Source organism: Heterodontus francisci, chromosome 14 (genome assembly GCF_036365525.1).
Source record: "Heterodontus francisci isolate sHetFra1 chromosome 14, sHetFra1.hap1, whole genome shotgun sequence".
In the NCBI taxonomy this organism is placed as follows: Eukaryota; Metazoa; Chordata; class Chondrichthyes; order Heterodontiformes; family Heterodontidae; genus Heterodontus; species Heterodontus francisci.
The window spans coordinates 67,709,236-67,853,414 of record NC_090384.1 but is presented as its reverse complement, the minus strand read 5'-3'; the positions used below and the strand labels follow the sequence as shown (position 1 = coordinate 67,853,414).

At 43.5% G+C, this 144,179-nt stretch overlaps 1 protein-coding gene across 4 annotated transcripts; it reads right to left on the bottom strand.

Moving 5' to 3' along the window:
- Window positions 1-77,732: 77,732 nt before the first annotated feature.
- On the bottom strand, window positions 77,733-143,763 carry kmt5b (lysine methyltransferase 5B). Of its 4 annotated transcripts, none has more exons than XM_068046396.1 (10): window positions 143,692-143,763; window positions 118,774-119,019; window positions 117,698-117,851; window positions 113,310-113,475; window positions 110,781-110,890; window positions 108,504-108,670; window positions 100,977-100,996; window positions 100,741-100,877; window positions 99,822-100,009; window positions 77,733-84,563 (listed from the first exon to the last, which is right to left on the bottom strand). In XM_068046396.1, exons 2-10 carry the CDS (start codon window positions 118,937-118,939, stop codon window positions 82,942-82,944), a joined length of 2,730 nt encoding a protein of 909 aa, XP_067902497.1. In that variant the 5' UTR covers window positions 118,940-119,019; window positions 143,692-143,763; the 3' UTR covers window positions 77,733-82,941. The 4 variants fall into 4 exon arrangements, with proteins under 4 accessions (XP_067902497.1, XP_067902496.1, XP_067902499.1 ...); XM_068046395.1 differs by lacking the exon at window positions 143,692-143,763 and adding an exon at window positions 143,347-143,574; XM_068046398.1 differs by lacking the exon at window positions 143,692-143,763 and adding an exon at window positions 143,347-143,574 and having other exon boundaries at window positions 117,707-117,851.
- Window positions 143,764-144,179: the final 416 nt, after the last annotated feature.

Genomic DNA, 144,179 nt, shown 5'->3' with positions numbered 1-144,179 from the left:
CTTAAATGTTAGAGCCTTAGCGTTATACAGCACAGAAACAGGCCTTTCGGCCATTATGTCCGTGCTGGCCATCAAGCACCTATCTATTCTAATTCCATTTTCCAGCACTTGGCCTGTAGCCTTACATGCTATGGTGTTTCAAGTGCTCATCTAGATACTACTTAAATCTTGTGAGGTTTCCTGCCTCTACCACCCCTTCAGGCAGTGTGTTCCAGATTTCAACCACCCTCTGGGTGAAAAAAGTTTTCCACAAATTCCCTCTAAACCTCCAGCCCATTACTTTAAATCTATGCCCCCTGGTTATTGACAGCTCCGCTAAGGGAAAAAAGTTTATTCCTATCTACCCTATCTATGCCCCTCATAATTTTGTATACCGCAATCAGGTCCCCCGTCAGCCTTCTCTGCTCTGAGAAAAACAACCCTAGCCTATCCAGTCTCTCTTCATAGCTGAAATGCTGCAGCCCAGGCAACATTCTGGTGAATCTCCTCTGCACCCTCTCCAGTGTAATCACATCCTTCCTATAGTGTGGCGACCAGAACTGTACACAGTACTCCAGCTGTGGCCTAACTAGCATTTTGTACAGCTCCATCATAACCTCCCTGCTCTTATATTCTATGCCTTGGCTAATAAAGGCAAGTATCCCATATGCCTTCCTAATCACCTTATCTACCTGTGCTGCTGCCTTCAGTGATCTATGGACAAGTACACCAAGGTCCTTCTAACCCTCTGTACTTCCTAGGGTCCTATCAACCATTGTATATTCCCTTGCCTTGTTAATCTTCTCAAAATGCATCACCTTACACTTCTCAGGATGAAATTCCATTTGCTATTGCTCCGTCCATCTTACCAGCCCATCTATATCGTCCTGTAGCCTAAGGCTTTCCTCCTCACTATTTACGACACCACCAATTTTCGTGTTATCTGCGAACTTACTGATCATACCTCCTATATTCATGTCTAAATCATTAATGTACACGACAAACAGCAAGAGTCCCAGCACCGATCCCGGCGGTACACCACCGATCACAGGCTTCCAATCGCAAAAACAACCCTCTGCCTCCTGCCACTAAGCAAATTTTGGATCCAATTTGCCAAGTTGCCCTGGATCCCATGAGCTCTTACATTCTTGACCAATCTCCCATGTGGGACCTTATCAAAAGCCTTACTGAAGTCTATGTAGACTACATCAACTGCTTTACCCTCATCTACACATCTAGTCACCTCCTCGAAAAATCTAATCAAGTTTGTTAGACATGATCTCCCCCTGACAAGGTCATGTTGACTATCCTTGATTAATCCCTACCTCTCCAAGTAGAGATTAGTCCTGTCCCTCAGAACTTTTTCCAATAGTTTCCCTACCACTGATGCTACCACTCACCGGCCTGTAATTGCCTAGTTTATCCCTGCTACCCTTCTTGAATAATTGTACCACATTCGCTGTCCTCCAGTCCTCTGGTACATCTCCTGTGGCCAGAGAGAATTTGAAAATTTGTGTCAGAGCCCCTGCTATCTCCTCCTTTGCCTCACATAACAGCCTGGGATACATCTCATCTGGGCCTGGGGATTTATCCACTTTTAAGCCCGCTAAAACCGCTAATACCTCCTCCCTTTCAACACTAATTTGAGTATATCACAATCCCCCTCCCTGATCTCCACACCTATATGGTCCTTCTCCATTATGAACATAGATGAAAAGTAATCATTTAAAACCTCACCTCCGTCCTCTGGCTCTACACACAGATTGCTACATTGGTCCCTAATGGGCCCTACTCTTTTGCTGGTTATCCTCTTGTCCTTAATATACTTATAAAACGCCTTTGGATTTTCCTTTATCTTGCCCGCCAGTGTTTTTTCATGCCCCCTCTTTGCTCTCCTAATTGCTTTTTTAAGTATCCCCCTATAGACCATGTAAGGTTGAGAGAAGGGTGGAAATTGGAAGCAAAGTTGATGAAGTTTTCCAGTTCGGGGCGGGAGCAGCAAACAGCACCGATACAGTCATCAAGATACTGGAAGAAGAGTTGGAGGAGAGGGCCTGAGTAGGATTGGAACAAGGAATGTGTGACATATTCCGCAAAAAGACAGACAAAACTAGGACCCATGTGGGTACCCATAGCAACACCTTCTATTTGAAGGAAGTGAGTGGCGTTAAAGGAGAAGTTGTTCAATGTGAGAACAAGTTCATCCAGGCGGAGGAGGGTGGTGGTGGATGGGGACTGGTTGGGCCTCTGTTCAAGGAAGAAACGGAGAGCCCTCAAACCGCCCTGGTGTGGGATGGAGGTGTAGAGAGATCGAACGTCCATAGTGAAGAGGAGGCAGTTAGGGCCAGGAAACTGGAAACTGTTGAAATGATGTATGGCGTCAGAAGGGTGACAGATGTAGGTGGGGAGAGACTGGACCAGGGGAGAAAAGATAGAGTCAAGACAGAAAGAAATAAGTTCAGTGGGGCAGGAAAAGGCTGTAATGATGGGTCTGCCGGACAGTCCTGTTTGTGGATTTTGGGAAGGAGATAGAAGCAGGCTGTTTGCTGTTGTGGGACTATGAGGTGGGAAGCTGTAGAGGGAAGATCTCCAGAGGAGATGAGGTCAGTGACAGTCCTGGAGACAGTAGCTTGATGTTCGGTGGTGGGGTAATTGTCCAGGGGGAGGTAGGAAGAAGTGTCTGAGAGTTGGTGCTCAGCCTCTGCAACAACAGCACCACCCTTGTCAGCAGGTTTTGATCACAATGTCAGGGTTAGACCTGAGAGAACGGAGTGCAGCAAGTTTGAAGGGAGACGGGTTAGAGTGAGCGAGGGAAGTGGAGAAATTGAGACAGTCGATATCACACCGACAGTTCTCAGTGAAAAGATCAAGAGTGGGTAACAGGCCAGAGGGAGGAGTCCAGGTAGAGGGAGAATGCTGGAGGCGGGTGAATGGGTCCACTGGTCGGGGGAGGACTCCTGGCCAAAGAAATGAGCCTGGAGGCAAAGGCGACAGAAGAAGAGCTCAATGTCATGCCGACCGTGAAATTCATTGAGGTGGGGGCGTAAAGGGATAAAACTGAATCCTTTGTTGAGTACAGATCGTTCAGTGTCAGAGATGGGAAGGTCAGAGTGTATAGTGAATACATGGCAAGGGGTCAGATCAGAAGGGGTGGGGTCAGAGGGAAGTGAAGGGCAAGAAGGATCTGGAGGGGCATTTGTCCCCATGAACTGCTGGAGCTTGCATTCCTTAACACCTGAAAGGAAGAGAAAATCTTTTTTGTTAATGCGCAGATAAGACGAAGGATGAATGAAAGCAAGACAGCTTTGAGACAAGGTGAATCGGTGCTTCTGGAGAGAGGTCAAGTGTGTACTTGTGGTGGTGCATGGCACTGATGATGCGGTGAGAACAGCAGCCTGAGGAACGTTGCATGCCTCGGAGCTACCTGTAATCCTGGGTGGATTCAAAATATGAAGGATGAAACTTCAGTTGGAATCCACGTGGAATAAGTCGGAGCCAGAAACAGTCGCTGAGGGAGGAGATGTGGCTGTGAAAATGAGTTTTGGTCTTCACCTTATCAAACACTAGGAGGGAAATGGAAAGCAATGAAGGTGCACAAGGTAAAAAAAAACAAACGGAAATCCCGGAGAGAATAGCAGAACTTCTTCAAGGTAGGCATTCCTGGAAGAGAAGTGGCAGTGAATTAAACAATGGCTCAGTTAGCTGTTGCCACTAATGCTGGAGAGACGAATGTTACAGAGGCAGAAGACTACAGATGAGATGCGTGATGGTGGGTTGTGCTCTGAGGAACGTTTGTTGAACTTCAGGGATTGTGGAAGTGCTCAATAATCAGTCGTTGCCTGGCCTCCCTTGCTTGCTGCTCACCATGTTGGCTCTCCATCACTGCTCTCTGTTTTCCCACGTGTGATTGTTCTTGGTTGCCCTCGGTGTCATCATCGTCAGAGGAGGTGCCCTGCTCCCATACTTGATCGTGCAAGGCCTCCCTCCCCTCTGTAGTGTGATGTTGTGCAGAATGCAGCACACTACAGTGATGCACCCAACCCTGTCTGGTGCATACTGTAGGGCTCCACCAGATCTATTGAGGCAGTGGAAGCGCATCTTTAGCATACTGATGGCCTGCTCGATGGTAGCTTGTGTGGAGCTGTGGCAGGTGTCGTAATACTCTTCTGCATCTTTGCTGGGGCTCCTCAACAGCATCAGAAGCCACATCAAGGAGTTTCCCTAATCCCCAAGAATCCACCCCTGAAGGTGAGCAGCGGGGGGTTGGTGGGGGGTGGGGGGGGAAAAGAGAGTGAACAGCAGAGGCACCTGGGACTGGTGCAGGATGTACAAGTCATGGCAGCTTCCTGGGAAGAGGGCACACACTTGCAGCAAGTGCTTTCTGTGGTCTCACACTAGTTGCACATTGATGGAATGAAAGCCCCTTTTGTTTATTAAGGTGGCAGATTGGTCTGTGGGAGCCTTGATGGCCACATGAGTGCAGTCAATGATTCCTTGCACCTGTGAGAATCCCGCAATGGCCCCAAATCCAATGGCTCTCTTGGTCTGACTCTCAGGGTCCGTCCTGAAGCAAACATGGTCACTGGCCCTCCTGTACAAAGCGTCAGTAACTTCCTTGATGCAGCTGTGCACTGTGCATTGAGGGACCCCACACATCACCAGTGGATCCCTGGAATGACCCAGAGGCATAGAAGTTTAGTGCCACAGTAATGTTGAGGGTCACAAACATAGCGCATCCAACAAAGCCCATTGGTTGCAAGTCATTATTCAGCAGTGCGCAGAGGTGTCTGACAGACTCTCTGGACATCCATAGTTGGCTCTGACACTGGCGCCCCGACATCTGGAGGTATGTCATCTGAGTCCTATAGACTCGCTGGCATATCTGGGCTACTTTGCACCTTGGTGGCTGCTGCTGCTCATGACTGGGAGCATACTCATGGGCCGCACCTCTCACTTGGGCCCACCGCCAGCACAGATACCTCATCACGGCAAGGGGATCCAGGAATACAGGGTGGATCATACCCATCTCTATGCTCCCGGTAACTTTGGGTTCCTTCAAAAGATCAATTACATCTATCTGGGATGAGTGTTGCTTCAGCAGTGATTTTAGATTTTTTTAGATTTAGAGATACAGCACTAAAACAGGCCCTTCGGCCCACCGAGTCTGTGCCGACCATTAACCACCCATTTATACTAATCCTACACTAATCCCATATTCCTACCACATCTTCACCTGTCCCTATATTCCCCTACCACCTACCTATACTAGGGGCAATTTATAATGGCCAATTTACCTATCAACCTGCAAGTCTTTTGGCTGTGGGAGGAAACAGGAGCACCCGGAGGAAAGCCACACAGACACAGGGAGAACTTGCAAACTCCACACAGGCAGTACCCAGAATTGAACCCGGGTCGCTGGAGCTGTGAGGCTGCGGTGCTAACCACTGCGCCGCTCCAGCATGAGCTGTATGGTATGGCATGACATTGCCCACACTAACTTTAAATAGGTGAGAGCCAGTCTGACCATTGTTACATCATTAATGTTGCCTGCACTGGACCACTGATAACAGCAACCCCGTTACAGTTTTCCAGTTGTCCCTCCCCCCCGCCAGTTTATCCACTTGCAGAGTTGACCCCTTCCCCTGCCCCGCTTTCATGATAGACCAGGGTTGTCCAATCTTTTTGCATGGGGGGCCACATTACAATTTTTGCCTCACATAAGGGGCCAGTGGAACAATTTTGGAAAGATAAAGACATTAAAAATGTCTTAATATTCATCAAAACAACAACAAATGTGCAGTTGTGCGAAGAAGCCTTAAACGAGAAGATTAATTTTTTTTACTTACTTTCTCGTCACTATGTTGGACACTGATTTCGTGAGATATCTGGCATTTTTTTGCTTGCACAGGTCGTCAATGTCTGTCCACACACATGTAGCGATGTATTCTGGATAGATGTCCATCTGTCAGGAGTGATCTTGATCTCTTGGTCTTCCTCTCTGGCTCACTCTCTCCCTGTCTCTCTGTGTTCCCCCTTATATTTCCCCCTATGTTCCCCCCATCTGTGTGTTCCCCTCTTTCTTTCTCTGTCCCCCCTCTCTCACCCATTCTTTGTTCCCCCCTTTCTCTCTCTCTCTTTCTCCCCCCTCTACCTCCTCACCCCCCTTCCTCTCTCCTTCTCTCCCCCTCTCTCTGCCTCTATCCTCCCTCTCCCCGACTCTCTTTCTCCTCCTCCCTCCCCTCCCTCTCTCTCTGACAGTTGCAGGGAGTGGAAGTGCTCAGCACAGCAGCTTAAGAGTACAACTGGAAACACCATCAGGGTTTGTGGTTAATCAGTTCTTCTTTGAAAAACAAAATCACAGATCAGTTTCACAGCTCACAGGTGCTGACATCAGGAACAGTAGTTTCTGAACTTTGGGCAGATTTGGGGTTTTCTGGCAGGCTTTTAAATAAAAGTTGGAACCCGCCGGAAAACCCCGAATCCGTCTGATGTTGAGAAATCGCTGTTCCTGCTTCTGTCAGCTGTGAAACTGACATGCAATTTTTTAAAAAAAGCGGTCTGAAAGATGACGAGAATGGGAAATTTCTCATCTCTGAAATACATACGCGGGCCGGATGGTAACCTTTGGCAGTGTTGATCCTGGCCTGTGGGCTTTATCTTGGACAACCATGCGATCGACCAATGCAGAGTTCCAACCACCCTCACTTCTGGCGATTTAACTTCACTGTGCCCAAGTTCGCAACAAAAATGGAGGAGAGCAAAGGATTACTTACCAACCTTTGCGGCACCAAGGACTCTTGCCTCAGTAGCGCCAGCTTTTTAAGGACGGGAAAGTGAAGGCACGCAAGTGCCGCATGTTGGGCTCAAGATTGGAAACTGCTAGTAAGATCGTGGCAAATTACATTCAAATGGATGTAAGGAGGCCTTCTTTGGCCTCCTTATCTCGAGAGACAATGGGTAAGCGCCTGGAGGTGGTCAGTGGTGCGTGGAGCAGCGCCTGGAGTGGCTATAAAGGCCAATTCTAGAGTGACAGGCTCTTCCACAGGTGCTGCAGAAAAATTTGTTTGTCGGGGCTGTTACACAGTTGGCTCTCCCCTTGCGCTTCTGTCTTTTTTCCTGCCAACTGCTAAGTCTCTTTGACTCGCCACACTTTAGCCCCGCCTTTATGGCTGCCCGCCAGCTCTGGCGAACGCTGGCAACTGACTCCCATGACTTGTGATCAATGTCACAGGACTTCATGTCGCGTTTGCAGACGTCTTTAAAGCGGAGACATGGACGGCCGGTGGGTCTGATACCAGCGGCGAGCTCGCTGTACAATGTGTCTTTGGGGATCCTGCCATCTTCCATGCGGCTCACATGGCCAAGCCATCTCAAGCGCCGCTGACTCAGTAGTGTATATAAGCTGGGGATGTTGGCCGCCTCGAGGACTTCTGTGTTGGAGATAAGGTCCTGCCACCTGATGCCAAGGATTCTCCGGAGGCAGCGAAGATGGAATGAATCGAGACGTCGCTCTTGGCTGACATACGTTGGTCCAGGCCTCGCTGCCGTAGAGCAAGGTACTGAGGACACAGGCTTGATACACTTGGACTTTTGTGTTCCGTGTCAGTGTGCCATTTTCCCACACTCTCTTGGCCAGTGTGGACATAGCAGTGGAAGCCTATCCCATGCGCTTGTTGATTTCTGCATCGAGAGACAGGTTACTGGTGATAGTTGAGCCTAGGTAGGTGAACCCTTGAACCACTTCCAGAGCGCGGTCGCTGATATTGATGGATGGAGCATTTCTGACATCCTGTCCCATGATGTTTGTTTTCTTGAGGCTGATTGTTAGGCCAAATTCGTTGCAGGCAGCCGCAAACCTGTCGATGAGATTCTGCAGACACTCTTCAGTGTGAGATGTTAATGCAGCATCGTCAGCAAAGAGGAGTTCCCTGATGAGGACTTTCCGTACTTTGGTCTTCGATCTGAGATGGGCAAGGTTGAACAACTTGCCACCTGATCTTGTGTGGAGGAAAATTCCTTCTTCTGAAGACTTGAACGCATGTGAGAGCAGCAAGGAGATGAAAATCCCAAACAGTGCAGGTGCGAGAACACAGCCCTGTTTCACGCCACTCAGGATAGGAAAGGGGTGCTGAATTGTGCCTTTCATATTGTCATGGAATGAGGTGATGATACTTAGTAGCTTTGGTGGACATCCGATCTTTTCTAGTAGTCTGAAGAGACCACGTCTGCTGCCAAGGTCAAAGGCTTTGGTGAGATCAATGAAAGCAACGTAGAGGGGCATCTGTTGTTCATGGCATTTCTCCTGTATCTGACAAAGGGAGAACAGCATGTCAATGGTCGATCTCTCTGCTCAAAAACCACACTGTGCCTCAGGATAGACACGCTCGGCCAGCTTCTGGAGCCTGTTTAAAGCGACACGAGCGAAGACTTTCCCCACTATGCTGAGCAGGGAGATTCCACGGTAGTTGTTGCAGTCACCGCGGTCACCTTTGTTTTTATAGAGGGTGATGATACTGGCATCGCGCATGTCCTGTGGTACTGCTCCCTCATCCCAGCATAGGCAAAGCAGTTCATAGAGTGCTGAGAGTATAGCAGGCTTAGCACGGCTTATTATTTCAGGCATAATTCCGTCCTTTCTAGGGGTTTTTCCGCTGGCTAGAGAATCAATGGCATTACTGAGTTCCGATTTTGTTGGCTGTACGTCCAGCTCATCCATGACTGGCAGAGGCTGGGCTGCATTGAGGGCGGTCTCAGTGACAACATTTTCCCTGGAGTACAGTTCTAGGTAGTGCTCAACCCAGTGGTCCATTTGCTTGCGTTGGTCAGTGATTGTGTCCCCTGATTTAGATTTGAGGGGGGCGATCTTCTTGATGGTTGGCCCAAAAGCTCTCTTAATGCCATCATACATTCCTCTGATGTTTCCGGTGTCTGAGGCCAGCTGAATATGACTGCATAGGTGTTGCCAGTAGTCATTTGCACAGCGCCTGGCTTTTAATGCCTGTGTATATCAATCTTAGTTACCTTGATCTCATTTGTAACCTCACCACTTATGTAACTTAGTTTTGCTCATGTGTCCTTTGTGTGCATTTTGGTTGCCACTCCAGACCAGAGCCCATCACTTTTATTTCCCTCTTCTCTCCATTCTCCAGACTCCTCCTTGCTATTATGACTCCTTTCTCATTGGACTCAATATTCTACCCTCACCAACTCCATTTCTTTCGTACTCATGGTCTGTCCTGCCCTTATGCTGCTGTCCTAGGCTCAACTCCCTCAAACAATTCTACAGCGCCCTTCTGTGCCTCTTTTAGCATCCTCTGAAAGGCCCATTGTGGCACTCGTCATTGCCTCCTAACGAGCAACAACCACAATTTCGCCATCCTATTCATCCCCACCTTTCCCAACCTGTGCACCTGCTGGGACTAATGTCGCCACCCTCCTTCCCCTCCCTCTGATCACTCCCAGCTCTGACCCTGTGGACTCTGCCTGTAGACTGGCTGTCACTGCTCTGCTCCAAATCTCCTTCCAAAATGTATGTTCACTTGCTAATAATACTCTTGCCATCCATTTTGGCCTCGTCAGAGACATGGCTGAGAGGCAATGTCTCCTTTCCCCTTAATGAAGTTTCCCCACATGGCTATACCTTCCCCCACTTGATCTGCTCAAACTGTGGCAACGGCAGTGCATCTCTTATCTCTAAATTGCACTTGGTCTGTCCTCTGTCAACTTCTCCTTTGAGCAGGTCACTTTGTTTCACCCATCACACATCATTTAAAATCCTTGTTCTGTATCACCCACCCAAATATCTGTCCAAGTTTCTTACTGAGATACTTTCTCTGCTTTCTTCTCTCTGGTTCTGCACGGAGTGTCTTCTCATCCTTGATTTCAACCTCCATCTCAACTCTTAGAATCACAGAAAGTTTACAGCACAGAAAGAAGCCACTTGGTCCATCGTGTCTGTCGTGGACGAAAGAAAACAGCCATCTAGCCTAATCCCACTTTCCAGCATTTGGTCCGTAACCATGCAGGTTACGGCACTTCAGGGGCACATCCAGGCACCTTTTAAATGAGCCTTGTTCTCTCTCTTGAGTTTACTGCCCTCCTTTCCTCCCTAAATCTCTCCTTTCATATAAACTCTCCTCCCCACATACATGAGAACCTGCTTGATCTTGTCATCCCATGCAGCCTCACTACCCCTATCGTAAATATCACTGATAAGGCATTCTCTGATCATTTCCTCGTATTGCTGTCTACCCACATCCCCCTTCCAAGCCCACTTCTTTCTGTGTCTGACCCTGGAAAAACTCTCCCCCAAGTCACTCACCTCTGCATTCTCAAACTTCCAACTATCTAGCCTTTAATCCATCATGATACCTCAACAGCTATTGATTCGCGAAATCAAACTGCTCCACCATCTTTGATGCCCTTGCCCCCATTTGGACTATTACTCTTTTCCACTCTAATCATTCCCGCTTTTATACCCTTGATCTTCACTCCCTTAAGTCCAAGGGACGTAGACTTCAGTGTCTTTGGCAAACAATTGATTTACCCATTATCGCCACATCTGGCTAGATCGCATAAAGCATTATTGGGCTATGCTTCCATCACTAAAATTGCCCACTAATCAAAGATCATTCAGGAAGGTCAGGAACACCTGGCTTCTCTGCACCATAAACCGTCCTTTTAAACCACCCTTCCCTGTCTCCTACGCTCTCACCTCCAACAATAAGTGCGATCAGCTCACGGAATTTTTTGTTACAAAAGATCAGGATCACCAAACCAGTGGTTTCCCTTCCTTCCCTGAACCTAAGGGGCCTAACTTCCTCTAAGGTTTCCCCTTGCCCTCACCCTGAATTTGCATCTTTCTCTAGTTTCTTGCCTATCTCCCTTCATGCCCTGTCCAAGCTCATCTTAACAATGTGACCCACGTCTTGCTCTCTAAATGACCAGCCTGGACATAAGAGAATCTAACTATCTCCTCTTGACATTCAATGGCATTACCATCGCTGAATCCCACACTATCAACATCCTGGAGCTTACCATTGACCTAAAACAACTGGACCAGCTTATAAATACCATGGCTACAAGAGCAGGTCAGGGTCTATGTTGAGTTACTTATCTCCTGACTCCTCAAGGCCTGTCTACAACGCATAAGTCAGAAGTGTAATGGAATACTCTCCACTTGCTTGGATGAGCGCAGCTCCAACAACACTCAAGAAGCTCAACACCATCCAAGACAAAGCAGTCCGCTTGATCATCACCCCATCCACCACCTTAAAAATTCACTCCCTCCACCATCAGCACACAGTGGCAGAAGTGTGTACCATCGACAAGATGCACTGCAGCAACTTGCCAAGCCTCTTTCAACAGCACCTCCCAAACCCACGAACCCTACCACCTAGAAGGACAAGGGCAGCAGGCGCCTGGGAACACCACAACCTTCAAGTACCCGTCTCCTCAAGGGAGAAACAGATAGCACTAGAGTTAGAAATAGTAAGGTATTAGGTAGGGTCAGATTAAGAGGGAATACAATAGGTTTAAATTAAGTTTAGAATGCATGTATGTGAATGCACAGAGCAAGGCAAATAAGGTTGTTGAGCAGCAGGCGCAGGTAGCCAAGTGGGAACATGATGTTGTGGCAATAACGGAGACCTGGTTCAAACAAGGGCAGGACTGGGTACTAAATATTCCTGGATAGAAAAAGAGTTCTGGAAATATAGGGAAGGAAAGAAAGTTGGAGAGGTCACAATATTGATTAGGGGGAATATTACAGTGCTCGAGAGACAGGATGTCCTAGAGGGGTTAAGGACAGAATCTTTTTGGTTAGAGCTAAGAAACAATAGAGGGACCATTACACTACTGGGTGTATTCCATAGGCCACCAAATAATTGGAAAGATATAGAGGAACAAATTTGCAAGGAAATTACAGAGACGTCAAAAATATAGAGTAGTTATAACGGAAGGCTTTAATTATCCTAATTTAGAACAAAGAACAAAGAACAGTACAGCACAGGAACAGGCCATTCGGCCCTCCAAGCCTGCGCCGATCTTGATGCCTGCCTAAACTAAAACCTTCTGTACTTCCGGGAACCGTATCCCTCTATTCCCATCCTATTTATGTATTTGCCAAGATGCCTCTTAAACGTCATTATCGTACCTGCTTCCACCACCTCTGCCGGCAGCAAGTTCCAGGCACTCACCACCCTCTGTGTAAAGAACTTGCCTCGCACATCCCCTCTAAACTTTGCCCCTCTCACCTTAAACCTATGTCCCCGAGTAACTGACTCTTCCACCCTGGGAAAAAGCTTCTGACTCTCCACTTTGTCCATGCCGCTCATAACTTTGTAAACCTCTATCATGTCACCCCTCCACCTCCGTCGTTCCAGTGAAAACAATCAGAGTTTATCCAACCTCTCCTCATAGCTAATGCCCTCTAGACCAGGCAACATCCTGGTAAATCTCTTCTGTACCCTCTCCAAAGCCTCCACGTCCTTCTGGTAATGTGGCGACCAGAATTGCACGCAATATTCTAAGTGTGGCCGAACTAAAGTTCTGTATAGCTGCAGCATGACTTGCCAATTTTTATACTCTATGCCCCGACCGATGAAGGCAAGCATGCCGTATGCCTTCTTGACTACCTTATCCACCTGCGTTGCCACTTTCAGTGACCTGTGGACCTGTACGCCCAGATCTCTCTGCCTGTCAATACTCCTAAGGGTTCTGCCATTTACTGTATACTTCCCACCTGCATTAGATCTTCCAAAATGCATTACCTCACATTTGTCCGGATTAAATTCCATCTGCCATTTCTCCGCCCAAGTCTCCAACCGATCTATATCCTGCTGTATCCTCTAACAATCCTCATCATTATCCGCAACTCCACCAACCTTTGTGTTGTCCGCAAACTTACTAAACAGATCAGCTACATTTTCTTCCAAATCATTTATATATACTACAAACAGCAAAGGTCCCGGCACTGATCTCTGCGGAACACCACTAGTCACATCCCTCCATTCAGAAAAGCATCCTTCCACTGCTACCATCTGTCTTCTATGACAGAGCCAGTTCTGTATCCATCTTGCCAGCTCACCTCTGATCCCGTGTGACTTCACCTTTTGTATCAGTCTGCCATGAGGGACCTTGTCAAAGGCTTTACTGAAGTCCATATAGATAACATCCACTGTCCTTCCTTCATCAATCTTCTTTGTCACTTCCTCAAAAAACTCAATCAAATTAGTGAGACACGACCTCCCCTTTACAAAACCATGCTGCCTCTCGCTAATAAGTTTGTTTGTTTCCAAATGGGAGCAAATCCTGTCCCGAAGAATCCTCTCTAATAATTTCCCTACCGCTCACCGGCCTATAATTTCCTGGATTATCCTTGCTACCCTTCTTAAACAAAGGAACAACATTGGCTATTCTCCAGTCCTCTGGGACCTCACCTGTAGCCGATGAGGATACAAAGATTTCTGTCAAGGCCCCAGCAATTTCTTCCCTTGCCTCCCTTAGTATTCTGGGGTAGATCCCATCAGGCCCTGGGGACTTATCTACCTTAATGCTTTGCAAGACAACACCTCCTCCTTTTTGATAATAAGATGACTGAGACTATCTACACTCCCTTCCCTAGGCTCATCATCCACCAAGTCCTTCTCTTTGGTGAATACTGATGCAAAGTACTCATTTAGTACCTCGCCCATTTCCTCTGGTTCCACACATAGATTCCCTTCTCTGTCCTTGAGCGGGCCAACCCTTTCCCTAATTACCCTCTTGCTCTTTATATATGTATAAAAAGCCTTGGGATTATCCTTAATCCTGTTTGCCAATGACTTTTCATGACCCCTTTTAGCCCTCCTGACTCCTTGCTTAAGTTCCTTTCTACTGTCTTTATATTCCTCAAGGGATTCGTCTGTTCCTAGCCTTCCAGCCCTTAGGAATGCTTCCTTTTTCTTTTTGACGAGGCTCACAATATCCCGTTATCCAAGGTCCCCGAAACTTGCCAAACTTATCCTTCTTCCTCACAGGAACATGCTGGTCCTGGATTCTAATCATCTGACATTTGAAAGACTCCCTCAAATAGCCGCCCCCAATCTAAATTCTTCAGTTCCTGCCTAATATTGTTATAATTAGCCTTCCCCCAATTTAGCACCTTCACCCGAGGACTACTCTTATCCTTATCCACAAGTACCTTAAAACTTATGGAATTATGGTCACTGTTCCTGAAATGCTCCCCTACTGAAACTTCGACCACCTAGACTGGGATAATAATAATTGTTACGAAAGTGCTTCCATTATTTTTAGAGGACTTGCGTTAAAACTGAAAAAAATTCCATAGAAGTGTTTTTTTTAAAAATCAAGTTCACTGACAGGACAAGTTGTTTGAAAGCCACCTGTGCTAGAGGCCACCTGTGATTTGGGCTCCAAAAGACAGCAGAACCCTTGGAGACATGGAAAAAAAAATGATTACAGAGAAACCACTTATCAAGGTTTATGGAGGTCAGGAGGTCGACTCTCCGTTTGGGGTTTGGATTGTTTTGTTAGTTGTGGTGTGAACTGTTTGAACACAGTTGGTGTTTTCCTCCCAAGGAAAAAGAAATCACCCAGCTCACCTCCTTCTCCACCTTTTTGAATAAATCCTGTCAAGATTCAGTGTGGAAGAGAAAAAAATCCTTGGTGCTCTATAGCTCCTGAGGAACTGAAAAAAAAATTCTGTGATTCAGGTGTGTGCTGGCGGTAAAACCCTGATGCCACATTTCTCCTAGAAAGCCTGCTAGAATAATTCTCAACATCTCCAGAACAGACTGCTTCTGAAATGATCCCAGTGACCCATCTCCGTATACCCGGATGCCAGACCAAAAAAAAAGGGACAACTGACTGCCTTCCATATCTTCTTTCATCAAGAATTAGCAAGTATTTGGCCAAAGTACTTATTTTTTGTCTGTTTTGTTGTAACAGACCTCTGCAGAGTAAATTTCTGTACTTTTTCCAGTGTGTGCATGTGAGTGTAATTGGGGAATTTAAAAAAAGGCAAGTTGCTGCAATGCATCTTGTAGTTGGTACTACTGACATTGTATGTGGAAGGAGTGAATGCTAAATGCGGTGAATTGGGTGCTGATCAAGCAGACTACTTTGTCTTGGATGATATCGAGCTTCTTGAATGCTCTTGGACCCAGGCACCGACATGTTGCACCGCAGACATTTGACAAAATTATTGATGCAGCCACAGGCACGGGAGCAATTAATCTGTATATAAAGTGTGTAGCCAATCTAATGCCATCAAAACACAGACTGATTTAAAATAACATTTCTCCCTATAAAGTAGCTAAGCAGACAAACATCAATGGAGAGCAGCACAACCGTATTAGCTAGCTAGCAAACAAAATAGTATGCAATACCAATGCAAATTTCTCTTGTTGACAGAATAGAGCTAGCTACACCGTGTCACAGGGTGGTAGATGGACATTATTGGATAACCTCTGTAGATTAACTCTGTGTCAGGAGTGCAAATTCATCCAATAAAACATAAAATTCAAGGAGAAGATTGTTATTGGGATTAGTGAGGTGAGGCATTAGAAAAATCAGTAATAGGAAGACAGACCATTTCTCACACTATCATCGCAAGACAATTTAACCAGTGATAATCAATGATTGTACAACTTCTCCGCCTGCTTGTAATATGTGTCTGAAGACAGGGTAGCCAACAAAAGGGAAGTGATCTCCAAATCAGGAGAATGTTATAGGATGGAGCAGATAGTACTTCAGATGAGTCATGTAAAATAGAAGAGCAGAGCGAGACAGGAAGAGAGAGATTATTAATCGGGAGCCAAGACTAGTTTATGCATCTTGACATGCTGTTAAACTTAGGTCCTGGATTATAAAATACAGAAACAACAGCATCTCATGAACAAAATGTCATTTACGCACCAAAGCTAGTGACGAAATTAGATAAACACAATTACAAATAAAGAGCGTCCTTCAGTTCCTCCAATAAAGCGATTCTCTTAAATTCACTATGTCTATACCTCAGTTTTTCACTGTCGATTTGATTCAGCTCTGACAAGATAATTATTAACAGAAGCTTTTCTGCAAAAAGATAAGCGGTTGTTACTGTATGTATTATTCAGTTACAAAATGTTTAGTCACTATCTGTAAGATTGTACTCCAAACTAACCAATTTATGTTCAAGCCAAATTTCTTACCTGTTGGCAGAGATGCACATTTAATGTAATGTAATTATATGATACAGACAACTTTCGAACATACATACGAACATACGAATTAGGAGCAGGAGGAGGCCTCTCGTCCCTTCGAGCCCGCTCTGCCATTCAATATGTTCATGGCTGAGCTGAAATACTCTACATTTCGACCTCCCCCCGATAAGCAACCAGGTGGAAGGTTATCAGGGAGGCAATGGTGTAGTGGTATTGTCACTGGACTAGTAACCCAGAGACCCAGGGTATTGCTCAAACATGGGTTTGAATCCCACCAGAGCAGAAGGTGGAATTTGAATGCAATTAATAAATCTGGAATTAAAAAAAAAGCTAGTCTAATGATGGCCATGAAACCATTGTCATTGTTGTAAAAACCCATCTGTTTCACTAATGTCCTTTAGGGAAGGAAATCTGCTGTCCTTACCTAGTCTGGCCGACATGTGACTCCAGACCCACAGCAATGTGGTTGACTCTTAAATGCCCTCTGAAATGGCCTGGCAATCCACTCAGTTGTATCCAACCACTACGATTCAATAATAAATGAAACCGGACGGACCACACGGCATCGACCTAGGCACCGGAAACAACATCGGCAAACCCAGCCCTGTCGACCCTGCAAAGTCCTCCTTACTAACACCTGGGGGCTTGTGCCAAAGTTGGGAGAGCTGTGCCACAGACTAGTCAAGCAACAACCTGACATAGTTATGCTCACCGAAATCATACCTGACAGAAAATGTCCCAGACACGGCCATCATCATCCCCGGGTAAGTCCTATCCCACCGGCAGGACAGACACAGCAGAGGGAGCGGCACAGTGGTATACAGTCAGGAGGAAGTTGCCCTGGGAGTCCTCAACAGCGACTCTAAACCCCATGAAGTCTCATGGCATTAGGTCAAACATGGGCAAGGAAACCTCCTGCTGATTACCACTTACTGTCCTCCCTCAGCTGATGAATCAGTTGAACATCACTTGGAGGAAACACTGAGGGTGGCAGGGCACAGAAGTACTCTGGGTGGGCGACTTCAATGCTCATTACCAAGAGTGGCTCGGTAGCACCACCACTGACCGATCTGACTGAGTCCTAAAGGACATAGCTGCTAGACAGGGTGTGCAGCAGGTGGTGATGGAACCAACAAGAGGGGAAAACATACTTGACCTCGTCCTCACCAATCTGCCTGTTGCAGATGCATCTGTCCATGACCGTATTGGTAGGAGTGACCACCGCACAGTCCTTGTGGAGACGAAGTCCTGCCTTCACATTGAGGATACCTTCCATCGTGTTGTGTGGCACTACCACTGTGCTAAATAGGATAGATTTCAAACAGATCTAGCAATGCAAAACTGGGCATCCATGAGGCGCTGTGGGCCATCAGCAGCAGCAGAATTGTACTCAACCACAATCTGTAACCTCATGGCACGGCATATCCCCCACTCGACCATTACCATCAAGCCGGGGATCAAGCCTGGTTCAATAAAGAGTGCAGGAGGGCATGCCAGGAGCAGCACCAGGCATACCTCAAAATGAGGTGTCAACGGGATAAAGCTATAACACAGGAGTACTTGCATGCCAAATTGTGTAAGTAGCATGTGATAGACAGAGCTAAGCGATCCCATAAGCAATGGATCAGATCGAAGCTCTGCAGTCTTGCCACACCAGCTGTGAATGGTGGTAGACAATTAAACAACTAACTGGAGGAAGTGACTCCACAAATATCCTCATCCTCAATGATGGGGGAGCCCAGCACATCAGTGCAAAAGATAAGACATTTGTTGCATTTGTAACAATCTTCAGCCAGAAATGCCGAGTTGATGATCCATCTCAGCCTCCTCCTGAAGTCCCCAGCAGCAAAGATGCCAGACTAAAATCAATTCGATTCACTCCACATGATATCAAAAAACGACTGAAGGCACTGGATACTGCAAAGGCTATGGGCCCTGACAATATTCCGGCAATAGTACTGAAGACCTGTGCTCCAGAACTTGCTGCGCCCTTAGCCAAGCTATTCCAGTATAGCTACAACACTGGCATCTACCCAGCAATGTGGAAAATTACCCAGGTACGTCCTGTACACAAAAAGCAGGACAAATCCAACCCAGCCAATAAGTGCCTCATCACTCTACTCTCAATCATCAGTAAAGTGATGGAAGGTGTCATCGGCAATGCTATCAAGCGGCACTTGCTTAGCAATAACCTGCTCAGTGACACTCAGTTAGGGATCCGCCAGGGCCACTCAGCTCCTGACCTCATTACAGCCTTGGTTAAAACATGGACAAAAAAGCTGAACTCAAGAGGTGAGGTGAGAGTAACTGCCCTTGACATCAAGGCAGCATTTGACCAAGTATGGCATCAAGAAGTCCTCGCAAAACTGGAGCCAATGGGAATCGGGGGGAAACTCTCCGCTGGCTGGAGTCACACCTATCACAAAGGAAGATGGTTGTGGTTGTTGGAGGTCAATCATCTGAGCTCCAGGCCATTACTGCAGGAGTTCCTCAGGGTAGTGTCCTGGGCCCAACCATCTTTAGCTGCTTCATCAATGACCTTACTTCAATCATAAGGTCAGAAGTGGAGATTTTCGCTGATGATTGCACAATGTTCAGCACCACTCGCAACTCCCCAGATACTGAAGCAGTCTGTGTAGAAATGCAGCAAGACCTGGACAATATCCAGGCTTGGGCTGATAAGTGGCAAGTAACATTTGTGCCACACAAGTGCCAGGCAATGACCATCTCCAACAAAAGAGAATCGGACCATCTCCCCTTGACATTCAAATGCATTACTGTCCCTAAATCCCCCACTATCAACATTCTGGGGGTTACCATTGACCAGCAACTGAACTGGAGTAGCCATATAAATACCATGGCTACAAGAGCAGGGCAGAGGCTAGGATTCCTGTGGTAGTAACTCCCCTCCTGTCTACCATCTACAAGGCACAAATCAGGAGTGTGATGGAATACTCTCCATTTGCCTGGATGGGTGCAGCTCCAACAACACTGAAGAAGCTCGGCACCATCCAGGACAAAGCAGCCCGCTTGATTGGCACCCCATTTACAAACATTCACTCCCTCCACCACCGACGCACAGTGGCAGCACTGTGTACCATCCACAAGATGCACTACAGCAACGCACCCAGGCTCCTTAGACAGCACCTTCCAAACCCGCGACCTCTACCACCTAGAAGGACAAGGGCAGCAAATGCATTGGATCACCACCACCTGCAAGTTCCCCTCAAAGCCACACACCATCCTGACTTGAACCTATATCACCATTCCTTCACTGTTGCTGAGTCAAAATCCTGGAATTCCCTTTCTAACAGCACTGTGGGTGTACCTACCTCACATGGACTGCAGTGGTTCAAGGCAGCAGCTCACCACCACCTTCTCAAGAGCAATTAGGGATGGACAAGAAGAGAATTCCAAAGACTCACGACCCTCAGAGAAAATATTTGTCCTCATCTCTGTCTTAAATGGGCGACACCTTATTTTTAAACAGTGACCCCTAGTTCTAGATTCTCCCACAAGGAGAAACATCCTTTCCACATCCACCCTGTCAAGACAGCTCAGAATCTTATATATTTCAAACAAATCACCTCTTACTCGTCTAACTTCCAGTGGATACAAGCCGAGCCTGTCCAATCTTTCCTCATAAGACAGCCCGCCCATTCCAGGTATTAATCTAGTAAACCTTCTTGGTACTGCCACCAATGCATTTACATCCTTCCTTAAATAAGGAGACCAGTACTGTACAGAGTACTCCAGATGTGGTCTCACCAATGCCCTGTACAGCTGAAGCATAACCTTCTTACTTTTCTAATCAATTCTCCTCGCGATAAACAATAACATTCTATTAGCTTTCCTAATTATGTGCTGTACCCGCATACTAACCTTTTGCCATTCATGCACTAGGATACCCAGATCCCTCTACATCTCAGAGCTCTGCACTCTCTCACCATTAGATAATATGCTTCTTTTTTATTCTTCCTGCCAAAGTGGACAATTTCCCACTTTATACTCTATTTGCCAGGTCTTTGCCCACTCACTTAACTTATCTATATCCCTTTGTAGCCCCTTATGTCCTCTTGGCAAGTTACTTTCAAATGACATTGGCCACTCAGGTTATCTGCTCTCAAACTGGATAGTAAATGATGCACATTGTAGTTACTGATCTTTGACATACGCTCGACCTTTAATCCAATTATCAGCAAAAAAAAAAATCAGTTAATGACTGTTTCTAACATGGTCGTTGAAACACAATACATTTTTACTTTATCATTTTTTGTTAAATATTTTGAGGACTAAAGTTTTAAAACTCAAAAGGCTTCCATAAATGCTGGAACTTTGTGTTTTTTTAAAAAGGGGTCATCAGAAGGTCTTTTGGACTGAGCTTGATTTGGAGAATCAAGCAGTGCTAAAAACAAGCCCTTACTGGAAGGCATCTGTCTTCAGATAATTGCCCAGCAGGGTTTTTTTGACTTGGTGAAAGATGTTTACAAAAAAGTGACAGGTCAAGATTTATAGGGGTCAGGAGGCTTGACTCTTGTGATATTGCTTTTGGTTTTGCTTTGGACAGTGAGTGGAGTGTGGACAGTGTTAAAATAAAATTGCAGAAAACTTGCCAAAGGAGCAAACCACAATTCAACATGTTCCATCTCTTTAAAAAAGCCTGCCACCTTTTCCATCTCTTTAAGAAGCCCCAAGAATCAAGTGTAAGAAACTGCCTAAAAGCCCTGTTGCTGCATTTTTCCCGGAAAGTCTGCCCAAACTGATCCTGAATGTCGCCAGACAAGAACGGTTCTAGGAATCCCAGTGACACCTGTCTGCGCATATTTGGGACACCAAACCAAAACAAAGGACATCTGACATCTTTCCATGTCTTTTTTTTCTTCAAGAATTAGCAAGTATTTGGATGAAGTCTTCTTTTTGTCAGTTTTCTTTTGTAATAGAGCTCTAAAGAGTAAATCTCTATTTTTGAGGTTAACCAGTGTGTGTGTGTGTGTGTGTGTGTGTGTGTGTGTGTGTGTGTGTGTGTGTGTGTGGGGGGGGGGGCTGGGTGAGGAGGGATAAGGTAAAAAGGGAACTTTTATATTTCAATCTGTGTTAATGCTTTGCATCGTTACTAGTTAAGACTTGCTTTATAATAAACTGATAATTTTGTCACTGCAATGCCATCCTGGTTGGTGTATTTTATTCTGGGATAAAAATAGAATCTATGATATTCTGTATTGGTAACTGGGAAAAAATTTAAATATATATGGTGACCTGTGGAGAAGTGGAACTTGAAAAACAGTGCACTGCTCCCACCTCAGCCGTAACACTTCCCTGACAGTTTTTAAAACTGCAAATGCAGCATGGATTTTGTGAAGGAATTGTAGACAGTCATAGATTAAGGTTTATTAAAACAGTTACATGGCATTTACTAACTAATGTATATGGGTCAGCAGCATCCTGCTTTTGCCAATATCACTCAGCCCCAATACATCATACTCTTGTATTCATGAGGAATTTACAGTGCCAACTTCGGGAGATTCTTTGGATTTTCTTACCTGTTTTCCCCTCAATACAAGTTCTGGAACAATGTGATTCCAAATGGATAGCAGTGAACAGTTATATAGAAGTAAAAGTCCAGCAACTTTCAACATGTCACTGAGCTTGTGCCCCAAATCACAGTACTGCATGACAGTGTAGATATTGAGACATTCCCTAAGTGCCTTTTGCCATTTTATAATGAGTTTACATAACACAAGCCTTTCAACTTGTGTTTTAAGATAACCTTGCTTCGAGGTTGTTTTAAAACACAAGGTTAAAGGCTTGGAGCAGAGGTGTCTAACCTTTTCATGTGGGGGGAGGGGGGGGGTCACATTACAATTTTTGTCTTACATAGGAGGCCGGTGAGACAATGTTGGAAAAATAAAGGCCTTAAAATTTATCTTACTATTAATCAAAATGACAACTAATGTGCATTTTTGTGAAGAAGCTTTAAATGAGAAGACTAATTTATTGAGTTACTTTCTCTTCACTATGTTGGACACTGATTTAGTGAGATACCTGCATTTTTTTTTGCTTGCACAAGTAGTCAATGTCTGCCCACACACTTCGTGTAGTGATGCAGAGTATTCTGGATTGATGTCCATCTGTCAGGAGTGATCTTGATCACTCTCTCTCCCTCCATTCTCTTTCTGTGTCCCCCCTCTGTGTTGTCCCGCTCCTGACAAACCGCGCCCCCGTGTTGTCCCTCTTGTGTGTCGTCCCACCCATGTGTCATCCTCCCTCTCTTTTCTGTCTCCCATCTCTCTGTCCCCATCTCTCTCTTCCTCTGTCCCCCATCTCTCTCTCCCTCGCTGACCCCCATCTCTCTCTCCCTCGCTGTCCCCCATCTCTCTCTCCCTCGCTGTCCCCCATCTCTCTCTCCCTCGCTGTCCCCCATCTCTCTCTCCCTCGCTGTCCCCCATCTCTCTCTCCCTCGCTGTCCCCCATCTCTCTCTCCCTCGCTGTCCCCCATCTCTCTCTCCCTCGCTGTCTCCCATCTCTCTCTCCCTCGCTGTCTCCCATCTCTCTCTCCCTCGCTGTCTCCCATCTCTCTCTCCCTCGCTGTCTCCCATCTCTCTCTCCCTCGCTGTCTCCCATCTCTCTCTCCCTCGCTGTCTCCCATCTCTCTCTCCCTCGCTGTCTCCCATCTCTCTCTCCCTCTGTCCTCTTTCTCTCTCCCCCATCTCGCTCTCTCTTTCTCTGGCCCCCACCCCTCCCCCACTGACTCTGCCCGTTGCTGAGAGCAGGAACAGCGGTTTCCAACCTGCCGACAGCTTGGTGGTTTTCCAGCAGGCATTTAACAAAAATCAGAACCAGCCAGAAAACCCCGAAGCTGCCCTAACAGGTGCTGGGCAAAGGATCAGAAGTTTCCGAACTTTGGACATATTCGGGGTTTTCCGGCAGGTTCCAATTTTTTTTAAAGCCCACTAGAAAACCACAAATCTGTCCGAAGCTTGGAAACCGCTGTTCTCACTCTCAGCACCTGTCAGCTGTGAATATGGAAAGGAGTATTTATGAGCATTAGATAAATATCTGAGATTAGAAATTCCAAGTTAGCTGTGAAACTGACACATGACTTTTTTTTTAAAGCCAGTCTGGTCAGAAAGAAGAAGCCAATGGGAAATTTCTCATCCTTAATATTACCAGTCACGGACCTCAAAATGTTTTACCACGGACACTGTGCCGACCCTTGGTTGGAGCTGCACTCATTAAGGCAAGTGGAGAGTATTCTATTACCGTCCTTTGTCACTCCTTAAACCTTCCTCCTGGACCAAGCTGCTGGTCATCTCAGTGCCAATTTTTGTACCATAATGCTCCTATGAAACATCTTGGGATGTTTTAATAGATTGAAAGTGCTATATAAATGCAAGTTGTTGTTGTTGATGATTTCAAGTATCTCTTATATGTTGTTTCCTTGTCACAATTTTCTCCCCTGCAGCAATTGGGATATACGGCTTCCAAAGGCCTGACACTATAGATTCTTACTATTTTTCATGCTTGCATTTTTTATCATTCAAATAACACTCCACATTATGCAAACACTGGACTGATATCTAAGGAATTCCCAGATCACAAATGTTCTAAAGGTTAGAAAAGTTTAAAGTAAAAAAACAATCTATGATCAGACATTTTTAATCTGTTAACACGTGGTCAACTGTGCCAATGACAAAAAAAAAAGTTGTGCAACCCAAATGCAGACTGTAACCCCAACCAGCTGCTAAAATTATTCACCCTGCCCACTCTGCAAACTTGGTCATTCAAGACTCTGCTGCCCATATCTTAACTCACACCAAGTACTGCTCCCCCATCTCCCCTGTGCTCATTAATCCATATTGGCTTCCAGTTAAACAACGCTCAATTTTAAATTCTCATCCATGTTTTCAGATTGCTTCATGGCCTTGACCCTCCTAATTTCAGTAATTTCCTTCAGCCCTACAACCCCCCATAGATCTCTGCACTCTGCAAAGTTTGGCCTATTAAACATTCCTGATTTAATCAGTCCACCATTCGTGGCCGTGCCTTCAGCTGCCTGTAGCCTAAGCCTTGAAATTCCCTCTTTCTCTCCCCACCACTCTTTCCCCCTCATTCATTCTTGGGCTGTGGGCATCGCTGGCAAGACCAGCATTTATTGCCCATCCCTAACTGCCCTTGAGAAGGTGGTGGTGACCCACCTTCTTGGCAAAAAAAGAGTGATCAGATGGGTTGTTTAGCATCTATTAAATGCCTTACCAATCCTAATAATTCACGTGAAATGTTCTTTGGCTGTTAAGCCTGTGAAGAGTTGTGGTTTGGGAACTATTAGGGAAGCTCAATGGAGAATAAATGCTAAATTTATGGACTGCTCAGCTGCGTTATTGATGGATGTTGTACCATTTTACCAAAAAGCTTCACCTGTTCCATGGTTGGGAGGCATTGACCCACAGCATCAAGAAAATCCTAAATGTAACTGATTCAAATGCAGACAACACACTGCACTGTACAATCTAACACAAAAAGATGCTATTTCAGTCACCCAGTAGAATTAAAAGTTGTTATAGATACAGTTGATAAATAGTGAGGCAATTAATACAAGAGGCGGTGGCGTAGTGGTATTGTCACTGGACTAGTAACCCAGAGACCCAGGGTTTGGGGACATGGGTTCGAATCCCACCACAGCAGAAGGTGGAATTTGAATTAAATTAATAAATCTAGAATTAAAAGCTAGTCTAATGATGGCCATGAAACCATTGTCGATTGTTGCAAAAACCCATCTGGTTCACTAATGTCCTTTAGAGAAGGAAATCTGCTGTCCTTACCTGGTCTGGCCTATATGTGACTCCAGATTCGCAGCAATGTGGCTGACTCTTAAATGCCCTCTGAAATGGCCTAGCAAGCCACTCAGTTGCATCTAACTGCTACGAAGTCAATAAAAAGGAATGAAACCGCATGGCCCACCCAGCATCGACCTAGGCACTGGAAATGACAATGGCAAACCCAGCCCTGTCGACCCTGCAAAGTCCTCCTTACTAACATCTGGGGGCTTGTGCCAAGGTTGGGAGAGCTGTCCCACTGACTAGTCAAGCAACAGCCTGACATAGTCATACTCACGGAATCATAGCTGACAGACAATGTCCCATCAGCAGGACAGACCCAGCAGAGGTGGTGGCGCAGTGGTATACAGTAGGGAGGGAGTTGCCCTGGGAGTCCTCAACATCGACTGTGGACCCCATGAAGTCTCATGGCATCAGGTCAAACATGGACAAGGAAACCTCCTGCTGATTACCACCTACCGCCCTCCCTCAACTGATGAGTCAGTACTCCTCCATGTTGAACTTCACTTGGAGGAAGCACTGAGGGTGGCAAGGGCACAGAACGTACTCTGGGTGGGGGACTTCAATGTAGCACCACTACTGACCGAGCTGGCCGAGTCCTAAAGGACATAGCTGCTAGACTGGACATGCAGCAGGTGGTGAGGGATCCAACAAGAGGGGAAAACATACTTGACCTCATCCTCACTGACCTGCCTGCCGCAGGTGCATCTGTCCATGACAGTATTGGTAGGAGTGACCACCGCACAGGCCTTGTGGAGACGAAGTCTCGCCTTCGCATTGAGGATACCCTCCTTCGTGTTGTGTGGCACTACCACCATGCTAAATGGGATAGATTTCGAACAGATCTAGCAATGCAAAACTGGGCATCAAGAGGCGTTGTGGGCCATCAGCAGCAGCAGAACTGTACTCAACCACAATCTGTAACCTCATGGCCCGGCATATCCCCCACTCGACCATTACCAATATCCTTGCGCGGAGGTTTGCTCGTACTACTTGGGAGGGTTTAAACTAGTCTTGCAGGGGGGTGGGACCCAAAGTAGTAGTCTCTCAGATGAGATAGTTGAGGCAAATGTAGAGGTTAAAGCAAGCAAGTCCAGTCGGCAGACCGTGCAGGGGCAGGACAGGGAGCATGGAAGGTCTGGTCGGCTAAACTGCATTAACTTTAATGCAAGAAGCCTTACAGGTAAGGCAGATGAACGCAGAGCATGGATCGGTACATGGGATTGTGATATTATAGCTATTACAGAAACGTGGTTGAGGGATGGGCAGGACTGGCAGCTCAATGTTCCGGAGTACTGATCCTTCCAGCGTGACAGAGGTGGAGGTAAGAGAGGAGGGGGAGTTGCACTAATGATTAGGGAGGACATCACGGCAGTACTTAGAGAGGATATCCCGGGGGAATGTCCAGCGTGGCCCTATGGGTAGAACTTAGAAATAAGAAAGGGCTGATCACTTTGATGGGATTATACTATAGGCCCCCCAATAGTCAGAGGGTAGTGGAGGAGCAAAGATGTAGGGAAATCACGGATAGGTGTAGGAATTATAGGGTTGTAAAAGTAGGTGATTTTAACTTCCCTAATATTGACTGGGACTGCTTTAGTGCTAAGGGATCAGATGGGGAAGAATTTGTTAAATGTGTCCAGGATAGTTTTCTGAAGCAGTATGTGGATGGCCCTACTAGAGAAGGGGCTACACTCGACCTCCTCTTAGGAAATGAGGATGGGCAGGTGGTTGATGTGTCAGTGGGGGAGCACTTTGGGACCAGTGACCATAACTCTATTAGCTTCAAGACAGTTGTGGAAAAGGATAGGACTGGTCCTCCGGTTGAAGTCCTAAATTGGGGGAAGGCTAATTTCGATGGCATCAGACGGGAACTCTCAAAAGTTGAATGGGAGAGGCTGTTTACAGGTAAAGAGACGTCTGGCAAGCGGGAGGCTTTTAAAAGTGAGATAGGAAGAGTTCAGGGCCGGCATGTTCCTGTTAGATGGAAGGGCAAGGCTGGCAAGTTTTGGGAACCTTGGCTGACGAGGGATATTGAAGGTCTGATCAGGACAAAGGAGGAGGCCTATGTCAGGTATAAGCAGCTGGGATCGAGCGAGTCCAGTCCCTTGAGGAGTATAGGGGATGTAGGACTACACTTAAGAAGGAAGTTAGGAGGGTGAAAAAGGGCCATGAGATTTGCCCGGCAGATAAGATAAAGGAGAATCCTAAAAGATTCTATAAGTATATTAAGAGTAAAAAGGTAGCGAGGGAGAGAGTAGTTCCCCTTATGGATCAGTGTGGCAATCTATGTGTGGAGCCACGGGAAATGGGCGAGGTCTTAAATGAATATTTCTTGTCCATATTTACCATGGAGAAGGTCATGGAAGCTAGTGACTTCAAGGGAGGGAACACCAATATCCTGGAGCATATCAACATTACAAAAAGAGGTGGTGTTGGAGGTTTTGAAGCGCATTAAGGTGGATAAATCCCCAGGGCCTGACCAGGTGTATCCTAGGATGTTATGCGAAGCAAGGGAGGAGATTGCTGGGGCCCTGGCAGAGATTTTTGTATCTTCGTTAGCCACGGGTGAGGTACCGAAAGACTAGAGGATAGCTAATGTTGTGCCTTTATTTAAGAAGAGCAGCAGGGATAAGCCAGGGAACTACAGGCCGGTGAGCCTTACATGAGTGGTGGGAAAGTTATTGGAAGGGATTCTGAGAGACAGGATTTATATGCATCTGGAAAGGCATGGTCTGATTAGGGATAGTCAGCATGGCTTTGTGCGGGGGAAATCATGTCTCACGAATTTGATAGAGTTTTTCGAGGAGGTGACCAAGAGGATTGACGAGGGCAGGGCGAAGGACGTTGTCTACATGGACTTTAGCAAGGCCTTTGACAAGGTCCCACCTGGTAGGCTGGTCCAGAAGGCTCGAACACATGAGATCCAGGATAAGCTAGCAAATTGGATACAAAATTGGCTTGGTGATAGGAGGCAGAGGGTGGTAGTGGAGGGTTGTTTTTCAGATTAGAGGCCGGTGACCAGTGGTGTGCCACAGGGATCGGTGCTGGGCCCCTCTGTTGTTTGTCATATATATTAATGACTTGGATGTGAATGTAAGGGGCATGATTAGTAAGTTTGCAGATGACACCAAAATTGGTGGTATAGTGGACAGTGAAGAAGGTTGTCTAAGGTTATCAACTGGGAAAGTGGGCAAGGGATTGGCAAATGGAATTTAACGCAGACAAATGTGAAGTGATGCATTTTGGGAAGTTAAACCAGGGCAGGACATATACAGTGAATGGCAGGGCCCTGGGGAGTGTTCTTGAGCAGAGAGACCTTGGCGTGCAAGTACATAGCTCCCTGAAAGTGGCAACACAGGTAGACAGGGTGGTGAAGCAGGCGTATGGCATGCTTGCCTTCATCAGCCGAGGCATTGAGTACAAGAATTGGGACGTCATGTTACAGTTGTACATGACGTTGGTTAGGCCGCAATTGGAGTACTGTGTGCAGTTCTGGTCGCCGCACTACAGGAAAGATGTGATTAAGCTAGAGAGGGTGCAGAAAAGATTCACAAGATTGTTGCCTGATTTGGAGGGCTTAAGTTATGGAGAGAGATTGGATAGGCTGGGTCTGTTTTCCTTGGAGCGAAGGAGGCTGAGAGGGGACATGATAGAGATATATAAAATTATGAGAGGCATAGATAGGGTGGATAGCCAGAGTTTGTTTCCCATGGTAGGGGTGACTAAAACTAGAGGGCATAGATTTAAGGTGAGAGGGAGGAGGTTTAAAGGGGATCAAAGGGGTAAATTTTTCACACAAAGAATAGTGGGCATCTGGAATGAGCTGCCTGAGGAGGTGGTGGAGGCAGGAACAGTAGCGACATTTAAGAGGCATCTGGACAGGTACTTGAATGAGCACGGCATAGAGGTATATGGAATTAATGCAGGCAGGTGGGATTAGTATAGATAGGCATTATGGTCGGCATGGACGTGGTGGGCCGAAGGACCTGTTTCTACGCTGTACGACTCTATGACTCTACCATCAAGCCAGGAGACCAACCCTGATTCAATGAAGAGTGCAGGAGGGCATGCCAGGAGCAGCACCAGGCATACCTCAAAATGAGGTGTCAACCTGGTGAAGCTACAACACTATCTGCGTGCCAAACTGCATAAGCAGCATGCGATAGACAGAGCTAAGTGATCCTATAACCAACACTGGCATCTACCCTGCAATGTGGAAAATTGCCCAGGCATGTCCTGTACACAAAAAGCAGGACAAGTCCAACCCGACCAATTACCGCCCCATCAGCCTACTCTTAATCATCAGTAAAGTGAAAGAAGGTGTCATCAACAGTGCCATCAAGTGGCACTTGCTCAGCAATACCCTGCTCAGTGACACTCAGTTTGGGTTCCGCCAGGGCTAATCAGCTCCTGACCTCATTACAGCCTTGGTTCAAACATGGACAAAAGAGCTGAACTCAAGAGGTGAGGTGAGAGTGACTGCCCTTGACATCAAGGCAGCATTTGACCGAGTATGGCATCAAGGAGCCCTAACAAAACTGAGGTCAATGGGAATCAGGGGGGAAACCCTCCGCTGGTTGGAGTCATACCTAGCGCAAAGGACGATGGTTGTGGTTGTTGGAGGTCAATCATTTGAGCTCCAGGACATCACTACAGGTGTTCCTCAGGGTCGTGTCCTAGGCCCAACCATCTTCAGCTGCTTCATCAATGACCTTCCGTCAATCATAAGATCAGAAGTGGGGATGCTTGCTGATTGCACAATGTTCAGCACCATTCGTGACTCCTCAGATACTGAAGCAGTCCATGTAGAAATGCAGCAAGACCTGGACAATATCCAGGCTTGGGCTGATAAGTGGCAAGTAACATTTGTGCCACATAAGCGTCAGGCAATGACATTCTCCAACAAGAGAGTATCGAACCATCGCCCCTTGACATTCAATGGCATTACCATTGCTGAATCCCCCACTATCAACATCCTAGGGGCTACCATTGACCAAAAACTGAACTGGAGTAGCCATATAAATACCGTGGCTACAAGAGCAGGGCAGAGGCTAGGAATCCTGAGGTGGGTAACTCACCTCCTGACTCCCCAAAGCCTGTTTGCCATCTACAAGGCACAAGTCAGGAGTGTGATGGAATACTCTCCACTTGCCTGGATGGGTGCAGCTCCAACAACACTCAAGAAGCTTGACACCATCCAAGACAAAGCAGCCCACTTGATTGGCACCCCATCTACAAACATTCATTCCCTCCACCATCGACGCACAGTGGCAGCAGTGTGTACCACCTACAAGATGCACTGCAGCAACGCACCAAGGCTCCTTAAACAGCACCTTCCAAATCTGCGACCTCTACCAACTTGAAGGACAAGGGCAGCAAATGCATGGGAACACCATCAGCTGCAAATTCCCCTCTAAGCCATACACCATCCTGACTTGGAGCTATATCGCCGTTCCTTCACTGTCGCTGGGTCAAAATCCTGGAACTCCCTTCTGAACAGCACTGTGGGTATACCTACCCCACATGGACTGCAGCGGTTCAAGAAGGCAGCTCACCACCACCTTCTCAAGGGCAATTAGGAATGGGCAATAAATGCTGGTTTGGCCAGCGACGCCCACATCCCATTAATGAATTTTTTTTTAAATGCCCCTGGCAAATATTGATTTCACATGGTTTGAACCATTAGTCAAGACAATCAGAAGCAACCAATCATACCTATTTTTTCCACTTTATTAAAATGGCTCAAGTCTTACTAATACCCTGATTTACTGCAGCAAATAGTGTAAAACCAGCAGTGTAATGGAAGCCAAAAGGTTGACTTCACTTGATCCAGTGGTTTCTCATCACCTCCAGAAACAGTTTGTCTCCTCAAAACTAACAGCAAACACTGACTGAGGTGCCATTTTTGTGATAATGCAATGCTCACATGTACCTTCTATTGCTAAACAGCAGGGAATCTAATCAGCAGCAAAGAGTGTGGCACCTATCTGATGGTTTCTGCTCTGTCCCACTACCAGTTGAGTAGATACAAATATAGGCCATAAATGTAAGACTTTCTGACACAATTTTGACCAGTCTTAAACCTGCTTGTATAAAGAATCTGAAAACAGTGGCTTGGAGAATATCAACCTTGCTTCAGCGGTTGAGTTTTGCACACATGCTCGACAAGATAGATTGGCTGATGGGAAACTTTAGCGATTTAAATTAGTCCAGTCACCAAGCAAAAAAAAAAGTTTTTTTAAAAAAATGAAACAAGCCTAAAGAAAAATGTAAACTGGAAGCAATAAGAAATCCTACCTGGTGACTTTGAGTCATTTTCACATTTTATATGCTAGAATGGATTAAAAGATGACAACTGGTGAGGAAGCAGCAAATGGAATAGTGAGAGAAAGGAAATCTGAGGACTAGTTGTACAAAAATATCTGAATTGGGAGTATGCTGCCCCTGGGTGTATAGTTCTTGCACTAACAACAGAAAGAGCTGCAGATCTCCTTCCCAAGTATATATTTTAAAATTACATCCAACCAAAAATTGAACAGTTGACAAAATAGAAACACATGAGAAATAAACCAAATTACATGGGAGAGTTGTAACTGCTTATTTGCTTCATACCACAGAATAAACCATTCCTATTAACAAGCCAATTTTAAATAGTATGGCAGAACCAAAAGGAAAGTGCAGCACTTACTCAGCCCACTGAGTCTGCAGTATTTATTTATTTTTTTTATTTATTTAGAGATACAGCACTGAAACAGGCCCTTCGGCCAACTGAGTCTGTGCCGACCAACAACCACCCATTTACGCTAACCCTACAGTAATCCCATATTCACTACCACCTACCTACACTAGGGGCAATTTACAATGGCCAATTTACCTATCACCTGCAAGTCTTTGGCTGTGGGAGGAAACGGGAGCACCCGGCGAAAACCCACACGGTCACAGGGAGAACTTGCAAACTCCTCACAGGCAGTACCCAGAATTGAACCCGGGTCCCTGGAGCTGTGAGACTGCGGTGCTAACCACTGCGCCGCCCCTAATGCCTAACCGAATATCTACTTCCATGACCTTTAATATTATTACTTTTTAAATCCATATTCAATTCCTTTTAAATAATGAAAGACTTGCATTTATATAGCACCTTTCATGGCCTCAGGACATCCCAAAGCACTTTCCAGTCAATGAAGTACTGTTGAAGTATAGTCACTACCTCAGTAGCCATTTGTGGTAAAGCATGCTGTAGTGTTGTAGCATTTTGAAAGTGCTATTGCATTGTGTATTGTGTACTCTAAAGGCTGCTGTAGAACACACATGCTAGCCAATTGAAACTAAAACAGACAGAATAAAAGGAGAAGACTTTATGTTCAGCTGCTGCAATCTTTGTCTCTCTGTCTTTGCCTCATATCCTTTACCAAACTCGGCTAAACCTCACTCAAGTCCTGAGGACATCACAATGGCAACATGGTAAACAGAAAAAGGATGAAAAGAACGGAAACATTGCTTTCAGATATAAACATTTTGGAAGCTTTTGTCTACTTTCACAGACAGCATTTTAACTTTGAAACTGTGTTAGACACACAGAGGAAGCTTGTACAGTGTATACTCACACACTAATCTCTCCAAAATAACAATCCAATCAAAAAATATATTTATCAGATCACTGCAGAGAAGTTTCCTCTGAAAGGAGAGCGATCCCGGAACCTTTATCACTGCGTTGCTGATCAGTATGGTGTTGTCTATGCCTAATCTACCACATTTTGATGTGCATTCAGAGCCATCATCCGTATCCCCACGTTGACAAAAGTGGCTGCAACATTTTGAAGGCGCGATGGCAACTTTCGCAATCACAGATTACACAAGGAAAAAGGCCTTAATTACCTGGAGGTGAAAAATTAGAAGATATCTTTGAGACACTTACGCCCGAGCAAAATTACAACTTGGCAAAAAATGCCCTCGCGACCGACTTCACGTCCAAGACAAATACCATATACAAAACCATTATCTTCTGACGCACTAAGCAAGAAAGAAACGAATCAATTGACCAATACTGCATGCATTTGAGGCAACTAGCAACCAAATGTGGCTTTGGTGATGCTGAACATGTCAAACAGGCAATCAAAATACAAATAATTGAAGGCTGGCTCCCCAGTCAATTATGCCGAAAAGCATTCAAGAAAGACAGAAAGCTATCAGAGCTGCTGGAGTTAGCACGATCACTATCACTGTCAGAGTCCAGAGCTACTGAAGTTGAAGCTGCTAATAGTAACTACCACACTCCAATTTCATCGTTCACATGCCCGGAAACCACCTGCAAAGCAACAACAGCCATCTCATAGCATTGCGACTCATTCAAAGAATGCATCCACTGTGGCAGTCCTTACCCACATTGGACAGAATGTCTTGCTACTGGTAAACAGTATAAAGCCAGTGAAAAACCCAATCACTTTGCTCATGTTTATTGCTCATCAGCAAAATCAACAACTAAGACCAATACCAACAGAAGGCTGTCACCACAGCAAAATACAAGAGAATGTAGCCAAAGTAGAGGAAGATGACACTACTTTTGAGCTCTCTCTCAGACACAGCAAAAGCCATGTGTGACCATTGGCTGCTTGGATGTAGATGCTCTCATAGACACAGGAGCGTCTGTCAATGTCATGGGAGACAAAACATTCAATCAACTTCAGGATTGCCCCATTCTCTGCAAGAGAACACAAACCTTTTCCCTTACAACAGTGCCAAACAGCTGGAAATCCTAGGGACTTTTTAAACGTCAGTCTCATTCAATGGCTCTAGAGCGAAAGCTGTATTCTATGTCATATTTGGAGAATGTGACATGTTTTTCAGTTTCCACACAGCAACAGATCTGCACATGATTGTAATCACATGCCCCAAACCAAGCAATGTAAAGTACATGGTTTCCTGTTGTAGTAACTATATTCACACAGTGGCAGCATGCAAGTATAAAATCTAATTAAAAGGATTCTTGCTAGAGGAGGAAGCTTCTATTAAAAGTAACACTGTGGTTGTAAATGTTCTCCATGTTAAACACTATACCACGTCTCCAAGCTCGAGATTTTGTTAGCACCGAGTATTTTTGAATTGCGACCCAGGGCAGCGGTGGACCTGAAAGGAACAAGGCTGAAAACCTATAAATAAAGAGCGGGGCTTATGAATAGTGACATCACTGAAATTCTGTGTGCTGATTGGTCGGTGGGCAGCAGCTGTTATTGTCTGGGAATAACAGATTGATTGGAGTTAAAAAAAGGTTCCTTTCAAATTAGCTATACTAGTGTTGTTTGCATGGAGTGAGTCTAAGTTAAATGCGGGTATTTTCGTTGACTGGGGGCGGTGGAAGGTGCTCTTTGGTCTTTTTCTTTCTCAGCCTCAAAGGTACAGGGGATATAAGTTGATTGTAAATAGCTGGTAAGTTATTACACTGGCAAGTTTTTTCATTGTAACAGTAAGCAATGGCGGGACAGCTTGGCCAAGCGGAATGTACCTCCTTTGCAATGTGGGAAGTCGTGGCGTGCATGTGACTTTGGCGAACATGTCGGCAGAAAGTGTCTCCGGTTGCAGAAGCTTGAGCTTCGGGTTTTGGAGCTCGAGCGGCGGCTGGAGTCACTGTGGCGCATCTGCGAGGTGGAGGACTACGTGGATGGCACGTTTCTGGAGGTAGTCAAGCCAGTGCCTAGGCGAGCACAGTCAGGGGGTGACTGGGTGATTGCTGGACAGACAAAGAAGTCAGGGCAGGTACTGCAGGAGTCCCCAGAGGACATCCCACTTTCTAACTGGTATTCAGTTCTGAGTACCGATGAGAGAGAGGGTTCCTCTGGAAAATGCACTGAGAGTCATGACCGGAATGTCATGGTTGACTCAGCTGTGCTGGGATGGAGAAAAAGGGACAAGAGGGCAATAGTGGTAGGGGATTCTATGGTTAGAGGAACAGATAGGTGTTTCTGTGGTCACAGATGAATTCCAGGATGGTATGTTGCCTCCCTGGTGCAAGGGTCTTGGATATCACTGAGCGGCTACAAAGTATTCTGGAGGGTGAGGGTGCACAGCCAGAGGTCGTTGTCCACGTTGGTACCAATGACATAGGTAGAAAGAGGGATGAGGTCCTGCTGCAAGAATTTATGGAGCTAGGCAGCAGGGGCGGCACAGTGGCGCAGTGGTTAGCACCGCAGCCTCACAGCTCCAGCGACCCGGGTTCAATTCTGGGTACTGCCTGTGTGGAGTTTGCAAGTTCTCCCTGTGTCTGTGTGGGTTTCCTCCGGGTGCTCCGGTTTCCTCCCACATGCCAAAAGACTTGCAGGTTGATAGGTAAATTGGCCATTAGCAATTGCCCCTAGTATAGGTAGGTGGTAGGGAAATATAGGGACAGGTGGGGATGTGGTAGGAATATGGAATTAGTGTAGGATTAGTATAAATGGGTGGTTGATGGTCGGCACAGACTCGGTGGGCCGAAGGGCCTGTTTCAGTGCTGTATCTCTAAACTAAACTAAAACTAAGCAGATTAAAAAGTAGGACCTCAAAAGGTTGTAATCTCTGGGTTTCTTCCAGTGCCACGGGCTAGTGAGTATATGAATAGGATGTTAGAGCAGATGAATGCATGGTTGGGGAGATGGTGCAGGAAGGGTGGCTTTAGATTCTTGGGCCTGTTTCTGGTGAAGGTGGGATCTGTATAAGATGGATGGATTGCATCTGAACCAGAATGGGACCAGCATCCTTGCTGGGAGGTTTGCTAGTGCTGTTGGTGGGGGGTTAAACTGATTTGACAGGGGGATGGGATACAGAGTGGAAGCACAGTAGGGGATAATGTACAATCAAATATAAATGTGAAGCTAAGTCAGTCCGGAGGACAGAGTAAATGTAGACCTGTTGAGGCTCAGGCAAATAATGCAAGGCTGGATTGTATCTATTTTAATGCAAAAAGTCTTACTAGTAAGGCAGATGAATTGAGGGCATTGATTAACACATGGGAATATGATATTATTGCTATCACTGAGACATGGTTGAGGGAAGGGCAGGACTGGCAACTTAATATCCCAGGGTATAGAATCTTCAGACGTGATAGGGGAGGGGGTAAAAGAGGAGGTGGCATTGCACTGTTGATTAAAGAGACAATTATTGCAGTAAGGAGGGATGATATCTTAGAAGGTTCCTCTAATGAGGCCATATGGGTAGAACATAAAAACAAAAATAGGGCTATTACTTGGTTGGGAGTGTACTACAGGCCTCCAAACAAACAGAGAGAGACAGAGGAGCAGATATGTAGGCAAATCTCAGAGAGTGCAATAACAATAAGGTAATAATAGCAGGGGATTTCAACCTCCCCTATATTAGAGGGGATAGTATTAGGGCAAAAAGCTTAAAGGGGGAGGAATTCTTCAAGTGCATTCAGGAGAGCTTTTTGAACCAGTACGTAGAGAGTCCTACAAGAGGAGGGGCGGTACTGGACTTAATCCTAGGGAATGAAGCCGGACAGGTGGTAGAAGTGGCAGTGGGAGAACATTTCGGAGATAGCGACCATAACTCTAAGATTTAAGATTGTTATGGAAAAGGACATAGAGGGCCTGGAAATAAGAGTACCGAATTGGGGGAGGCAGATTTCAATATGATAAAACAGGATCTGGTCAAAGTGAACCGGGAGCAGCTTCTTCTAGGAAAGTCTACATTAGAGCAGTGGGAGTCATTTAGAAGGGAAATTTGTAGGGTTCAGGTGCAGCATGTTTCTGTAAAGGTGAAGAGTGGGACGAACAGGTCAAGGGAATCCTGGATGTCAAGGGATATAGAGGATTGGATAAGGGAAAAAAAGGAGGCATATGGCAGATTCAGAGTGCTGAAAACAGCGGAGGCCCTAGAGGAGTATAGAAAGTGTAGGGGAGTACTTAAAAAAGTAATTAGGAGAGCGAAGAGGGGGCATGAAAAATCACTGGCAGGCCAGATAAAGGAAAATCCCAAGGCATTTTATAAGTATGTTAGGGGCAAGAGGATAACCAGGGAAAAGGTGGGGCCCATTAGGGATCAAAGAGGCAACCTGTGCGTGGAGCCGCAGGACATAGGAGAGGTTTTGAACGATTACTTTTCATCTGTGTTCACGACGGAGAGGGACGATGTAGGTGTAGTGATCAGGGAAGGTAATTGTGATCAAATTATACTTGATCAAATTAGCATTGAAAAGGAGGAAGTATTAGCTGTATTAGGGGGCTTAAAGGTGGATAAATCCCCAGGCCCAGATGAGATGTATCCCAGGCTGCTATGTGAGGCAAGGGAGGAGATAGCAGTGGCTCTAACACAAATTTTCAGATCCTCTCCTCTCTGGCCATAGGAGAGGTACCAGAGGATTGGAGGACAGCGAATGTGGTACCATTATTCAAGAAGGGTAGTAGGGATAAACCAGGTAATTACAGGCCGTTGAGTCTAACATCAGTGGTAGGGAAATTATTGGAAAAAATTCTGAGAGACAGGATTAATCTCCACTTGGAGAGGCAGGGATGAATCAGGGATAGTCAGCGTGGCTTTGTCAGGGGGAGATTGTGTCTAACAAATTTGATTGAATTTTTCAAGGAGGTGACGAGAAGTGTAGATGAGGGTAAAGCAGTTGATGTAGTCTACATGGACTTCAGTAAGGCTTTTGATAAGGTCCCGCATGGGAGATTAATTAAGAAAGTAAATGCCCATGGGATCCAAGGTAATTTTGCAAATTGGATTCAAAATTGGCTTAGTGGAAGGAGGCAGAGGGTGATGGTACAGGTTGTTTTGGCGAATGGAGGCCTGTGACGAGTGGGGTACCGCAGGGATCGGTGCTGGGACCCTTACTGTTTGTAGTGTACAGTAATGATTTAGATGTGAATATAGGAGGTATTTATTTTTTATTTATTTAGAGATACAGCACTGAAACAGGCCCTTCGACCCACCGAGTCTGTGCCAACCAACAACCACCCATGAATACTAATCCTACATTAACCTCATATTCCCTACCACCGACCTACACTAGGGGCAATTTACAATGGCCAGTTTACCTGTCAACCTGCAAGTCTTTGGCTGTGGGAGGAAACCAGAGCACCCGGCGGGTACCCACGCGGTCACAGGGAGAACTTGCAAACTCCACACAGGCAGTAACCAGAACTGAACCCAGGTCGCTGGAGCTGTGAGGCTGCGGTGCTAACCACTGCGCTGCCCTAATGACCAGTATGATCAGTAAGTTCACAGACGACACGAAAATTGGTGGTGTCGTAAATAGTGAGGAGGAAAGCCTTAGACTACAGGACGATATAGATGGGCTGGTAAGATGGTCGGAGCAATGGCAAATGGAGTTTAATCCTGAGAAGCGCGAGGTGATGCACTTTGGGAGGTCTAACAAAGCAAGGGAATATACAATGGATGGTAGAACCCGAGGAAGTACAGAGGGTCAGAGGGACCTTGGGTGCTTGTTTATAGATCACTGAAGGCAGCAACACAGGTAGATACGGTGGTTAGGAATGCATACGGGATACTTGCCTTTATTAGCTGAGGCATAGAATATAACAGCAGGCAGGTTATGATGGAGTTGTATAAAACATTGGTTAAGCCACAGCTGGAGTACGGTGTACAGTTCTGGTCACCACACTATAGGAAGGATGTGATTGCAATGGAGAGGGTGCAGAGGAGATTTACCAGGATATTGCCTGGGCTGGAGCATTTCAGCTATGAAGACAGACTGGATAAGCTGGGGTTGTTTTCCTTGGAGCGGAGAAGGCTGAGGGAGGGACCTGATTGATGTATACAAAATTATGAGGGGCATTGATAAGATAGATAGGAAGCAACTAGGGAGCATAGATTTAGGGTAAGGGGCAGGAGGTTTAGAGGGGAGTTGAGGAAGAATTCTTTCACCCAGAGGGTGGTTGGAATCTGGAACACACTGCCTGAAGTGTGGTAGAGGCAGGGACACTCACAAGTTTCAAGATGTATTTAGATGCACATTTGAAACGCCATAACATACAAGGCTACGGGCCAAGTGCGGGGAAATGGGATTAGTTAGGACGTGTGCTTAATGGCTGGCGCAGGCACGTTGGGCCGAAGGGCCTGTTTCTGTGCTGTAAAACTCTATGACTGTATATACGCGATTCCTTTGCATAACAAACACATTCTTGCTTCATTAGTATCGGAAAGCTGAAAGGTATTAAATGCAAGCTGCATGTAGACCCTACTGTGCCCCCAGTTGTGCATCAATGGCGATGAATGCCATTTCATGTCAGGAAAGAGAAGGAACTTCAATGTCTACTTGACCTTGACTTTATTGAGAAAGTTGGGGATGAGCCTACCCCTTGGATCGCACCCATACAAGTCATCAAGAAACCCAAGAGCGAGAACTGGATTAGAATCTGCATTGATATGCAATCACCAAATCAAGCCATACAGCAAGAAAGATATTTGACACTGACAATCAATGACATCATAGAGAAAGTGAATGGTTCTAAACACTTCGCTAAACTTGACCTCAGTGCAGGCTACCATCAAATTGAGCTTGCAGTAGAATCGAGACATCTTACTGTATTTTCCACTCACTTCGGAATTTTCCGATACAAGAGGCTCAACTTTGGATCAGCTCAGCAGCTGAGGTATTTCAGCTCGTGATTCAGTCTGCACTTCAAGGACTTAAAGGCATGCTGAATATCACTGATGGCATTCTCATCTCTGGCTGCACCGAAAGTGAACTCGAGATACGCCAACACGCATGCCTACAATATCTCAGAGAATGTAATCTCACTTGGAACAAAGACAAGTGCTTGTTTAATGAAAGCAGAATTGAATTCTTCAGTCACGTGTTCAGTGGTGAAGGAATATCATCAGCTCCATGGAAAGTTGAAGCCATTGCAAACACTACAGATCCTACAAATGTGCAGGAAGTCCGGAGTCTGCTAGGACTTGTCACGTACTATAGTTGTTGCATTCCTGATCTCGCTATCTGCCCCCCTAAACGATCTGAGAAAAGAGACCACCAATTGGGAATCACACAAACAGGCACTACACCAGATCAAATGACATTTGTCAGCAAGTTGCACAAATGCCTATTTCAATCCTGGGAAAACCACCCAGCTAGTCTTAGGTGCAGTTTCTGTAAAGAAAGACAAGACAGGCAACCCAGCAATCATTGTGATGGCAAACAGATCATTAATGTCTGCAGAGCAATGTTATTCGCAAATAGAGAGAGAAACGTTCTCAATTGCATGGGGTATCTTACAATTTCATCTCTACTTATATGTAAGTGAGTTTAAAGTAATAACCGATCATAGACCACTAGTGAACTTGTTAAACAATCCATGTAGCAAAACACCCACTCGAATAGAACATTGGATACTCAAATTACAAGAGTATGAGTTCCAAGTTGAGTATCAGCCAGGCAAGGTCAACCCAGCAGATTACCTTTTGCAACATCCGCTACCGACAGTCGGCCCTACTAGTAATGAGGAAAAGGTTGCTGAACATCATCTTAACTACGTAAGCATAAATGTGGTGCCAAAGCCGCTAAAACTAGTCGACATCAAAGCAGCAACAAAACACGATGAGGCTTTGCGACTATGTATGAAGCCTATGGAAACACGATACTGGAAAGACATGATTGAGAAAGAATCCACAAGTGAAATTGCTCACACACTACAAGGTCTTCACAATGTCTGAAATGAGCTGTTACAACAACATCTGATCTTGCATTGCACAACAACTGTATTGTAATTACATAAGGGAATGTGTTGTCGATATAGCACATGAAGGATACCAGGGAATAGTCAAGGCCAAACAACTCCTCAGAGACAAGGTACGGTTCCCAGGAATTGGCCGCATGGTAGAGCACTAAGTCAAAGTCAATCAGTGTTTGCCATGTCAAGCAACTATAATGTCAAATCTTCGTGATCCTCTCAAGGTGTCCGAACAACCCCCAGGACCATGGAGTGAAGTCAGCGTTGATTTTGCACATTTGCCCACAGATGAACACCGACTTGATGTCACCAAAGACTACAGCAGATTCCCAAATCGTGGAATTAGTTATATCAACTTCAATAAAAGCAGTCATCCTGATCTTCCCTTTGTTTGGAATCCTTCAAATGGTAAGAAAGGACAATGGATACTCATTCAACAGTGATGAGTTCAGTAAATTCGAGAACTACCAGGGTTCACTCATAGAAAAATCGCACCCCGTTGGCCAAGAGCTAATGGAAAAGTTGAGAGATTTATGTGAACCTTGAATAAAGTGATATGTACAACTACAGCTGAGAACAAGTCATGGAAGCAAGAGCTACATCACTTCCTTTGTAATTAGTGTGACACCTCACTCGACTACTAGAAAACCTCCAGCTACATTCATCTTTGTACATCCTATGCGCACACATCTACCTGACCTACCCTGCGAAGCTAATGATCAACATGTATGAGAATGTGATCGAGAACAGAAAGATCGAATAAAGGTAAATGCAGAGCGAAACATGAAATTTAGAGCTACACCACTAAAGCCAGGAGATGAAGAACTTGTGAAATGTGATGGTCATATTGGAAAACAAACAACCCCTTATATGACATCCAACCATTTGTTGTGACCAACACAAAGTGATCAATGATCATTGCTAAGCACGGTAGTGCAGGAGTCACAAAAGGTTAGCATGCAGGTACAACAGGTAATAAAGGCGGCTAATGGAATGCTATCCTTTATTACAAGAGGAATTGAAAATAAAAGTAAGGATGTTATGCTTCAGTTATACAGGGCATTGGTGAGACTACATCTCGAATACTGTGTGAAGTTTTGGTCTCCTTATTTAAGGAAGGCTGTAAATGCGTTGGAGGCGGTTCAGAGGAGGTTTACTCGATTGACACCTGGAATGAGCAGGTTGTCTTATGAGGAAAGGTTGGACAGACTGGGCTTGTTTTCACTGGAGTTTAGAAGAGTGAGGGGACACTCGATTGAAGTTTATAAGATCCTGAACGGTCTAGACACGGTGGATGTGGAGAGGATATTTCATCTTGTGGGCGAGACCAGAACTAGGGGGCACGGTTTTAAAATTAGGGGACACTGTTTAGGACAAAGATGAGGAGAAATTTTATCTCTCAGAAGGTTGTGCGTCTTTGGAACTCTTTGTCTCAGAAAGTGGTGGAGGCGGGGTCATTGAACATTTTTAAGGCAGAGGTAGATAGATTCTTGTTAGGTAAGGTTATCAGGGATTATCAGGGGTAGATGGGAGCGTGGAATTCAAAACACAAACAGATCAGCTACGATCTTATTGAATGGCAGAGCAGGCTCGAGGGGCCGAAGGGCCTACTTCTGCTCCTAATTCGTATCTTTGTATATAAATCATTGCAAGAAACGCATCATTCTTCAAAGTACTGAGGCGGGTAACTCACCTCCTGTCTCCCCAAAGCCTGTCCACCAACTACAAGGCACAAGTCAGGAGTGTAATGGAAAACTATCCACTTGCCTGGATGGGTGCAGCTCCAACAACACTCAAGAAGCTCAACACCATCCAGGACAAAGCAGCCTGCTTGATTGGCACCCCATCTACAAACATTCACTCCCTCCACCACCAACGCACAGTGGCAGCAGTGTGTACCATCTATAAGATGCACTGCAGCAACTCACCAAGGCTCCTTCAACAGCACCTTCCAAACCTGCGACCTCTACCACCTAGAAGGATAAGGGCAGCAGATGCATGGGAACACCACCATCTGCAAGTTCCCCTCCAAGCCATACACCATCCTGACTTGGAACTATATCACCGCTCCTTCACTGTCGCTGGTTAAAATCCTGGAACTCCTTAACAGCACTGTTGGTATACCTACACCCCGAGGACTGCAGCAGTTCAAGAAGGCAGCTCACTGCCACCTTCTCAAGGGCAATTTTGGATGGGCAATAAATGCTGGCATAGCCAGCAATGCCCACATCCCACTAACAAATAAAAAAAATTACTAAGAAGGGGAGGGAAGTAGTGTTATAGTTTTTTGGAATTGCTATTGCATTGTGTATTGTGTATTCTAGAGGCTGCTGTAGAACACACATGCTAGCAAATTGAAACTAAAACAGACAGAATAAAAGGAGGAGTCTTTTTTTTCAGTTGCTGCAGTCTTTGTGTCTCTGTCTTTGCCTCATATCCTATACCAAACTTGGCCAAACCTCACTCAAGTCCTGAGGGCTAAAGGCCTGCTACCCGACCCGAACCCGACGACATATGTTGGGCTCGGGTCAGGTCGGGTCACTCTTCCGGGTCTGGCTTTCGGGCTCGGATCGGGTCAGGTCGGGCCAGGCATGGTCCGGGTCGGACGCACACAGTAATAATTGGACTTGAAAGGTTGTTTAAAAAGATGAAGATTGAAGCCACGAAGTCAGTGATTGGTCATGAATTAAACAGAAACCCATGGAGTTATGCCCAGATAGGTTGTGCCACACTATACCAGTATCTGTATTGCTTAAAATAAACACAGCAATTGCCCGAAGGCTCAGAAAATATTATACATTACCCAGACTCCTGCTTTACAGGTTGAAATACTTACTGCAAGTTTATCCAGTGAGCAGCTGAGATGCAGAGCCCAGGAAGGTCCCGAGTGATTAATTATTATAAAAGATACAGTATTTATATAAAAAATATAAAATGATCACTGTCAGGACTCCAGTCTACACACATACAGAGCAGTACTCATGTTCTCACTATTTACCCTCAACACTTTGGTGGTAATTTTTACATTGATGGTGTAAAATGGGCAATATTGATTCAGCCGTTCCTTGATATATCTTTCCTGAGTTTCTCGTTAAAATCAGAGATGTTTAATGGGTGGTTGGATTACTATCGCCCTACGAAGTCTGAAGTACACCCTTTCAGTTCTGAAAATCACCATTCCAATGAAAAGTACCCAATCTTGAGAGCCATTGAAGAGACTTGTTAACATTATTATAGATCAGCTCCTAACTTACAAATGTTGATCATCTATGTGTAATGATTCTGGTCAGGTTACAACACTAATACAATATACGTCAGATAGAAAACATCAGTAGGGTTTACTAGATGGTGATCTCTGACCAAAATATCTTTTAAGGAATGCGATTACATACATCCTTGGAACTAATTCTTCAATATAGCTAGATAGTAATTGTATTCACAACAGCCTTGATTTTGGACTGAGAATAACAGTGAGGTTATCAGTGCTCACTGATATCATGGAGTAAATCTGACAGTAAGTTCCGTAGTATGCACATGCGAGGTTAAACATGGAAATCCAGAAGTTGCTGTCTTAGTTAACTAGCTCCTCCACAGGCTGCATTATACCAATGTCTCGGCAATGGACTCAACATTAAAATACATCTTAGGGTGGGAAGGTGCTGCACTTATCCACGATTTACCCATTAAACATAGCAGAAAAAGTTAGGGCTGGTGTAAGTGAATTTTTAACAGCATGGCAAATTATAATTACTGCCAAACAACCTCTCTGGCACTGAAAATTTAATTCTACTAGTTGGGAGTCTCATTCCTTCAGAACTTAATTAACATTGGAGACTTAAAAAATAACATTTTACTTTTTCTTTCTCGTCTCTCTCAATCCCATCTTTCTTTCCCTCTCTATTTTGCCTGTCTGTACATGATTTTTAGATCTAATTTATAATTTCTGATTTAGACTCTGCAGGTCTCAAGGAGGATTTTTCAATCTGATATGTTGAAGAACCTCACTGTTGCTTTCCCTGTAGAGGGCACTACACTGTAAACAATCTTTAAATACCACACATTGCCACTCAAAAACCTATGAAAAACCTGTAGGCAGCTGTTGCCATGTTGAATGGCAAGTGCCATTCCTCTGTCACTGAGCGTAAAAATCCAGGCCAGTATTTTTTTTAAATTGCAACATATTTGGCATTCCCCTGTAATCACCAGAACTGTATTGGTCCCAAAGATAATAGCTGAGTGTGAAATCTGGCATACAAGTGAAAGCTCAAATGTAATAAATTTTTGGTTAATTATCCATGATTTACTTTCTGTAGCCATGATGTACATTGCTTTTCATAGTTGCCTTCAGGCTACTTAAGCCCCTTTTCAATTTTTTATTTTTTGCAATGACTACCTGGGTCTAAGAGTAATTAATGCGCATCTTGTTCATTAACAAGGCTACAGGTCTTGGATGCTGAGGGAGTAGGTCAACAAGTCCAGAACAAAAAGAACTGACCTGTAAATTCAAGTAGCTAAGAAGCTGAAATAGATTTTTCTCCATCACAAAGAAATGTGTATGCCAGGCATATGTTCTGGCTCAAATTCACCTCAAAGGAAAGGATCAACATCAATGTACAGGATGAGTTGTACTTTGACAAAACAGATGGAATTTATTCAAAATATGTTCTAGTACCCCCAGCAGTAATCAGTTTATACTTGATGGTACCAAATGAAAACAAGAGATGTTTGAGTTTTCCCCTTGTTTTGAGCACAGTTACTTTTAACATTCATGAAAAATGCAAAATCATTTCCTTTAAGTTATAAAACATTATATATCCACTCAAAATAAATGCTAATACTTAAAACTGCAGTCCTCTATAAATTATTTTTTTCTTGAAGGAAGAATGGCAGAAATTACAATCTATTTCATTTTAAAGTTACTTGGGGGCTTAAGCCCGCTACCAGGAGAAACAAATCCAACAACCTCCGTAATAAAACAGGTTGAAGCTGCAGGTGGCTTTTTAAAAAGAATCTGGTACATTGTGCCCATTTTAATAGGGACAGTCACCAAATCAAAAGACAGAATTTCTTCATACATGTCACAATCACCTTTCTCAGACTCCTCAAGGATTTCCTTTAGCTATGTATGGCATTTTTTATGACATCTATTTGTGTGTGTATTAGCTGCCACTCCATACCTATGTTCACAAATTTCTCCATCTCCCAGCCCTTTCATCTCTCCCTCACCCCAGCCCCAATGCAAAATGCCTGCATCGATCTCCTCCCAAATGGACGTTGCTTCTCAACTAATCTCCTGCCCCATCACCATCATAGTTCGAGATCTTTCTGGATAGGGCCACAGCTTCTTTCTGCTTTGACCTAGACATCCTTTGGTGCAGTTACTGTGAATCCTGCTTTTGACTGTCTTATCTGACACAAATTGGTTTATCCTTGGTACACACCTCACCCACTCTCTTCCCGTGAGGTAGACATCTCTACTATTCACCCTGTTCCTCTTTCCCCACTGAATCCACCCCTCAATTAATTAATATCCCACTATGAAACATTCCAAATTGCCAACACAAAATGTCCACTCTCTTGCAAATAAAACCTTCCCCACCCATGGCTTCATTTGGATGAATCCACTGGAGTCCTTAACCTGACTGAAATCTAATTAACAGCACAGTGGCGCAGTGGTTAGCACCACAGCCTCGCAGCTCCAGGGACCCGGGTTTGATTCTGGGTACTGCCTGTGCGAAGTTTGCAAGTTCTCCCGGTGACCACGTGGGTTTTCGCCAGGTGCTCTGGTTTCCTCCCACAGCCAAAGACTTGCAGGTGATAGGTAAATTGGCCGTTGCATAGGGAATATGAGATTACTGTAGGGTTAGTATAAATGGGTGGTTGTTGGTCAGCACAGACTCGGTGGGCCGAAGGGCCTGTTTCAGTGCTGTATCTCTAAATAAAATAAAAAATAATTAAAGTAAATAAAAAGCAACTCCTCTCATTACTGCCACCACCCCACCCCCACCTCTCAATTGAAGCTATCCTGCCCAGCTACACATCCCCAACCTAACACCAATGGCAGTAGCATAATCATCATCTGCTGCTCCACCTCTGCCTGACCCGGTACTTCTTCTGCTCCTTCTCATTAGAGCAACTCGCTGTCCAAAAAGAGACAAGAACCTCTTCACCAAAATTTCCTATTTTCCTGACTCAGTCTTTGTATGAAGTGACATCTCATCCAAGATGACTACCATATACCTAAAATCCATCTGGCACCTCTCCTCCAAGTAGTGCACCCTCCTAACCTCAACTCCAGCCATCCCAGATGTACTCCCTGAACCAGTCACCAACACTGATTGAAGAAAAGCAACATGAAGGAGGCAGTGTCATTATTAAAGACGTTATAGCAGGGCACTTAGTAAAATTCAAGGTAATCAGGCAGAGTCAACACGGTTTTGTCAAAGGGAAATCATGTTTAACCAATTTATTGGAGTTCTTTGAAGAAGTAACTTGTGCTGTGGATAAAGGGGAACTGGTGGATGTATTGTACTTAGATTTCCAGAAGGCATTTGATAAGGTGCCACATCAAAGGTTACTGTGGAAAATAAAAGCTCATGGTTTGGGGTAACATTTTGGCATGGATAGAAGATTGTGGCTGGTTAACAAGAAACAGAAAGTAGGCATAAATGGTTCATTTTCTGGTTGGCAAGAAGTAATGAGTGGTGTGCCACAGGGATCATTGCTGGGGCCTCAACCTTTTACAAATTATATAAACGAGGTGGATGAAGGGACTGAAGGTTTGGTTGCTAAATTTCCACATGGCAATCTGTGCCTGTACCTCACCAATCTGATTAACCACACTCCGTGCATTCACATACATGCACATTAACCCTGGTTTAGATTTTATTAATTTCTCCCTTACTCTGACCCCACCTAATAACTTACTAGTCCCTACTCTTGTGCTATCTATCTCCCCCAGTGTTCTGTGCATCTTGGTATTCCTCTCTGATATTTGCTCCTGGTTCTGACACCCCTGACAAGTTACCAGTTTTACATCCCTCCGATCTGAGCTCCCTCTCAGGTTCCTATCCCCCTGCCAATCTATTTTAAACCCTCCTCAACTGCACTACCAAATCTCCTTGCGAGGATATTAGTCCCAGTCCTGCCAAGATGGAACCCGTCCATCTTGTACAGGTCCCACCTGCCCCAGAACTGATCCCAATGCCTCAGAAATCAGATGCTCTCCCTCCTACACCAGTTCTCCTGCCACGTGTTCAATCTCTCAATTCTCCCATTCCTATGCTCACTTGCACGTGGGACTGTGAGTAATCCTGAGATTACTGCTTTTGAGGTCCTGATTTTTAATCTCCTTCCTAGCTCCCTAAAATCTGCTTTCAGGACCTCATCCCCCTTCCTACCTATGTCACTGGTGCCAACGTGAACCACAACCTCTGGCTGTTCACCCTCCCACAGAAGAACGTCCTGTATACATTCCATGACATGCTTAACTCTGGCACCAGGGAGGCAACACACCATTCTGGAGTCCTATCAACAGCTGCAGAAATGCCTGTCTGTTCCCCTAATTAACAAATCCCCCATCACTACTGCTCTTCCACTCTTCTGTCTCCCCTCCTATGCAGCTGAGCCACTTGTGGTGCCACAAACCTGGCTCTGATTGCACTGCTCTGAGGAATCACCACCCTCTCCAGTATCCAAAATGGAAAACCGATTAGCAAGTGAGATTGGCTCAGGGGACTCCTGCACTACCTTCCTGGTTCTCTTAGACTGCCTGGTGGTCACCCATTCCCTGTCTGCCTGCAAGTTCCTCACCTGCCATGTGACCACCTCCCTAAATGTACTATTCGCATAGTTCTCTGCCTCGTGGATGCACAACGGTGACTCCAGTTGCTGCTCGAGTCCTGAAACCCAGAGCTCAAGCTTGTGCGGCTGGTGACACTTCCTGCAGATGTGTTTGTCTAGGACACGTGGTCCGTCCATGACTTCCCACATGCCACAGGCTGTACATTCCACTTGGCTGAGCATCCCTGCCATATCTTAACTTTACACATTATTTATTATAAGTAGACTAGCTTACTAGTTACATACCAACCAGCTGCTTCCACTGCACCAAAGCAAGAACCAAATACTGAGGGTTAAAAAAGTAGAAAAGATAGACGCCTCCTTCCCCCTTCACCAAACTTGACACTCACCAAACTTGTATCTCCACTCAGCTTGCAATCTGCATTCTGCTCGTGAAATAAAAGGGATGGTAGCAACATGGATATGGAATTGGCTGAGTGACAGAAAACAAAGAGTAGTGGTTAATGGATGTTTTTCAGGCTGGAGGAAGGTTTGTAGTGGAGTTCCCCAGGGGTCAGTGTTGGGACCCTTGTTTTTCCTGATATATATTAATGACCTTGGTGTACAGGGCACAATTTCAAAGTTTGGAGATGATACAAAACTTGGAAGCATTGTGAACTGAGGAGAATAGTGTAGAACTCCAAAAGGACATAGACAAGTTGGTGATGTGGGCAGGCAGGTGGCAGATGAAATTCAATGCAGAGAAATGTGAAGTGATTCATTTTGGTAGGAAGAACATGGAGAGATAATGGAAAATAAAGGGTACAATTCTAAAGGTGGTGCAGGAACAGAGGGACCTAGGTGTATATGTGCATAAGTCATTGAAGGTGACAGGACAGGTTGAGAGAGCAGTTAATAAAGCGTACAGTATCCTGTGCTTTACTAATAGGGGCATACAGTACAAAAGAAAGGAGGATATGTTGAACTTGAATAAGACACCAGTTCGGCCTCAGCTGGAGTATTGCGTCCAATTCTGGGAGCCAGACTTTAAGAAAGACGTGAGGGCATTGGAGAGAGTCTTGAAAAGATTCACGAGAATGCTTCCAAGGATGAGGAACTTCAGTTATGAAGATAAATTGGAGAAGTTAGGACTGTTTTCCTTGGAGAAGCGAAGGCTTAGAGGTGATTTGATAGAGGTATTCAAAATCATGAGGAGTCTGGACAGAGTAGATAGAGAGAAACTGTTCCCACTCATGAAAGTATCTGGTAAGAGAAGCAAAAGTGACAGGAGGGAAAACTTGAATAACGCAGAGTGGTTAGGGTCTTGAATGCGCTGCCTGAGAGTGTGATGGAGGCAGGTTCAATTGACGCATTCAAAAGTGAATTAGATTGTAGGATGAAAAGGAAGAATGTGCAGGTTTACGGGGAAAAGGCAGGGGAATGGAACTGAGTGAATTGCTGTTTTGGAGAGCCGGTGCAGATATGACGGGCCGAATGGCCTCCTCCTGCACTGTAACAATTCTGTGATTCTGTGTCATATGCAGTAGTCAGTTGCTCTCTGCAGAGTGCAACACAAAAAATGTGTTGTACACAATTGCCTGTAAGATGTTTCAAGTAAAGGTCAGATACTTCCTTCACAATGTACTAAGTGGAAAGGCGAATGAAACATCGGGAGAGTTATCCAAAGGTACACTTTTACAGCTCCAATCAGTTAGTTATGGGGTACGTCTTGGTTGGGAAGGGGTCCCAAAATACCATTTTTAAAGAAGTGAAATATCAAGTATCCAAATCAGCCCATGGTGACATCTCAGTTAAAATAGGACTAACAACGTAAATGTTCATAAATACCTATCTGATCTCAAAATTATGTACATCAATTATTCAGTTTTTGTTTGCAATTCATCTGAAAAGCTTCATTGGACTACTGCTTTATAATTCACTTATATTATTGCTTTCTACAATAAAGGACTCAAAATTCTGTTTTGGATGCGAGTACACTAACTCCTTCTATAACTCACTGGAATAATTTCAGCATGAATTACTGTTTTTTTTTTAAAACAGATAAACTGGAATCTGAATAATATTTCAAAGTTATAAATTATCAAAATGACAGCATTTAGAAATATAATCCTGTATTCTAATCTTGGTTTAAAAAGGACAATTGTAACCTACAAAAGCTTCACTCTTGAGAGTCAGGACATTATCTGAAGCTTTTGATTTCAACCTCACTACTCAATATAAAGTACTATCATTTGATGCGCCTAGAGGTGGTTTGTGGAGCAGCGCCTAGAGTGGCTATAAAGGCCAATTCTAGAGTGACAGACTCTTCTGCAGGCACTGCAGATAAAATTGGTTGTCGGGGCTGTTACACAGTTGGCTCTCTCCTTGCACTTCTGTCTTTTATCCTGCTAACCGCTAAGTCTCTTCAACTCGCCACTCTTTAGCCCCGCCTTTATGGCTGTCCACCAGCTCTGGCGATCACTGGCAACTGACTCCCATGACTTGTGGTCAATGTCACAGGGCTTCATGTTGCATTTGCAGACGTCTTTAAAGCGGAGACACGGACGGCCGGTGGGTCTGATACCAGTGGCGAGCTCGCTGTACAATGCGTCCTTGTGGACGCTGCCATCTTCCATGCGGCTCACATGGCCAAGCCATCTCAAGCGCCGCTGGGTCAGTAGGGTGTATATGCTGGGAATGTTGGCCACCTCGAGGACTTCTGCTTTGGCGATACGGTCCTGCCACCTGATGCCAATGATTCTCCGGAGGCAGCGAAGATGGAATGAGTTGATACGTCGCTCTTGGCTGACATACGTTGTCCAGGACTCGCTGCTATAGAGCAAGGTACTGAGGACACAGGTTTGAAACACTCGGACTTTTGTGTTCCGTGTCAGTGCGCCATTTTCCCACACTCTCTTGGCCAGTCTGGACATAGCAGCAGACGCCTTTCCCATGCGCTTGTTGATTTCGGCATCGAGAGACAGGTTACTGGTGATAGTTGAGCCAAGGTAGGTGAACTCTTGAACCACTTCCAGAGCGTGGTCGCTGATATTGATGGATGGAGCATTTCTGACGTCCTGTCTCATGATGTTTGTTTTCTTGAGGCTGATGGTTAGGCCAAATTCATTGCAGGCAGCCGCAATCCTGTCCGAGTCTCTGCAAACACTCTTCAGTGTGGGATGTTAATGCAGCATTGTCAGCAAACAGGAGTTCCCTGATGAGGACTTTCTGTACTTTGGTCTTCGCTCTTAGACGGGCAAGGTTGAACAACCTGCCATCTGATCTTGTGTGGAGGAAAATTCCTTCTTCTGAAGACTTCAACGCATGTGAGAGCAGCAGTGAGAAGAAGATCCCAAACAGTGTAGGTGCGAGAACACAGCCCTGTTTCACGCCACTCAGGATAGGAAAGGGGTCTGATGAGGTGCCGCTATGCTGAATTGTGCCTTTCATATTGTCATGGAATGAGGTGATGATACTTAGTATCTTTGGTGGACATCCGATCTTTGCTAGTAGTCTGAAGAAGCCACATCTGCTGACTAGGTCAGAGGCTTTGGTGAGATCTTTGAAAGCAACGTAGAGGGACGTCTGTTGTTCGTGGCATTTCTCCTGTAGCTGGCGAAGGGAGAACAGCATGTCAATGGTGGATCTCTCTGCACGAAAGCCACACTGTGACTCAGGGTAGACATGCTCAGCAAGCTTCTGGAGTCTGTTTAAAACAACTCAAGCAAAGACTTTCCCCACCATGCTGAGCAGGGAGATTCCACGGTAGTTGTTGCAGTCACTGCGGTCATCCTTGTTCTTATAGAGGGTGATGATATTGGCATCGTGCATGTCCTGTGGTACTGCTCCCTGATCCTAGCACAGGCAAAGCAGTTCATGGAGTGCTGAGAGTATAGCAGGCTTGGCACTCTTGATTATTTCAGGGGTAATGCCGTCCTTTCCAGGGGCTTTTCCACTGGCTAGAGAATCAATGAGATCACAGAGTTCCAATTTTGTTGGCTGTTCGTCCTGCTCATCCATGTCTGGCAGAGACTAGACTGCATTGAGGGCGGTATCAGTGACAACATTTTCCCTGGAGTACAGTTCTAGGTAGTGCTGCACCCAGCGGTCCATTTGCTTGCGTTGGTCAGTGATCGTGTCCCCTGATTTAGATTTGAGGGGGGCGATCTTGTTGAAGATTGGCCCAAAAGCTGTCTTAATGCCATCATACATTCCTCTGATGTTTCCGGTGTCAGAGGCCAGCTGAATACAACTGCATAGGTGTTGCCAGTAGTCATTTGCGCAGCGCCTGGCTGTTCTTTGTGCAGCGCTTCTGGCTACTTTAAGTGCTACGGATGTTAACTTGCTGGGGGCTTTCTTGTGGTTCAACAGTGCAATGCACTTAGCGGCTATGTAAGGTTCCAGCTCTTCAAAGTGAGATTGAAACCAGTCTGCATTCTGCTTCTCACGTTTGCCAAAGGTGGTCATTGCTGAGTCATAGATGGCATCTCTGATGTGGGCCCACTTGGTCTCTGCATCCCCAGCAGGAGTGTTTTGAAGGGCTTTTTCAAGTGAATTTAGAAACTTATGTAACAGCTGTGGATAAGAAATTCTGTTAGTGTTGATGCGCGGGCGGCCCTTCTTTTTGGAGTGATGCAGCTTCTTTGGTTTGAGTCTAACTTTGCTGCACACCAGGGAGTGGTCGGTGTCGCAGTCCGCACTGTGAAAGCTGCGTGTGATTTGGACGCTGTTTATAGAGGCTCGCCTTGTGACGATGAGGTCCAGCCGGTGCCAACGACGTGATCTTGGGTGCCTCCATGAAACCTGGTGACAGGGTTTAGTATGAAAGAACGAGTTGGTGATGCAGAGGTTGTGATAGGTACCCACTCCAGCAGTCTCTGTCCATTCTCATTCATCCTTCCAATGCCATAGCGCCCAAGGCAGGAGGGCCATGAGTCATGGTCGGCCCAACCCTGGCGTTAAAGTCCCCCAGCAGGAACAAATGTTCGGTATTAGGAATGCAACTAATGATATTATGGAGTTCCTCGTAGAACTGGTCTTTAACTTCAGGTGGGGAGCAGAGTGTTGGAGCATAGATGCTGAGTAGGTGTACTGGACCAGAGGCGGTGAGCAGTCGGATGGACAGTATGCGTTCCGAGCCATTTGAAGGTGGCTCTATCATGCTGAGCAAAGAGTTTCTGATGGCGAAGCCCACTCCATGCTGTCTTGGTTCTTCAGGATCCCTACCCTGCCAGTAGAAGGTATAGTCTTGCTCTCTTAGAGATCCACTCGCAGGGAGGCGTGTCTCCTGAATGCTGCAATGTCCACATTGAGTCTACTGAGCTCGTTGTTAATGATGGCGGTCTTCCGAGAGTCGTTGATTTGTGTAAGGTCTTCCAGGGCACATGGTTCTGACGTTCCAGCATGCAAACCGAAGGGCTGGTACCTTTCCTTTTTTTGTCATGCTGTTTGGTGCGGTGTTACAGTCCACTTGTCAGGCAATGACCCTGAGCTCCAAGCAGCCATTGAAGCAGGTGGACTGTGGCGGGACAGAACCTTTCTGACCGGGGGCTGCCCGGTTTGAGGCAGGCGGTAGCTGTCCAGTGAGATGCGATGACCTCTCCCACCGACAAAGGACTGTGGCACCCAATCTCTATGCCAATTGAGCTGGACTTATAACCCGTAACTGCTGCCTTCCATGTTGTTTTGGTCGCTGTGAGGCGACTATGGAGTGACCTCTCCATGGCGCATGCCTGGGCGCATGTATGGAGGTTTGTGAGTTGCCCAAGCATCATAACCCCCCTCTCAACCTTCCTAGTGGGGTCCAAAGGAGTGCAGAGCATGATGTTTGGCACCGGTATGGCTGCAGGAACTGCCGGAAACATGCCAAAGGTGACACATGACCGGCTTAGGGGTTCCACTCCAGATTTTCTGTTTGGGTTTACTCCCTTAGCCTTGGTCTCTCCCGAGATGCCCACAAGGCAGTGGGGTTGTTAGCTCCTATCCCTGAGCAAGGGCCCTAACAAGTAACCTGTGCGATTTCATGGAAGGGTTGCGGGGGGGAGGAGGGGTGCGGGGGTTTAAACCTTCCCCTTAGCAGCAATACAACTATAATTTACTGGCACATGATGACATAATACAACTCTAAAGTCAATGGTAGTTTGACAGAAAAATTCACGACAAATGAATTGGCATCTTCATAGCACTGTATCACATCCTCAGAATTTCTAATCAGTTTCATAACTAATCAATCACTTTTGAAGTGCAGTTATAATGTACGTAAGTTGATCACCCAATTTATTCACAGCCAGGTCACACAGACTACAAGTAACTTCAATCTGTTCATGGTGGTACCCATTGAGGAAGGAATGTTGGTCAGCACTCCAGCAGAACTTCCTGTTCTTCTTTTGAAAAGTGGCATGAGCTCTTTTGCATCCAACCAACATTTCATCAAAAAGATGAGATTTCCAACAGCATAGCTCTTCCCCAGTACTGTCAGTCAGCATTATATGGTCAAGTTCTGGAGTGGAAGCTTAACCTCGAAGTTAGTCACTCAAAAGGTGAGAATGCTGCAATCGAGCCAAGCTGGCAATATAGGGCATAGCATGAAACAGCATAGGAGGAGGCCACTCATTCCATCGTGCCTGTGCCAGCTCTTTGGTTTTTCCTATAGTCCTATAAAATCTTTTCCTTCAAGTGTTCATCCAATTATCTTTTGAATATTACTATTGAAACGACTTCCACAACTCTTTCAGGCAGTGTATCCCAGATCACAACAACTCACTGTTTGAAAGAAAAAATCCTCATGTCACCTCTTGCACAAAATAAGTGTCCTCTGGTTATTGACACTTCTGCCACTGGAAATAGTTTCTTCTTATTTACTCTATCAAAACACTTCATGAGTTTGAACACCTCTATCGTATTCTTATCTGCTGTAAGGAGAACACCAGCTTCTCCAGTCTCTCCACATAACTGAAGTGCCTCATCCCTGGTACCATCCTAGTCTCTTCTGCACTCTATAAGGTTTAGTTTAGTTTAGAGATACAGCACTGAAACAGGCCCTTCAGCCCACCGAGTCTGTGCCGCCCATCAACCACCCATTTATACTAATCCTACACTAATCCCATATTCCTATCACATCCCCACCTGTCCCTATATTTCCCTACCACCTATCTATACTAGGGGCAATTGCTAATGGCCAATTTACCTATCAAACTGCAAGTCTTTGGCATGTGGGAGGAAACCGGAGCACCCGGAGGAAACCCATGCAGACACAGGGAGAACTTGCAAACTCCACACAGGCAATACCCAGAATTGAACCTGGGTCGCTGGAGCTGTGAGGCTGCAGTGCTAACCACTGCGCTGCCCTCAATGTTTTAGAGATATTGGTTGTGTTTTATTACGAGCATAACATCCTTGCTTTTGTACTCTCTTTATTAATTAATAAAGCCAAGGATCCCATCAGATTTGTTTTTAAAAACAGCCTTCTCAATTTGTCGTGCCACCTTCAAAGATTTGTTCATATATACCTGCAGGTCCCTCTGTTCCTGAAACCATTTTAAAATTGTACCATTTAGTTCATCTTGCCTCTCATTCTTTGTACTAAAATGCATCACTTCATACCTCCTTACGATAAATTTTATTTGCCATGCATCTGCTCATTTCACCAATTTATGTCCTCCTGAAGTCTGTTACCATCCTTGTGATTGTTTTCCATTCGAGTTTCAGGTCACCTGTAAACTTTGAAATTATGCCCTGTGTGTTCAAGTCCAGGTCATTAATTCTTCTTCTTCTTTGGCCTCCTTATCTCGAGAGACAATGGGTAAGCGCCCGGAGGTGGTCAGTGGTGTGTGGAGCAGCGCCTGGAGTGGCTATAAAGGCCAATTCTAGAGTGACAGGCTCTTCCACAGGTGTTGCAGAAAAATTTGTTTGTCGAGGCTGTTACACAGTTGGCTCTCCCCTTGCGCCTCTGTCTTTTTTCCTGCCAACTGCTAAGTCTCTTCGACTCGCCACACTTTAGCCCCGCCTTTATGGCTGCCCGTCATTAATAGTAACAATAAAAACAGTAATACTGATCCCTGGGGAATACCACTGTACACCTCCCTCCAGTCGAAAAACAACCGTTCACCACAATTCTCTGCTTTCTGTCCTTTAGTCAATTTTGTATCCATGCTTCCATTGTCTCTAATCCGCTGGGCTAAATTTTGCTGACAAGTCTATTATGTGGTACTTTATCAAACATCTTTTGAAAATCCGTATATACATCAATCGCACTACACTCATCAATTCTGTTACTCCAACATGGAACTAGATCAAGTTTGCCAAACACAATTTTCCTTTAACAAATACGTCCTGACTCTCACTTCTAAGCCCAACTTCTATTAGTTCCATTTCCAAATGCCAATCTTCCCAGATTATTGTCTCAAAGTTTCCCCACCACTGACATTACATCAATTGGTCTGTAGTTTCCTCGTTTATCCCTCTCTCCCTATTTAACATTTTTGAAATCCTCCAATCCTCTGGCACCACCCTATACACAAGGAAGTTTGCAAGTTTGTAGTTAGAGACTGTACATTTTCCACCCTTACTTCTCTCAGTAAGTAGGATGCAACCCACCTCAATTCGGTGAATTTTCTACTTTGAGCACTGCCAACCTTTTAAGTACCTCCTCTTTATTTTTATTCTATCCAATATAGCTCTTCCTTTATTGCTACATTGGCAGCATCCACTGGCAGTGAAAATAGATACAAAATATTCATTTTGTAGTAAAATTAGAAATATTCCAAAAGTTGGGACCAGACTGAGGAAAACAGCAGAAGTGATGAAGGAGGCATTAAATCGTGTGCACGTCAAAGTCCATAGTGTAACTAATTGAAGTTGGGCAGCTGCAGGCACATGGGATTATGATGTGGTTGCATTAACAGAGGCATGACTCAAACAAGGCCAGGAATGGATTCCTAACATTCCTGGTTACCAAGTATTCAGGAATGATAGAGAAGGAAAAAGAGGAGGGGCATGGCACTGTTAAGAATTATGCAGCAATTCTAAATAGAAAAGATATACTAGATGGATCTAGGCCTAAATCTATTTTGCTTGAGTTAAGGAATGGGAGGGAGTTGTTACATTGCTGTGAATTTTTTTTAAATAAAGCTCTGAACATTGAGAAGGAGGTAGATAAGCAAATTTGTTTGGTGTGCAACAAAAATAGTTTAATAATATTTGGGGACTTTCGTTACTCTAATATAGACTTAGGAGAAACAGCACTGGGAAATGAAGGAGGGCAAGTGAAAGGTCATCTGGCTAACAGTGACCACAACATAATTCAGTTCAGAGTAATTATGGAAAGAAACCAGAAAATATCAAAAGGTAAAAATACTCAACTGGACGAAAGCTAATTTGTGATTTAAGAACATTGAGTTCAATAATTTCAGAGCATGACAGCCCCCCATTTTACTTTCATTTTCAGTTATTTTTTCTTCCTTTTTTTTTCCATTCTTTTTTTACATTTTTTACAATCTCTTTTTTTTGCATTTATTTCATTTCATCTTAGTTTGTTCAGTTTGCTTACCCACTGTTTTTTTTCAGGTTTGCACTTGCTGCTGTTCAATATTCAGTGTACTTACACCTAATCTGTACTAATGCTTTGTCTTTCAACACACCATTAACATATTGTTTGCCTTTGCTCCGTGACCTTTTGGTCAGCTATGTGGCCTGGTCCAATCTAGACCTCCTTTGTTATCTCTTGCCCCACCCCCACCTCACTTGCTTATAACCTGTGACTTTTCTAATTCTCACCTTTACATGGTCCATCTCTGACACTTCCCTTCCCTTCCTCGACTTCTCTGTCTCCATCTCTGGGGATAGGTTGTCTACTAATATCCATTATAAGCCCACCGACTCCCACAGCTACCTCGACTACACTTCTTCACACCCTACCTCCTGTAAGGACTCCATTCCATTCTCCCACTTTCTCCGTCTCCGATGCATCTGCTCTGATGATGCTACCTTCCATGACGGTGCTTCTGATATGACCTTTTTCCTCAACCGAGGATTTCCCCCCACTGTGGTTGACAGGGCCTTCAACCGTGTCCGACCCCTTCCCCTCCCTCCCTGAACTGTGACAGGGTTCCCCTTGTCCTCACTTTTCACCCCACCAGCCTCCATATCCAAAGGATCATCCTCCGCCATTTCCGCCACCTCCAGCGTGATGCCACTACCAGTCGCATCTTCCCCTCCCTTCCCCTGTCAGCATTCCGAAGGGATCGTTCCCTCCGCGACACCCTGGTCCACTCCTCCATTACCCCCTTCACCTCGCCCCGTCCCATGGCACCTTCCCCTGCAATCGCAGGAGGTGTAATACCTGCCCATTTACCTCCTCTCTCCTCACTATCCCAGGCCCCAAACACTCCTTTCAGGTGAAGCAGCGATTTACTTGTACTTCTTTCAATGTAGTATACCGTATTCGCTGCTCACAGTGTGGTCTCCTCTACATTGGGGAGACCAAGCACAGACTGGGTGACCGCTTTGCGGAACATCTCCGCTCAGTCCGCAAGCAGGGCCCTGAGCTTCCGGTTGCTTGCCATTTCAACACTCCCCCCTGCTCTCATGCTCACATCTCTGTCCTGGGATTGCTGCAGTGTTCCAATGAACATCAACGCAAGCTCGAGGAACAGCATCTCATTTACCGATTAGGCACACTACAGCCTGCCGGACTGAACATTGAGTTCAATAATTTCAGAGCATGACAGGCCCCCATTTTACTTTCATTTTCAGTTATTTTTTCTTCCTTTTTTTTTTCCATTCTTTTTTTACAATTTTTTTTTTTGCATTTATTTCATTTCATCTTAGTTTGTTCAGTTTGCTTACCCACTGTTTTTTTTCAGGTTTGCACTTGCTGCTGTTCAATATTCAGTGTATTTACACCTAATCTGTACTAATGCTTTGTCTTTCAACACACCATTAACATATTGTTTGCCTTTGCTCCGTGACCTTTTGGTCAGCTATGTGGCCTGGTCCAATCTAGACCTCCTTTGTTATCTCTTGCCCCACCCCCACCTCACTTGCTTATAACCTGTGACTTTTCTAATATTTGTCAGTTCCGATGAAGGGTCACTTACCCGAAACGTTAACTCTGCTTCTCTTTCCACAGATGGTGCCAGACCTGCTGAGTGGTTCCAGCATTTCTTGTTTTTATTTCAGATTCCCAGCATCCGCAGTATTTTGCTTTTATATTATTGTGATTTAAGAGACCTGGCACAGGTAGATCGGAAAAGGCAATTGCAGTGCAACAACAACTCATATTTGTATAGTACCTTTAACATAATAAAACACCCAACATGCTTTACAGGAGCAAATTATGACACCGAGCCACAAAAGGAGCCAATATGTCAAATGACCAAAAGCTTGGTCAGAGATAGGTTTTAAGGAGTGTCTTAAAAGGAGGAAAGCGAGGTGGAGAGGCGGAGATGTGTAGGGTGGGGCGTATTCCAGAGTTTGGGGCCCAGACAACTTGAAGGCGCGACCGCCAATGGTGGAGCGATTAAAATTAGGGATGTAGAAGAGACCAGAATTAGAGGAGCACAGATATCTTGGAGGGTTGGGGGCTGGAGAAGATTACAGAGAAAAGGAGGGGCGAAGCCATGGAGGGATTTGAAAACGGGTGAGAATTTTAAAATCAAGACGTTGCTTGACTGGGTAGTAACAGAGCCATAGAAAGCATTCAGGGAAGAGATACTTTAGGTGCAAGTTAGGCATATTCCTTTTAAGGAAGAAGGTTGAACATCCAAAGCTAATGTTCCCTGGATGGCAAAAGAAATAAAAGTTAAAATAAAACACAAAATGGAGGCTGATGACAAATTACAGGAGCAAAATTCAGTTAATTACCAGCTTTTGGAAAGTACAGGAGTGAAGTGAAGAAGTTAATACAGGCGGCAAAGAGAGGTTACAAGAAAAGGTTAGCAGGCAACGTTAAATTCAACCCCAAAACGGTTTATAAACATATAAAGAGGGGAATTAGCTCAAATGGTAGAGTGCTCACTTAGCACACAAGAGGGGCTGGATCTTGTTGTCCCCCCGCCACCACCCTGGCATCAGGCTCCATGGCGCGGAGGGCCTGAAGCTGGGTCCGGATGAGGCCCGCCACGGAACTCGATGCCGGAAGTGCCCGGCCCGATCCTTCCAATGGCAGCGAGGCTCTATGGTGCCCACCCTGTCACTGGGCAACGGGACCTCAATAAAAATATTCAAGAATAAAATGAATGAATTAACATAGACTTACCTGCAAACTTGAGGGCCCGCTGCAATCTTCAGTGTAGCTGCTGGCACTCGCGCGCCTTCAGATCCCCGTCTGAGGAAAGGCAGCGCGGCACTGGTGGGGAGGTGGGAGTAAATGAGGTAAGATTTTCAGTGCGGGGGGCGGCGGAGATGGGGTCAAATGCACTGAATGGGTGTAGGGGATGGTGGGAAGGGTTGAACTTCAAACTTTGTGCAGTTTGTGGGGAGGGGTGGGGGAGAAGGTCAGATGTAAAAGGTAAGTGTTTGGGGGGGATGGGCAAATAGTTAATGTAATCATTATTAGGGCATTGGGAAAGGAACATAAGAAATTTATTCATTTAATTTTGGGGGTATGTATTGAAAAATTTAAATTAGGCGGCAGTGCTGGCTGCCCTTTAAAAAGAGCGCCAGCGCCCGCGCACAGGCAGCTGATGCCATTGCCAGAGAATGAACAGCCCACCCCCTCCACAAGATCGAGGGGGGCGGGCTGCCCCGGTTATTTAAATGAGCTGCCGTGCTTGAGATTGCGGCGGCTCTTTGGTATGCGCGGGCCGCCATTTTTTGAGCTCGCTGCCAAGATCGGTGGCAGGCTCTTAAAATCCAGCCCGAGGTCGCAAGATCGATCCCCACATTATGCAACGTTTAGGTGCAGATGTCCTCAGGGTGTGTACCATTTTCAAACTAGTACTCAGACATTTGAGACGGTTATGAGTGATGGCACCTTAAAGGAGGAGCGCAGTCCAGAACATGGCACCAGTGGACAAGGGACTGCACAGCAGGGAACAGCAAAGAGTAGAAATGCAGTCATTATACAAGATTCCATAGTAGGGGGACAGACAAGCATTTCTGTAATGGTCTTCGTGGGTCCTGCATGGTGTGTTGCCTCCCTGGTGTTGGGTAAAGGACATCATGCGGAGGGTGTAAAACGCTGGTTAGGCCACAGCTGGAGTACTGTGTACAGTTCTGGGCACCACACTATAGGAAGGATGTGATAGCCCTGGAGAGGGTGCAGAGGAGATTCACCAGGATATTGCCTGGGCTGGAGCATTTCAGCTATGAAGAGAGACTGAAAAGGCTAAGGTTGTTTTCCTTAGAGCAGAGAAGGCCAAGGGGGACATGATTGAGGTATACAAAATTATGAGGGACATTGATAGGTTAGATAGGAAGAAACTTTTTCCCTTAGCGGAGGGGTCAATAACCAGGGGGCATAGATTTAAGGTAAGGGGCAGAAGGTTTATAGGGGAATTGAGTAAAAGAAATTTCACTCAGAGGGTGGTTGGAATCTGGAACGCACTGCTTGAAAAGATGGTAGAGGCAGGAACCCTCAACATTTAAGAAGTATTTAGATGAGCACTTGAAACGCCATAGCATACAAGGCTATGGGCCAAATGCTGGAAAATGGGATGAGAATAGCTTGATGGCCGGCACAGATATGATGGGCCAAAGGGCCTGTTTCTGTGCTGTATAACTTTATGGCTCTATGACTCTATTCTGCAGGAGGAAGGGAATGAGCCAGAAGTTCTGGTACACATTGGTACCAACAACATAGAGAAAGCAAGTATTGCAATTCTACTGTCAGATATTTGGGAGCTTGGGAGGAAGTTAAAGAGTAGGACCTTGAAGGTAATAATCTCTGGATTACTCCCACTGTTCGCATTAGAGAGAGTAGAAATAGGAAGATAGAGAGGATCAATGCATGACTTGAGGTACGGTGTAGGAGGGAGGGCTTCAGATTCTTGGGATGTTGAAACCAGTATGGGGGCAGGAGGCACCTATTCAGAAAGGTCGGGTTGCACCTCAGCAGGACAGGGACTAGTTTCTCATTGACACCTACAAAATATTGAAAGGGATAGACAGGATCGATGCAGGTAAGATGTTTCCCCTGGTTGGGGAGCCTAGAACCAGGGGACACAATTTCAAAATAATGGGGAAGTCACTTAGGACAGAGATGAGGAGAAATTTCTTTACTCAGAGGGTTCTGAATCTTTGGAATTCACTACCCTAGAGGGCTGTGGAAGCTCAGTCATTGAGTATGTTTAAAGTAGATATTGACAGATTTCTCAATACCACTGACATAAAGGGATATGGGGATAGTGTGGGAAAAAGGCATTGAAGTGGATGATCAGCCATGATCGTATTGAATGGCGGAGCAGGCTCGATGGGCTGAATGGCCTACTCCTGCTCTTATGTTCCTATGTTCCCAGTGTCCTCATGCCAAGGGTCACGAGTGTGTTGGGGAGGGTTTAAACTAAATTGGCAAGGGGATGGGCACCAGCATATAAAAAGTAGCAAAGAAGAATAAGGAGCATAAAGGAGCATGTTGGATTGTCCTAGAGAAGGAAGTAATGTCATATTAAATAGGAGCAGCCTAAGAAAACTCTGAGGAATGCAAAGACAGGTTTACAATGCATGTATGTAAATACACAAAGTGTAGTGAATAGAGTTGGTGGGTTACAAGCACAAGTAACCATGTGTGAATATGATGTAGCGGCAATAACAGAAATGTGGCTTAAAAATGGTGAGGACTGGGAACTTAATATTCAAGGATGCAAAGTATTCAAAAAAGATAAAGAAGGAAGGGAGTGGGGTGGCAGTCTTAATTAGGGAAGACATTGTCGTGGTGGAAAGACAAAATAGCCTTGAGGGGACAAAGACAGAAACCATTTGGTTAGAGTTGAGGGGATGAGCACGCTACTGGGGGTATTCTATAATCCTCGAAATAGTGAGAGAGAGATAGATTAGCAAATCTGCAGGGAAATCACAGAGAAGTGCAAGAACAAAGAACAAAGAACAGTACAGCACAGGAACAGGCCATTCGGCCCCCCAAGCCTGCGCCGATCTTGATGCCTGCCTAAACTAAAACCTTCTGCACTTCCGGGGACCGTATCCCTCTATTCCCATCCTATTCATGTATTTGTCAAGATGCCTCTTAAACATCATTATCGTACCTGCTTCCACCATCTCCCCCGGCAGCAAGTTCCAGGCACTCACCACCCTCTGTGTAAAGAACTTGCCTCGCACATCCCCTCTAAACTTTGCCCCTCTCACCTTAAACCTATGTCCCCTAGTAACTGACTCTTCCACCCTGGGAAAAAGCTTCTGACTATCCACTCTGTCCATGCCGCTTATAACTTTGTAAACCTCTATCATGTCACCCCTCCACCTCCGTCGTTCCAGTGAAAACAATCCGAGTTTATCCAACCTCTCCTCATAGCTAATGCCCTCCAGACCAGGCAACATCCTGGTAAACCTCTTCTGTACCCTCTCCAAAGCCTCTACGTCCTTCTGGTAATGTGGCGACCAGAATTGCACGCAATATTCTAAGTGTGGCCTAACTAAAGTTCTGTACAGCTGCAGCATGACTTGCCAATTTTTATACTCTATGCCCCGACCGATGAAGGCAAGCATGCCGTATGCCTTCTTGACTACCTTATCCACCTGCGTTGCCACTTTCAGTGACCTGTGGACCTGTACGCCCAGATCTCTCTGCCTGTCAATACTCCTAAGGGTTCTGCCATTTACTGTATACTTCCTACCTGCATTAGACCTTCCAAAATGCATTACCTCACATTTGTCCGAATTAAACTCCATCTGCCATTTCTCCGCCCAAGTCTCCAACCGATCTATATCCTGCTGTATCCTCTAACAATCCTCATCATTATCCGCAACTCCACCAACCTTTGTGTCGTCCACAAACTTAATCAGACCAGCTACATTTTCCTCCAAATCATTTATATATACTTCAAAGAGCAAAGGTCCCAGCACTGATCCCTGCAAAACACCACTAGTCACATCCCTCCATTCAGAAAAGCACCCTTCCACTGCTACTCTCTGTCTTCTATGACCGAGCCAGTTCTGTATCCATCTTGCCAGCTCACCTCTGATCCCGTGTGACTTCACCTTTTGTACCAGTCTGCCATGAGGGACCTTGTGAAAGGCTTTACTGAAGTCCATATAGATAACATCCACTGTCCTTCCTTCATCAATCATCTGTGTCATTTCCTCAAAAAACTCAATCAAATGAGTGAGACATGACCTCCCCTTCACAAAACCATGCTGCCTCTCACTAATATGTTTGTTTGTTTCCAAGATCTATAGAGTGGTGATATTGAGGGACTTTAATTACCTAAACATCGATTGGGATAATTTTTTATTTTATTTTTTTATTTTAGAGATACAACACTGAAACAGGCCCTTCGGCCCACCGAGTCTGTGCCGACCAACCACCACCCATTTATACTAACCCTACGATAATCCCATATTCCCTACCACCTACCTACACTAGAGGCAATTTACAACAGCCAATTTACCTATCATCTGCAAGTCTTTGGCTGTGGGAGGAAACCGGAGCACCCAGCGGGTACCCACGCGGTCACAGGGAGAACTTGCAAACTCCGCACAGGCAGTGCCCAGAATCGAACCCGGGTCCCTGGAGCTGTGAGACTGCGGTGCTAACCACTGCGCCAGTAAGGAGAGGGAGGAATTTCTGAAGTGTGTTCAGGAGAACTTCCTTGACAAGTATGCTCTCTGTCCAACTAGGGAGGAGGCATTGCTGGATCTGGTGCTGGGGAATGAGGTGGGCCAAGTGTCTGTGGGGGAACACTTGGGTAAGAGTGATCATTGAATCATAAGATTTAGATTGGTAATAGAGAAGGGCAAGGAACAATCTAAAGTGGAACCTCTAGATTGGAAGAGGGCTAACTTCAATGGGATAAGAGGGGATCCAGCCAGCGTAAAATGGAACCAGAGATTGACAGAAAAAACTATAAAGGTAATAATGGGTGATCTTAAAGGAGGAGATGTTTCAGGTACAGGCTAAGTACAATCCAACAAGGGCGAAAGGCAGGGGAAGCAAATCTGGGCTCCTTGGATGAAGAGGGAGATAGGGAATATGATGAAACAGAAGGAGGTTTATGATGCATGTCATGTGAATTCTTCAAGTGAGAACCAGTTGTCATGCAGGCCCCCCACCTGCCAAGAATGAGGCACATTGGTTTTGTCATTTGAGCATTGATTTTGAACTGTTGCCGGAGCGAGGAAATGACTTGTTGAACAGATCAGCCGTGGCTAGAAAATAACATTTGCATAGAAACAGACGGTGTTTGTATAGACAAAGGACCATTCCCTGACACATTCAACCCACAATGCATGTTGATCACCAGGCACTGAGGGGGTGAGGAAGCGCATTCCAAGGCCTGCTGGGGTGATACAATCCACAGGGGTCAGGACTGTTGGACCATCTGGTCAGATGACTAACTGGCTGTTCCAGGGTTTTTTGAACTAGCCACATAGAATTTGAACTCAGAAAAAGACTGTTTGCTCCTGGACTGACAAGATCTCTCCTGTCTGCTCACATCTCTTTCTCACGGAAGTCCAAATCCACTGAAGACACCTGAACCCCAAGAGAGGAAAGTCTCCTACAGCGAACAAGGTTTAAGAAGAATACTGGGCTCCAACGAAAAGCAAGATCTACCTACAATCAAGGACTCTACAGTGAGCTCAAAGATCCACAACAAAAACCCTCTTCAGAGATTGCCTCAAACTTTTCCACTTTATTTCTTCTGCTGTGTTCTGTCTCTATCTGCATGTGTGTATCATGTATGCATGCCAGTGTGGGCGCGCCGTGTATCCGTAGGCGTCAACCAAATTAGAGTATAAGTTCAAGTTTAATAAATTTCAATTATTCTTCTTTAAACCTAAGAAAACCTGTTTGTGCTGGTTTCTTTGCCATATAATTGGAAAGCAGTGAACAAGCATTCACCAAGGGGGAGCTAAAACACAGTTTGTGTAAAATTAAACCCTGTTACGTCAAGACCAGGGTGAAAACTGAGAGGGACCCCTAGACCTCTTTCTCAACTGGTCGTAACACAGGCCAAATACAATAAACTGAGAGGGGAAATGAAGAGGAAAATAAGACTGGCAAAGAGAGAATATGAGAATAGAATGGCAGTCAACATAACAGGGAACCCAAAAATCTTCTACGGGCATGTAAATATAAAGGGGATAGTAAGAGACAGGGTAGGTATGATTAGGGACAAAAAGGGCAATATATGCTTTGAGGCGCAGGGCAAGGCTAGAATACTTAATGAGTACTTTGTATCAGTGTTTACTAAGAAAGAGGATGCTGACTAAACATCAGTGGAAGTGGAGATGGTAGAAGTAACTGATAGACTGGAAAGACTGGCTAAGTCACCTGGCTTGCATCTCGGGTTGGTTAAGGAAGTGGAGATAGCATAAGGGCTGGACATAATCTTCCCTAGATAAGGGGGAGGTACCAGAGGATTGGAGAGTACAAATGTGACATCCTTATTCAAGAAAGGGAGTAAAGACAGTCCTAGTAACTATAGGCCAGTCCGTTTAACATCAGTAATGGGTAAAGTTTTAGAAACAATAATCAGGGGAGGAAAAAAATTAACAGGCATTTTGAGAGGTTTGAGTTAATTATGGATAATCAGCACAGATTTCTAAAAGGCAGATCGTGCTTAACTAATCTAATTGAATTTTTTGATGAAGTAACAGAGAAGGTTGATGAAAGGGAAAGTGATTGATGTTGTTTGTATGGATTTTAAGCAAGTGTTTGACAAAATATCACATAAAAAACTGGTTAACAAAATTGAGGCTCATGGAATAGAGTTCATGTCAGCTTGGGTAAAAAAAAAATTGGCTTAAGGACAGAAAACATGAGTCATGGTAAATGTTTGTTTTTCAGACTGGAGAATGGCAAACAGCGGTATTCCCCAAGGTTCAGTGCTAGGAAGACTGCTATTTTTGATTTACATATAAATGACTTGGATATCGAAATACAGAGTAAAATTTCAAAATGAGCTTGATACCAATCAACAGCAACAAGACATAGTTGGCTAGTAGAATGGGCGGACAGGCGGCAGGAAGTGGCAGCTAGAATTTAAGTGTGACGTGATGTATTTTGGCAGAAGGGAGAGGGAGAGGCAATATAAACTTAATAGCACAGTTCTAAAGAATGTACAGGGACAGAGGGACCCTGGGGGTTCATGTGCATACATCTTTGAAGATGGCAGAACAGATTGCAGTTAGAAAAGCATATGGGATCTTGGGTTCCTAAACAGAGGTATTGAGTACAAAAGCAGGTATCTTATGTTGAATCTTTATAAAGCTCTGGTTCAGCCACAATTAGAGTACCGCGTTCAGTTCTGGCCACCACATTTTAGGATGGCTGCAAGGGTCCTTGAGAGGGTGCAGAGGGGATTTACCAGAATGGTTCCAGGATGAGGGATTTTAGCTATAAGATTAGCTTGGAGAAGCTAGGTCTGTTCTTCTTGAAGCAAAGGAAATTGAGGGGAGAGTTGATAGATTACGACAGGTTTAGATAAGGTAGACAAACAAAAGCTGTTCTCATTAGTTGATGACACAAGGACTAGGGGACACAAGATTTGAAGTTTTGGTCAAGAGATGCAGGGGATGTGAGGAAGAATGTTTTTTTACACATATAGTAATGATCTGCAACTCATTGCTTATGAGTGTGGTGGAAATAGAGATGATGAGCGATTTCAAAAAGAAATTGGACTGGCACTTGAGGGAAATAAACTTGTAGGGCTATGGGGATAGAATAGAGGAATGCGACTAATTGGATTGCTCTACAGTCATGGACTACCGAATGGCTTCTTCTATGCCATAATGACTCTATGGGCTGAATTCTACCAGGACAATTAAGGTCCTGCCACAAGGGCCAAAAGTGGGAGGCAACCCTGCTTAGGCTGGCAGCAGGACTCAGAGAGGCATCTTCCTGTCAGTGGCCAATGAAGTGGCGACCACTAGGGCTTCCATCCCTATTAAGGACAGCAGCCTGCCTCCAAGAGCTGCTGGCCCTATCACAGGACTGGCAGCACAGAAGCACCACTGCTAGCAGTGGCCATTGCTGGGGCTGTACCTGCAGGATGAGGGAAACTCGATGGCTGTGTGCCCTCGAAGAGAGGCAAGTGGGGTCTGAGGACACTGACCCCAGGTAGGCAGGCAGATATACCCCAGCAATCGGGCCAGAGGTAGGTGTCATTGAGGGCAGCCAACGCTGTTGCTGCTGGAGTGGCTATTGCTCCCAGAGAGGCTTCCCTTCACTGGCCATGGAGTGCCCAAAGAAGGCAACACCCCCCACCCCCCCACACCCCACCAGAGCCCACGAGGTTGCACAAAATGGTCTCCCCAAGCGGCAGCAGGCCCCCCCACCGCCACTGGAAAAATGCCCGGAGGCAGGAAGAGACCTTTAATCGGCCACTTAATTCATCTTCCGGTGGGAAGTACGTCTGCCAGCTTTCCCACCAATGGCAAAATAGCGTGGCAGCGAGTAGATGTCAGGCACGGCCCTGATGCCTTCCCATACCATTTTGCCAGTGTTTCTGCCTCCAAGCCCGTTGCCAAGGGGCTAGTAGAATTCCAGCCTATGACTCTAAAGCATAAGAAGTTAACTAGAAAAATGTTGGGGTTATTAAAGACCCAAAGGGAAATTTTCATTTAGAGGTAGAGGACATGACCAAAAGTATTAAATGAGTACTTCGCTCTATCTTTACAAAGGAACAGGCAAGAGAAGTTATGGATAGGATAGTAATAGATAGAGAAGATTCAGTAATGCTAAACTTAGTGTAAGTTAGTAAGTAACAGGGTCCAGATGGATGCATCCTGGGTTGCTGAAAGAAGCAAACTAGAAATAGCAGAGGCATCTTTCAATCCTCATTGGATACAGGAGCACTGGAGAACAGGAGGGTTGCTAATATTATACCTATATTATAGAAATGGGAGAGGAATAAACCAATCAGCCTAACAGCAGTGGTGGGGAAGTTTTTGGAAACCATTATCAGGGACAAAATAAACTTCCGCCTAGAAATGCATACTTAATCAAGGAGAGCCAGCATGGATTTGTTAAAGGCAAATAGTGTCTGACTAATTTGATCCAATTCTTTGATGAGCTAACAGAAAACATTGATCAAGGTGGTGCAGTAGATATTATATATAGATATTTTCAGAAGGCATCCGACAAAAGTGCCTCACAGGCTTGTTAAGATAGAAGCCCATAGAATTAAGGGAAAAGTGGTGGTATGGGTACGGAATTAACTCAGTGACAGGAAAGGCAGGTGATGGTGGATGAATGATTTTCAGACTGGGAGGTAGTTTGCAGTGGATCAGTTTTGGGTCCATTCTTTCAATTTTTAATGAACGACCTACACTTGGGAGCAGCATTATAAACTTTGCAGAGGATACAAAATTTGCCAACATAGTAGATAGTGATGAGGCTAGCTGTAGATTTCACGATGACAGACAAGATGGTGAAATAGTTAGAAGAATGACAGATGGAGTTCAATGCAGAAAAATGTCAAGTGATGCACTTCGGGAAGAATAATATGGAGAGACAGTTTACTATAAATGGCATGATTTTGAAAAGTGTACATGAACAGAGAGGCCTTGGTATCCACATACACAAATTCTTAAAGGTGGATAAAATAATGTATGGGCTGCTTGAGTTTATAAATAAGAGGCATAGCATATAAAGACAGATATCATGTTCAAATTTTATAAATTACTGGTAAGCCCTCAGCTGGAATGCTGTGGACAATTCTGGCAACTCACATCAGGAAAGACCTTCGAAAGGGTACAAAGGAAGTTGACCAGGGATGAGGATTTCAGTTATGAGAAGAGGTTAGAAAAGTTCGGACTGTTCTGCTTGGAACAGAGAAAGGCAAGAGGCAATCTAATAGAAGTTTTCAAGAGGATGAAGGGTTTTGATCTGAGTAGATAGAGAAAAACCTATTCTTAATGGTGAGTGGGTCAATAACCAGAGGCCATTGATATAAAATTATTCACAAAAAATCTTGAAGGGAGATTTGGATAAACTTTTTCATTTAGAGTTGTCAGGATCTGAAAAGCAGTACTTGAAAAGGTAGCGGAAGTGGATTCCATAGATAATTGCAAAAGTAAGTTGGACAGTTACTTGAAGGTGAGTAATTTACAGGGTTACAGACCAAAATCTGGGACATGGGACTAAGAACAACTGCTCTTTCAAAGAGACAGCACATGCACAATAGGCTGAATGGCTCCTTCAGTGCTGTAAGTTTCTAGATGCGCGTAGCTCATCCATAGCCTCTGTCTCATCAAGAATATGTCCTTTTTGATCCCCAGTTAGCCCACCCTTGCTTTAACCTTTTTGTGTGTGTGTTTATAAATGACTTTTGGTTCCCTTTTATGCTCGATGGTAATCTATTCCCATTTTCTCTTCCCCACCCCCCTCCCCATTCACTTTTTTAGATTTCCTCTGTGCTTTCTGTATTCAGCTTAGTAACCTACTCTATTATAAAACATTTGTTTTAAACCTCCTTTTACTGTTTCATTTTAACTTCTATATTTTTAGTCATCCAAGGTGTTCTGGTTCTCTTGTACACAGTTTAGGAAGATCCCTTCTCCCAATTTTGCTCTTTACACTGTTATTTATCCAACATAGACTTGTATAATAAGTCTCCCATTATCAGTAGTTCCTGCATCTTTCTGTAATTTGCCTGCAAATTTGCTCCTCTATTTCCTTCCCACAATTGGTGGCCTATAGTATACGCTCAGTAGTGCTATTGTTCCTGTTGACAAATTTCACAAAACTCAACAGAAGCACAGGAAATAGGCAATTCCATTTGTACTGATATAATCAATGAAGGAGGCATTTCACCCACTTGTCCTTTCATCATTTTACTTATTGTCAACCTATTTATTCTCTAGTGTGTTTTGCAGACATCTGTTGTTTCCTACATTAGATGGACTACACTTCAAGAAGTAGTTCATTGGCCATGGCGTCCTAAGCTTCTGAAAGGCACTATACAAATGCAAGTCTTTATTTCTATTGTCCCTTAATTCTAACCAAATAAACTCAGTCTTTGACCGCTCATCATCTCTCTTCAGTGCTAATGGCTTCTTTGATCAATACTGCCAACTCCCCTTTTATTCCTAAATACCTTGAAGTCAGCAATTTTAAGTTCCCAATCCTCCCAATAGTTAGTAGAAATATAAAATTTCAATGCAAAATTCAAATAGGAAAGCTTACAAATTTTTTTTATATAAAAGGAAACATCTAGGTGGCTGTATCCAACATCTGTAAACTATCCGAAGGGTCACTGACCCAAAACGTTAACTCTGCTTCTCTTTTCACAGATGCTGCCAGACCTGCTGAGTCGTTCCAGCATTTCTGGTTTTTATTTCAGATTTCCAGCATCCGCAGTATTTTGCTTTTATTTATCTGTAAACTATCCAATCTTTTTCAGTGCTTTTTGAACAGCTACATTATATAGATATTATGCATTTCCAAATAATGCTGAAATGTATTTTACGTTGCTCACATTTTAAATTACAATTCAATTTAATCGCAGTTTTAAAAATGTTACGATCACAGAACTTATTCAACAGTCACCATCTACAATAAGTTTCAATTATCAATTTTTTAAAAAATTATGAGAGCAAGATATGTTACCATGTAGATCAATCTGGAATGCATTTCAAGAACAAGATTAGTGGTAAGGGAAAAAAAAGCTGATGGAACTACTTGGGAACGTTGATGATTGTGTGCATCTCAGTTGAGAAAATACTGAAAATCACTGCAATTTGACTTCCATTGTTTATTTTATTGGCTCAACTTCTTTGGCAACAGGGGTTGGGGTGCAGGGTGAAATCCTCCTGTTGACACATGTAACAAAGACAGAAGCATTGGAAATAGGAAATTCCACTTTGTATGGATTTAAATCAATAGGTGACATTTCATTGACTTGATGTCTTTTTTGCCTTCTCAGTTACTGGCAGCCTACTTATCTTATATAAAGTGTTTTGTAGGCATCTGCTGTTTGATATTTCTTGGGAAATAGATTTAACCCTGAGCACATCACGAATGAGTTTAACCATGCGAACATAATCACTGACTTGCTTCCTTTCCCCCTTTCTGAAGCCGAACATTTTCTGGGAGAAAGGGAAGGGCTCCAGCAGCCCTTCAGTATCTTTCCCAAGGGATCATACTTTATGCCTAAATTGTAATGCCAGCTGGATATTCCTAGTTTAGAGCAGTGTTGATGAATATTAAATCACTCACTATCCACTGAAGTGCCGACGGCAAATACGCTTTTAGCCATATGCACTGTTCGTAGAAAATGCCTCAACTTCCATTCACAATACCAGTACATGTGCATATTTCCTTAACAAACATCTACCACTTGTTAGTAACTAAGGAAGTAATCACAACCATCAAAAACATCTGCACCCTCTTTTTGTCTATTTTACCAACAAATGTACAAAATGGTTCAAGTACACTTGCATAAGCTATGCAAATGAGTATTGAGATCAAATGTCCAATGGTAATGGAGCAATTTTTTTATTTACTCATCAGAAATGCAATTAGCCACATGTGGATAACAGCTAATCCATTGGACAACACAGAGAACGTCGCAGCTTAGCTTGGCCCAGTCATCACCCAAATTTATACACACCAGTGCCAGAATTTTACACCCCCCCACCCCCCACAAAAAAGGGCGGGATGGTGGCGGGAATAGAGCAGGAGGATTGGGGAGCTCTTCCCGACGCACTCTTGCCTCCACTGCCACTTTACACAGGGCGGCGGCGAAGAGAAACAGCCCGTCTGCCCCGAGCCAATCAAGGCCCTTAAGTGGCCAGTTAACGGCCACTTAAGGGCATCCGCCTGCCGCCACAGGAATTTTACCCTTGGCAGATGGGTGGCCCAGGCCCAAGAAAAGCCCCTACTGAGGGTTGCCCCCTATGTCCCAGCCACCCCCAAAGGCCAACACGCCCCCAGTCGACCACCCTTGCCTTACTGGGGCCCGACCGATTGCCCCCAGTGAGGCCCCAAAAACTTACCTGGTCTTCCCGGCTCCCCGACATCTTCCATCTTCAGCTGGGTTACAGTCCCAGCAGTGGCCACCACTCCCGCTGGCACTGCTGGGAGAGAGAGCTGTTAGCCCACTGATTGGCCAGAAGCTCCATTAGGCAGGACTTCCTACCTCAATGAGGTGGAAGTCCTGCCTCAGACCAATTAAAGGCCTGGGGACTGCAAAATGTGGTCTGGATCCCCAGGCCAGGTAGAGGCGGGTTCACCACCGTCTTTTCAGTTGGTGGATGGCTCCCATCTGCCGAGGGTAAAATCGTGGCCCAGGCATCACTGGAAAAGGAATCCTTGTTGACTTTTTACAAAGTCACATGTTACAAAACTGCACCACATCCTTGGAAAGACCTGGCCAGTAAACTGTCCACTTATACGTAATTGGGTCTTCCAGATCCCCACATGTCCCACTATAGGAGTTTCATGCACTACATTTAATAGGTCCCGGCGATAGTTTGGCAGTACTACGATCTGGTGAACTCCATCCATTCTTCATCCTCAGGTTTGAGAGGAGGTCTCCACTTTCTCATCAGAATCCCATTTTTAATATAGTATCCTTCCGGAACTGCCTTTCCTTCAGTTTCAGTTAGAGTCAATTGTGCCGCTTTATTTAACTATGGATCGGCTTGCTGAGTCTTGATCAGAGAAGATCTATTAAACGTTTCGTTCGGATTATCCAAATCCCCAAAGTTTCAGATATTTGGCTATCTGTCTGTGGTGCCAATTTGACCTCCGAAAATGGAACCTGTTTAGCCATTGCTAGGGTCACTACACATGAAGGAAAAATTACCAAAACCTTTTCCTGTAACTGTTCTGTCTCTAACTTCACTTGTTTTTTCTATCCCTACTGGAGAAGCTACTAACTTCACTCCGGCCAAATCATTCCCCAGGTGTTGGTCAGCTCTGTCTACTGGCAGACTATGGACAACTCCTACAGTTACTGTTACAGACATTAGGTCACACTCTAGGTGCACCCGATACAAAGGTACAGGTGTATACTCCCCGCCGATACTATTCACTAAAACCTTGGCATTCAGTACACTCTCTGGTGGAAAAGTTATGCCTTTTCCCAGCAAAAGTGTTTGGGTTGCTCCTGTATCCCTAAGTACAGCTATAGGGTTACCTGCCTCACTTGAGGGATAAGGAGTTACTTTTCCTTTTGACAAGAATTCCCTATAACTCTCAGGTATTTTATTCAAGTCCCCAGCATTCACAGCAGTTTTCGTACTTCACCTTACAGCTGCAAGTCAGAGCTACAGGCTAATCTGTCGTAGTCTCGGTCAGGGCTCTTTTCTCTACATTGGCTTTGTGTATCCCAATAAATTGCATGGGCTTACCTCACAACTTCCAGCATTCTGCACAAAGGTGTCCCACCTTGTGACAACAGTAATACTTAGGCTTGTGGACCTCACTTCCACCCTCAGCATCTTCCTTTCTGGTCTGAGGAAGAGATCCCAGGATGTTCCCATCTGTCCCTTCTTGTCCCTGGCTACTTGCCTTCTTTTCAGCCTCCCACCTTCTATCCTTCTCGGGTTTGTGGAGGTGACGGACAAAGGGCTTGGGCTTATAAACAAGCTCGTAATAGTCAGCAAATTCTGCTGCCTGTCTGGTTGCTGAAACCTTCTGGTTCTCTACACATGTTCTTACTAATGAAGGGAGTGAATTTTTAAATTCTTCCAGGAGAATTAGTTCCTTAAGGTTCTCATACGTGGCCTCTACCTTTAGTGCCTGCATTCAACGATCAAAATTAATTTGCTTTACCCTCTCAAATTCTGTACAAGTCTGCCCAGGTTGTTTCCAGAGGTTCCAAAATTTCTGCTTGTATGTTTCAGGGACCAATTCATAAGAAGCGAGAATAGCCTTTTTTGCCCACTCTGGGCATCTCAATCTGCAGAAACCTCCTCAGAAAGCATGGCATACTTCATGAGCTCTGCCTATCAACCTGCTTTGCATAAGCAGTGTCCAGCTTTCCTTTGGCCACTTCATCTGTCTGGCTGTCTTTACAAAAGAAATGAAAGATGCCTCTATGTCCCTTTCCTCAAACTTTGGGAGGGCTTGTATAAATTTAAACAGATTTCCACTGGGTCCTGGGCTGGAGTCAGAACTTTCACTGGAGTCAAGACCACCCCTTTGTCTTAGTTCCATCTTATTAAATTTGAATTCCCTTCCTTCTCTTTCTCTTAGAAATTGTAGTTCAAGCTTTATTATCTCTTCTTCCTGTTCAAACTCAAGCTGCTTCATCTGTCACTGAATTTTAGGTGATTCAACTGCACTACCTTTCTCTTCCAATTTCAAATGGTGTGGGCAAATTATTGGAGAGGATTCTGAGAGACAGGATTTATGATTATTTGGAAAAGCATGGTTTGATTAGAGACAGTCAGCATGGCTTTGTGAGGGGCAGGTCATGCCTCACAAGCCTTATTGAATTCTTTGAAGATGTGACAAAACACATTGATGAAGGAAGAGCAGTGGATGTGGTGTATATGGATTTTAGCAAGGCGTTTGATAAGGTTCCCCATGGTAGGCTCATTCAGAAAGTGAGGAGGCATGGGATACAGGGGAAGTTGGCTGTCTGAATACAAAATTGGCTGGCCCATAGAAGTCAGAGGGTGGTAGTAGATGGAAAGTATTCAGCATGGAGCTCGGTGACCAGTGGTGTTCCACAGGGATCTGTTCTGGGACCTTTGCTCTTTGTGATTTTTATAAATGACTTGGATGAGGAAGTGGAAGGCTGGGTTAGCAAGTTTGCCGATGACACGAAGGTTGCTGGAGTTGTGGATAGTGTGGAAGGCTGTTGTAGGTTGCAATGGGACATTGACAGGATGCAGAGCTGGGCTGAGAAGTGGCAGATGGAGTTCAACCTGGAAAAGTGTGATGTGATTCATTTTGGAAGGTCGAATTTGAATGCAGAATACAGGCTTAAAGACAGGATTCTTGGTAGTGTGGAGGAACAGAGGGATCTTGGGGTCCATGTCCATAGATCGCTCAAAGTTGCCACCCAATTTGATAGGGTTGTTAAGAAGGCGTATGGTGTGTTGGCTTTCATTAACGGGGATTGTGTTTAAGAGTCGCGAGGTTATGCTGCAGCTCTATAGGGCCCTGGTTCGACCACACTTGGAATATTGTGTTCAGTTCTGGTCGCCTCATTATAGGAAGGATGTGGAACCTTTAGAGAGGATGCAGAGGAGATTTACCAGGATGCTGCCTGGACTGGAGGGCATGTCTTATGAAGAAAGATTGAGGGAGCAAGGGCTTTTCTCATTGGAGCGAAGGATGATGAGAGGTGACTTGATAGAGGGGTACAAGATGATGAGAGGCATAGATAGAGTGGATAGCCAGAGACTTTTTCCCAGGGTGGAAAGGGCCATCACCAGGGGGCATAATTTTAAGGTGATTGGAGGAAGGTTTTGGGGAGATGTCAGAGGTAGGTTCTTTACACAGAGAGTGGTGGGTGCGTGGAATGCACTGCCAGCGGTGGTAGTAGAAGCAGATACATTAGGGACATTTAAGCGACTCTTGGATAGGTACATGGATGATAGTAGAATGAAGGGTAGGTAGTTAGTTTGATCTTAGAGTAGGTTAAAGGTTCGGCACAACATCGTGGGCCGAAGGGCCTGTACTGAGCTGTACTGTTCTATGTTCTATTACTTCAATTACGTGTGCTTTCTTATCTCCTGGTTTTAACTGTAACACCAACAATTCTGCCAAATCCTTCAGCCTAGCCCTGGTTAAGTTTCTCAAATCACTCAGAGATACATCCTCCTTCCCCAGAAAGGTCATAGCAACTGACAAAGACATTCTGGTCGAGTAAACTTTACTCTAATGCACAAGAAACGTGGTTTTTTTTACTTTTCCTCTTTTCAATTGTTATTACCCCACTTACAATTGCACGCCATTGGGTTATCCTGCACAGAGCCCCCAATTATATTTTATGACCAAGGTGAGAGGAGTGCACTGTTTTTTCTAGTTGAACTTCTCCACAGGTCACACCATATATTTAAATGCAGACCCAGTTACCGATATGGTCCATCATAGACACTATTTCTATCCCAGAATAAAATAAACCAACCAGGTTTCTTTAATAAACAAAATTATCCGTTTATTATAAAATGAGACTTAACCAGCAATAAAGCAAAGCATTAACACACAGATTGAAATATGAGAGCTCCCTTTTTACCTTAGCCCCACATACACACACACGGTTAAGCCAAAAATAAAGAGATTTTCTCTTTAAAGCTCTGTTACAAAAAAGACAAAAAAAAAAAAAACTTTGGACAAATACTTACTAATTCCTGAAGAAAAAACAGATGTGGAAAGATGTCAGTTGTCCCTTTATTCTGACATCCCAAATACACATAGATGGCTGTCACTGGGATCTTTCTAGAACAGTTCTTCCCAGGCGATGTTGAAGATCAGCTTGGCAGGGTTTTCAGGAGAAATGCAGCAAATGGGGTTTCTGGCAGGCCTTGAATGCAGCATCAATTTCTCTATTTCTTACACTCGCTTCTAAGAGCTTCACAAAGCGATGGAAAAGCTGGCAAGCTTTTCAAAGAGATGGAAAAGGCTGAGCTGGGGTCTTGTCCTTGGCAGGTTGATTTTTAAACTCCTTTCAGAACACGGTTCACACCCCAACTGACTGTCCAAAGTGAACCCCAAAACAATATCTCGAGTCAAGCCTCCTGACCCCTATAAATCTTGACCTGTTACTTCTCTGTAAACATCTTCCCCAGGTCAAAATGCCCCATGGGATACTTATCTGAAGACAGGTGACTTCCAGCAAATGTTGTTTTCACACAACCTCTCAGTGATCCATGTAAAGAAAAAAATCTGTGGAATCATTTTCAGATATAAAACACAAGTCCTCAAAATTTAACAAAAAATGGAAGCACTTTCTTAACAATATGGTTGGTAAATATAAATTAAAAACTAGCAAAAACAATTAAAATCAATTGAATTGTTTTATTCAAATATAAATGCCAAAAAAGTAGGGCAGAAAGAGGGGGAGGGAATAGCAAATACATGGCAAGTATAATTTTTTTTCATTTTTATTTAAAAATCATGCTTTAGTGTTCCAAGTTGTATAGGATTTATTGTAAAATGAGAATAGCGTTACTACTAATTTTTTCCCCCCTGCATTGTGGGCGCAGCCCAACACAAGAAGAATTTCCTTGCACTTAGCACCAGTCTGAGAGTTAATTGAATAACTTTTGACATATTGATAAAGTTTAAGATGAGGTTGTTATTAGAACATAAAAGCCCATTAACTTTTTCACACTATAATTGGGTAATGTCCATCATCAAATAACCACTAAATGTATGACTGTCCTCATAATGCATGAAGAGTGCAGAGAAGTCATACAACACAATTATATTTGCACACCTGCAGTGACCCAAAATGCATTTTAAAAATATGACTGACATTTATGTTTCACAAGGTAATTTCCAGGGAGCACTAAAATTGGAACATTCTTTTCCCTATTGTGTACTCTATTAGGTTTGCTCTTTATTTATTATGAAGTTAGATGACTGTATTGTTGATGGGGTCATATTTCCTTCAGGTGTTGTGGTCTTTGGATCTTAGGTAGTGTTTGTTAAGACAAGCTAATAAAGAAAAAATTTAGAAACTACTCAACAGGCATGAAGTAAGGAAGGAAGAAAATATTAAGATCACAATGCAAATAAAAAATATGGAAAATTAAAGAAAATAAACCAAGTGTCAGAACTATTTAAAAGTAAGGCAAATAACAAAAATGAAGATTAGAAATATTGGAAGGTATACTTTTATTTCATCCAGTCACCACTCTCATTCTCCCTCTCTCCGAAATCCCCAGAAGTATCGATCTTGTCTCAAACTCCCTCCATTATAGTCTTGTTCTGGTTCAAACTATTAGCTAATTCAATTATGCCCAACCAATCATGAACATCAATCCCCTTCTATTTGGTGCCCTGGTCCGAAATATCAATCTCATCAGTTCATTTCATCTTTCCATGAATCTCAGTCAACTATCCCTACAGCATATCTAACCCCACTCCTGATCCGGTCAGATGCCTCCATCCACGTATAACCCGCTTCCCGCTGCCTGCCTTCATAAATGCATAGATACACAAACATAACTTCTCTTAATGAATGAAGCCAAATACTTTTAAGAATGACAAAGATCAAAATTAGATTCAACAGGTGCCTTTTTTAGATTGTAAACAAATGAGGAAAACAAACATAAATAGGGTACAAGTGCCGAAACAAAACAGTGATAACAAATGGATCTCTAAATTTAAAAAAAGCACCAGGAACTGGAGCAACACAAAAAAAATGTAAAATGTGAAAGAGGGCAACAAAATATATACCATCACTGAATTCCCCACCATCAACACCCTGGAGGTTACCTTTGACCAGAAACTTAACTGGACCAGCCATGGACACAACAGCAGGTCAGAGGCTAAGAATCCTGTGGTGGGTAACTCATCTCCAGACTCTCCAAAGCCTGTCCACTATCTACAAGGCAGAAGTCAGGAGTTTGATGTAATACTCTCCACTTGCCTGGATGCATGCAGCTCCAACAACACTCAAGAAGCTTGACACCATCTAAGACAAAGCAGCCTGCTTGATCGGCACCCCATCCACCACCTTCAAAATTCACTCCTTCCACTATCACCGCACAGCGGCAGCAGCGTTTACCATCTACAAGATGTACTGCAGCAACTCACCAAATCTCCTTTGACAGCACCTTCCAAATCTATGACCTCCACCAACCAGAAGAACAAAGGCAGCAGATGCATGGGAACACCATCACCTGCAAGTTCCCCTCCAAGCTACACACCACCATTCCTTCACTATTGCTGGGTCAAAATTCTGGACCTCCCTCACCAGCAGCACTGTGGGCATAACTGCACCACATGGACCACAGCAGTTCAAGAAGGCAGTCTCATCATCACCTTCTCGAGGGTAATTAGGGATGGGCAATGAATGCTGGTCTTGCCAGTGGCCTAGACATCCCAAGGAAGATTTAAAAGAGGTAACAAAAATTAAAAACAAGTAAATATAAAGGGTACTAAAGGGTAGCCAAGACAAACAAGTGCAAAAACATTTAACTTAAAAAAAATTCAAATCTTCAAAAATTGAAGGCAATGGGAAGGAAAGGACATGCAAAAGAGAATGAAAGATTGCTGAGAGAGATAGAGAGCGCGCTGAGAAAAAAATTTAATTGATTGATTATAGATTAAAAAGACACACGTGATGAAGAAACAAAGACCAGAGATACCACAATACTGAGGAAATAAGTCAGATACAAAAGGTCACAACGGAGCCGCAATATAACATAAAATGGGCATGAGACACACACAGAAAGAGGACTGAGGAAAAAAGCAGCCGAGTGAGAGAAAGGATGCCTTAAAAAAGTAGACATGAGAAACACAGGCAAGAATGAGTAGAAAATGGATGCGAATGGGAGAATAGAACAGCGAAAGTCAAGCATGAAAAATAGATACCATTCACAAAGCATGATAAGGGATTCACACAGAAAGTGGAATAAATATAGAATTACTGAGGGAGACATACACTGGGCAATAAACATAGGTGAAGTGGTAGAGAAACAGTGATGAGAACATACATCAGAGAACATGAGATTAAAAGTGAAGAGACAGATTGCAAAAGCACAAGGTAAAAAAAAAAACCAGCTCACAAACCTCAGTATAAAAATTGAAAAGTAAATGCAGCTTCTCCAAACTATACTAAATGAAGGCTAACTATTTTCGGAGCATACTAGCTATACTCCGCACAATGTCAGAAATGGGATTTTAAATAGAATGTATGTGCCTAGCATTTATGCAGAATAAACAAAAAATTGCCCACTGTATAACTCTTAAGCATTATGAGAACTAGTTAGTTAACAGCTCAGGACACAATTTTTATGTAAAACGGTCCCTGCTATTTATTCCCATTATAGTCCTAATAGGATTTAAAATCTTCAGTTGACATTCACTTTGATTAGCTTTACATTGGTTTCACAGGCTTCAAAAGCACTTAGAGTAACACACAGTGACCTATGAACTGGACTAAAGTAATTTTAAAAATTCATTTAGACCCAAAATTGTTTTGAGACACATGAGATATGTTGGGGCAAGAGGCTTACAAAGTAAACCATTGTTGTCCAAATGTTTGAAATAAATGAAAAACATCTAGCTGTGGCTCATTGGAGGTATAAATCTAATACACGAAACATGTGAGGTATAAATTCAGCTAAGAAATATTTTCATGAACTCACTTAAGTCTCCTATTTTCACTTCACTAATAAAAATTGCCTTAAGCCCAAAACTGGAATTCAAATACTAACTCAAACATTTGTCAGTATGTTGAAAAGTGCCAAGAGCTGCAGGTGGGAGAGATGAAGGGAAATACTGGATGAACATCATTACCATTGCAAAATACATATACAATTTTTGTTTGTATAAAAAGTTCAAATTTAAATTCAGCTTTTATGACTTTAATACCAACTCATTACAAAAAAGGTGTTGACTTTTGTTTTAAAAAATTAAACACATGACCAGTCTTATTCCAGGAAACCTACAAATATCGTTTTGTGTCATTTAACAGTCAAAAGTGAGTACAAGGATCCAGAGTAATTACATATATCGGTGCCATTTAAACTATATTCAAACTTTTATGCTGTAAAGTACTATACCCTGTACACATTATTCTGTATTACAAGGTCAGCGAATGGCTCACACTTATTTTATTTAAACAACTCCATTTATTTAAACTTCCAACCAATAGCTGGCTACTGACAAAGGCCACAAACAGTACATCTGGGACAGCATACAGTGTAAAACTGACATAACCTGGGGAAAACACCTAGCAAACGAGCCTAAAAGCTGCAATTCCTTGCTGGTGATAAGAACAGCTAGTATAAATTTGTTGTTTGTACTTGCTGCCACTATCGATTCTTGTATTCTTTAACCTTCATTCATAAAGGAGAGCAAATTAACACTCATTTAAAAAAAATCCACCATAATTGTGTTTCAAATTATTGAGGCTCAAGAGGAGAAAAAAGAGAAAACCTGGTCTTTATGTACAACAATTCTGTTTTATACCTTAATTCTACCACAGAGAGTTAGCTCCCTCCAAAACTCAGAATTGCACATGGTAAGGCTATTAATAGTACAATAAAAATCTGCAAAAAAAAAATCAAGAGTCAATATACTGTACACTTTCTACAATATTTATGTTGATAATGAATACAGAAGTGCCATCAAAATTTACAGAAGTTCATTCAAATGTGGAATAATTGATTGGAAAGTACTGTACATTATGGTTAGTATAGAACCAAAACTTATGCATTAAGCCTTAAAGACTGATCTTCTCTTCTCCTTGATGAGATATCTATATCTATGGAGTCTTTACCAACTATCAGTCTTAGTCTTTTTGCCTGAGGAAGTGGAATAAAGTCATCTTCAAATTCATCATCGTAATCATCCTCCTCAGATGATGAGGAAGATGAAGATGATGAGGACGATGATGATGATGAAGAGTCATCTTCCTCATCATCATCCTCATCTCCGTGTTGTCTGTGCTCATCCACTTCTCCATTAGACCGCAACAAAACAGCATCATCACAACACACACCACTGTCACAGAGGTCTTCCATGATGGAGTGTGATCGCTTAATTCCTTTATTCTGCTCCTCACGTTTCAGCTGTATCTTGAGTTTTGTAGAATTATTTCCTGAGCCTGTGGTAAACCCATTACTGAGCTTTGCTACATAATTGTTACTTTTGTCATTTTCATGGTCTTTGCTCAGTTTGATACTAATCTTGGATTTCGTCCCATCCATTTCTTGGTCATTAGTCTTACTACCACTGCTGTCACGTCTTCTGCGCAAAGTCAACTTGGGAATCCCAGTACTGTTTTCAAGTATCAATTGTGCATCATATCTTGTGATTCGTCGTTTCTTTCTGTTTCTTTCACCTGTTGCTCTGGAATAGTTATCTTTCATTTTATAAGATTCTGAACTTTTTGATTTGTGAGAAACCATAAAGGAATCTGAAGTGCTACCATGTGATGAACCAACACAGTCTCGATATATACCAGATACATCCACCAAATTAACTTTATCACTCCCATTAAGATTGTGAATTGGAGGAGGACTTATCAATTCTGGTACAGTTTCCTCCTTCACATCCCCTTTTACAGAACAAGATAATGAGTGTTCACATTCATCCAATTGTGCAGCAATTTTTTCTAGTTTTCCTTGTTGTAACCTCCTTCTGCTCAAACATATGCCATTATTCTGGCAATTTGTCCCTATATCAGATAAAGACTCTTGGATCAATGTATTTACATGGGTGCCATCACAGACATGTTGAATTGAGTCCACATGTTCGCTTTCTTCTGTGCAATGAAGACTTTCATTGTCCACTGTATTTGGTTCAAGCTCCAGTGAAGAAGCAATATCACAGGACTCTTTTAGGGCAAGACTTGTTCTTTTTGCCCGCCGGGTCATGTAGGTACAAGGAACTGTTCCATTACGCAAGCGAGAAAATTTTTTATGTAATTCTTTTATAGAATTCACGTTATTTTCTCGAACAGCATGTCTGGTTAGGCACCTACCCGAACCTTCTACTTTTCCTGGTCCCTCTAAATCTTTGTCCTTTTCAAGTGGCAAATTCTTATAAAGAACTACTTTAGGTTCCTTAAGAACTAAATTGTCCATTTCAAGACTTCTAAAAGTGGTCTTTTGCTCTGACCTTCTAGATTCACTTCTTAACCTCGATTTTGAGGGCAAAGACCTTACTGGCCTTGAGGTTTTCAGTTTCTTTGGTACCTTGGAATTACCCACAGAACATATTTTTGAAGAGTGTGAGGTAGAGCCAGAGACAGCTGATGTTCTGGGTAAAGTTTGCCTTGTTCTGCTTTTGTTATCCTTTTTCATATTGATTGATTTTCTAGTTGCAGCTGAAATATAGATATAAATTATTATATTATAATTTGCAAATAAAAACAAGATCTTACACTACATTACCACAAATATTATACTCAAGCCCAATGTCAACCAGGGTAACACAGATTCCTGCAGAACTTCCCTCAACATTTTCACCAATTTAGCATTGCATCTCTCAGGTACCCGACAGGACATAGTTGCGGGAGATGCAAGTAAATTAACAACAGTTTGATTGTGCTTGAAATAATTTTGCTCAGTATTATTTCTGATGTTTATGCTCTTAATCAGAGTTGAATAATCTGTAGTTTTCCCAATCACAGCTTTTTGATTAAACATTTTACATCAGAAATTATTTGTTAGGCTGTTTAAAATAGCATCAATATGGGTGTATCCAAAGGTTCAAAAGAGATGTCAGCTCTCTATTAAGATGCCAACCACTTCTTGGGACATAGACACATAAATACAGAGTCATCATTTAATAGGAGGAAGAGAGGGAGGGGAAAGATTAAGGGAAAATTAAGTAAAAGTAGAGGTGTAGAATGAGTCAAGAGAAAATGAAGAGCAGAAATTTCAGTAAGAGAATGGTAAGAAAAGCAGAGCATGGGCTTGAGCAGAACTGGTCTACTAGTCTTAAAAAGCTGGTGGAAGAAAGACACCATCTGATGTGACCCTGCAAAACATTAAGTTTGAAAAGTAAATGCATGATTTAATTATCAGAGCAATGTAAAAAGAAATGACAGCAGAGAAAGAGAGCTCAGAAATCTTGGTTCCACAGCAATCTCTGGTGATCATAGTATGGAACTGCAGACTGACTCAAACCAAGATTTTTAATAAGGAATTGCAGAATCACAAGCTGTTGTGATTGAAAAACATGACAGAGGGCTGAATGCCTCAAATGAGAAAATTTTACTACTGCACCACCTACAGGCAGCAAACACAACTACAAATGTAGTAAGGTTGTGGACACAATTAACATAGAAATCACCAATAGAAATATTTACAAATGATAGGACTTACTGACTTTAAATTATAGTGAGGTGCTGTCTATATATGTGTTTATTTAAAACACAATGCAAATATAAATCACTTAAATATAATTTGGACATCCTAGGTCAGTTACACCAGACAAACTAACAGACAACTTTGAGAGAAAATGCTGGAAATATTTAGGAGGCCAGGCCAGGCAGAGAAAGTAGTAATGGGCTGAATTTTATTTCTAGGCTGTAGGTCCTGACGTCGGGACTGGAAGTGGGTGTGGCATCCATTGGGGCAATCGGCGGCCGGCAATCATGGGGGCTGTCTACGGAGAGGACGGAGGTGGCAACGGAGGCAGCGAATGTGGCATCAGCTGACACCGCAGAAGGTCCAGCCGCCATACTTGAAGGGCTGACAGCCCCTGCCTGACTGCTGATTTCATCCAGTGAGTCCCTGCATTCAGCAGTGCCAGGCATTGTTTTGCAAGTCTGCAGGTAAAATGGCAGAAGACAAACCCATGTGGCCCCACAGTTCAGTGCTGCCTCTCTCCAGACTCTGCTCCAGGCTGCAAGGAAAAGGCAGGAGGTCCTCTTCCCCAGAGATGGGAGGAGGAGACCAGCCCGCCTGACCAAGAAAGCCTGGATGGAGATAGCGGAGGAGGACAGTAGCCATGGGGTCACCCCAAAGACCTGGATCCAGTGCCAGAAAAGGGTCAACGACCTCATCTGGTTTGCCAAGGTGTACTAATCAATTACAACCCTTTGTCAGAGCAAGGGATATCGTTTGATGGAGAGGGAGGGACCACCCCCAGCTGTGGCAATGCGGTTCTGGAGTCGCCAATGAGGTCTGAGGCATGGCCGCACATCAGTTAGAGGTGCTCGTCCATCAATACTTTGCCCTGTATAGACTCATGAGACTGGCCGGGGCAGGAGGCATATATGAGCCCCCATCATGGTTCGATGGACTTTCACCATCAGAGATCAGGGACTTTTACCAGCTAGCAAACTAACCTTGTCCCTCATTGTGCCTGCAGAAGAATACGGCCTACAACAGGAGGGAACATGCCAAGATCGGCGGTGGAGTTCCTTATCTGCATATCCTTATACTGATGGGAGGCAACGGCTATGGAACTGGAATGGCAAGGGGGCTGTGCCATAGCTGATGGGGAGTCAGGGGGACACACTCAAGAGAATGAGTGAACATCTCCTGGGGCATAAGGGTGTCTCTGATGCCAAAAAGCCATGTAGCGCATGTAATCGTCATGGCAGCAACTAAGGGGTACATTTGGCCTGGTATGAGTGACAGGACAGGCAGACATTCCATCTCAAATGATTTCTCATGTAGGTCAAGGTGACCGAGAGGAGAGAGGAGCTGAACAGGCTGGGGGACAGTCGGCCGCCTCTGAGGAGCAGGAGGAGGCAGCAGCCTATGAGGGTCCGCCATCACATCATTCGCCCACCAGCACAGATACTCTTACATTTGGTGGGTATTCGCATGTGTTTAGATATGGGCACACAACCTGGCGAACAAAACAGAGATGCGCCAGGGCAGCTGACAGAAACTGTGACAGCCTAGGCCACTAGCAGTCGGAGGACTGTAGGAGGTCAGGCCCATGCTGATGACGTGCCTCTGGCGTAGGCGGCAACATGGAAAACGCTGCAGTGAGAAGTCAGGCAATATCTCGCAGAGATGCCAGAGGCTTTGCGTACTCAAGTGCGGATGATGGAGTACTCCATCCATACCTTTGGTGCTGCACTGTCTTTGGCAATTGCGTGTCTGGCTTCCTCCATTGGAGAATGGCAACTCTCATGGAGACCCAAATCCAGCATCACTTTGTCCATGTGCTTGATGCAGCAGTGGCAGGGTGAGAGGCGGACAAGGCACCTGGAGTCTCCACCAGGTCCACGTTCCTCTCAGGTCAGCAGGGAGATACAAGAATACCTTATAATGGATGAGTGGGGGAGGAGCAGCTGGCTGCCACATCTGGGGGTTCCTCCGAGGGTGATCCTGGTGCGGACAGTGTCTCCAAAGCCCCTCTGCCAGTGACTACAGCGCCTCCAACATCCCCGCCAACTGAGGTTGCCCCTGCACCTTTGCAGGAGGCCCTCAGTGTTCTGGGACCCGCAAGGCCTCAGGCAGCCAGAGGACGGCAGCCAAGGTCATCCCAAGCAGGGGGCAGCAAAGTCAGCAGCCTCAGCTGACAGCACAGGGGAGCACCAGCAAACGAGTTCAGAAAAGCGCACAGGTACATTTAGAGGATCATGGGTGGCACCTTGTAGTAAAGGGGCTAGTTGCGTTGGTTGTCATGCGTAATTAAACTATGTTGCTCACTCACCACGCCTCCTTTCTGTTGTGGATTCCTTTTAAAAGTTCCTTGCAAACCTTCGTCCTAAGGGGCTGGTAGCGAGGGAGCTAGACCAGAGGGCAGAAAACTTTAGCTTTGCCACTTTACGACACTTTTAGATGAGCACTTGAAATGCCATAGCAGACAAGGCTACTGGCCAAATGCTGGAAAATGGAATTAGAATAGGTAGGTGCTTGATGGCCAGTACAGACACAATGGGCCAAAGAGCCTGTTTCTGTGCTGTATGACTCTATGACGTGCACCTGGGTGCTGCAGTACAGAAGGATGGATGCGACAGCAGGGCTGCTTAGTGGTAAGGTTTTATTGTTGCACTTGCAGGTGATGAGGCTCAAAGGAAACAATGAATGAAGGCGTCACGTGCCTCCCTCAGGCGTATCTCATGGGCCTTTCATCTGGCACTGCTTGGGCAGCATCCTCATTGGAGGAGGCATCTCGCTCCATCATATCCTCACAAGTCAACCTTTCATCCCTCTGTAGTGCCAGGTTGTGTACTGCACAGCAGACTACCACAGTACATGAGACCCTTGCCAGGACATTCTAAAGGGCTTGACCGGATTGATCTGAGCACCTAAATCTCATCTTGAGCAGATCAATGGCCTGCTCAATGGTCGCTCTGGCTGACCCATGGCAAGTGTTATATCTCTCCGCTGCATCAGTGCGTGGGTTCCTCACAGGTGTCAGTAGCCGTATCCTCAGTGGGTAGCCCTCATCTCCAAGGATGCATCCCTGAATGCACGAGGGAACGCGGTAAGGTCATGCAACTGGGAGGGCCTTAGTATGTATGCATCATGGCTGCGTCCCAGGAATCGTATAGACACCGCTTGCAGTGGTCACAGACCAGTTGTACATTGAGGGAGAGGAAGCCCTTCCAGTTGATCAAGACAGTAGGCTGGTCCGTGGGAGCTTGGATGGCTACATGCGTGCACCTGGGGGATCCCATGATGGCCCCGAATCCTATAGCCCTCTCAACTTGACTATTTGCATTGGTACGGAAGCCCGCATAGTCGCCGGCATTGGTGACCTCCTTGATGCAGTTATGCGCTGCAGACTGGGAGATTCCACACAAATCTCCAGTGGACCCCTGGAATGATCCGGTGGCATAGATGTTTAGTGCCGCGGTGACAAGCATTGGGTGCCACCAAGTCCCAAGGGCCTCAGCTCATCCTGCATCGTGGCATATAGATGATTGACAGCCTCCCTGGAGAGGCGCAGTCTTCGGAGACACTGCCACACGGACATCTGCAGGTAGTTGTGATGTAGCCGGTAAACCCTCTCTGGAGGGCAGCTTCTTCTGCGCACTAGAGATTGTTGCCACGTCCCTCTACAACCTTCTCCAGCCTCCTGTGCCTGGAGCTGGCCCTCCTGTGGGCCCACAATTTGCCAGTGTTCCCCTGCCCATCCCTGCTGCTCTCTCCCTTTCTGCTCCTCCTCCTCCGTAGGGGCCTCGATGCCAGGGTGAATGTGACCCATAACAGGTTGCCTCTCCGAACGCAAGGCCTCTGAGACAAACAGACCTTCCACCATTCCCCCACCACTTGCGCCCTTTCAATGAAATGGCATTGCTCCTATGCTACCCTGGTGTGGGTGACCCACAGTGCTGGCACCTAGGCCCCCACTTCTGACAGTCTTTCATGATGTTGCCCTCCTCCACCCTTCCTGTCAAGCAACGCTGCCTCACCCAATGGCTTCCCAGCAAAACCAACACTGAACCCCTGCCTCCTTGTCGCCTCCTTGCACCAGGCGAGGCCCTGAAGCCCCACGGTCCCCGTGCATGATCAGGAAAATTCAAAATGGTGAATAAAATTGTAAATTGGGTTCTTAAATACCTTAATTGGCTTCCCACCTCATGAATGTGCGAAGCCAGCCCTCCATGTCAGCCACTGACTGGAAAATCCAGAAGAGACATCACAGTGTCAGACTTCCTACCTGGCATCTTCCGTCCCAATTTTATGTCTCTCCCCCACCTCGCCTCTGTTGCCGTCTCAAACGGCCCATAAAATTCAGCTGAATGTTTCAGGTCGATGACTTTTTGTCAGAACTGAGAAAGGTTAGAGATCTACAGAAGCAGGGAAAGTGGGAAGAGTAAGGGCACAGAATGTACCGAGTGGGGGATTTCAGTGCCAATCACGAAGAGTGGCCTGGGAGCACCACTTCTGGCTGAGTTCTCAAAGGCACAGCTGCCAGACTCGGGCTACAACAGACTGTGAGAACACTAACATGAGGGAAAAATCTACTTGACCACCTCCTCACCTGTCACAGATGCATCCGTCCATGACATTATTTGCCAGAGTGACCATGCAGTCCTTGCAGAGACAACATCTCATCTCCACACTGAGGACACCCTCCATCGTGTTGTAGGGACTACCACCATGCTAAATGGGATAGATTCAGAACAGATCTAGCAGCTCCAAACTGGGCAAAATGAAGCATTGAGGGCCATCAGCAGCAGCAGGATTGTATTCCACTACAATCTGTAATTTCATGGCCCAGCATATCCCTCACTCTCTCATTCCTATCAGGCTAGGGGACCAACCCTGGTTCAATGAGGAGTGCAGGACAGCATGCCAGAACAGCATCAGGCATACCTAAAAATGAGACGGCAACTTGGTGAAGCTACAAACACGGGACTGCATGCATGCTAAACAGCAGAAGCATCATGCTACAGAGCGAGCTAAACCATCCCACAACCAACAGATCAGATCAAAGCTCTGTAATCATAGAGAGATACAGCACTGAAACAGGCCCTACGGCCCACCGTGTCTGTGCTGACCATCAACCACCCATTTATACTAATCCTAAATTAATCCCATATTCCCTACCACATCTCACCTTCCCTCAATTCTCCTACCACCTATCTACACTAGGGGCAATTTACAATGGCCAATTTACCTATCAACCTGCAAGTCTTTGGCTGTGGGAGAAAACCAGAACACCCGGCGGAAACCCACGCGGTCACAGGGAGAACTTGCAAACTCTGCACAGGCAGTACCCAGAACTGAACCCGGGTCGCTGGAGCTGTGAGGCTGTAGTCCTCCCACATCCAGTCGAGTATGGTAGTGGACAATTAAGCAACTAACAGGAGAAGTCAGCTCCACGAATATTCCCATCCTCAGTGATGGCAAAACCCAGTACAAGTACAAAAGTCAAGCCTGGAACGTTAGCAACCATCTTCAGCCAGAAGTGTAGCATGGATGATCCATCTCAGCATCCTCCTGAGGTCCCTACCATCACAGATACCGATCTTCAGCCATTCAAATCACTCCACGTGCTATCAAGAAATGGCTGAGTGCAACGGATACAATAAAAGCTATGGGTGCCAGTAACATCCTGGCTGTAGTGCTGACACTTGTCCTCCAGAAAAAGCCACGTCTCTGGCTGAGCTGTACAAGCACAGCTCCAATGCTGACATCTACCTGACAATATGGAAAATTACCCAGCTATGTCCTGTTTCCAAAAAGCTGGACAGATCTTATCCAGCCAGTTATCATCCATCAGGAAAGCCACGTCAACAGTGCTATCAAGTGGCACCTATTCACCAATAACCTGCTCACTGATGCTCAGTTTAGGTTCTGCCACGACCACACATCTCTGACCAGCCTCATTACTATCTTGGTCCAAATGTGGAAAAATGAGCTGATTTCAAGAGGTGAGGCATGAGTGACTGCCCTTGGCATCAAGGCACCATTTGATGGAGTAATGCATCAAGAAGCCCTAGCAAAATGAAGTCAATGGGAATCAGGGGAAAATTCCTCACTGGCTGGAGTTACACTTAAACAAAAGGAGATGGCTGTGGTTGTTAAAGGCCAATAATTTCAGCTCCTCAGGGCAATGTTCTAGGACCAACCATCTTTAGCTACTTCATTATTGACTATCCCTCCATTACAAGATAGGAAGGGGAGATGTTCGCTGATGATTGTTCAGTGATCAATTCCATTTACAACTCCTCATAACAAAGCTGTGCGTGCCTACATGCAGCAAGACTTGGACAACATTCAGGCTTGGGCTGATGTGGCAAATGACATTCATGCCACAAGTGCTAGGCATCACCATCTCCAACAAGAGAAAATCCAACCACCTATTGATATTCAATGGCATTGCCATTGTCATTGTCAAATTCCCCATCATCAGTATCCTGGGTGTCACCATTGACCAGAAACGTAACTGGACTGCCACATAAATACTGTGGCTACAAGAGCAGGTCAGATTTTGGGTATTCTACAGCAAGTGACTAACTCCACAAAGCCTTTCCACCATCTACAAGGCACAAGTCACGAGTGTGATTGAGTACTCTCCACTTGCCTGGACGAGTGCAGCTCCAACACTGAAGAAGCGCAACACCATCCAGGACAAAGCAGCTCACTTGATTGGCATCCCATCCACTACCTTGAATATTCACTGCCTCCACCACTGGTGCACCATGTCTACAATGTGTACCCCATCCACAACATGCACTGCAATAACTCACCAAGGTTTCTTCAATAGCACCTCCCAAACCTGCAAGCTCTGCCACCTAGAAGGGCAAAAGACACATGGGAACACCATCCCTTCCAAATGTCACATCATTCGAACTTGGAAACAGATCATCATTCCTTCATTGTTGCTGGGTCAAAATCCCGGAACTTGCTACCTACCAGCACTACAGGAGTAACTTCGCCATACAAGCTGTAGTGGTTCAAGAAAGCAGTTCACCACACAAAGGCAATTAGGTATGGGCAATAAATGCTGACCTTGCCAGCGATGCCCAATCCCGTGAATGAATAAAAAAAGGAAGGTCTGTAATAGGGTGGAAGGTAGCAGTGATTAAATGACAAAAGGGATGATGGCACAAAGCAAAAAGAGGTGGTAATGGGACATGAAACAAAAGATGGATCTGGAGGAGTTGTAAATGGCAACAGCAGAATGATTACCAGCACCTGTTGTCTGAAAAAAACAGGAGTGGCGGTGATGATCTGAAATTGTTGAGCTGTGTTGAGTCTGGCCTGTTGTTAACGACTTCTAACTTGGCACCTGATGCAACAAATGTTAGTCAGCTTGAGATCAAGTCTATGATGTCACATTTAAAAAAGGGAGCAAGAAAAGGATTGCGGCAGAGATTAGAATATTGATGCCTGGAAGCTTGACGAAAGAAATAATTCGGCCTATTCTTGAAGCTCTCTATACATTTAATACATACATACAGGAATTTATTTTAAACAATAATGGATTGTTCATCATCTATTCCAATGCTGCATTAAACTGTACCAAGAAACTTAGAACAAAATTGGATTTTCACAAAATAGGAGAAGAGCAAAAAGACTGATCCCAACTGCATTGTGGAAATATTAAAGGGGCAAAAAATTCTGGAAAACAAATCTAATGAAGGGAAACAAACTCTATCCGCATGGCCAACACACTAGATTTATAAAACAGGCATTGACAAATGCTTCTGTTCTGTGTAATGTAAATTTTGAGTATTAGGTCTCTGAGAATAATGAGTCCATCAATCGACTGAGCATGTGGCTTACGAAGCCTCTCATTTTGATAACCACAAGTTAACACTTGCGCACTGAACCTATCACACAGCACGCTTGAAATAGTCGCACCATCAGTTGATCAAAGTTGAAGGTAACAGATTAGTATCAGTTTTTTTTAAAAAAACAGATGGGGACACTGATCTGCCAATTGATGTAGAGAATGAAAGTTGGATATTACATGTCAAAAAGGCTGGCAGCTGCATAGTCACTAAGTAGTATTGTGGCAGTGTGAGGGGGGGATCTCACAGAAACCTATAAAATTCTAACAGGACTTGACAGGGTAGATACAGGAAGGATGTTCCCGATGGTGGGGGGAGTCCAGAACCAGGGGTCATAGTCTAAGGATATAGGGTAAACCTTTCAGGACTGAGATGAGGAGAAATTTCTTCACCCAGAGAGTGGTGAGCCTGTGGAATTCGCTACCACAGAAAGCAGTTGCGGCCATAACATTGTATGTTTTCAAGAAGGAGTTAGATTTGGTCTTGGGTCTAAAGGGATCAAAGGATATGGGGCGAAAGCAGGAACAGGCTACTGAGTTGGATGATCAGCCATGATCATAATGAATGGTGAAGCAGGCTCGAAGGGCCGATTGGCCTACCCCTGCTCCTATTTTCTATGTTTCTATTCACAAACCTTGAAGTCCAACACATCCGGTGTGCTTCAGTCTTTATGTACAGATTTATTCATAGCTCACAAATCCCACACATTAGTTTTTTGAAGTACGGTGATTTGAAGTAGCTGATCAGTTACACTGTAACCACTACTGTATTTACAGAAGTTGTGGTTTTCTGGACTGTTAGGTAAATGAGACAAAGTTCACCAGAATAAAAGTTTCAACATCATATAACAGCAAAGATAGGGTAATAGAAATGAAAAAAAAAAATTGAAGCTATATCAGAAAAGCTGAACATAACTGACAAGGTCAAGTCTTGTTTTTTCACTTCACTTCTATGGTGACATAGTAAAATGGTATGGATGACATTTACTCAGTACATATACACAACTAGCGTTGGTGCAAAACTGTTTTAATCTGCACCAATTGCAATTGTGTAAAAATGCATCTTTAATCCAAAATCAGGGCCTGAAATGACAGCAGAGCAGGATTTCCCAGAGGAGGAAATCTCAATCTGCATTGTTTCAGAGTTCTTTTGGGCCTCAACTCAATTTACATTACACTAGATAGTACTGGTACAAAGCCAAAACTACTTATACCAACTCAAAATTCATAGTACAAATGCACCCTCAGATTATTATTTCAAACTAAGTGCGAAAAGTAATACTGGGAACAAACAGGAATGGATGAAACGCTTGAAAACAGAAATAAGGAAGAATTTCTTTCCTCAGTGATGAATGTTTGGAATGGTTTACTGGACACCAAAATGGAGTCAAAAAAACTGGGATTTTTCTCAAGATAGGGTTAGATGTCATGATGGGAACATTAAGAGTTATGCAGCGATGAAATCTGATAGGTCAAATGGCTGTCCACTACATGGATGAAAAATGCATTACTATTAATACATGTGATTTCAACTTTGTCTCATTTACTTGATAGTCCAGAAAACCACACCTTCTGTAAATACAGTAGTGGCTACAATGTAATTCAAATCACTGTACTTCAAAAAACAATTGTGTGGGATTTGTGAGCTATGAATACATTTGTACATAAAGACTGAAGCACACCAGATGTGCTGGACTTCAAAGTTTGCGAATGTACACAATACTGCCACTATACTACTAAGTGCAGCCAAAAGGATAACAAATTATGTTTCTATAATTTTGCAGAATCAGAACCTGTAAGTGACTTAAAACAATTATGGCAAACAATACAGAGGCATTAAAATTCAAACACAAAGCTCTAACATCTTGGGTTGTTACAGCAATGGGTAACTGAGCGATGAAGACTAAGAAAGTAGAGCAGACCAGTGGAGTGTGAACATCCCGGAATGTGTAGGGGTTAGTGTCGGCAGAAAATCAGCCTTAGAAGGATTTCAGCCTTGAAATGCAGTTGACCTAAAAAGTTATATTTGAGCGGTTAAATTACCAAGTTGCATTTGTTTTTCTTAAACTTTTCAAGGAAATAGAATTTACACTGAACAGCTGAAGCCCATGATATGTCTTAACTCCGCAATGTGGGAGATCCTGGATGCTTTGGTTATCCAGAAAGCAATTCTGATCGCTTGCAGTTGAGCTCAAGTTTTCAATGCTTGAGGAAGCAGTTAAGGATGCTGTGTTACATATGGGAGTCTGAAGAGTTCCTAGAATGCACTGCCTCGGTGGTGGTTACCATTTAGGGATAGTGAGGTAGTTATGAAGGATATGCAAGAATAACACAAATATAATATTGAGTGGATTTTAACCATATATCAAGATAGACAGGGATAAAGATGAAGTATGTGGTCAAAATGGAGAATACCTCTTGGAATGCATCCAATCAGCATTTATCAGGGTGATATCAGGAATGAGAAACTAATATGAGGGGAGATTTAAGATATTGGGACTATTAATCCTGGAGCAGAGAAGGTCAATAACCAGGAGGTTGAGAGTTCACATCTCACCATAGCAAATTATGAATCTGAACTTAGCAATTCCTAGATTAGCACTAGAAAATAGCCCTGAAAGCTCTTGGACTGCCCACCTGTCTGACTTACATGTGTCTCCAGTCCTTTACTATATGGTCGATTCTTAATGCCCTCAGGCTAAGTAGGGATGAGCAATAACGACTGCAGATGATACAAAACTTGGCCACGTAGTAGATAGTGATGAGGATAGTTTAAACTTCAGGGTGACACACAGGATGGTGAAATGGGCAGAAGCATGGCAGTTGGGAGTTCAATGCAGAGTAGTGTGAAATTATGCACTTTGGGAGGACTAATATAGAAAGATAGCATACTATAAGAAGTGGCATGTTTGGAGAATGTGTAGATGAGCAGAGACACCTTGGTGCCCATATACACAAATCCTTAAAAGGTGGCACAGCAAGTTGATATGGTAGTTAACTCGTGTTTATAAATAAATAGAAGCGTAGAATATGAAAGCAGAGAAATTATGCTAGAACTTTATAAATTACTGGTTAGGCATCAGCTGAAGTAGTGTGGACAAATCTGGGCACCACACTTCAGGAAACATATAAAGGCCTTTGAAAAGGTACACAGCAGGTTTACCAGAATGTTACCAGGGATGAGGGACTTCAGTGACAAGAGGAGGTTAGAAAACTTAGCCCTATTCTCCTTGGAACAGAAGAGGTTAAGATGTAACCTATTAGAAGTTTTCAAGATGATGAGAGGTTTTGATAGAGATAGAGAAAAACTATTCCCCCTGGCGAATGGATCAACAACCAGAAGTCATATATTCAAAATCACTGGCAGAAGATCTAGAGGGAGATAAGCAGAAATTGATACACTCAGAGTTGTCAGGATCTAGAACACAAACCACCATCCATGGTAAACTAAAAAAGTTAAAGATAGTATCGAACTTAAAGAAAAAGCATATAATTGTGCAAAGACGGGTGGCACGGCAGAAGATTGAACAGAATATAAAAACGGCAAAGAATGACTGAAAGATTGATAAGGAGGGAAAATTAGAGTACAAGAAAAAGCTAGCTAGAAATATAAAAACAGACAGTAAGAGTTTCTATAGATATTTTAAAAAGAAGAGAGTTAACAAAGTGTGTGTTAGTCCTATAGAAAGTGAGTCTGGGGAATTAATAATGGAAAATAAGGAGATGGCAGATGAATTGAACAGGTATTTTGCATCAGGCTTTACTGTAGAGGATACAGGTAACATCCCAGAAATAAGTGCAAATCAGGAAATGGAAGGGAGGGAGGAATTCAAGAAAATTACAATCACCAGGGAAGTGGTACTGAGCAAATTGTTAGAGCTGCAGGCTGACAAGTCCCCAGGTCCTGATGGACTTCACCCTTGGGTCTTAAAAGTAGTTGCTAGTGAGATAGTTGATGCGTTGCTTTTAATTTTCCAAAATTCCCTAGATTCGGGGAATGTTCCACTAAATTGGAAAATAGCAAATGTAACTCCTTTATTCAAAAAGGGAGGGAGATAGAAAGCCGGAAACTACAGGCCAGTTAGCTTAACATCTGTCATAGGGAAATTGTTAGAGGCTATTATTAAAGACGTTATAGCAGGGCACTTTGAAAAATTCAAGGTAATTAGGCAGAGTCAACATGGTTTTGTGAAAGGGAAATCACATTTAACCAATTTACTGGAATTCTTTGAAGAAGTAACATGTGCTATAGATAAAGGGGAACCGGTGAATATACTGTATTTAGATTTCCAGAAGGAATTTGATAAGGTGCCACATCAAAGATTATTTGGAAAATAAAAGCTCATGGTGTAGGGGGTAACATATTGGCATGGATAGAAGATTGGTTAGCTAACAAGAAATAAAGAGGAGGCATAAATGGATCATTTTCTGCTTGGCAAGATGCAACGAGTGGTGTGTCACAGGGTGCAATGCCAGGGCCTCAACGTTTTACAATTTATATAAATGACTTGGGTGAAGGGACCGAAGGTATGGTTGCTAAATTTGCTGATGACACAAAGATAGGTAGAAATGTAAGTTGTGAAGAGGACAGAAGGAGGCTACAAAGGGATATAGATAGGTTAAGTGAGTGGACAAAGACCTGGCAAATGGAGTATAATGTGGGAAAATGTGAAATTGTCCATTTTGGCAGGAAGAATTAAAAAAGCATATTATCTAAATGGCGAGAGATTGCAGAACTCTGAGGTGCAGAGGGATCTGGGTGTCCGCATGAATCACAAAAGGTTAGTATGCAGGTACAGCAACTAATTAGGAAAGCTAATAGAATGTTATTGTTTATTGCGAAGGGAATTGAATACAATAGTAAGGAGGTTATGCTGCAGTTATACAGGGCTTTGGTGAGACCACATCTGGAATACCGTGTATTGTATTGGTCTCCTTATTTAAATGCATTGGAAGAAGTTCAGAGGAGGTTTACTAGACTAATACCTGGAATGGGTGGGTTGTCTTATGAGGAAAGGTTGGACAGGCTAGGCTTGTATCCACTGGAGTTTACAAGAGTTAGCGGCAACTTGATTGAAACATATAAGATCCTGAGGGGTCTTGACAGGGTGGATATGGAAAGGATGTTTCCTCTTGTGGGTGAATCTAGAACTAGGGGTCACTGTTTAAAAATAAGAGGTTGCCCATTTAAAACAGAGATGAGGAGAAATATTTTCTCTGAGGGTCACGAGTCTTTGGAATTCTCTTCCTAAAAAGGCAGTGGAAGCAGAGTCTTTGAATATTTTTAAGGCACAGTCAGATAGATTCTTGATAAGCAAGGGGGTGAAAGGTTATTGGGGGTAGGCGGGAATGTGGAGTTGAGGTTACAATCAGATCAGCCATGATCTTGTTGAATGGCGGAGCAGGCTCGAGGGGCCGAGTGGCCTACTCCTGCTCATAATTCGTTATGTTCACATGTAACTGAAAAGGTGGTTGAACCGGATTCCATAAATGATTGTGAAAAGGTAGTTGGATAGGTACCCAAGGATGAGGAACTTACAGGGTTACAGACAAAATGCAGGGGAATGGGACTAAGTCCAACTGCTGTTTTAAAGAGCCAGCAGAAGCAGGATAGGCCGAATCTCCCCCTTCTGTGCTGAGGTTTCTATGATTCTATGCCTTGCCAATGTTGTCCACATCCCAAGAACAAATAAGGTCAAATGGGAAAGAATAATTTTCTCTTGTTGAGGAATTAGTGGTGAGGGGTAAACAATTTAAAATTGCCAGAGAGAATAAAGAGGGAGTTTTAGCAACATTTATTTATGCAGAGTTGTAACAGCATGGAATGTTTTGCCACAAAGAATGGTTGATCTTTGAAGGAAGGAGTAAGTAAATATTTGAAGCAGAGGAAGACACAAGTTTGTGGGGAAACAGCAGAGCAATAGAATTGGTTTTTGACTACTCTGGAAAGAAACGCCATTAGACACAATGGGCTGAATGGCCCTTTTCTATTCGGTAAATCTCTTGGGTTCCAGGACCCAGGTTCGATTTCGTGTGAAATAATGTTGGTTGGGGCAACAATTCAGATGCTATGATTGACCCTGGTTTCTCTGGGTTTGGGAAGGGCAGGAATAAGCAGTTACTTTAAAACTATATATTCCTCAAGGTTCATGGTCCTGACTGCTATGAAATGGAAATGCACATGGGAAGATGAGAAGTTTGGCAATGATGCTTCTGGTCCCAAAAACTAACACTCAAGGCCTATGCTCAAGCATAGAATGGCCAGTCAGAGAGATTTCAGAACACAGAAAGATAGGAACAGGAGTAGGGTAAGGCAACTAATGTCAGCAGAAATGTACTCCTACAGTAGACTCAATGCTTTCAGAAAAGAAGGTTTGAGAGAACTTGCAGAAAATGATGGAAGCAAAACAAGATACACTACCTTTTTCCTGAGTAATCTCTGCATCAGTGTTTGAGCTCACAGACTGGTTGTCAGAGTTTTTTCCATTATCTCCCAATTTTTTTAATCTGTTCAAACGTTTGTCTGTTTCTCTGAGTCCATACTTGCTATTTATGACCGGTACAGGGTCAGGAAGTCCAGGTTTTGATCGGAACGCACCTTGCCCACGCCTGGAGGAAGAAAGCAAGCCACTTTAAGCTCTCCTGTAGTATAATCATGGGAATTTTTCTGTATATTAAGTTGCCAGCACAAGTCTATAGGGAGAGAGCAAAGCAATGGGATTAGTTTTTGACTACTCTGGAAAGAAAAGTCAACAGACACAATGGGCTGAATGGCCCCTTCTGTTTTGTAAATCCGAGTTCTACGACCCAGGTTCAATCTCTCGTGTAAAATAATCTTGGTTGGAGCAACAGTTCAGGTGCTACAATTGGCCTCAATTTCTCTGAGTTTGGGAAGGGGTGGAACAAGCAGTTATTTTAAAACAGATTCCTCAAGGTTCATGATCCTGCTATTTTGGGAATAAAGAAGTGAATCTAAAATATAAATTTAGGTAAATTCTTAACAGGAACTCCACCCTTTTTAAAAAACTAAATCTGTAACAAATTTTGAGTCATAAAAATAATTAAGTGCCCATTTTATGTATAAAGCAAAAATGGCTGTCTAGCAAGACCGTAAGCTCCACTGGTGTCCTACCCAGAATGTCGGGCAGAAGTAATGTCATCTTCTGGTGGTGAAAAAAGTACAATGTTACAAAGCTGAATTTAATTGCAGCACAGTAGCAGGTCAGAACACAACAGGAGATTTTTGTGAATGAAGGTCTGAAGTTTGTCATTTTATGTATAGGATAGAGTTCCCATTCAATTATAAAGAGGTTATTATAACCAAATACAATATTTCTTACCTTTCACAAGTATAGCATTCACAGAATTCATTATTTTCCCCAAAGAAACCATCCCCATAGTAACAGGAGATTTCTTCACCCGGTTCAATATCTCGTAACGCTTTCACACAAGCTGTATCCCGTCCAGTTGATACAAACTAGGATTAAAAGAAATAGAATATATATTCTTGTTCAATGCAAATTTGATTGTGTTTCATAGAAGAAACCAAGTTGAGGACAGCAAAACCATAGCTTACCTTACAGTTTGGCCTGCAGTCTTAGAACACCAAATTGGGAAAAAGAACAGAATAAGACTATTAATATCTCATACATGTGATTTAAAACAAATACAGTTAAAAATAATTAACTCTTCAGAATACAATATGTAGACATATTTAGGCAGCTTTTGAGCTGATCAGAATATTGTTGCTTTCCAGGTGGCAGTGCTATGCCTGACCTGTGAGTATTTCATGTGGTCATTAAATGCCCAGAATGAAGTTCCCATTGCGCTGTCCCAAAATGTCTTAGACTCAAACTGTACTGTTTTTCAATTATACTTCTGAATAGTATAGTATTTTCAATGAATAATTGCACTTCCTGATGTGAAACTGAGCTATATAGGCGACGAGCAAGCACATGTCAGCCAGGGCCCCCATTGCTGATTGCTATCCAGTGAACACTAGTGGAAAATGCATGTAGAACGACAGGTTCAGGCTCACTGGTGACACCTGCCAAAATTCATCAACCAGAGTCATCATGCATGGGTTTGGAGTGTGTCCCAGTGCATGATTAGAACCCAAATGACAAAATTGTTCTTATACTCCATGGAGAGGCTAAAGCAGCTGATATTTCTTCCACCACCACCCCCCAACAAAATAAATGATCTGTTTAGGTGTTATGAACGCTGGACAAAAAGAACCCAGATCAAAGACCTTTTTGAAAAGCAGAGACCGCAGGGGAACAACGCCTGAAGAACAATGGGTTTCATCCTTCCAGACTGCAAACAAGGAGTCAATGGTTCCGAAAATGTAAATACGCATGAATGGCAGCTGTTAACACCTGGAAACAATGGAAAGCCTGGGTGGCTCTGCTGCAGTCAGAGTGGACTTTGCATATTGGAAAAGACTTTGATTCTGGATAAATTCAACAGATTTTCAGAAGGCAATCAGGCTGTAAGGAAGACCGGAAGATCATCAGAGAGGAGAGAGAGGGTGACCACCTGCTTTCAGAAGACTGATACAACGAAAGCCTGCGAAGATTTGAACCTGTTTTGAAAGTTGAAGTTTGCAGAGAAGTAAAAGACCGAAAGGATCACCAGATTAGATTAGAGATACAGCACTGAAACAGGCCCTTCGGCCCACCGAGTCTGTGCCGAACATCAACCACCCATTTATACTAATCCTACACTAATCCCATATTCCTACCAAACATCCCCACCTGTCCCTATATTTCCCTACCACCTACCTATGCTAGTGACAATTTATAATGGCCAATTTACCCATCAACCTGCAAGTCTTTTGGCTTGTGGGAGGAAACCGGAGCACCCGGAGAAAACCCACGCAGACACAGGGAGAACTTGCAAACTCCACACAGGCAGTACCCGGAATCGAACCCGGGTCCCTGGAGCTGTGAGGCTGCGGTGCTAACCATTGCGCCACTGTGCCACCCAGAGATCACCTTATTCACACAAGTTTTTTTTTTATTCGTTTGTGGGATGTGGCCATCGCTGGCTGGGTCAGCATTTACTGCCCTTGAGAAGATGGCGGTGAGCTGCCTTCTTGAACTGCTGCAGTCTTTGGGATGTAGGTACACCAACAGTGTTGTTAGGAAGGGAGTTCCAGGATTTTGACCCAGCAACAGTGAATGAAGTGATAATAGTTCAAAGTCAGGATGGTGTGTGGCTTGGAGGAGAACTTGTCCAGGTTGAAAGTGCTCGGAGAGGTGAGAGAAGAGGACATTGACTCTGAGAAAGGTCTGGGAGATCCAATCCATTGCAACTGGGTTGAGTTTGGGTCTTTCACCTGCAAATATTTCACCATCAAGTAGGATTGTGTAACGTACAAGTGTGGTGTGAGGTTGCCAAGTGTTTTAATACGTGAAGAAAATACCTCTGTAATTTGGGGTTAGTTAATGGGGATTTCTTTTAGTTTAGTGGTGATAACAAAAGTCTTGAAATGTGAAATCTTGTCGTGTATTCCTTTAAATTGGTCTGGGGAGTTCATTTCTCGTGTTTTAACACTAACAGATTCACTGAGGTTGTAACATTAGGTAGCTGGCCTCAGTCCTGGTAGTAGTTGACAGCATTCTCACCAGAGACAAAAGGCTGTGGATTTAAGCATATAATCTAAACTGACACTCCAGTAAAGTACTTAGAGAGTATTGGCAGAGGTGTTATCTTTCATTTGAGACGTTAAACTGAGGCCCCCAATGTCTGCTCAGGTGGATGTAAAGATCTCATGGCACTACTGCCTGCCTAACAATAATGACTAAACTTAAATGATTAACTAACTGTGCTGTGCTTTGGAATATCCAGAGGATGTGAAAGGCACAATATGCATGCAAGTTTTTTCTTTAAGAAAATAACAGAGGAGGAGCAGGGCATTTGGCCCCTCAAGCCTGTTCTACCATTCAATAAAATCATGGCTGATTGGATTGTGGCCTTAACTCCACTTTACTGCCTGCATCCCCTCTCCACTGACCCTTGACTCCCTTGTAGGTCAAAAATCTGTCAAACTCAACCTTGAAAGTATTCAATGCCCCAGTCTCCACTGCTTACTGGGGTGGATAATTCCAAAGATTAATGAACCACTGAGAGAAGAAGTTCCTCCTCATCTCTGTCTTAAATGGGAGACAACTTAATTTGAAACTGTGTCCCCTAGTTCGAGATTCCCCCACAAGGGGAAACATCCTCTCAGCATCTACCCTGTCAAGGCCCCTCAGAATCTTATGTTTCATTAAGATCACCTCTCAGTCTTCTAAATTCCAATTATAGGTCCAAACTGCTCAACCTTTCCTCATAAGACAACCCTTCATCCCAGCAAGCAACCGAGTGAATCTTCTCTGAACTGCCTCCAATGCAAGTATATCCCTCATTTTTATCCCCTCCTTCTCTCGAGAGACAATGGGTAAGCGCCTAGAGGTGGTCAGTGGTTTGTGGAGCAGCGCCTGGAGTGGCTATAAAGGCCAATTCTAGAGTGACAGACTCTTCCACAGGTGCTGCAGATAAAATTGGTTGTCGGGGCTGTTACACAGTTGGCTCTTTCCTTGCACTTCTGTCTTTTTTCCTGCCAACTGCTGAGTCACTTCGACTCGCCACTCTTTAGCTCCGCCTTTATGGATGTCTGCTAGCTCTGGCGATCACTGGCAACTGACTCCCATGACTTGTGGTCAATGTCACAGGACTTCATGTCGCGTTTGCAGACGTCTTTAAAGCGGAGACATGGATGGCCGGTGGGTCTGATACCAGTGACAAGTTCGCTGTACAATGCGTCCTTGGGGATCCTGCCATCTTCCATGCGGCTCACATGGCCAAGCCATCTCAAGCGCCGCTGGCTCAGTAGGGTGTATATGCCGGGGATGCTGGCTGCCTCGAGGACTTCTGCATTGGAGATAAGGCCCTGCCACCTAATGCCAAGGATTCTCCAGAGGCAGCGAAGATGGAATGAGTTGAGACGTCACTCTTGGCTGACGTACGTTGTCCAGGCCTCGCTGACATAGAGCAAGGTACTGAGGACACAGGCTTGATACTATCGGACTTCTGTGTTCCGCGTCAGTGCGCCACTTTCTCACACCCTCTTGGCCAGTCTGGACATAGCATCAGACGCCTTTCCCATGCGCTTGTTAATTTCTGCATTGAGAAACAAGTTACTGGTGATAGTTGAACCACTTTCAGAGCGTGGTCGCCGATATTGGTGGATGGAGTATTTCTGATGTCCTGTCCCATGAAGTTTGTTTTCTTGAGGCTGATGGTTCGGCCAAATGCGTTGCAGGCAGCTGCAATCCTGTCAATGAGTCTCTGCAGACACTCTTCTGTGTGGGATGTTAATGCAGCATTGTCAGCAGAGACCAAAATTGTATGCAGTACTCCAGGTGTGGTCTCACCAACACCCTGTACAGCTGTAGTAAGACTTCCTTACTTTTATACTCCATTCCTGTTGCAATAAAGGCCAACCTTCCATTTGCCTTTCGAATTACCTACTGTACCTGCATGCTAACTTTTTGCAATCCATGTACAGATATCCAGATCCCTCTGCACCAGCATTCTGCAGACTCTCTATTTAAATAATATTCTGCTTTTCTATTCTTCCCACCAAAGTGGATAACCTCACATTTTCCCACATTATACTCCATCTGCCAAATTTTTGCCCACTCACTTAACCTATCTGTACATTCTTTTGAAAACTTTGTCCTCCTCCTCACAACTTGCTTTCTCCCAAATCTGTTTCCTGTTAGTTAGCCAACCCTCTATCCATGCCAATATATTACCCCCTACACCATAAGTTCTTATCTTGTGTAGTAACCTTTTATCTGGCACCTTATCGAATGCCTTTTGGAAATCCAAATACATGACATCTACTGGTTCCCCTTTATTCACCCTGCTTGTTACATCCTCAAAGAATTCTAATAAATTTATTAAACAGAATTTTCCTTTCATAAAACTCTGCTGGATTGTTTTATGATTTTCTAAATGTCCAACTACATCCTTAATAATGGATTATTTCCCAATGACAGATGTTAGGCTAACTAGCCTATAGTTCCCCGCTTTCTGTCTCCCTCCTTTCTTGAATAGAGGTGTTACATTTGCGGTTTTCCAATCTGCTGGAACCTTTCCAGAATCTAGGGAATTTTACAATATTACAACCAATGCATTCACCATCTCTGCAGCCACTTCCTTTCAGACCCACGGATGCAGGCCATCAGGTCCGGGGGACTTGTCAACCTTTAGTTCCATTAGTTTTCCTAGCATTTTTTCTCCAGTGATAGTAATTGTTTTAAGTTCCTCCCTTCCTTTTGCCCCTTAATTTTCTACTATTCTTGGGATGCTTTTAGTGTTTTTAACCATGAAGACAGATACAAAATATTTGTTCAAAGTCTCTGCCATTTCCTTGTTTTCCATTATTAATTCCCCTGTCTCATCCTCTAAGGGACCAATGTTTACTTTGGCTACTCTCTTTTTCATACACTTGTAGAAGCTGTTACTGTCTGTTTTTATATTTCTTGCTTGTTTACTCTCATTCTAATTTTTCCCTCTTTATGTTAGTCATCATTTGCTGGTTTCTAAAATTTCCCCAATCTTCCGGCCTACCACTAATCTTGGCAGCATTGTACACTTTTTCTTTCAATTTGGTACCATCCTTCATTAGCCACGGGTGGTGCATTCTTCTCAATGGTATATATCTTTATTGAGAATTGTAAAAAGATCTCCTCAAACATCTACCACTACTTATCTGCCATCTTACCTTTTAACCTATTTTCCCAGTCCACTGTAGCCAACAATCCCTTCATACCTCTGTAGAGGTGAAGGTAGATGGCTACAAGTGGGAAAAGTTAGCAGCCACAGTTCCCATTTCTGATAATTATCCAGTGAATCTTGTTTAAAGCAGATGTGTTTGGAAGGGATTAGAGTTAGCTGTGATGGAACCCCATCACCAAATAGTCTGCTAACACTTGCTGTGCAGACTTATGGAAAATGGTCATTTGGGTCATATACCATAGGCCAACCACTACCTGTGGGACTATATTACAGCATAAGAGATAACTTTCAGAATGGGATTTTAAAAAATTGGATGAGAGAAAGCAGAAAGGCAAACTAAATAGAATCCTCTTCCTTTCATTAAAAAAATAATTCAAATGAATCTAAATTGCACAAAAAGCCCAAATTAAAATTATTTCTTAATTCTAACCTCATGATTTAAATTAATGTTTAATTCAAATTCCCATCCAAAATGGGCCCTGACCAGTAAAATCTGTAAATTCAAATTCAACCTGGTAGAAAGAGCTAAACATCTCAAGTAAGCCAACTGTATCTTTCTGGAAAAGGGTAAATGAATTCACTGAAAACCTCAGAACAGGTGCCATTTCTGGATTATGAACGGCCACCACTCGATCAAGTCAGGAACCACAGATGAGGAGACAAGCAAAGTTCCTACAGAAAGTGTCGACAACTAGGTGTGTTATAAAATTCCTTACATTTTATTACATATACACCGAAACACATCTTTAATGAGGAGGAGCCTGGCAATTTCACAAGCTCTACCTAAGCAGAATGCTATCTTCCATAAATGAAAAACGCTTATTTGGGGAATACTTAAATATGAAATACTGTCATGATTTGCAATAGCATTATTGGGGAAAAAAGCTGCTGCCGATTGAGAATTACAAAAACCATTAATGTCTTCAGGGTGGTATGAATGCCCATAACATACAGAAACAACAAAAAGACAGGGATGACTGGAACTTTTTTTTTGAGGAATTGTTACATCACTTTGGTATTGTAAGGCAGGAAAGTTGCTTCAATAGTTCACAACTTGGGACACAAAGTGTCAGAATCTAAAAGCAGAATGCCTTCTTGGCTGCATTTAGCAGAACAAATTCATCCCACCAGTAGAGGTGACTGTTGCATCTGGCATCAAGAATCTCACACAGGTGCAGATGCCAAATCTGAAGTAGATAACCTCTTAATGTATTAGTTCTCTGCTATGACTGTCGGCAGACATGAGGAATGAGTCTTGACATTCAGAAATTGGTGACGCTGTGCAGGAGGATGCTGCTGCTTACAAAAGTGGGAAAAAGCCCAAGCAAGTAGATTCAGCAAGCAGATGGACTTTTGTGCCAAATACTATATGTATGAATGGAACACCTTCATAACATTGCCCGTCTCCATCCCTGCCTTAGTTAATTGGCTGCTGAAACCCTCATCCATACCTTTGATACTTCTAGATTCGACTATTCCAATGCTCTTCCTAGCTGGCCTCCCACCTTGCACCTTCTGTAAATCTGACGTGAGCCAAAGCTCTGCTGTCTGCGCCCAGACTTGCACCAAGTCCTGTTCGCCTGCTCGCTGACCGACACTGGCTCACGGTCTGGCAATGCCCAGTTTTTAAAATTCTCATCCTTGTTTTCAAATCCATCTAAGGCCTCATCCCTCCCATCTCAAATCTCGTCCAGCCCACCAACCCTCCAAGGTCTCTGCACTCCTCCAATTCTGGCCACTTGCATATTCCCAATTTTCTTCAATTCACACTAGTGACTGTGTCTTCAGCTGCCCAGGACTCAAGCTCTGGAATTCCCTGCCTAAACCTTTCCTCTTAAGTTGCTCCTTAAAACGTACCTCTAATCAAGCTTTCGGTCACCTGTCTTAATACGTCTTTATGTAGTTTAGTGTCCAACTTTGTTTGATATCTCACCTGTGAGGCGTCATGAAACATTTTACTGTTAAAGGTGCTATATAAATGCAAGTTATTTTAACTTCAGCAGACAGCAAACCACTAAGTGTATTGTGCAAAATGACTGAAGTTTGTACTGTGTAGCTCGTACAGTTTCGATTATGTACATTTCAATAGTTGTTTTGATGCTTTAAGGGGTTTTTACTGCCCTAACAGTGGTTTTGCTGGATTGTTTCATAAAAATCCTTAATTTGAAGTACTGGATAATTTGAACTGCTTTCAAGCAAACAAAATGACTGAATTAACAGCAGGAGATTGCATATGAAATATAGCAATGCTTTAACTATCCCAACCACTATATTTATTCATTGTAATTCACTCTTATGAAGGGTTCCATACCATGGTTAATAAATGCAGCAGGTCCAAGCCAAAGCTGAGCACAGTTCTTCCTTGTGGAAAACATAACACTAAAATCATTTTCTCCATGTCGAAGAAGCATATTTTCTTCCATCTCTGACAGCTCTGCAATGCAGCCAACCAACAACTCAATCTTGTCATTCTTCTTCCTATATGCAAGTCAAATATTGAATACAATTAAGATCTTTAGTCTGCAAAGTACATAATGCCATCAGAATCATCTACTGGAGTAACTCTTTCTTGGGGAAAGGGGAAAATATTTAGCAAAAGGTTGCAGAGTTACCATTTGTTGCTAAACGCTAACCTGTTTAGTTTCATTTTCCTTACAGTTTGCAGCTGAAGCCAAGCAAGAGCGAAGATCATTAAGATTTTACCTCTGTATCTGAGCAGGAAACTGAGAGTGTCATATATATGTAATGAAGACGGCATTTAATAGCATACTTGCAGTCCAAGAGTAGCATCAGAATGAAGAGGAGGAACATTCCCTGGAAACAGGAATCTCACTCCATCTTGCTCTAGATCAAGGTGCCATTAGCTTTGGATTTACACTTCGCAAATTTAGCAAACTGGAACCACTTCACACGGAAACTAAATTGTGCAATTATACCCAAAATAAAATAGCCAGTAAATAAAGGATACACAGTGCTATATAAAAATTATACAGGATACGAGGACCTGGTTCGTATGTCCTATGATGTTACCTAGTGCCATTACTGAACAAGATTTTGTAAGTACCTGCTGATTAACTACTAGGAACAATTAAAGTTGAAGTTATTTCAAATGCTTAGCCAACAAATAGTTTGTTAATACACAGATCTCCTGACCTTATTTCTCCACTGACGCTTTAAACACCTCTCTCCTGCCCCAAGCCTGACAACTGCGAGGAACTCAACGACTTGTCTCTCATTGAGACCATCTATTCAGCTGCCTGTGCTGCTTCCTCCCTTCACCCTACCCACCAAGCCAAACCTCCCCGAGGCTCCCCTCCAAAGCCCTGAATCCCCATCTTTCTCTATCACCCCTCATAGCCTCTGCACGCTCACATCATCCATGAGACTCACCACCGCCTCCCCCCAACTCCCACTAAACTATAGGCTCCACTTCCTTTCCTGGTCCCCATGCTAGCTGACATTACAAATGGCTCCCCCTCCTCTGGTACTGACCCTCTCCTTTTCAAAACCAGTTATCTCCCCACCTTAGGGGGGGAGAAAAAAACACAAAGTGACCCCACTGTCCTTGCAATCTACCACCCTTCTTCAACTGCCTTTTCCTCTCCAAAGTTCCTGAACGTGTGAAGCCACCAACAGCATCCTCTCCTCCTTTAAGAGGCTGCTTAAAACCCACTTTTCTGGCCAAGCTTTTGGTCACCCCCTAACATCTCATTCGTTGGTTACACTTCTGTTAAATGCCCTGGGACATTGTCCTATTTTAAAAGCACTCTATAAACGCTAGTTGCGGTTGTTGTATATTTCAGTTCATTTTAAGTCTCAATTTCTAATATTTCAGGTGTAATAAGTTTCTATATTTAATTGATGCACATCTATTCATTAATTGTGATCCTAATGGCAGAAATCAACTTATAAATTGGAGATCTTCAGCACACGCAAGGCCTTTCTTCAGCAACATTCATGGGCAATGAGAGCCTTCTATTTTGCCAGATTTTCCATGCTTCCTTCCTCCTCTGTTATTCTGCTATAACCCATCTGTTGATTCTTACTTGTCTCCTGATTACCTCATTTTCCTCACACCATAATCATTTTTATATTTAATTACTCCTGCCTTCCACAGAACTCTCTCGTTTTTGCCTGCGCACCCACCTCCACCCCAACCCCTTTCTCTCTACTCTGCACTTGCTTAAAAGCTGTTCATCTGAAACATCTTTCAGTTCTGATGAAAGGTCATGAAATGTTAATTGCCTGACCTGTTGAATGTAATTATCAGTCTCTTTACAATGGAATCAATTTGATTGTAATGTTAAAGCAGAATGTGCATGTGCACACACACACTCTTAACTTTCAGGTGCAAAAGTAGCAAAAATATTGCTTTTGTTCTGTACAGAATGCAGTGATTTAATTCCCTAGAATCAAAACAGTTTTCAAAAAAATTTATATTTGTGCATTAGAGACTACAATTCCTACCGCAGCTTTTGTCTTTAATTCTTCCATGAACATAGTTTCACCATGCCATTTATGAGCATCAAGAATAAAAATACCACACAGCTAAAGTAAACCCATGACCCACAATTGGTCCAATTCTTACCATTCCCTGGTTGCAACTATCTTGGCTCCATTTTTCTCCGATGAATACCGATTACATGGCAAGAGCTCAAATCCACTTTCAGCTGCAAACATTCTCAGATAAATGAAAACCTGCCCAAAATATATTAAACACTTGGTAGGTATAACATTTTAGATTTATACAGTAATCTTATACAATTGAACTTGAAGAACAAAGTTGTGCTAAATCACATTTTCCTATAGACTACCAATTCAAATATTCAAATGACAGATCTTTGAATTATAACCCAGCACTGCAATTCACTGGCCAACTTTTGATTTGGTCCAAGAATTTATATTTTTCCACAAGGAATTGGCCATGTCATTATATTCTCTAAGTGCATTAAAAAAACTGGTCTCGCCATCCATAATACCTTGGTGTTAAGTACAGCACAACACTGAACGTGTGAATCACAGGTAACCACTCCCAACAGTATTTTTTTTTGATGTGAACCACACTTTATACAGATGTTCAGCAATGTTTAGATGCCCGGAGTAAAACCCACTGTATTAATGGCTGCAGGTTAGACTGCACACTTCTTAAATGGGTACATGGAAGACCATCAGTGGAGCTGGGAAAATGCTAGAATCTGTTACAAAGGATGTGATAACTGGACATTTGGAAAATAATGATAGGATTGGACAGAGTCAACATGTATTTAGGAAAGGGAAATCATGTTGGACAAACCTGTTGGAGTTTTTTGAGGATGTAACTAGCAGAATGGATAAGGGGTAACCAGTGGATGTGGTGTATTCGGATTTTCAGAAGGCTTTCGATAAGGTCCCACACAGGAGGTTGGTAAGCAAAATTAGAGCACATAGGATTCGGGGTAATATACTGCAATGGATTAAGAATTGGTTAACAGACAGTAAACATAATAAGAAGAAATGGATCATTCTCAGGTTAGCAGGCTGAGACTGCAAGGAAAAAAAAAAGGATCAGTGCTTGGGCCCCAGCTATTCACAATCTATATCAATGATTTGGATGCGGGGACCAAATGTAATATTTCCAAGTTTGCTGATAACACAAAACTAGGTGGGAATGAGAGTTGTGAAGAGGCTTCAAGGGGATTTAGACGGGCTAAGTGAGTGGGCAAGAACATGGCAGATGGAATATAATGTGGAAAAATTTAAAATTATCCACTTTGGTAGGAAAAACAGAAATGCAGAGTATTTTTTAAATGGTTAGAGATTGGGAATTGCTGATGGCCAAAGGGACCTGGATGTCCCTGTGCATAAGTCACTGAAAGCTAACATGCAGGTGCAGAAAGCAATTAGGAACGCAAATGGTATGTTGGGTTTTGCTGCAATTGTACAGAGCCTTGGAGTATTGTGTACAGTTTTGGTCTCCTTACCTAAGGAAGGATATACTTGCCATAGAGGAAGTGCAATGAAGGTTCACCAGACTGATCCCTGGGTTGGTGGGATTGTCCTATGAGGAGAGATTGAGGACACTGGGCCTACATTCGTTAGAGTTTAGAAGAATGAGGTATGATCTCATTGAAGCATACAAAATTCTCACAGGGCTAACAGAGTAGATGCAGGAAGGATGTTTTTCCTGGCTGGGAGGGTCTAGAACTCAGAAACAGAGTCTCAGAATGCGAGTTAGGCCATTTAGGATTGAGATAAGGAGAAATTTCTTCACTCAGAGGGTGGTGAATCTCTGTAATGCTCTACCTCAGAGAGTGGTGGAGGCTCAGTCATTGAGTATATTCAAGACAGAGATCGACAGATTTCTAGATATTAAAGATATCAAGGGATAGGGGGAAGAGTGCAGGAAAATGACATTGAGGTAGAAGATCAGCCATGATCTAGCTGAATGGCAGAGCAGGCTCGAGGAGCTGACCGGCCTACTCCTGCTCCTATTGCCTATGTTCCTATGTTGAATGTGCAACAAAATTAAGTTCTCTCCAAAATGAGGATGTTGTTACTAAGAATGACGCACACATATGCAACCCACTCCACAAAAAGTACCTACATAAAAGAGTTTGTGCTGCTCTCGACTTCACATACACCGCTACAAACCTTCTTGGCAGCCAATATGGTTGCTCCAAAACAAAGCTTTCAGTCAGCTCAGCTTGCTGAGAAGATTTTTTCCTCTTCAATGGAAGAAATTTTACTCTAAAATATGGAAGTTTCCTCTTACTCAAAGGAGCTAAAGTTGGGTCATATGGAAAATGCAGAACAGCAGGCTATACAATCATAAAACATTTTATTATTCAATAACAAAACAAAGAAAGCACAAAAATATTTTACACGGAAGTCATGAGATTTCCAAAACTGTCCTTGTGAAATTTAGCAGGAGGTTTATACTCAAGGTGCTATGCAGAAAAACCTGAAAGATTTGGAAGGCTTTTATGCTTCAATTGGACTTGCCTAACAAATTGTATCAAAATAATGTTTTTGAGAGCTGCAGCACTTTGGTTGCATCATTTATACCCTTAAGCATATACCAGGCTCCTGAAAAATTCTTCAGGGAAAAAAAAACTTTAAGAAAGAAAACACCACATACATGCTCCTTAAATAACTTTTCCTGACTTTTGTTTTTGTTGAGGAAATAGTGCCGTGCCCATTCTCCCGTTGTTAGTGCTTTGAAGGCTTTTTCTAAATTCTCCTTCTTTTTGAAATCCTCTATAACTTCTTTCAGGTCTTCCTGTCTCCCTTTTATGGGTCGAAATCTTAAAAGGGAAAAGAGAGTTAAACAATAAGTTTTATGCACAGTATAAAGATGTATACAATATCTGCGATAATATAGTAATAAATTTTAAAAAGCAGTTAAAGACATCTATTTTAAGATCAAAACACACAAGTATGCTGTACTTCCTCTTTTATGAATAGTTAAAACGTATACTGTTTTCAGTCTTAAGTCTATCGTCACAGAATAGTTACAACGCAGAAGTCCATTTGGCCAATCATGTCTGCACCAGCTCTTCGAATGAGCAATTCACCTACTGCTATTTCCCTGCCTTCTCCCCATAACTCTGCACATGCTTCCTTTTCAGACAACCATCTAATTCCCTTTTGAATGCCTTGATTGAACCTGTCTCCACTACACTTTCAGGCAGTGCATTACAGACCTTAACCACTCTCTGGGTGGAAAAGTTTTTCCTCATGTCACTTATGCCAATTACTTTAAATCTATCCCTTGCATCCTTGATCCTTTCACAAGTGGGAACAGTTTCTCTCTATCTACTCTGTCCAGACCCCTCATGATTTTGAATACCTCCATCAAATCTCCTCTCATCCTTCTCTTCTCCAAGGAAAACAAGCCCAACTTCTCCAATCTATCTTCATAACTGAAGTTCCCCATCCTGGGAACCATTCTCATTAATCTTTTCTGCACTCTCTCCAATGCTTTCACATCTTTCCTAAAGTGCAGTGCCCAGAACTGGATGCAATACTCCAGCTGAGGCAGAACTAGTCTCTTATACAAGTTCAACATAACCTCCTTGCTCTTGTACGCTATGCCCCTATTAATAAAGCCTAGGATACTGTTTGCTTTATTAACCGCTCCTCAAACTGTCCTGCTGCCTTCAATGAATTATGTACATATACACCCAGTAGCACCCTTTTAGAGTTGTACCATTTATCTTAGTGTCTCTCCAAGTTCTTCCTACCAAAAACTAAAAATTTTTTAAACAAAAATTATCAGGAGATTAAGCTAAAAAGTTTAAATAAAAAGTTGTTTCTTTAAGATCTTATGTGCCACAAAGACTTTATCAAGTCTATTCATCCTATCCTGGCCTTCGTACCAGTGAATGCAAAACTTCACAATTTAAGAATTAAAAAAAGAGGGTCAGATGCAATGCTCCCTCTAAACTGTGCAGTGTCAACCCAAACATTCCCATGCATGCTGCGCACAAGATGGCTCCTTTAAGTAAGTGTGCTAGCACAGCCACACTAAAAATTTAAAGGGCCTGTGCACTTAAAGAAAATTAGAGGGTACGTGGGTCAGGGATAGCTAAAGTCACACTTATTTTTAGGAAAAATGGAAAGTTGCACCTCATTTTCAGTGACCTCAATTGGATCACACCTTAATCTATATGTAAATGAACACAAGCCTATGCAACCCATCATAACTTAACCCTTTTCGCACTGGTATCATTCTGATGAATCTATGCTGCATTCCCTCCAAGCCAAATATATCCTTCTTGAATTGTGGTGCCTAGAACAGAATGCAGTACTCTGAATGGAGTCTAACCAGAGTTTTAATATAACTGCAACACAACTTCCAGCCTCTTGTATTCCAGACTCCTACACTGTTGCCATACTGCCGATCAGTGAGGTGGGATGCCTTCAGTAAAAACATGATAGAAACAGGTGTATGATCTGAGACACCTACTGTATAGTCCATAGAAGCTCTGCCTCTGAAAACCCTTACTATAAAACACCAGTGTGGAAGGCTACAGTGCAACGAGAAAGCAGGAATACAAAAGGATCCTGAAGACCTGGTTCCCTCAGAACGCACCTACATATTAACCTCAAAAAATATAAGTGCACTCCAAATCAAGCAAGGTCTAGGGCAGCAAAGACTGATTACAACATGATCAAGTGGAAGCTGAGAAGTGACTCAAGATGTTAAATGTAGAGAGTTGAGGCAAAAACTGAAACATTGGCTGATGCAGTGCCCCTTGTCAATATCTTGTACTCATGCGGAACTATTTGAAATATACTGCAACATTCGATCCTGACTGTAGTTTTGGAGAGACAAGCTATGAGGAGGACAACAAACACAATTTAACTAAAGTTGCTTAATTAAGCAAGCAGCTAAATACCTGGGCTATTTACAGTTTGGTCATTTTTTTGTTAAGTTTCTTTTCCCCCCTCCCCTTTCCTAAAGGTACTAACTGGTGATGGGATGCAGTACTACCAGCAGTAGGTGCCTTCAGTACTGTGGCCATTCTTGACATGAAAGTCTCGACAACAAGTATTCACAGGCAATTTTGTGTTTATCATAAGAACGAACTCTGGCTAATTCTCTTCCCTATGTGGGGGCACCAAGTCAATCAAACCTGACACCAGTTAAATAATCTAATCAGCATACAACAATTGAAACTGGGGCCTTTTAGTCTGCATAGCTCAGCTAAACATTTCCCTTATCAACTGACAGATCCAGGGAGTTATATTAAGTAAAATTTACTCCCCCCACCCCAAATCTACTTAAAATTGTAGAGTCATTGAAAACCAACCATGGACAAAACATTTCATAAGGTCTACCATAGCAGGTAATATTCATAATCCCTACAGAGGTAGACACAGGAGCACAGGTTATTTTATATTGGTAATCCAATTAATTTAGACAACTGTTACCCCTCCTTTCAAAACACTAATAATAATCTCGAGCAACTTTTCTGTCCAAGGTGGTTAGCCAACAAAAGTTGGATTCTATGCAGACCGAAGAAAGAATTATTCATTGGCAGCATGAGAATGCCACCTTCATACATGTGTGCAGTAGTCTCATTTGAAATGCTTTCTATTTTCTGGGAAAAATAAAAATAAAACTATCTTTGATGCACAGTTATAGAACAGTTTTTTTTGAATAAACAGACCTCTCTGTTGAACACTCAGTGAAGCAAATGAATTGGGTGGCATTGCATGAAGAGAAGCAAAATATCCAGCCAGGCATCCATGTCAACTGGCTCCAATTGCAGTTACCATCAGCTTTCCTACATCCATCTCAACAGATGAGTTGCAATGAGGTACTCAAGAATAGTTAACAAAGACTCACCCTCAGTTGTTTGTCTTGTATACTTAGAACTTTGAAGATTAAGAACTCACCACATAGGAAACCACCACAATGCATCTACTGTCAAGATGTACACTGAAATAACAGCTTTGACTTACCATTTCTGCTTTACTTATCTGATGACCCCAGGTATTCTTTTCGTAAATTATCACCAGCGAACCTTCATCGTCGTGGGACACTTCATTCTAATGTGTCCCATTTCTAGCATCAAATGATCACGCACATAAATGATTTGATTTTAATATTTTCTTCACCAAGTTTAAAAAAAAATCCATTTGTGCAATATTAACCACTTATTTCGTCTTGTGGTTATTCCTTTGCGCTCAATGTCCTTTTTTCCCCAATCGTATGGACTTGTACATTTTCAATTGTTTCAATTTTGGCTGGCATGTTTGGTGTAGAATGTTTGATATAAGAAAGACCTCAATAATGTTTTATTGGAACATTTCTTTTTTAAAAGCACTGGTAAGAAAATAGTCAAATCTGCTTTTTTGCTACCCATCATTTACAACAATTGAAACATAGATCGGGAAAACTGTTATTACCAGAACAAAAAAAAAATAAAACTGTGGGACAGGTACTTTAACAGGTACCTTTAAACTGTTATATCTTTTTTAAAAAAAGCTCAGCTTTTAAAATAACAAAGAGGGGGGGAAAATGACTTGGAGTTTGGAAGTAGTGAGGACTGAACCTACATACGGAACATTTTAAGTCACACAGCCCCATACAGCACTCGCCTCCCAACTAGGAGGTCGCGGGTTCGAGTCCCAGGACTGCCTGCTACTTGAATCCCCCTACCTCAAATCGGGTCAGTTTGGTCAGTTCTTGGCTAGGCTGCAAGAGCGTCGCGCAGAAGCGAGGCGTTCCATCTCGGGGGAGGTAGGAGGAACTGACATCGTCAGGCTCACCCCATTTCAGTCACACCTGCCTGCCAAACACGGAGCGTTATTGATGGCGGTCATCGAGAGGTCCGCGGCCCAAACCATCCCACCCTCCTGGTTGGAGGAGGATGTGAGGTGGTGAGCAACCTACAACAGGAGAAAAATGGGAGAAAAAAAAATAATTTTTGTTTCGTATCCACAAATAGATTACAATTTCCCGCTAATGCATCAGCAATCTATTTAGATTTGAAAACTGGAGCGGATGATACTTGCCTGACATACCTGGTGTTCATTTTGTGTGTCTGGAACCCCAGATAGGGATCAAGGACTAAGCTTGTTGCTAGATCATCATTTTCACACAGCTCTTTGGCTGTCATTCCAGTGGATGGTATATATCGAGAGCCATGACCCTCAAAACCCATCATGCCTAAAAAGAAACCACATTACGTTGGTTGTGCCTTAATTGGCATTTAGAAAAAGAACTTGCATTTTAGAGCACTTTTCATGACCTCAGAATATTCCAAAGTGCTTTACAGCTAAATGAAGTATTTTTGAAATGTAGTCATTTAAAATAATCTCAAGGACGCTAGGTGTGAATTATTCCATTCAGTGTATCATTAAAGCATGTTTATGCTGCAACAAAAATCTTTATTCAGCAAGTACTGCTGTACATAGATTTCTTTGTTGCATTTATAGTGTTCATCAAGCCTTTCTTGTAAAATTTGTATCTTTCTATCATCAATTCCATTCCTTGAATCAGCTTTCAATGAATAACATTTACAAATCGGAGTAAAAATGTTCCTGCTGAGGCAATATTCTATTAAACAAAGTCAAGGAAAACTAAGAATCAATCACATACACTCAATGTCAATACTTACTACAATCCCACCTATTTTCAGCAATCTTTTACATATTAAATTGCTGACATGGATTTATCAAACAATATAACGTCATCAAAAGGACTAGTAGAATCTCAATGAGTGCAAATTTTACACCCACACAGATCAACTATTATATAGACTGGACAGCAAAAGAATTAATTCACTTCTTTCATAAAAATTATGCTTTCCAGCTCAAAATAGTATTAAGCAAGCACGGTACCAGAATAAAACCAAAGATTGCAATTGTGTCGCAAGTCATGTCTGTAAAAACCACTTTGTATATTAGAAGGGAAACTACAAATTATATAGTCAAGTGGCTTAATCACATCTTTCAAGAACTTTTTGAAGTCTTTCATCTCCAATTCTTACTTTTGAAATGTAGTGAACAAATTATAAACCCATATTATGGTGGCTGATTGCTTTGGTTTTGTTAAATTCCTAAACCAATCACATAAAAAAGTCACTTACGGGTGCTACGTTTTCCAAGTGAGACTCTTGTGTTGGCCCTTGAAATTCCCCTTCCAGAGTGCTGAGGCTTGGTATGACTCTGATAATGTTCACTGGACAACCTTCCTGCATTTTTCCTGCTGCCGCCATTTACAAACATATTCCTTGTTTCTCCCAACCACTTCATATCCACAAATGACTTGAAGCAGTTGCATTTAGTCTACGTCAGGACAAGGCAGCCTTTCTTTACAATAAATTCTGATCTCTCTGTTGAAGCAAATGAATTGTACTAATATTACTACAGTAACCAGACTAATTTGATCATCTGTACAACTGGCATAGCAATTTGTTAAAGACTATTAGAAATTGACACAAAAATTTGAACAGCAAAGAATTTTCTCACAAATGTTCAGTGTTAATCACGGCATAACGAATTATTGCGAAAAACGGCCACATCCAGTTTTAATGCCCATCCTCTCTGTCAAAAGCAGTACATCAAATTGTCTCAACATAACTTGTAACTTTGACGATGGAACCACAACTCTTCAGTTTACTAAGAGCTGAACATTAGACTTAAAGAGTCAATTTCATACTAGAAATTAAGTGACAGTGAATGCAAGATAGGCACTTCACTATAGGGAAATGCCTATTCCACACCTGCTGCCCCCAACAGTAAAGCAAAGCAAAAACTGGGAACTGGAAAATCGTGAATACTGCAGACTGCATGTGTAAACAATATGGATATACCTAATGGAAAAAGAAAGTCTAAGTGGAAAGAAGGGGAAATCGCTTGGAGATATAGCTCACAAACCTTGAAATCTTACACCGACAAGCATCCGCACTTATCAAAAACCTACTTTTGAGGATGCCAGTACCAACCTTGAACTCAAGAGTGCAAGGTGAACCATGATTTATTTGCTATTCTTGACGAGTTACAAGTATAGACCTCATTATATTGCTCATACACCCAAAATGCTTTGGATTCCTCTGAAATTGGGGTCACCACCTATACTAGATGTGTTTATTACATTTAACATTCAGTATATCACACACATGCATAAGAAAACTGGCAATGCTTCTAATTTTCAAAAGTCAGTTCCCAGCAAGTCTACTGCCAATATAACTTTTTTCTTGCTGTGTAGAGCAAAGGTGCGCCATTGATGGTTAATCCAAAGAATCATAGCCATAGCCACAATAGGCACAACTAGACACAAGTAACAAATGACACCTTTTGACCCAAGTAATAAAGCCTCCAAAACAGTAAACAATGCAATGTTACTCATATCTAAACAGGTTAATGGTCGGCACAGACTCGGTGGGCCGAAGGGCCTGTTTCAGTGCTGTATCTCTAAATAAAATAAATAAAATTATTTAAAATCTGCTTTGCAGACCTGATGACACAGGCAATGGAGTAATACTCCTGGAAAGTAAATATCACAGATAACTAAATAACTTTTTGAATTGAGTACAAAATCTAGGCTGACACTCCAGTGCAGTACTAAGGGAGTATAGCACTGTTGGAGGTGCCATATGAACATACGAATTAGGAACAGCAGTAGGCCCCTCGAGCCTGCTCTGCCATTCAATAAGTTCACGGCTGAACTGATTACTCTGCATTTCCATCTACCCCCAATAACCTTTCACCCCTTACGCATCAAGAATCAATCTACCTCTGCATTAAAAATATTCAAGGACTCTGCTTCCACTGCCTTTTGAGGAAGAGAATTCCAAAGACTCACGACCCCCTGGGATTTGAGAAGTGAGAAAGGTGAAGAGGCAAAATGGGTCTAAGGAGCAAGTTCCATAGAAAGGGGCTGAAGTGGTTAAAGGTTCTTTGACCAACTGTGGGGTGAATCATAGAAAATTACAGCAGAGGATGCTAATGAGCCCATATTGCCTGTGACAGCGCTTTGAAAGAGCTACTGAATTTAGTCCCACACCCTTGCTTTTTCCCCCATGACCCTGCAAATTAGTCTTCTTCCAAAAGGCAATTGGACATGTATTTGAAGTTCCTGTGGAATCTGATTTGACCACCTTTTCAGGCAGTACATTCCAGATCTTAACAACCCTGAGAGAGAAAACATTTCCTTTCTAGTTCTTTAGCCAATGATTTTAAATCTATGATATCTGGTTAACCATCCACTTGCCAAAAACAGTTTCTCCCTCCTTGCTCTATCAAAACCCCTCATAATTCTGAATAACGAATAGGTTTCCCCTTAAGCTGATCAAAGAAGAACAATCCCAGCTTTTCCAAACTCTCCATATAATTAAACTCCCCTATCCCTGGTATAATCTTGGTAAACCATCTCAGTACCCTCCCCAAGGCCTCGACATTCTTCCTGAAGTCTGGTGGCCAGAATTGTATACTGAAGAGCAATATGCAAAATAAAAGGCACAGAACTGAAGGGGGCGGGAGGAGATAAATGAAGTTGTGGAGATTAGAGCAAGGCCCTGTAGAGATGTGCAAACTTTAAATTTAATACACTAGGGAGACAGGAAGCCAGTACTGGTCAGCAAGATGAGGAACATAGAAACTGACAAGAAAAACGACTACATTCAACTAGTTCGCCATCTAGCGGTCCTGGTAGTCGCACCATACAACAACAGTGAAGGAAAACCCCAGTAGTGGAGTTTTGGGAACATGTTCAAAATCATCTGTTCCTCCCATACATGCTGCACTTACTACACATCGTCATTATGGCCAGGTGGCAAGGGGTGTTAGTGGTTCCCATTGTTCACCTCCCAACTGACCGCAGCAAGTGTTCTTGTTACTAGGATTTTAATCCCTTGTGTTTTGTGTGTCAAATAAACAGACAGTGACAGGTTTTCTTGTAGGTTTAAAAAATATCAACTATTTATTGAGCAATATTCATTCCCAAAATGGTCGCTACCACATCCACATTAACTCGTGCGTGTATGCAGGGACAGACAGGAAAAGAATAAGCAGTTTGAAGTGAGGTAGGTGTTCGGGGTTCACGGAAAACCTGTTGAATCTTCTGAGGTTAATTTCTCTTTTAAAGTTGCAGGCATGGGTTGTTTGCAGATTTTTCTGGCGGTTGAGACTTCAGTTTGGAGACGGTGATCACTCTCAGTTCTCTGCTGCAACAAGTTGAAGTGTAGAATTCACACCAGGGTTCCTTCTTTGGCTTTTGCTGGGTCTCTCACAGCTCTCGAATAGACAGACTTTTGTAATGTTTGTTCTGGTCTCTCCCTCTCTCTCCAGAGTACTACTTTTTAAGGGCAAAAATCTTGCACATGTTGCCTCTGTTGGGAGTTGCAGAGCCCCCTCCCTCTGGCGACCCACATAGACCAGGATGTGGCTACTTCACACCTTCTTTGATTCAGAAGAACCCATTCAATTCAAAAATGTCTCTTGATGGGTTCAGGATGGGTGTAATTGACACCTCTTAGCTTGGAACGTATCCTTTTGTCCTTAACAGACAGTAAGACAGTTTGAATATACAGGGCCACTTTTTAAAAGGAAAAGTCAAATTTTATAACTCTTCAGTTTGGGTTCTGTATTTTCATCGCTGCACTTCACTGAGTGTGACACCTCCCCCAAAAGTGAAAAAAGGAAATTCCTTGGATTTCATTTTATGTTGTTTGCCTTCTTGGTTTAGAAAGATACAAAGAAAGTAGGAAGGTATAGGGGTCACACCACAGCGCACTTGACACCCACACCTCAATCTTACAACTGTTACAGCTAGCATTGTCTGTAACAGTCATTTCTTGTTCAAGGTTGAGTTTTACATCATCCTTTCTTTGGAAGAGGCACAATTATAGTTGAATTTCCCTTTTGGGCATTGAAATATTGCCAGGAAACCTTCTGCTTAGAAAATGTGATATTTTAAAAAATTTGTTTCTTACTTTTAAATTCCAGCTATGTGGTATCGAAACATGGTTGGATTTCTCTCCAGAAGCACTGCCTCACCTTATCTCAAAGCTGTTCTACTCTGCAGTTTCTTTTCACCCTTCGTCATATCCATGTATTAACAAAAAACTTTTTTTCTTCCTTTCAGGCGTTAAGGAACACAAACTCCAGCAGTTCATGGAGACTAATGCCCCGTCAGATCCTCCTTCCCCTTCACTTCCCTCTGACCCCGCCCCTTCTGACCTCTTGCCGTGTATTCACGATACCCTCTGACCTCCCCCCTCTGACGCTGAACATTCTGTACTCAGCAAAGGACTCCGTTTTATCCCCTTACGCCCCACCTCAATGAATTTGTCGCTCGACATGACATTGAGCTCTTCTTCCGTCGCCTCCGGGCTCACTTCTTGGACCAGGAGTCCTCCCCTCCCCACCCGACCAGCAGACCCATTCACACACCTCCAGCATTCTAACTCCACCTGGACCCCACCCTCTGGCTGATTACCCACTCTTGATCTTTTCATTGAAAACTCAGCTCTAACCCCGACATTGTCATCAAACCTGCTAAGGATGGTGCTGTTGTTGTCTGGCATACCAACCTTTACCTTGCAGACACTCAGCGCCAACTCTCAGACACTTCTTCCTACCTTCCCCCTTGACCATGACCCCACCACCAAACATCAAGCTACTGTCCACAGGACTGTCACTGACCTCATCTCCTCTGGGCATCTTCCCTCTACAGCTTCCAAACTCATAGTCCCGCAACCCCGGACAGCCCGCTACTACCTCCTTCCTAAAACCCATAAACAGGACTGGCCTGGCATAGTCAGCCTGTTCCTGCCCCACTGAAATTATTTCTTCCTATCTTGACTCTATCTTTGCTCCCCTGGTCCAGTCTCTTCCCACCTACATCCGTCACTCTTCTGATGCCCTACGTCATTTTGACAATTTCCAGTTTCCTGGCCCCAACCACCACCTCTTCACGATGGATGTCCAATCTCTCCACACCTCCATCCCCCACCAGGACGGTTTGAGGGCTCTCTGCTTCTTCCTTGAACAGAGGTCCAACCAGTCCCCATCCACCACCACTCTCCTCAGCCTGGCTGAACTTGTTCTCACATTGTACAACTTCTCCCTCAACTCCACTCACTTCCAAGTAAATGGGGTTGCTATGGGCACCCGTGTGGGTCCTAAATAAGTCTGTCTTTTTGTGGGATATGTCGAAGATTCCTTGTTCCAGTCCTACTCAGGCCTTCTCCCCCAACTCCTTTTCCGATACACTGATGACTGTATTGGTGCCATTTCCTGCTCCTGCCGTGAACTGGAAAACTTTTTCAATTTTGCTTCCAATTTCCACCCTTCTCTCACCTTTACATGGTCCATCTCCGACACTTCCCTTCCCGACTTCTCTGTCTTCATCTCTGGGGATAGGCTGTCTACTAATATTCACTATAAACTCACCGACTCCCACAGCTACGTCGATTACACTTCTTCACACCCTGCCTCCTGTAAGGACTCCATTCCATTCTCCCAGTTTCTCCGTCTTCGACGCATCTGTTCTGACGATGCAACCTTCCACAACACTCCTTTCTGGTGAAGCACCAATTTACTTGTACTTCTTTAAATTTAGTATTACTGTATTCGCTGCTCACAATGTGGTCTCCTCTACAAAGGGGAGACCAAACGGCGGCACAGTGGCGCAGTGATTAGCACTGCAGCCTCACAGCTCCAGGGACCCGGGTTCGATTCTGGGCACTGCCTGTGTGGAGTTTGCAAGTTCTCCCTGTGTCTGCGTGGGTTTTCTCCGGGTGCTCCGGTTTCCTCCCACAAGCCAAAAGACTTGCAGGTTTGTAGGTAAATTGGCCATTATAAATTGTCACTAGTATAGGTAGGTGGTAGGGAAATATAGGGACAGATGGGGATGTTTGGTAGGAATATGGAATTAGTGTAGGATTAATATAAATGGGTGGTTGCTGGTCGGCACAGACTCGGTGGGCCGAAGGGCCTGTTTCAGTGCTGTATCTCTAATCTAATCTAATCAAACGCAGATTGGGTGACCGCTTTGTGGAACACCTCCACTCAGTCCGAAAGCATGACCCTTAGCTTCCGGTTGCTTGCCATTTCAACAACCACTCCACCCCGCTCTCATGTCCATATATCTGTCCTGGGCTTGCTGCAGTGTTCCAGTGAACATCAACGCAAGCTCGATGAACAACCTCTCATTTACCGATCAGGCACGCTACAGCCTGCTGGACTGAGCATTGAGTTCAATCATTTCACAGCATGACAGGCACCCCCCCCCCCCTTTTTGTTTTCAGTTTTTATTCTTATTTCTTTTTATTTTATTTTAGTTTGTTTCATCACTCATTTTCCTTACCATGTGCTTGCCCACTGTTTTTTTTTTCATGTTTGTGCTTTGGGCCAGGGCTGTTCATTTTTCTGTCCATTAACACCCTCTCTGCACTAACGCTTTGTCTTTCAACACACCATTAACATACCATTTGCCTTTACTCCATGACCCTGTCCTATCAACACCTTCACTTTTGTTATCTCTTTCCCCACCCCCACTTTATTTGCTTAAAACCTATTACATTTCTAACCGTTGCCAGTTCTGATGAAGGGTCACTGACCTGAAACATTGACTCTGCTTCTCTCTCTACAGATGCTGCCAGACCTGCTGAGTATTTCCAGCATTTCTTGTTTTTATTTTGGGTTTCTCAGTATCTGTTTGCAGTACTTTGGGAACTGTTGGAGAGACTTCGGTTTCAAGGCTTGTTATATGCAAATTGCCATTACTGCATTATTCCTGGCTGTTCTCAAATTTCATTGCCTGTACAGGCCTTAACCCCTTAACTGCTGCTTCCAGAACACATGGATTTAATACTTCAGGGTCTGGCACATAGATAATTCTTACCTCTAGGGTGATAAATTGTTTTTTTAGCCCGTGAGACATCTGGATTCTCCTCCTGCACTTTGTCCTTAGTAAGTTCTGAATTTGTTTTGCTGAGTTTGGTTAGCTTTGAATTTAGAACCTGACCCTTTGATTCTTCAGCTGCACGCTGACCTCACTTTTAGTTTTGTGGTTTTCATAGTGTTGTTTACTTTAGAGCATTTTACCTTCCCTTTTCCCTTTACTTCGGGGATGGGATTTTCCCTAGGCTGTCCAATGTCCTCTGGGACATACTGCTCGCAGGTGACTGTCCAGCTATCACTGCACTCCCCTGTGGCACTTCAGCTCAGTGAAGCATCTCCCTCACTTTTGGCTTGCCTGTTTGAGAACTTTCCCTGTCCCTATTTAAATCTTTAAAGGTTTCTGCTAACCATACCTCTGGTGCTTTTCCTTCAAACCCTGCTGCCTTCATCTCAGCTCTTAAATTCCTCTGCTCCATCTTGGCCTCTTTAAAGTCTACTGACTTTCCTTTATCCTTTTTAATTTTTATTGGCCCTACCACCCACTGTGGGATTTTTGGGACTTCCTCAGCCATCTGCAGCTGTACGGAATTTTGTTTGTTCCCCTCAGTTTCTCCAGTCTGTGTGGACTGTTCTGGTCCCTCCGGATACAATACTGTGCTTCCAGCCAAGTCATTGCCCAGCAATTGGTGACGCCCTGTATTGGTAAGCTTGGAATGACCCTGACCGTCACTATTCCAGTGACCAAGTTATTCTGCAGGTAAACTTCAATGAAGGGAGCCTTCAAACATTTGCCAGTTATCTCCTTGATCAATTCTGTGGTATTTGTCCTGCTTTCAGGTGGCATTTCTGTAAACTTTGCTGCAAGTAGTGTTTGAAAACAATCGGTATCCAAGGATGGTTATCTCTTTCCCTGGGATATAACAGGAGTCAATTTTCCTTTTTGCTAAAAGTTTTTGTATGTATTCTGTTCTTGGGTTACAGAGGAGCACATGCTCACTACCTTCATAGCTACAGACACTGGTTTGACTGCAGCACCCCCTGTTGTTTTTTTGGAATATCAACAATCTGCCTTGACGTGCCCAGATTTTCCACACTGGAAACACAGGCGTGACCATACTAGCTTATCATCTGGGTTTCTTCTTTTAAAAGTTGGAGACTGACCCGTTTTTCCTTCCCTCCTCTTTTTCTCTCGAGTCCATTTCTACTTCATCTACATCCCTCCTATCTCTCCCTAGCCTGTAAGTTACTAGACCCAAATTTATGGAGTTAGGAGTCTGTGTATTAACTCATAGTTGTCAGCCGTTTGTGCTGCTTCTCTTTCCCTTGTAACCTCTTGTTCTTCAATATTGGTTCTTCGGTTAACTGGGATGCTATTTTTTAATTCTTTTTTTTAAAAAAGCAACATCACTTCTCTCAAATTTTCATGAGGGTCCGAGTTCAAGGGATCATATCCAATGATCAAAAGCCATATGTTTAGTTCTTTCAAATCCAATGCAAGTCTGGGCAGATCTTTTTCCTAGTGTATCTGAATTTCTGTCAATAGGCTTTGGGCACTACCTCATATGCATTTAGAATTGCTGTTTTACTTTGTTCAGTCAGAGGAACTCTCTTCTGATAACAGAGAAAAAGCTTCACAAGCCCTATCCACAAACTTGCCTTGTAAGAGGAGAGTTCAAAATTCTTGTGGCCATTTTAGCCTTGTAGCTATTTTCTGAAAGGAGATAAAAATACGACTCAACCTCCTCCTCATTAAATTTTGGCACTAACCATGAGCGTCTTAATACATCAAAGTTTTTCTCCGAATTGGGGATAAGGTTTGAGTGGTTGGTAGGGTGCTCAACTTGTGTTTCCATCTCCTCTCTTCTCTACTGCATCTCTTTCCTTTATTTCTGAATTCTAGGAGGGCTATCCTTTCAGTTTCAGATTCCATGCTTGCCTCTTCTTCGGGCTCAGGGTAAGTTTAAAATGGTTAGCTGGACTCTTCACCCCAGTTCAGGTTACTTGGCCTTTTGTTTGAAAGTGATTCCCACCTAGACAGCCAAGCTTTTTAAGTCTACAATACTTCATTTAACTTATCATGGAATATGACGCACTGCTCTACAAACTTTTCAGCGTTAAATGTGGCCATATCTTTTGTTTCTAACACCGTAGATAGAAAACAGAATACAAGAAAACCCGCTTGTTTACTTTTCCACAATTCAAGAGATCAATTTTCTTCCCATTTTCAAATCTCTCACTTATATGATGGTTCAGATGCTGGATTTGAGCCCCCAATTTGTTACGGCCAGGTGGTAAGGGTGGCTCCCACTATTCACTTCCAACTGACCGCAGTAAGTGTTTTAACCCCTTGTGTTTTATTTGTCAAATAAAGACAGTGACAGGTTTTCTTGGAGGTTTGAAACAGAAAATTAATTATCTGAGCAATATTCATTCCCAAATTGGTCACAACCGTACCCACATATGCATTCACTCTCTCTTGCGTGCACACACACACACACACAAATAGATAGAGAGGCAAAGGCTGAGTGGTACGAAGTGAGGTAGGCGTTCGGGTTCACGGAAAACCTGTTGAACCTTCTCAGAGGTTAATTTCTCTTTTAAAGTTGCAGGTCTGGGTTATTTGCAGATTTTTCTGGTGGTTGAGACTTTAGTTTGGAGACCATGATCACTTTCAGTTCTCTGCTGCAACAAGTTGAAGTGTAGAATTCACACCAGGGCTCCTTCTTTGGCTTTTGCTGGGTCTCTCTCAGCTCTTGAATGGACAGGCTTTTGTGATGTTTGTTCTGATCTCTCCCTCTCTCGCCAGAGAGCTACTTTTTAAGGTCAAAAATCTCACATGTTGTTTCTGTTGAGAAAAGCAGAGCCCCCTCCCTCTGGTGACCGACATAGACCAGGGTGTGGCTTCTTCTTTGATTCAGAAGAACCCATTCAATTCAAAGAAATGTCTCTTGATGGGTTCAGGATGGGTGTAATTGACACCTCTTAGCTTAGAATGTATCCTTTTGTCCTTAACAGACAATAAGCTGGTTTGAATATGCAGGGTCAGGTCATTTGACCTTTGGCAGCCATTTGCAGCACATTGTCCACTTTTTAAAAAGGAAAAGTTAATTTTTATAACTCTTCAGTTGGGTTCTGTATTTTCATCGCTGGACTTTCACGTGAGCATGACATCTTAAATAACTCATAGTTAGCCCAAATTTTTTTTGAAAAAGATCTAATTTGTATATGAATTAATCAATAATAACAGCTTCCAGCATCTCCCTAGGGGGCCTGTTCCATAGACTGACCACTTGCTCACTGAAGTGTTGTTTTCACAGTTTAGATTTACTCTTCAAGCACAGGCTGTGTCCTCTGGTTCTACTGTGCTGAATAAGATGGAAGAGCTAGTCATGGTCTACATTACATAGTCCATTTAGAATTGTAACAGCAACAATAGTTTCACTGCTCAACTTTCTCTTTTCCAGTTAGAGCCTGTCCAATTTACATTAATGCTTTTCATAATCTCATCCCTCCATCTCCTCAATCATTTTGGTGGCTCTCTTCTGTACCCTTTCAATAGCTGCAATATCCTTTCTGCAATGTGGCAACCAAAACTGTACACAATATTCTAGTGTGCTTGGACCAATAACTCAAAAGTGGCAGAATTACCTTACTATTTTGGCTCAATATTGACCTTTTAGCTTATCTGGCTCATTTTACTCACCCCAACTGAGTATTGTTGCGATAGCTTCAATTTGTTGTCAATCAGAACCCCCAGATCTCTTCAATTCTCTATGCACATCATTTTCTTTCCTTTTAAGCAATAGTGCTTCCTGGAACTTTAGTCCCCAAATGAAGCTCTTTGTCTTTCATTGCATTGAATTTCATCTGCCACCTGTCTACCCAATTCCCAAGTATATTCAAATCTTACTGTAATTTATCCTGTTCAACTTTGTTGTCTAATACCTTCATTAGCTTTGTATCATCTGCAAATTTAGCTACTATTTGTGACTCCTAGCTCAAGAACGTTTATGAAAATATTAAACAAGGGGTCATGGGGCCCCACTGATAACATTCTACCAGGGTGAAGATAACCCCTATACCACTTCCCTCTGGGTTCTATTCTTCAACCAATTACACATCAATTGTAAAATATTTCCATTGATCTATGCTTTCTTTATTTTCAATACCTACCTTTCTAAAGAAACTGTTACAAAACTGACCGACATACTGACCACTGACCGAAGGTACAGACAAATACCATTTAACTCATGAAAGGGTACAGGATTGCTATATCTAGTTAAGTTGGAGTTTTTGAAGGATGATGTATGGCCAGCAAGATATGGAATCTGAAAGGTGGGCGGCAAAGTGGTTAGCACCGCAGCATCACAGCTCCAGCGACCCGGGTTCAATTCTGGGTACGGCCTGTGTGGAGTTTGCAAGTTCTCCCTGTGTCTGCGTGGGTTTTCGCCGGGTACTCCGGTTTCCTCCCACCACCAAAAGACTTGCAGGTCGATAGGTAAATTGGCCATTATAAATTGCCCCTAGTATAGGTAGGTGGTAGGGGAATATAGGGACAGGTGGGGATGTGGTAGGAATATGGGATTAGTGTAGGGTTAGTATAAATGGGTGGTTGATGATCGGCACAGACTCGGTGGGCCGAAGGGCCTGTTTCAGTGCTGTATCTCTAAATAAATAAAATAAAAAATAAAATAAAAGTATGGATAAAAGTTTCAGTGGAAGATGGACTGAGGCGGAGGTGGAAAAGGGCAATGTGGAAAGAAGCAGTCTTCATAAAAGATAAAGTGAAATCTACAGCTCAGCTCTAGATCAAACAGGCTGCCAAGGTTTGAGAGAGTCTGGTTCAGCCTGAACAAGGGGTCAGGGAGCTAGTGGCAATGGAGCAGAGGTTAATAACCAGGACTGAAAACAATGGCGACAGAAATAATAATGTCTGCAAATTCTCTTACTAAGCCCTGCTACCTTAAAAGTTCTGATTGAGAACATTAAATGTAATGACATCTGTTTATCAAAACAATATACAAATCAAAAAAGCGTCACTTAGTTGCCTAAAGCTAGATCAGATGTCAGAAGCTTTTTTCATATGGGGGTCATTAACCTGTGGAACAAGGTCATGCAGTGAGCGAGAATTTGCTGCAAATGCTCCAAAGGGAGCTAGACGAGTTTCTAGTTATGGCAGCTATCGCAGCTTACAAAAGGCATTGGGGATCATGATATCACTTGCACCATGAGAATGTGGGGCAGGTTTGATAGGTAAAGACCAACTGGTCTCTCTTTCAAACTCTCCCTTGTCTTCACTGCTCTTAGTCATCCATTTTAAAATGCACTGCACCTCATTTTTCTACTGCTGTATTGAAGCTGCTGGTGCACACTGGTAGCACTCAACTATGCAACTCCACTGGACCCCTGGATCAAACTCAGCTGGCTGACCGTCAACTCTCCACTTTTCCTCGGCTGATGATTCCACCAAACAGTCTTCTGCAACACACTCTGATACTCTGCCCCCGCAATGGCGCCGAATCCTCTCATCTCCACAACTGTCTGCAAACCTGGATGCTGGTTCATGGATGCTCCAAATTGACTCCACAGTGTCTAAATGGCAACTTCAATCTACTACAGGATCTCAGACTTCTAACTTTGGTCCATTTCACGTCTCTGCGTATGACCAGAGCATAGATTACTTAATCTCTGCCACGCCAATATAACCTGAATTTCATGACTAGTCGTGTACAATAAAATTCTTCTCACAAAGATATCTTCACTGCTTTCTTCCCTCAGCCTCTGTACCAAACGACTTCTCATCCTTAGTGATTACAACTTACATCTCAATTCTTCTTGTTCTCTCTCCTTTGAGTTTACTGCCCTCTTACTACCACCACATTATTCTCTACTTCCATGTAAACTCCCCAACTCAGTCACGACCAACCCCTTGACCGTGCCATCTCAAGGCCTCGCTGCTCACATCATAGCGATCACAGATAAGGCCATCTGTGATGACTTCCTTGTATCGCTCTCCACCCACATCGACCTTCCATGCCCCAACTCCACTTCCTCTGTATCTGCCCCTGGAAAAACCATCCCTCGATTTACTTAGAACTGCACTTTCAAAGTCCCAACTGTCTAGCCTTTGACCTTCTGTTCACCACATTTCTGCAGTTACTGATTCGCTAAACCCTCTTCACCTTTGATGCCATAGACACCAACAAAACCATTACTCTCTCACGTTGTCCAGTCCCCCAGTAAGGCCATCAGCTCACTCCCTCATGTCCAAAGGGCACAGATCTGAACAAATATGGCAAAGAACTGGTTTAGCCATTCACTACCAGATCTGGCTGGACCACATAAAGCACCATCAGATCCTGCTCCCATCTGCTCACTATTCCAGGATCATCCTGGAATGCAAAGGCAAACCCTGGCTATTTTCTCTACTGCAAACTATCTGGTTAAACCCCTTACCCCCCGACCACACCCTCTCCTCCATCCTCACCACCAGCAAGTGCAAGGAGCTCACAGACTTTTTTGTCACTAAGGTTGAGACCATCCAATCAGCTGCCTCTGCTGCTTCTCTCCCTTTCACTTGTCAACCAGGTAAAAATCTCTCTAAAGTTCCCCCCTGTCCTAGCATCTTTCTCTCCTATCTCCCCCATGCTCTCTCCGAGCTCATCACATCCATGAGACCCATCCCCTGCTTCCTCGACCCTATTCCCACTAAACTGCTGGCCACCCAACTTCCTTTCCTGGTCCCCATGTTAGCTGATATTGTTAATCATTCTCTCTCTTCAGGTATTGTCCTTCTCTCCCTTTAAATCTGCCGTCATCATCTCTCTCCTCAAAAAAAAACCTTGACCCCACTGTCCTTGCAAACTACTGCCCTATCTCCTACCTTCCTTTCCTCTCTTAAGCCCTTGAATGTGCTGTTGCATCCCAAATCTGTGCACATTTTTCCCCAAACTCCATGTTTGAATCCCTTCAATCAGGTTTCCACCCCTGCCACAGTACTGAAACTGTTAAGATTAAAGTTACAAATGACATCCTATGTGAGTGTGACAAAGGCAAACTATCCCTCCTCATCCTTCTTGACCTGTCTGCAGCGTTTGACATGGCTGACTATTCTCCTCCTCCTATGTCTCTCCACCACATTCCAGCTGAGTGGAACTGCACTTTTTTCCTGGTTCCATTCTTATCTATTTAATCATAGCCAGAGTCACCTGCAATGGTTTCTCTTCCTATTCCAACACAGTTACCTCTGGTGTCTTCCAAGGATCTATCCTTGGCTGCTATTTCTCAGCTACATGCTGCACATTGTGGACATCATACGAAAACACAGCATTAGTTTTCACATGTATGCTGTTGACATCCAACTCTATCAACTCCTCCACTGTTGCTAAATTATCAGACTGCTTGTCCCACATTTAAACATCAGGAAAACCCAAGCCATTGCCTTCCGTCCCCTGCCGGAAACTCCGTTCCCTATCTACTGATTCCATTGCACTCCCTGACAATTTTCTGAGACTGAACCAGACTGTTTGCATCCAGAGTGTTATATTTGACCTCGAGATTAGCTCCCAACCACACAACCACATCATCCCCATGACCGCCTACTTCCACCTCCATAACACTGCCCAACTCTGCCCCTCCCTCAGGTCAGCTGGTGCCGAAATCCTCATCCATGCCTTTGTAAACTCCAGATCTACTATTCCAATGCATTCCTGGCCAGCCTCCCACATTCTACCCTCTGTAAATCTGCTGCCCATGTCCTTACTCGGGCCAAGTCCCATTTATCCATTACCCACGTGCTTGTGAATCTACACCAGTTCCCAGTCAAGCAACACCTCAATTTTTAAAATTCTCATCCTTGTTTTCAATTCCCTCAATGGCCTCATCCCTCCCTATCTCTGTAATCTCCCAGAGCAACCACCGTCCTCACCAGCATTCAGAACTGAATACAGTTTACAGAGCAAGATGCATTCAGGGGGCTCCTGCACTACATGTCTGGCGGTCATCCATTCCCTCTCTGTCTGCACAATCTTAAGTTGCAGTTACCACCTCCTGAAATGTGCTATCTATGTAGCTCTCAGCATCGTGGATGTACTGCAGTGACACCAGCTGCTGCTCAAGCTGGAAAACCCAGAGCTCATGCACATGTAGTTGTCCAGGACATGAGAAATGCCCTGGAGTTTCCACATGGCACAGAATATGCATTTGATAGGGCTGAGGTGGCCTGCCATTCTTTTATTTATTAGACTACTATCTAAACTCGCCAGAAATAAAACTTAAAACTTTATACCTCACTTCACTCTACATTTCATATCTCGCTTCATTCTCGCTTGGTTCCCAGCTCCTTTTTGTAAATCACAATATTACACTTCCTCTCTCCTAACCCAGTAAAATAAAAAGGGACTCCCTGGAGAGCTCATTATAAATAAATCCCAATCCCAACATGAGATCAGTACTGGCTATGACAGCTCCTCCAGAAGATCAAAACCTTCCAGTACCTAGCTGATAAATTCTCTCTCATCTAACTAGTCTTGTCCTGGTACATTTACATAAACCAAGCACTCCTTTGAGACTCAGCAGCACTTGTCAAACTCCAAGACAACCCTCTTAGACCGACTCAGACACAAAGATGCAAAAACATACATTTCTGTCACCACTGCAGATTCCAAAGTGCCCAAAGGGAGGCCAGAAGTAAGACCTAGCCGTCAGCAAAAGTAGAAAAATATAGAATCAAGATTTCAGAAATACCACAAGCAGAAAAACGCAACTGACAGACAAACTGAAAGAAAGTCTTAATTTAACATTGCACCTTTCACCACTTCTGGTCATCCCAAAATACTTAACAGCCAATGAAGTATTTTTGAAGTGTACTCACTGTTGTAATGCAGGGAAAGCAGCAACCAAATTCCACACACCAGCTTCCACAAATAGCAATGTGATAATGACCAGATCATTTTTTTTTAAAACTGATGTTGATTAAGGAATAAATATTCGCCAGGACACCAGCGATGACTCCCTTGCCTGTCTTCAAAATAGTACGGTGGAATCTTTAACATCCACCTGAGAGAGCAGACAAGGCCACGGTTTAATGTTGCATCCAAAAAAATGGATGCATCCCACCCAACAGACTTCAACTCTCCAAACAAATGGAATGAATGATTAAAGAGAAAAGTAACTTTATGTTTCAGGTGTAAAGTGCTGCACACTTCCAGCAATTTACAAGCATTTCCAGGGTACGCAGTTCTTTTATGTTCCACCCTGATGTAAAAGAAGCAAATAACTGTACAGGATAGATCAAAGTCAGGATTTTGCATTCTCCTTGGAGCCAATTTCCCACCATTCTGACCTGTTCAAAGGCCCCTGTAGATCATCACAACTCTTGCCACGAGTACCAAGGTGGTTTGTGGCACTAAGGAAGGATCTTGCCATAAATTACAAAGCACCTTTGAGACTGAACAATTATACTATGTCCTCAACTTAAAGCTACAGAAGTAACAAGCAGCCTGGACCTCTTCCCAAGATCTACACAAGACCCTAATAATAAACATTACAGCATATCTACAAAAGAAGGGGCAGTCTAACAGGAGAGGAAAAATGAATATGACAGCACACAGCTGCCAAACGTGCCCTATTCCCCTCCACCATTAACTACCTCAGTCATCCCAACCCCAATAGCCCCATCACTTTTTCTCCCATTTCCTCTACCCTCTCAAACATAAAAGAACTTGCACGTATATAGCACCTTGCATGACCTCACAATGTCTCAAAATGCATTACAGCCAATGAAGTACTTCACTGAGAAATGAAGCCACTTTTGTAACATGTCCCACCTCTAGCCCTTTGAACCTCTCCCATCGACTTCTAGCCATCCAGCTACCTTAATGGTTTGCTCTGTTCAGTCACTGTCCATTTTTTCCTTTCAAATCCAATACCGCCACGTTTCTTCCCAAAGATTTCTTACACTCACCCCACCTAGCTCTAACTTACACTTTCTAACTAAGGTACTTTAACAATTTGCTTCCTGGCCTCTCCCACAACTACCTATTCGATTTTGACAGTTCAGTTTGCATCCTGCCCACAGCACCGGGATTGCGCTCATCTAAATAAATGATATCCTCTGTGACTGCAACCATGGAGCTTTAACCTTTCTTAAGCTCTCTGCAGCATTCAACATAATCAAACACATCATCCTTTTCTACTGCCTTTACTTCATGGTACCTCAATGGTACCTTGCATTATTTGACACTTACCTGTGCTAAAGTATCTCCATAAATAGCTTTGTTCCCAGCTACTACATTGTAACTTTCGGAGTTCCCCAGATTTCCACTATTGATCCCCTCCTCTTCTGTATCTATCCCATCGTATTATCCATAGATTCAGAGTTAGGTTCCACATGCATGCTGAAGACACCCTGCTCTCGCTCTCGAACACTTACTTCGACCATCCACAAGCTGCCATGACTGTCTGTTTGATATTAAATTGGATGAGTCAGAACTTCCTACAACTGAGCATCAGGAAGAATGAGCCTATAACTTCTGGCCCCAACCAAAAACTCATGCCTTTGTCACCAACTCAGTCTCCCTTCTCCAGCAGCTCACTCTGGCTCAGACTACATGCAACTTCGCTGTTCTGGTGCATCCAGAGCGGAGCTTCACACCCACATTCTCTCCACAAGATTGCTGGTTCCCAACTCTCTAACTGTACTGCCATCAAACCACAGTCATGCCTTTATCACTTCTGGACTCAACTTCTCCAATGCTCTGTCAACCCTCCATAAATGTTAAGTAATCTGAAAGTCTGCTGCTTGCATCCATCATTCTGATCCACAATGATTTATACTGGCTTCCAGTCCCCCAATGGATCAAACTTAAAATCATCCCTTTTATCTCATGCTACCTCTAAAATCATAGTCCCTCCCATGTTCTATGCTCTCCTGCCCTTATATACGTGCCAACTCCCCACCAAAAGTGAGAGCACATACAAGGACTCGAGTGCTAGTCTGACACTCCAACCAAAACCTTTATCTTTCTCAATCCATTCAACCAAGATTTTGATCTCTTCTAACCCTCCCACAAAAGCTCAACACCCACTTTTTTTCACCTCCATGAATCACCTTGGAACTGTTCCCACAGTTTTCTACATTAAACTGTACTACCTAAGTGTACTGTCCCCCAGGCATCATAAGAGTAATCCAAAGCAACTGAAAAAAATAGAAAACACCCTTGCCCCACTATTCATCTGAGCATCTATCAACAAAATACGCAGTCCTCTAGCACTCAATACCACTTAAGTACATATAACTGTGTTAACAGCTTCATTAATCCAATGATACCTGCAAATTAAAGTCCTGCATGAAAAGTCAAGTCACTGAAAAACTCAAAAGAAAGTCATAGAATACATTTTTCAGTTACCAGCAGCACTGCAATTTAAAATGAGGAAAGAAATCTCAGACTTGATACCCAAGAACATAAGAAACAGGAACAAGAGCAAGCCATTTGGACCCTCAAGCCTGCTCCACAATTCAAGATGATCATGGTCGATCTTCTAACTCAGTTACGCCTTCCCACTCTATCCCCATGATTCCCTTAGTATTCAAATGTTCGTCAATCTCCAACTTCAACATACTTTACAGCAGAGTGCTGTGGATGCTCTGTTGAGAATTCCAAAGGTGCACAACCCTTTGGCTGAAGAAATGCCTCATCTCAGTCCTAAATGGATGACCCCTTATTCAGAGACCTTGACCCCTAGTTCCAGACTTCCCTACCCAGGGGAACATCTTCCCAGCATCTACCCTCTCAAGCCCTTTAAGAATTTTATATGTTTCAATTAGATCACCTCTCATTCTTCTAAACTCTAGCGAATAAAGGCCTAGTTTACTCAACCTCTCCTCATAGAACAATCCGCTCATCCCAGGATTCAGTCTAGTGAACCTTTGTTGCACTCCCTCCAAGGCAAATACATTATTCCTTCAGTAAGACAACCAAAACTGTGCAAGTTCTCAGCTGATGGAATACTAGTGATCAGTGCTCAATGGCTTTCATTGTAAACAGCACGCAAAATTTATCCCCATCATCATCTAGATATTTACTATTGTTACGACCAGGTGAGAAAGATGTCTCGGGGTCTTTTGCTGTCTTCACCCAGTCTTATTGTAACAGGGTTTATGTTTTTTTAAACACACAGTTTAAAGCTCTCCCTTGGTGAATCCTTGTTCACTTTCCAATTATAAGGAAGGCAAATGGAATGTTGGCATTTATTGCTAAAGGAATAGAGTATAAAAGTAGGGAAGTGTTGCTACAAGACATTAGTGAGACCGCACCTGGAGTATTGTGTACCGTTTTGGTCCCCTTACTTGAGGAGGGATGTAGTTGCATTGGAGGCAGTTCAGAGGAGGTTCACTAGATTGATTCCAGAGATGAGGGGTTTGTCTTATGAAGAGAGACTGAGCAGTTTAGGCCTTTACTCTCTAGAGTTTAGAAGAATGACAGGAGATCTAATTGAGGTGTACAAGATGATTAAGGGGATCGACAAAGTAGACGTCGAGAGGATGCTGCCTCTGGTGGGACAATCTAGAACAAGAGGTCATAGTTTTAGGATAAGGGATGGCAGATTTAAAACAGAGATGAGAAGAAATTACTTATTTCAAAGAGTCGTAAGTCTGTGGAATTCACTGCCCCAGAGTGCGATGGATGCTGGGACATTGAGTAAATTTAAGGAGGAGATACAGATTTTTAATTAGTAATGGGTTGAAGGGTTATGGAGAACCGGCAGGAAAGTGGAGTTGAGGCCGAGATGAGATCAGCCATGATCGTATTGAATGGCGGAGCAGGCTCGAGGGATTGAACTGCCTACTCCTGCTCCTAGTTCTTATGCTCTTATAAGGCAAAGAAATGAGTACACCAGGTTTTCTTAGGTTTAAAGAAGAAAAGTGAAATTTATTAAACCTTAAACTTAAATTCGAATTCTGTTAACGCCTATGGATACATGCCACGCCCCAAGCTAGCATGCATACGCAATACGGACATGCAAATAGAGACAGAAAAGAGGAGAAAAATAAAATGGAGAGGTTTGAGGCAATATCAGAAGAGTTTCTTGTTTACTGTGCTTCGAGCTCATTGTAGTCCCTTTGTAAGTAGTCTTGCTTTTCATTGGGGCCCAGTATTCTTCTTAAGCCTTTTTCACTGTAGGAGACTTTTCTCTCTTGGGGTTCATGTGTCTTCAGTGCCATGAGAAAGAGATGAGAGCAGACAGGAGAGAGGTCTTTTCATGTCAGGAGCAAAGAGCTTTCTGAGTTTCTTTCAGCAAGTTCAAATTCAAAAAGCTCCAACAGTCAGTCATGTGACTAAACTGGTCTGACCACTACTTCTGTGCATTGGGGAAGCAAGGACTGGGTCCCTGGTTCCAACACTGTCTGCCAGCATGCAAATATTTTTCCAGTCAGGGGCTTGGCAATTCCTTTTATTTATTTAGTGATACAGCACTGAAACAGGCCCTTCGGCCCACCGAGTCTGTGCCAACCATCAATCACCCATTTATACTAATCCTACATTAATCCCATATTCCTACCACATCCCCACCTTCCCTCAATTCTCCTACCACCTATCTACACTAGGAGCAATTTACAATGGCAAATTTACCTATCAACCTGCAAGTCTTTGGCTGTGGGAGAAAACCAGAGCACCTGGCGGAAACCCACGCAGTCACAGGGAGAACTTGCAAACTCCGCACAGGCAGTACCCAGAACCGAACCCGGGTCGCTGGAGCTGTGAGGCTGTAGTCCTCCCACATCCAGTCGAGTATGGTAGTGGACAATTAAGCAACTAACAGGAGGAGTCAGCTCCACGAATATTCCCATCCTCAGTGATGGCAAAACCCAGTACAAGTACAAAAGTCAAGCCTGGAACGTTAGCAACCATCTTCAGCCAGAAGTGTAGCGTGGATGATCCATCTCAGCATCCTCCTGAGGTCCCTACCATCACAGATACCAATCTTCAGCAATTCAAATCACTCCACGTGCTATCAAGAAATGGCTGAGTGCAACGGATACAATAAAAGCTATGGGTGCCAGTAACATCCTGGCTGTAGTGCTGACACTTGTCCTCCAGAAAAAGCCACGTCTCTGGCTGAGCTGTACAAGCACAGCTCCAATGTTGACATCTATCTGACAATGTGGAATGTGGACAATATGTTTTATTCACAAAAAGTTGGACAGATCTTATCCAGCCAGTTATCATCCATCATTGTGATAGGCCCTCTTTTCTTTCCAGCCACAATTTTAAGTTTTAATGTTCATGTGGTGAAATAATGTGTGCCTCAGTCTTGGCAAGTGGGGGCACACACACACACACTATTTCAATTACAGATTTGACAGTTTAGACTGATTGCAAATGAGGGGGAACAAAGATTTTTTTTGGTTACTGCAGAAATGTTTATTTCAATATTGCTAACAATTTAGGAATAAGTCAACCTGCTCCTAGCAATTCAAATGCTGAAACAATTTTATAGCTAGTAATTTAACTTAACCAACATAAATAACGCAAGGTAATTTAGCACTTTAAAAAAAATCTGGTAATGAGTTAAAGTTTACTTCTCAATTGTCAGACATAAGGCGAGCAAGCCTGAGAGAACCAAATTACCTCAAACAAAAAGAATAATTGCAAGTTTTTAAAAAAAAAATCACTATGCAGTCATATTTTGTTTTTAGGAAAAGTGGATTAAGCATGGATTACACTAAATGTACTTTTCCTTAGGAGCCAAAATAATGTGGGAAGTTGTAATACGATACTAAAGAGTACATCACCGATGGGACGAATAACCATGCAGTGGATGAAGCAGAATAGAGAGACCATATTCCTGTCACTTGCACCCCAATATCAGCCATTCTTTGTGCTTTCTCATGGCATAACCATTGTTGTTTATAAATATATTTCCTCATCATGACAGGACAGTTGTACATTCATAACCAGGTGAAAGGGGAATTTTTTTTGAAGTCACGATTTATATATTTGATGAAGTAATAGATGACTGAAAATGGCTATTAGCAGAACCGATCAACTTTTAAATTCACTTTTTAAGCTCACACCTTAAGTTGCTGCAGTTAAACAGTGAGTAGTTAAGAAAAGTTAATTACATTTTTATGGACGTTATCAGAGCCCATTTAACCAGTTAAACATATATAAACAGGAGTAGGCCATTCAGCCCCTCAAGCTTAGTCTACCATTCAATGAGATCATAGCTGTGTCTTAACTCTATCCATCTGCCTTGGCTCCACATCCTTTTATACACTTGGCTAGCAAAAATCTATCGATATCAGATTTCAAATTATTAACTGAGCAAGCATCTACTTTTTTTGCACTATAGATGTACTGTAGGCAAATATGGCATTGAATTTGCACACAAAGTCCAACAAATAGCAAATGAATAAAAAAACCAAGCTACATTTCTGATAGTGGCGGTTGAAGGAGGTAAGGTTTGCGAGGGCACTGGCAGAATGGCAGTTGGCATATGGCATGCCCTCAGTATTGTTATTGAAGTGTCAGCCTATATTATGTGATCAAGTCTAAAATGGGGCTTGAACCCACAACCTTCTTATAATGCAGGAAATGGAGTAGCCAATTTGTGCTCAGCAAGAGCCCACATAAAATAATTTGATAACGACCAGATGATATGTTTTCACAATGTTGGTTGAGGGAATAAATGTTGCCAGGACACCAGGAGAACTCCTGTTGTTCTTCAAATAACACCATGGATCATTTACTTCCACCTGAGAGGGCAGACTTGATTTAACATCTCATTGGAAAGATGACTCAACAGTGCAGCACTCCCTCAATATTGCTCCGCAGTGTCTGCCTGGATTATATACTCAAGTCTCTGAAGTGAGTCTTGAACCAACGACTTTCTGTCTCAGGAAAATGCTACCACTGAGCCATGACTGACAACTATTCCTGGTTTTCCCAAGACGGATACATACAGATGGAGCAGGCTATTTGGTCCATCACTGCTCATAAATCCAGAAGGATCCTACGACCACCCTCGCATCACAGCATTCAACTGTGATTTAAATAGTTCCATTACCCGGCTAAAAAATCCATTTCATGTTATCACTCTCTGGAAGCATTCCTGAGATTGGTCCTAAATATGCCTTTTGCTACTTTCAACCCCTGCCTCTTCTCCTACGGTCATCCTATGGTTTAGATTGTAGCCGTGTTCAGATTTGCATGTTCTACAGTTTATTCTCTTATGCACAAGGTTTTGTACTACCTTGCTGTGTGCAAATTCAATGCCTTTTAAGATCAGGTTTTTCAAGTCTTTGTCGATAATTAAGTTCTCTGTCACTAAAACACAGTTTTGCAGCTTTCCTTGCACTGCCTTCAGGATTTATCTGTCTCCCTTGCTTTTCAGTGACAAAGCAACAACATCCAAAAAGTGGGCTGACCAAGCACTATTAAGTTTAAGCATGACTTTTTCAGGCTATACTACTTTTAGCCATTGTTTAAAAAAATCTCCAATTTGAATCGGATATTACATATCCAAAATTTCATACTAACAACCTGGTGTAAAATGCATTAAACACAATACACCATATACTCTGCATATGTGTTTGATTCCATTTTTGCAAAAAATTCACTTCTGAGAACCCATTAATTGTAGAAAAATGTTTCACTTCTATATGATGTACTTATTTATCACATACAAATTCAAATTTATTTAGATAGCGGTTCGACACACAGAAGAAGCAGAAGTACTCTTCCAAGAGTTGGTCAGATCTACCATATATCCCATTTTTACAGTTAGGGTTAGGAGGTTATAACCTACATCCCATTATATATTCCAACCATCGCAATAGTTCCAAGAAAATAAAACGAAGGTTACGGGGAAATTCTCTCCAACATTCACCAAGTTGCCCATCTACTGCAGAAGAATGCAAAAACTCCTTATAAGTAGTGTCCTGTTGCGTAGATCAGACTGCAGAAATAATTACTGACTACACTGTACCATGCCGGATCTGTTACTACAGTAGGTTTTACCCTTGACCTCAACACGAAAACAGACGTACCAACATTGATAAGAGTCTGCAGCTCCCTCTCCCTGCGATATCTCACCGCCCCCTTCCGACTGAAATGGAAAAGAAAGCTCAGCAACAACCCTAAAGCTAGTTTCTAGTCACTTGAAGCAAGTCGAAAGACAGGAAGGGAATTTAAAAAAAAAACCCTCACAATCATCGCTTACAGGCAAAACGCCACGTATAAGTGAAAAAAAAATGTTTTAAGAAGTCTCGGACTTGGACTGAGTTCTCAGCATTTAATCCTATTTTCTAAAATGAGATGTTTCTCTTCTCCTCCACCTGGCGGCGTGTGTGTTTCTTTAAAAGTGGTTAGTCTCTTTAAATCAAATGTATATTAATATATATATATATATATATATATGACAAGAGATTGTGGAAATTTAAACTTCCACCTGTCAATAAAACACAAAACAACACACACGGCAAGAAAAAAAAAAACGGTCTAAAAGTTTCTGCAGAAACAAATTGCAGCCAAAAGCAGACGATGGAAAGTGAAGTTAAAACCGGTTCCATTTTGTATGACTAGAGAGAGAGAAAAAAAATAAAAGGAAAATTTTCAGGCCGAAAGCAAAGCCTCGACATAAACTCATCTCTAAGACACGGGCTGGCAGCTCCCTCCAGCCCCTCCACTCTGGCGTCGAAAACAATTCCCACTCGTTCAAGAAGCAGCAGCAAAAAAACACACACAAGTAATAAGAATTTTCTTTTTAAAAACACACACAAACCCCGGCCACCATTTCTCACACCTTACCCAAGTTGGCTGCTTTCTGCGACCAGACGGGGCCAACATAAATACAGAAAAGCCAGTGTCGTATATTTAAAAAAAAAATTAAACGCCCTCTTTTTTTTTTCCACTCTCCTCAGGACGAGCCGGGAATCTCTGTCCAAATTTGCGGGGCAATTTCTAGAAAATTAACATTATAATCCAACATGGCGGCGGCCGGCGGGTTGACAGCGGCTCCCGCAGCGAGCGGCAAAATAATCCCGCAGCCTCCCCGCTCGCCCACCCTGCCCCGACCCTCCGCCAACACACCGCCCGCACCCTCTAACAACTAGCCGTCTGTGCACAAACACCGACAGAAAAGGTTTTTTTTACCCGTTGATGTTTTGAGCCAGGGTGCGGTTGCTTCTTTTTATTAATTTAAATCCCCTCTCATCCAACCTGCGGACGTATACAAAAAAAAAAGTCCCTCCCTCCCTCTCTCTCCAAACAATTCATTTCCCTTTAACATCGCACCATGATGACAAGATAGCTCATCTTCACGCTCCAGCTCCTCTCCACTTTCCATTATGCATCTTTTTTTTAAAAAACGTGTATTTTTTAAAAAGCCGGAGTATTTTTAAAGCATTACAGAACTCTGCCATAACTGCATTGGGATCTCAAGTCAATAAACCATGGTTTCTTTATGTTTTTAATGTGTTTTGTAGGGTATTATTTCTCCCTCTTTCCACCCCCACACAAAAAAACTGCTGGTTTCTACTGTTGCAAAGTAAATTAAACCCCTCAGCAGTAATCCCATGGGGAACCAGGATTTGGAGGGAGAAATCAATTATCACAGCAACAGAAGAGCCCACAAGTCTACC

Bases quoted from the DNA above. Each gene is read 5' to 3' on its own strand.
- kmt5b (XM_068046396.1), bottom strand. From the start codon at position 118,939: ATGAAGTGGTTGGGAGAAACAAGGAATATGTTTGTAAATGGCGGCAGC. The intron at 117,852-118,773 runs GTAAGTGACTTT...GTTTCTTTTTAG, and splicing joins ACTTGGAAAACGTAGCACCC to GCATGATGGGTTTTGAGGGT. The intron at 108,671-110,780 runs GTAAGAATTGGA...ACTTGCATATAG, and splicing joins ATAGTTGCAACCAGGGAATG to GAAGAAGAATGACAAGATTG.